Raw genomic sequence first — 144,179 nt, forward strand, 5'->3', positions numbered from 1 at the left:
CCTTACCCCTACTTATTACAGCTTGACAAAGGCAACACACTGCTTGACACCTGTTGTCCGCATTTGTGTTGAAATAATTCCACACCGAAGAGCTGATTTTTTTTGTATTTTGACCAGGCATGTCAATGGCCATATTCGTCCCACGGACAACAGGTGTCTCCCCGGGTGCCTGACTTAAACAAACCACCTCACCATCAGAATCCTCCTTGTCAATTTCCTCCCCAGCGCCAGCAACACCCATATCCTCATCCTGGTGTACTTCAACAGTGACATCTTCAATTTGACTATCAGGAACTGGACTGCGGGTGCTCCTTCCAGCACTTGCAGGGGGCGTGCAAATGGTGGAAGGCGCCACCTCTTCCCGTCCAGTGTTGGGAAGGTGAGGCATCGCAACCGACACAATTGGACTCTCCTTGGGGATTTGTGATTAAGAAGAACGCACAGTTCTTTGCTGTGCTTTTGCCAGCTTAAGTCTTTACATTTTTCTAGCGAGAGGATGAGTGCTTCCATCCTCATGTGAATCTGAACCACTAGCCATGAACATAGGCCAGGGCCTCAGCCGTTCCTTGCCACTCCGTGTCGTAAATGGCATATTGGCAAGTTTACGCTTCTCATCAGACGCTTTCAATTTTGATTTTTGGGTCATTTTACTGAACTTTTGTGTTTTGGATTTTACATGCTCTCTACTATGACATTGGGCATCGGCCTTGGCAGACGACGTTGATGGCATTTCATCATCTCGGCCATGACTAGTGGCAGCAGCTTCAGCACGAGGTGGAAGTGGATCTTGATCTTTCCCTATTTTAACCTCCACATTTTTGTTCTCCATTTTTTAATGTGTAGAATTATATGCCAGTATCAATAGCAATGGCCTACTACTATATATACTGCGCACAACTAAAATGCACCACACGTATAGAATGTAGATGGATAGTATACTTGATGACACAGAGGTAGGTACAGCAGTGGCCTTCCGTACCGTACTGCTATATATACTGGTGGTCACTGTGTGAGCAAACTGCAAAACTAAAATGCACCACAGGTATAGAATGTAGATGGATAGTATACTTAATGACGACACAGAGGTAGGTACAGCAGTGGCCTTCCGTACCGTACTGCTATATATAGTATACTGGTGGTCACTGTGTCAGCAAACTGCAAAACTAAAATGCACCACAGGTATAGAATGTAGATGAATAGTATACTTAATGACGACACAGAGGTAGGTACAGCAGTGGCCTTCCGTACCGTACTGCTATATATAGTATACTGGTGGTCACTGTGTCAGCAAACTGCAAAACTAAAATGCACCACAGGTATAGAATGTAGATGGATAGTATACTTAATGACGACACAGAGGTAGGTACAGCAGTGGCCTACTGTACCGTAATGCTATATATTATATACTGGTGGTCACTGGTCAGCAAAACTCTGCACTGTACTCCTCCTATATAATATTATACTGGTGGTCCCAAGTCCCCACAATAAAGCAGCACACTGAGCACAGATATGGAGTGTTTTTCAGGCAGACAACGTATACTGGTGGTCACTGTCAGCAAAACTCTGCACTGTACTCCTGCTATATAATACAGCTGCTCCTCAGTCCCCACAATTAAGCAGTGTGAGCACAGATATATGCAGCACACTGAGCACAGATATGGAGCGTTTTTTTCAGGCAGAGAACGGATAAAACTGGTGGTCACTGATCAGCAAAACTCTGCACTGTACTCCTCCTATATTATACAGCTGCTCCCCAGTCCTCCCCACAATTAAGCAATAAAGCACAATCAAGTTCAACAATAACGGAGAGGACGCCAGCCACGTCCTCTCCCTAACATTTCCAATGCACGAGTGAAAATGGCGGCAACGCGCGGCTGCTTATATAGAATCCGAATCTCGCGAGAATCCGACAGCGGGATGATGACGTTCGGGCGTGCTCGGGTTAACCGAGCCATACGGGAGAACCCGAGTATGGCTCGGACCCGTGTAAAAAGGGTGAAGTTCGGGGGGGGGGTTCGGTTTCCGAGAAACCGAACCCGCTCATCACTACTGCAAACCTTATGATACTGTAATAATTGGGGTACCTGGATGTCGTATGGCACATCCCCTTGTGATGACTCTATCTGCTCTGAGTTTGGCATCTGCAAACATAATGACACAGACTACTCAGATGGTCAGCGCATAATACCTGGTGGAGAGGACATGTGTGGGCTGTAGGTGCAGTGCCGAATCAAAGAATGTTGAGTAAAATAAACTTTATTTACAGTTCTTCCCCTTGCACAATAAGCATAATGATTGCAAATATTACTTCTTTCTGTACAGTATTTTCAATAGATAGTAAATACAGCAATCTCCGTCTCTACCTACATCCTACTCTTTACGGTTACAGTAGACATCATTTGTGAATTTATAGAAAAGAGGGCCCAGTGTGCAGACTCCATGCGGGCCCACTCCTCTCTCTGGTGCAGTGGACTCTAGTGTTGTGCCAGAATCTACTGCGCTTGCACAGGACTCCAGGAACATGGTGCCTGTCATGATCTCGGTGACTAAACTCTACTGCTAATGTGCAAATCACCAGGAAAATGGCCACCACACATTTTCTTGTTAATTTCTGCTTCACAGTTGATGCAGGACTCTGGAGAGGTAAGTCATTAATCATGGGTACAGGGTGTGCGGTTGTGGGCTGCCCTGGACCTCACATTCTGCTCCCACTAAAGGAACGTCAGTGTGGGATGTTCAGGAGCAGAGCCTTTTCTACCTAGTGGAAGGAGTCATGTTGGAGGGTCTGAGACTAGTGGAGCTTGGGAGAAGGAATGATGCTGTTAATTGCTCCTCTTTCTATTGGTGCTCCAGCCGTGTGAGGACAAGGCCAGGTGCTGGTTTCCACTGTGACAGATCTATGCTCTTGTTTGTGCCTGATGCAGTGGGAACTGGCCCAGCCCGTGCAGCCGATGGTAGGTTTCCACTGTAACAGGCTTCACTCTTTTAGGGAAAAACAACTTTAGGTTTTATAGTGCTGGGGGCTGGATGTGGATTGTAGGTCATACCGCGCTGCCTGATTTTTTTGTTTTGTTTAACAAAATGTTTTATCAAAGTCTTGTACAGCGAGGCAAGGATAACAGAATGGGAGTTGGGGGTTGTAGACATAAGTATGAATACAGGAGCAAAAAAGGAACTAATCAATACATAAAATGTATATATGAAGTAGCCGGGAATTTGGGAGAGAGGCCCACTGTTTTGGGAGTCCAGGATTGCCACCTGAAATACGGGACATTTTGGCAGCATTGGAAAGCACTGGAATCACATGATGCTGAGAGGGGATTGAGACAAGTAAATACGTAGTGCTGCCCGGGATACGGTCGTTAGGGCAACACAGCTTAGGTCGACAGTCATTAGGTCGACCACTGAAGGTCGGCATGCATTAGGACGACATGGTCAACAGGTCACCATAGTCATTAGGTCGACATGTACTAGGTCGACAGGTCAAAAGGTTGACATGAGTTTTTCACATTTTTTTTTCTTTTCATTTTTTGGGACTTTTTCATACTTGACGATCCACGTGGACCACAATTGGGAATGGTAACCTGTGCCGAGAGCAGCGAGGCACCTTGCCCTGAAGCATGGCGAGCAAACACGGTGCACGAATTGGGGTTCCCCGTCACTTTACGAAGAAAACAACACCAAAAAAAGTAAAAAAAACAAAACACGTCAACATTTTGACATGTCGACGTAATGACCATGTCGACCTATTGCCCCTGTCGACTTAATGCATGTTGACCTTCAGTGGTCGACCTAATGACTGTCGACCTAAGTTGAATCGACCCGAGGACTCATACCCCTCTGCCCATGGTGCAATAAATATATGCCTCTCTAGACTTCCCTGGGTGCACACACACAAATAAGATGTGCTGCGTACACCAGTGTCCAGGAAGCTGGTCCAGTCTCATCAGTCTCCCGCCCGGACATTCCAGGACCGCAGGCAAGTATAAAATAATCCCCTATCCCAAAATGTACATTATAGCGAATAGCTCATTGCAGGGTGTAAATGGTGTGACTGTACTGAGAGCATAATGTGACTGGACATGTGGAAGTTACCTCAGTGACTAGGAGGAGTGGCCTGTCACAGATTCAGAATAACTATGGAACCTGTTCTGTATGTCCCGCCCCATATCCTATCTCACAGCCCTCTTGTATAATACAAGCAGCAGGTTTGCTACTGAAGCCATCACATCAGGGCTCCTCTGAGAAGAACAGGTATGTGTGAAGAATAGTACATTGCTCTTGAGTGTCAGGTACTGGTATGCAGCAGCAGCCAGACTTATCAGTTATCACCAGCTCCCAAATTCCTGCAAATTGCAAAAAATAGTTCTCAGTTATTGCAGAGACAGGGAAATAGTTACACAAGAAGTGTGTACACTGTAAACGTATAGAAAGCTTCTTGTTTGCTTTTTATAGTAACGTGTGAGTGTGCGTGTATATATATATATATATATATATATCTGTAAAAAAATATATATTATAAATGATTCTAACAAGGTTCACTGTGTAAACTACACCTACAATACAGAACTTGAATGCCGTACAGATACATATAGATTTATGCTGCTTGAAAACAGCTTTGAACATATGTATTAAAAAATCGCTGAACTGCTGCGATTATCAACACTCTGTATCATGGCGGATATTTTTATTTTTAATGTAAATATCCTGCTATGGACAGCGTTTGTGAAAAACTCCTCCGGAGAATCAGACTCTGGCTGCACACGCGCACAGTGTCAGTTTCCGGGACGGAGGCTGCAGGATGGGGATCGAAAGATCTCTCCCCCACTACCATGATGCCTCCATAGACTAAAAGAAGTTTACACCATCTGTTGATGGTGTACACTAACTTGGCCGAACTCTGCATAGCTTCGCTTTTCAGGTTTAGTACATAGGGGCAGATCGTAGTCCCCACTGATAATAAGGGTGTGGTATGTAAGGTCGACAGTAAGTAGGTTGGCAGTGTTTGGGTCGACCACTATTGGTCGACAGTAAGTAGGTCCACAGGGATGCTAGGTCGACAGGGTCTAGGTCGACAGGTCAAAAGGTTGACATGAGTTTTTGATGTTTTTGTAGTGTAGTTTTCTCCGTACAGTGACGGGGAACCCCAATTAGTGCACCGTGTCCCCTCTCATGGCTTGCGAGCTTCGGGCAAGGTGCCTTGCTCTGCTACCGCTGCGCTCAGCACAGTTTACCGTTCCCAATTGTAGTCCACGTGGATCATAAAGTATGAAAAAGTTAAAGAAATAAATTTTTTTGAAAAACTCATGTCGACCTTTTGATCTGTCTACCTAGAACATGTCGACCTAGAAACCCTGTCGACCAATAGTGGTCGACCAAAACATTGTCGACCTACTTACTGTTGACCTAAAGACTGGATCCCGATAATAATGGGGACTGCAATCTGTAGTGCTGATTAGCCTTCCGCATGAGATTTCTGTGATATTTCTTGCATTATGCTGTTAGTACATAGCCTCATAAATATACGCAGACACCGGTTTCTACATAATTGTATGGAAAAACCATTTGATACACAGGCCCCTAAGTCCCCTAAATGTGATGTATACTATTTTAAATAAGATTCTGACAAATACATGCTGCAATATACGATTGGGAGTATGATTATTCATGTGTATGGATTTTACAGATTACAAATGACTCCCTATGATCCATGTAACTTGTCTTTGTGATCTATCCTGTGCAACCAGTCTCTGCACATGCTGTTGTGCCTATGGGCCTAATTCATGTTTGTAAGTAAAGTAAATTATCAAGCAACTTGGCAAAACCATGTTGCGCTGCAGGTGGCCAGATGTAACATGTGCAGAGAGATTAATATTTAGGTGGGCTATATGTTTTCTGTGCAGGGTATATACTGACTGCTTTTGCACTTAGCCCACACATGGTAGACAAATTTATTTTTACACTGCAATTTAGATTTCCGTTTGGACACACCCCACCCAAATCTGCACATGTTACATCTACCCCACCTGCAGTCCAGCATGGTGTTACCCAGTTGCTTGATAATTTGCTTTACTTACAAACATGAATCGGGTGCTGTGTTCATTATAAAGCCAAGCAAGGTGTGTAGGAATCATTTTTATAGGAATTACGTTAAGCGTGATGTCTGCATCACAGCACATATATATTATTAAGGTCTTATGGCCTTTATCTAGCCCCAAGCTCGAAATGATGGGCAACATTCTGTGTGATGGAATGAACCCGTCCCTTACAGAGTTGCGTACACCCTACCTGTCTGACCCTACGGAATCCGGGGGATCCGGTCTCTAGGTCGATAATGTTTGGGTTGACCACTATTGGTCGACAGTAACTAGGTCGACAGGGTGTCTAGGTTGACATGTTCTAGGTCAACATGTTCTAGGTCGACAGGTCAAAAGGTCGACATGAGTTTCTCACGGTTTTTTTTACTTTTTCATACTTAACGATCCACGCGGACTACGATTGGGAATAGTAACCTGTGCTGAGAGCAGCGGTAGTGGAGCGAGGCACCTTTGCCGAATTTGCTCACCATGCGAGGGGACACGGTGCACAGGTTCCCGGTCACTGTACAGAGAAAACGACACAAAAAAACCCATGAAAAACTCATGCCGACCTTTTGACCTGTCAACCTAGCATCCCTGTCGACCAATAGTGGTAGACCCAAACATGGTCAAGCTAGAGACTGTTGACCCTATGAACCACACCCGGAATCCGGAGACTTTGTATACAGTTTATACTAAAGGAATGTGTGAGGGCTGCCCTGTGCTCTGGGTGGGTACGTGTACGTATATATGTGCATTCCATGGGTGTGGAGCAGTGTGAGAATAAACCGGTTTGGCAACAGATCTTCGCAGACATACCCAGAAAGTACTCTGAAAAAGGTAGGGACTTTGGTAAAACAGGTTTAGCAAAAGGACAAAAACTGAACTGTGATCTGGAGATGGTATAGAGCGGGGGTATTCTACATGCAGACCACCAGCAGTTGTGGAACTACGCTTGCCCTGCCACCGTTTTTAGCATACACCAATAGCAAAACTGCGGCAGGACATGCTGGGATGTGTAGTTCCACAGAGGCTAGATGGCTGCATGTTGAATACCCCTGGTATAGAGGGCGATAAGAGTTTTTTAAAAATATATTCTATATCCAAATTTACTTGTATAAACCAGCAAAACTACAAACATCCTTATTCCACATGCCCATGTGTTTATCTCGTGATTATTGCACAATTAATAACACACACACACACACACACACACACACACACACACACACACACACACACACACACACACACACACACACACACACACACACACCCCCCCCCCCTAGTGTGTAATACAACTGGGCTGGGAGAGAGGACTTCTGTAAGGTTGGCAACTGTGTCTTTAGTTATCAGCAGAATAATAGCAACAGTCCAGCACAGATCTACACAGGGGCGTTTTAAGAGAGGAAGAGACCTGTGTTCAGCCTCCTCCGTTCGGGCCCCCTCCTCTCTGCCCAGAGCGCTGTAGAGTCTGAGCACTAGAGGGCTCAGACTCTACTGCGCATGCGCAGAACTCCGGGAAAATGGCACGGCGGCCATTTTTCCCTGAGATTTCTCTACTGCGCATGCGTAGAACTCCGTGAAAATGGCCGCAGAGCCATTTTCACGGAGTTCTAATAGCGCTGCGGATGCTGGCGCTGGACTTCGGAGGGGTGAGGTTTTTAAAAATGGGTGCAGTGTGTGCGGTGGGGGCCGCCTCTGGACTCAGGGGCCCATGTGCACCGCACACACTGCACCCATTATAGAAACGCCAGTGGAGCTACATCTAAATAAACTTATTGGGCCAAATGTAATAGAGTGAGAGTTTCAGAAAGTGAGAGATTTGGTAAGGTTTTTCAGGTTTTTCTTTTTTTTTTCTTTCTTTTTTTAAAGTGGCAATCATGTACACTGCAAAACCGGGTTGATCTTGCGATGTAAATGATTGCCACTTTAAAAAAACCCTGCAAAACCTTACCAAATCTCTCACATTTTGAAACTCTCACTCTATTACATTTGGCCCATTATGTTTAGATTTAATATGAAGTTTAGGTCAAACTTGTCCTCAGAAATGCAACTCCTTGTATTATAAAGGGTGTGAACAAAAACAGGTCTTCATTTACCTTAAAGGCAAAAAAACCAACAACATTTATCCAGAGCTTTAACATGGTTTTATAACAACAGTAATACATTTTCTGTATGACTGTTTTTGCATTTGCTTTAATGTACAACCCACATTGTGATAATCTGCAGAACCCTACCAGAAAGAAAGCTTTGATTGCAAAAGTAAATAGCATTGCCCAACTTGGAAATATTTCTGCTGATTGCAAAACTTTAAGCTTTACATGGCTGAGACTAGGCCGTGCTGGTAGGAGCTCATTTTACTCACTTTTCGCCCTTTTCCAAAATTGTTTTGTATTAAGCATAAAATATTGCACATGTTGTGAAATTGTTCCTTTGGTCTGAATCAGAAGACTGCTCCTGTAACAAACCAGGGTGTGGTTCGTTTTATCGACAGTGTCTAGGTCGACAATGTTTAGGTCGACCACTATAGGTCGACAGTCACTAGGTCGACATGGATGGAAGGTCGACAGGGTTTCTAGGTCGACATGTGCTAGGTCGACAGGTCTAAAGGTCGACATGAGGATTTTTTTTTTTTTGGTGTCGTTTTCTTCGTAGAGTGACCGGGATCCCAAATTAGTGCACCGCGTCCCCTCGCATGGCTCGCTTCGCTCGCCATGCTTCGGGCATGGTGCCTTCGCTCCGCTACCGCTTCGCTCGGCACACTTTACCGTTCCAATTGTAGTCCACGTGGATCGTTAAGTATGAAAAATTCAAAAAAAGAAAAAAAATGTGAAAAACTCATGTTGACCTTTAGACCTGTCGACCTAGCACATGTCGACCTAGAAACCCTGTTGACCTTCCATCCATGTCGACCTAGTGACTGTCGACCTATAGTGGTCGACCTAAACATTGTCGACCTAGACACTGTCGATCTTCAGACCGGATCCCAACAAACCATGGGTCTGATTCTTACCTGATCGCTGCTGTGCGTTTGTGCACAGCGGACGATCAGATACTAAGTGCGCATGCGTATGCACCGCAATGCGCACGCGCGTCAGACAACAACAAAGGGCATCGCTGGTCAGTGACGGGAAGGTGTGAAAAATCCGATCGCACGGGCGTTCGCAAGGTGATTGATAGGAAGAGGCCATTTTTGGAATGTAACTGACGGTTTATTGGGCGTGTCCGGAAAAACGCAGGCGTGCCCAAGCGTTTTCTGGGAGGGCGTTTAACATCAGCTCCGGCCCCCGATCAGCCTGTTCTCATCGCACTGGAGGAGTAAGTCCTGGGCTGCGTAGAGACTGCACAAAGGGATTTTTGCAGCTCGGCGTACACATAGTATCGCACACTTGCCCGGCGAATTTACACTCCCCCTGGAGGCCGTGACTATCTGATCGCAGGACAGCAAAGTGAGCAGCCCAGCGATCAAGTCTGAATCACCACCAATGTTGCAATGTAAGGGGTCTCGTTACTAAGCCCCACATCGTAATGGCAAAAGGCCGTGATTTGTGGGTCAGCGGGAAGGAGGTGGAGATAAATTATGCAAATTCACATTTAGCCCCACTCATTTGCTTTTTTACTAGCTTCTAACTCCGAATTTTGCATTGTTTATCTGCTGTCTTGCCTTCCCGGCTGCCTGTTATTTGGGTGGCAGGGCTTCATGACATTTGCTACAGGGCAACATGCTTCCCGCTGAAGAATAAGGTGGTGTTTACATTGTGGGCCATAGTTGCAGCCTCCCAAAAAGTCTGGACCGCCCAGGCCAGGGCAGTAACTAGGGGGGGCTAAGGGGGCATGCGCCCTGGGTGCAGGATTTGAGGGGGCGCCAAGGAGTTACAGAGGAACAGGTTTTTTTTTTTTTTTACCGACAGTGAGACAGCAGACGGCTCCCGGGGCAATGTCTCTGACCCACCTGTCTGCCCACAGCTGGCTCCAACGCTGTGTGGGTGAGCTCCAGTACCTGGGATCTCTTCTATGCCGGCTACTGTCTTAAACTCTGTTCTTTGCCACGCAGTGCTGCGACTAGCATGCGGTGCACTGTACAAGCTATAGAAGCGCACTGTGCTGTCAGTTAGCAGTATCAAGCTCCGATTTGCCTCCCAGATGGGGGGATTTGGTGTAGCTTATAGGGGGATGTAGTGTAGTGATGTAGTGTACCATATAGGGCAGGGCTGGCCAAACCGGTCCTCGAGATCTACCAACAGTTCATGTTTTCCAGGCCTCCTGGAGATCTGTAGAATTGTCAGTTAGGAATGAATGCAGCACATCTTAATTAGTAATGACTACACCTGTGCACCAGCTAGGTGGTCTGGAAAATGTGAACTGTTGGTAGATCTTGAGGACTGGTTTGGCCAGCTCTGATATAGGGTATGTAGTGTAGTAATGTATTGCAGTATATAGGGGCATGTAGTGCACTGATGTGGTGTAGCATATAAGGGGATGTAGTGTAGTGATGTAGTGTAGCATATAGGGTATGTAGTGCAGTGCGTAGGGTCATGTAGTGTAGTGATGTAGTTCAGCGTGTAGGGGATGTAGTATGGTGATGTAGTGCTGTGGATAGGGGAATGTAGTGCAGTGACAAAGTGTTATGATATAGTGCAATGTATGGGGACACACAGTGGAGCATGTAGTTGAACACGCTGGCAGGGCATGTGACGCATACTGTAGGGCATTTGAGGCACATAGGGGAATATTGTCCAATAGTATCCCCTTTTTTCAAATTTCCTGGTAATCTCATATTTTAGTCTGACAGAGTTTGTTATACGCTTGTTTTTTTTTTTTTTTGTGGGGGGGCGCAAACTATTGCCTTGCCCCGGGTGACGAAAATCCTAGTTTCGGCCCAGCCCAGGCTAATAGGGTCAGCCGCAATATTTAAGAGGCAGCTGCAGCAGCGTGTACCAGGCAATGTGTTCCTCCAGCTAGCAGGTGGCGCTGTGTGTCTATAACGTGCAGCCATACTGTGGACCCATGATGTTATGCTCTGTACACAGGCATTTGGCACCCAGAGCCTCGCTGAGTGAGGATCTGGCGGTGGAAACCTGGGGCAGTAGAGGATCCTTTCCTTACTCATCCTGTAGTCAGTGTAGTCTGCAGGAGTCAGGGCGGTACGCATCGAGGAAGTGAGGTCTGTCTTCTGCTTCTGGTGGAATCTGATTTGCAGTCAAGAGTTCCTGGTAGGCAGCTATGATTGGCCGCAGTGCATACCTCCCAACATCATGCATGTCTAACGAGGGACACTTCTGCACGCCAAAGGCGTGCACCCGCAAAAAATGGGTATAGACCTAGGGGAAATGGGAATGGCCTTGGGGAAAAGGACATGGTTTTGCGGGATTACCAGTGATCGTGTGCCATGGCCAGTTTTTGGCACAATGGGGGCATGCCCAGTGCTCTTGTAGCTGCTGGCCATGCCCCCAGCATCTCTGAATCCGTGAATAGCGTCTATTCACCACTGCTGAGCAGCAGTTTAATGTGTATAGGAGACTGCCAACTGCCCCCCCCCCCCCAATCGCAGGACACTGCGGCCCGTGGGTGGGACAGCGGGACAGTCCCATCAAAATCTGGACAGTTGGGAGGTATGCCTCGGTGTATGCACAGTGCCTGCTACCCAGACAGTGCCCCAGTGCTGCAACTCTCAGAGCTTGGCTCTGCCAGGAAGCCACCTCAGCGCTACCATAATCAGTCACCTCATCTATCACCTAATAAAGGGCACAATATAAGTGTATTTTGTATTAAAGTTATATGTTGTAACTCAGTCTACATACCCCTCCAGTGATCTCCAGCCAATCACATTTTATGTAATACTGGCAGTGGCGGTTACGTGAAGTGACACAACCAATAACGATACTGTGTGTCATTACTTTTTGTGTTACACATGAGTGTACATAGCTGGTATGTACACTGGTATGGACTTGGCACACCCCCTCAACAGTGCGCATTTTACTACCAATTAGAATCTCCCTGAAACTAGTTTTCAAAAGTGAACAAGTAGGGTTTCTAGCCATCTTCTTTCTAGTTCATTCTATTCAATGATAACTAGAATTTGATTGGTTGCTATGGGCAACTTCTCCACATGTCCTCTTTAGGTTTAGGTGGATATGTACTAAGCAGTAATAAAAGTGGAGAAGTGAGCCAGTGGAGAAGTTGCCCATGGCAACCAATCAGCTGCTCTGTATATTTGTAAAGTATGCAAATTATAAATGTTACGTCAATGCAGATTGGGCAACTTCTCCACTGGCTCACTACACTTTTATCACTGCTTAGTACATGTACCCCATAGTCTTTAGGTGTGATACTTCTCCACCACACAGTGTAGGAATCAGCCCAGGATCTGGTATGCATGGAATGTAGAAAAATCTATTTGTAACCAACTATGGGGTCTATTCAAGTCGGAATTCCCGACTTGTCGGAAAAACTGCAGTTTCCGGCATTTTAAGGTCCAGATCCAGATTCGACCTACTCAATCAAACTGCCATTTATCCGACAAGTCATCAGTTCCGACTTGTCGGAAAACACGTGTATCGACTGATTAGCCGCGGATCCACGTGTTTTGTCAGATTAGTGACCAAATCCGACAGGTTTTAGCCCCGTTTTTGAAAATGCCAATCCGACTTCGGCCAAAACCTGTCTGATTTGGCCGCAAATCGAATACTGAAATGTCAAAATTGAAACTCCGTTGGAAAGGATCCGACGTCAATTGAATAGACCCCTATGACTTTCTGTCATACTTGCCTACTCTCCCGGAATGGCAGGAAGGTTCCCTAAAATCGGGTGGCGTTACCAGCCCCTTGAAAGGTAGGCAAGTCTCCCGCACCTCCATCCAGCCGCTCGGACCCCCGCCAGTTGCTTACACCGCCTGCGACCACCCATGTACAGAGCACAAGTAGATGATCTGAAGGGGGCCAGATGACGTTATTTGTGCTGAATCACATCATTGTAGACCCGCCACCAGCCCGGGCCCCTTGTATGGGCCCCTTGATAAATATATATAGTAAATACTGCTAGTGCATGCATGATAATGCACCAGATTAATAACAGCAATGCACTGTAGAAAATACATCATAGTCTTGTGCAGCATAATGTAACATACAGTATGTATAATGCATACCTCCCAACATCGGGAGACGGGGAAGTGGGACTCCCAGGTGCAGCGAAACCACGCCGTGCCCAAAAAGGTGGTGTGAACAATAGAAAAGGGGCATGGCTTCACAGAGTGCCACGATCCTGAGCCACCCCCCTCCGTTTTCCATTACTGAGGGTGCATGCCTGGCGCTCTGTGAGCTGCTGGCATGCCCCCAGACCCCCTGACTCCCATGGATAGACGCTGTTGTTTTGACTTTTTGTACAAGTGTATGTGTATGTATCACAAAGTACACCATCTTCCTCATACTGTAAAGTACAGGGACGTGCAGTCGGGAGGCGGTGTCTCGCCTGACATAATGTCTAAAATAATACAAATAAGATATTTATAACACATGTTCTGTGTCTTAAATATATTCTTTGTATTTTTCTAATCCTATTTGCCGTGAAAACAGAGCCAAATGTGGGTGGGAGGCAGCGAGAGCTCTGACAATGATAAAGTGGCTGTGGCTGGGGCAGACAGGGGGTGGGGCCAAGCTGCGGGCAGATAAAGCCTATTCAAAAATAAGATTTTACTTACCGGTAAATCTATTTCTCGTAGTCCGTAGTGGATGCTGGGGACTCCGTAAGGACCATGGGGAATAGACGGGCTCCGCAGGAGACATGGGCACTTTAAGAAAGAATTTAGATTCTGGTGGCTCTGGCTCCTCCCTCTATGTCCCTCCTCCAGACCTCAGTTAGAGAAACTGTGCCCGGAAGAGCTGACAGTACAAGGAAAAGATTTGGGGAATCCAGGGTAAGACTCATACCAGCCACACCAATCACACCGTATAACTTGTGATAACTTTACACAGTTAACAGTATGAACAATCACAGAGCATCAGATAAACCCTGATGCAACTATAACATAACCCTTATTTAAGCAATAACTATATACAAGCATTGCAGAAGAAGTCCGCACTTGGGACGGACGCCCAGCATCCACTACGGACTACGAGAAATAGATTTACAGGTAAGTAAAATCTTATTTTCTCTAACGTCCTAGTGGATGCTGGGGACTCCGTAAGGACCATGGGGATTATACCAAAGCTCCCAAACGGGCGGGAGAGTGCAGATGACTCTGCAGCACCAAATGAGCAAACACAAGGTCCTCCTCAGCCAGGGTATCAAACTTGTAGAACTTTGCAAAGGTGTTTGAACCTGACCAAGTAGCCGCTCGGCAAAGCTGTAATGCCGAGACCCCTCGGGCATCCGCCCAAGAAGAGACCACCTTCCTTGTGGAATGGGCCTTAACTGATTTAGGCAGCGGCAACCCAGCCGCAGAATGAGCCTGCGGAATCGTGTTACAGATCCAGCGAGCAATAGTTTGCTTTGAAGCAGGCGCCCCAAGCTTGTTGGAAGCATACAGGATAAACAAGGATTCTGTTTTCCTGACCTTAGCCGTTCTGGCTACATAAACCTTCAAAGCCCTGACCACATCAAGTAACTCGGAATCCTCCAAGTCAGTAGTATCCACAGGCACCACAATAGGTTGGTTTATATGAAAGGATGAAACCACTTTCGGCAGAAATTGTGGGCGGGTCCGCAATTCTGCTCTATCCGCATGGAAAACCAGATAAGGGCTTTTATGTGACAAAGCCGCCAATTCTGACACACGCCTAGCCGAAGCCAAGGCTAATAGCATGACCACCTTCCACGTGAGATATTTCAACTCCACCGTTCTGAGTGGTTCAAACCAGTGTGATTTCAGGAAACTCAACACCACGTTAAGATCCCAAGGTGCCACTGGAGGCACAAAAGGGGGCTAGATATGCAGCACTCCCTTTACAAACGTCTTAACTTCAGGCAGAGAAGCCAGTTCTTTTTGAAAGAAAATGGATAAGGCCGAAATCTGAACCTTAATGGAACCCAATTTAAGGCCCAAAGTCACTCCCGACTGTAGGAAGTGAAGGAAACGGCCCAGCTGGAATTCCTCCGTAGGGGCATTCCTGGCCTCACACCAAGCCACATATTTTCGCCATATACGGTGATAATGTTGAGCCGTCACATCCTTCCTAGCCTCTATCAGCGTAGGAATGACCTCATCCGGAATGCCTTTTTCTGCTAGGATCCGGCGTTCAACCGCCATGCCGTCAAACGCAGCCGCGGTAAGTCTTGGAACAGACAGGGCCCCTGTTGCACCAGTCCTGTCTTAGAGGCAGAGGCTACGGGTCCTCTGTGAGCATTTCTTGCAGATCTGGATACCAAGTCCTGCTTGGCCAATCCGGAACAATGAGTATTGTTCTCACTCCTCTTTTTCTTATGATTCTCAGCACCTTGGGTATGAGAGGAAGAGGAGGAAATACATAGACCGACTGGAACACCCACGGTGTCACCAGTGCGTCAACAGCTATCGCCTGAGGGTCTCTTGACCTGGTGCAATATCTCTGCAGCTTTTTGTTGAGGCGGGATGCCATCATGTCCACCTGTGGCAGTTCCCACAGACTTGCAATCTGCGTGAAGACTTCTTGATGAAGTCCCCACTCTCCCGGGTGGTGGTCGTGCCTGCTGAGGAAGTCTGCTTCCCAGTTGTCCACTCCCGGAATGAACACTGCTGACAGTGCGCTTACGTGATTCTCCGCCCAGCGAATAATTCTGGTGGCTTCTTCCATCGCCACCCTGCTCCTTGTGCCGCCTTGGCGGTTTACATGAGCCACTGCGGTGATGTTGTCTGACTGAATCAGAACCGGTTGGTCGCGAAGCAGGGACTCCGCTTGACGTAGGGCATTGTATATGGCCCTTAGTTCCAGGATGTTGATGTGAAGGCAAGTCTCCTGACTTGACCACAGCCCTTGGAAATTTCTTCGCTGTGTGACTGCCCCCCATCCTCGGAGGCTTGCATCTGTGGTCACCAGGACCCAGTCCTGAATGCCGAATCTGCGACCTTCGAGAAGGTGAGCACTCTGCAGCCACCACAGGAGACACCCTGGCCCTGGGGGATAGGGTGATTAACCGATGCATTTGAAGATGTGATCCGGACCACTTGTCCAGTAAGTCCCATTGGAAGGTCCACGCATGGAACCTGCCGAAGGGAATGGCCTCGTATGATGTCACCATCCTTCCCAGGACTCGAGTGCAGTGATGCACTGACACCTGTTTTGGTTTTAATAGATTCCTGACCAGTGTCATGAGCTCCTGAGCTCTCTCTATCGGGAGATAAACCCTTTTCTGGTCTGTGTCTAGGATCATGCCTAGGAGAGGCAGATGAGCTGTAGGAACCAACTGCGACTTTGGAATATATAGAATCCAGCCGTGTTGCCGTTACACTTCCAGAGAAAGTGATACGCTGTTCAGCAACTGCTCTCTTGATCTCGCTTTTATGAGGAGATCGTCCAAGTATGGGATAATAGTGACACCTTGCTTCCGCAGGAGCACCATCATTTCCGCCATTACCTTGGTGAATATTCTCGGGGCCGTGGAGAGACCAAACGGCAACGTCTGAAATTGGTAATGACAATCCCGTACCGCAATTCTGACGTACGCCTGATGAGGTGGATAAATGGGGACATGAAGGTATGCATCCTTTATGTCCAGAGTCACCATAAAATCTCCCCCCTTTCAGGCTTGCAATGACCGCTCTTAGCGATTCCATCTTGAACTTGAACCTTTTCAGGTATATGTTCAGGGATTTTAAATTCAATATGGGTCTGACCGAACCGTCCGGTTTCGGGACTACAACATGGTCGAATAATAACCTCCTCCTTGTTGAAGGAGGGGAACCTTGACCACCACCTGTTGAAGATACAATTTGTGAATTGCAGTTAACACTGTTTCCCTCTCGTGGGGAGAAGCCGGCAGGGCTGTCGGTGAGGGGGCATCTCCTCAAAGTCCAGCTTGTATCCCTGAGACACAATATCTATTGCCCAGGGATCTAACAGGGAGTGAACCCACTTGTGGCTGAACTTACGAAGGCGTGCCTCCACCGGGCCTAGCTCCGCCTGTGGAGTCCCAGCGACATGCGGTGGATTTTGTAGAGGCCGGGGAGGACTTCTGTTCCTGGGAACTAGCTGTGTTGTGCAGCTTCTTTCCTCTGCCCCTGCCTTTGGCAAGAAAGGACGCAACTCGGACTTTCTTGTTTCTTTGTTCGAAAGGCTGCATTTGAGAATGTCGTGCTTTCCTAGGCTATGCAGGAATACAAGGCAAAATATCAGAATTACCAGCTATAGCTGTGGAGACCAGGTCCGAGAACCCTTCTCCACACAATCCTCAGCCTTCCATATGCCTCTTAAGTCGGCATCATTTGTCCATTGCATATTCTACAGGACACGTCAAGCAGAAATCGACATAGCTTTGACTCTAGGACCCAGTAGACTCATGTCTCTTTGGGCATGTTTTATATATATATATATATATATATATATATATATATATATATATATATATATATATATATATATATATATATATATCTCAAGACAGCATCTTTAATATATATATATATCTCTATATATATATATATATCTCTCTCTATATATATATATATATATATATATATATATATATATTCATAGAGGCAGTCCACACTCTGGCCTTATCCATATATGCTGGGGTGCCTTCCAAATAATAATGAATCCTCAGAGATCCATTAGTGCAAATATATCCAGTCAAAAAGTAGGAGCACTCACCAGTCTTCTTATTATTCTCATTGTTTATTAGCAGCAAAGCATCAATAGAGGGGTGTAATCGACGTTTCGGTTCCCAAGTGGAACCTTTGTCAAGATCATACAATGCAATGAAATGTTCCCTTATAAACCCCATAGTGACCCTCCCCCTAATTAATATAATTAGCTCCTTTCCAATAGTCCACCAACATCAAACATCAATAAAGTGCATATCCTAGACAATACAATTACAGACAAATCACAAACATAACATATATTAAAAAGCTGAAATCCATAGAAACCGAATAGACACAGAATTCACTATTGCTTACTGTGTTCAGTGTTAATTTGCGGCGTGCGTTCCACTGCGTCTCTGACTTCCGGTGTCTGGAACGCAAATTCCGGACGTCTAACCGGAAGTGCTCAGTAACGTCACTCAGATCTAGCGTAGCTGATAGGCTCACTGTGTTCCGGTCTCCATGGAGACCGTATAGTGTGAAAAGCATACCTACAGTTCATATAGTCTAATACATATCGCCCACTGATCTAATGTAATCCACCAGTGAGATATAGAGACAGGGAGCATGTTGATAAGGAAACTTAAACACAATAGTGAACTTAGTATGTCGATTCGGTAATGGTCACATGGAGTCAGCAAAACGTGAGTCTATGAGACATGTTAATAAATGGTTTTTAAATTATATAGACAATTCCACTTATATTTTTTATATACTCTCTGAATTATTAGTCATTTTTCAAGATTAAGAGTAATGAAACATAATGATAATAATACTAAATAATAATCAAAATAAAAAATAAAAAATAATAAAAAATAATGATAATTATAGTAATAATAATCAAAATAATATTAACCCGAGTATGGACACAGACCATTCATCATTGGAAACCACAGAAAGCAAAAAATGTAGAAGATGAGAAAAAATATATGAAAAAAATATATTAATAAAAATAAAAAATAATAAAAATAAAATATAAAAAAGGAAAAAATCTGAAATACATTCGGAGCCATAGGATCTTTTTCTCTTTGTTCCATGTATATTTGGAAAGTTATTCCAGAAAAATGCCGTATTGGATGCCCTCATTCAGGCCTCTGGGGCGTATGGTGTCCAGTCGGAAAATCCAAAATGCCTCGCGTTTGAGCAGTAGTTTTGCTCTATCTCCACCTCTCTTCAAAGGAGCTATACGGTCAATAATCATACATTTCAATGAAGCCAGGCTGTGTTTTGCCTCAAAGAAGTGCCTCGCAACAGGCTTATCTGAATGTTCTTCTTTTAATGCTGCCCTAATGGATAATCGGTGATTCGCCATCCTTTCACGGAATGGGCGTACCGTTTTACCCACGTACATTAGGGAACATGGGCATGTGAGTGTATAGATGATAAAGTCAGAGGTACAACTCACTCGCTGGCTGATTTTAATCTTTTGACCTGTGTGTGGGTGGTGGAAGTATTCTCCGGAGGTCATGCTCCTGCAAGTTGTGCAATTCACACATCAAAAACACCCCTTCTTTTGTACCGATAGCCAAGAACCAGGTTCTGTTCTTAATGGTCTATCCGGCTGCATGAGAATATCTTTTAGATTCCGTCCTCTTCTAAAGCTGATAAGAGGCTTTGTTGGTAGGTGTTTACAGAGGGCTGGATCACTTTTCACCACTGGCCAGAGGTTTTTCACTGCTTGTCGAACCACAGGACCCGCCGCATCAAACATTGTTGTGACCACAAAGGGATTTTGTGGTCTACATTGTTTTTTGGTGTTTCCTGTTGAAAAATTTTTAAAGGCTTTTTGTATACAATGATCAATAGTCTGTTGACTATAGCCCCTAGAGGAGAATTTAAGCTTCATCTCTTCCATTTGTATCACTGCTATGTCAGGGTCTGAGTTATTTCGAAGCACCCGCAAGAATTGTGAAATAGGCATATTCTGTTTAAGTGAGCCTGGATGATGGCTGTTGAAGTGTAATAATGCATTGCGATCTGTGGGTTTCCTGAACAGTCTGTGCCCATACCCGGTCTCTGTGGCATAGACGGTCACATCAAGAAAATTAATCTCACTCCCACTATACTCCATGGTAAATCTAATAGGGGAGTCCAGACCATTGAGATGTTCTAGCATCCCCTGGAGTGCAGTCTCACTGTCCAGCCAAATCAAGAATACGTCATCAATAAAACGACAGTAAAAGCCGATACTATCCCCAAACAGCGGGAAGACGTGTACCCTCATAGGCATCCATATATATATTTGCATACGATGGCGCTATGTTACTGCCCATCGCGGTCCCCGCCGTTTGGAGATAGTATCGGCCACCATATTGAAAGTAATTGCACGTAAGAGTCAATTCCAGCAAATCCACCAGAAATTCAATGGGTGGAGAGATCATCTGTGTATTGGATAGGGCTCTGCGTACAGCCATCAAACCTTCATTATGCGGTATGACGGTGTACAGAGACACCACCACATCCATCGTAACCAAGATCCCCCTTAGTGAAATCGGAAGTGTTTTAATCAAACTCAAAAAGTTACTCGTATCCTGTATGTAGCTCTTAGTCTTTTTAACATATACCTGAAGAAAACTATCAAGAAATTGTGCCACAGGTGAAAATAAAGAGTTCCGGGCCGATATAATTGGCCGACCCGGAGGTCTCATCAAAGTCTTGTGTATCTTAGGTAACAGGTAGAGTATAGGGCAAATAGGATAATCAGTTTTAAGAAAATCTAGTACATCAGAGTCAATCCACCCATTGGAAAACGCAAAATCTAGGCTGCCATCCAGGCGATTCTTAAAGGGAATTGTGGGGTCTCCCCCCAAAATCCTGTAAGTATCCCTGTCCGATAGTTGCCTCATTGCCTCGTTATCATAATCTTTAGTATCCAATATTACCACCGCACCCCCCTTATCGGCAGGGCGAATGGTTATCGAAGGGTTATCCTTAAGGTCTCTGAGTGCATTCCTTTCCAGTGAACTCAAATTGTATCTAACACGTTTCTGTTTGGTGAGTGATTCTTGTATGTTCCGATCCAATAATCTAGTAAACGTTTTTATACTAGGGTTCAGTGAGGGTGGATCATATCTACTCTTTCTCTTGAATTGGGTCATAGCACAATCCATTTTTTGTGTGTTTTGAAATTTTTCTGTCAGTCTGAGCTTCCTACCCAGTTTATATTTGTCAACTGACCATCTAAAGTTATCAAATTTGGGTGTTGGAATAAAACCAAGTCCCCTTGATAGTACACTAGTCTCAGGTTCCGATAATTTATGTGAAGATAGATTAATTACTAAGTTTTCTTCGCTTTTGTGGTGTTCTTTTTTTCTTTTGTGTTTGCCCCGCCGAAGGTGGGGCCTTCTGCGTTTAAAGCTGCGTTATTAATTTTAGAGCGAGTGTTCGCCCTGGGTAGGGGGGGTTTGCCAGATAGCTGGGAATCGGAGGAATCCCTCTCTGAGGAGGAAAAGCTATCAAATTGAGATTGATTCTGATAGCGTCTATTATTCCTAGATCTAAATGTTAGTGAGTTATCACTGCCTGTGAGCCATCTATAGACTCTATGGTCTTTATAGTCACGTTCGACTTTAGTAAGTTTGGCTCTTTTAAATGTTACCAAATCTTTATGATATTTATCAGTCTGATCTTTAAGTTTACTGAGCCACTGTTGTGAGGTATCTGTCTGCAGAACCTCAGTAGCTACCGAACGTGAATCAGTTAACTCCGTCCTCACTTTCTTCAAATCAACCCCTACCTCTTCTATCACAAGCAAAAGTAAATCAAAGGAGCATTTGTTTAAAACCGAGCACCATCTGCTACAAAAGGCTGGGTTATTCCTCCCAATCGTGGGGATATTTTTGATACGAAAGCCCCTTGGCAGTTGTTTTTTTCTATAGTAATCAGATAAAAATTGCCCGTGTAGCAGAAGGTCTACTTCCTTTTTCTGTAAGTTAAGTAGCTTGTGATATAGGTCTAATGCACTCTCCGCAGGTAATCGTTCAAAATCGCTGAAACCTGATAATACCCTCTCTGCATCCTCATCAGTGAGAGCTAGGAGATCATGTTCAGCTGAGAATAGGAGTTCAGTGGACACAATATTATCCATATGTCAAGTAAAGAAGGACAATCACTTACATATACAAATATATAAAGCAATAAGGCCGTCTATGCCACAGAGTAAAACTGACAAATTAATCTCAAAAAAATGAAAAAAGTGAGAAGAAAAATACCAAAAGTATATATCCGAAATACAAAAAACAGAGGAAAAATCAGAAAAAAAGTCCAGAGAAAATATCCAGAGAAAATAATAAGTCCATGTCCAAAGTTCACATTTGCATTAAAAACATTCCATCAAGGCTCATTATGTCTCCACATCCAATAATATATAAAAAAATTATTTTTAAGATAAGCAATCCTGTTTGCCTGGTGCCGGACCTAAAGTGTCAACTTAAAAAGTTGAAACATAAATATTCATAGAGGCAGTCCACACTCTGGCCTTATCCATATATGCTGGGGTGCCTTCCAAATAATAATGAATCCTCAGAGATCCATTAGTGCAAATATATCCAGTCAAAAAGTAGGAGCACTCACCAGTCTTCTTATTATTCTCATTGTTTATTAGCAGCAAAGCATCAATAGAGGGGTGTAATCGACGTTTCGGTTCCCAAGTGGAACCTTTGTCAAGATCATACAATGCAATGAAATGTTCCCTTATAAACCCCATATATTAATTAGGGGGAGGGTCACTATGGGGTTTATAAGGGAACATTTCATTGCATTGTATGATCTTGACAAAGGTTCCACTTGGGAACCGAAACGTCGATTACACCCCTCTATTGATGCTTTGCTGCTAATAAACAATGAGAATAATAAGAAGACTGGTGAGTGCTCCTACTTTTTGACTGGATATATTTGCACTAATGGATCTCTGAGGATTCATTATTATTTGGAAGGCACCCCAGCATATATGGATAAGGCCAGAGTGTGGACTGCCTCTATGAATATTTGTTTCTACTTTTTAAGTTGACACTTTAGGTCCGGCACCAGGCAAACAGGATTGCTTATCTTAAAAATAATTTTTTTATATATTATTGGATATGGAGACATAATGAGCCTTGATGGAATGTTTTTAATGCAAATGTGAACTTTGGACATGGACTTATTATTTTCTCTGGATATTTTCTCTGGACTTTTTTTCTGATTTTTCCTCTGTTTTTTGTATTTCGGATATATACTTTTGGTATTTTTCTTCTCACTTTTTTCATTTTTTTGAGATTAATTTGTCAGTTTTACTCTGTGGCATAGACGGCCTTATTGCTTTATATATTTGTATATGTAAGTGATTGTCCTTCTTTACTTGACATATGGATAATATTGTGTCCACTGAACTCCTATTCTCAGCTGAACATGATCTCCTAGCTCTCACTGATGAGGATGCAGAGAGGGTATTATCAGGTTTCAGCGATTTTGAACGATTACCTGCGGAGAGTGCATTAGACCTATATCACAAGCTACTTAACTTACAGAAAAAGGAAGTAGACCTTCTGCTACACGGGCAATTTTTATCTGATTACTATAGAAAAAAACAACTGCCAAGGGGCTTTCGTATCAAAAATATCCCCACGATTGGGAGGAATAACCCAGCCTTTTGTAGCAGATGGTGCTCGGTTTTAAACAAATGCTCCTTTGATTTACTTTTGCTTGTGATAGAAGAGGTAGGGGTTGATTTGAAGAAAGTGAGGACGGAGTTAACTGATTCACGTTCGGTAGCTACTGAGGTTCTGCAGACAGATACCTCACAACAGTGGCTCAGTAAACTTAAAGATCAGACTGATAAATATCATAAAGATTTGGTAACATTTAAAAGAGCCAAACTTACTAAAGTCGAACGTGACTATAAAGACCATAGAGTCTATAGATGGCTCACAGGCAGTGATAACTCACTAACATTTAAATCTAGGAATAATAGACGCTATCAGAATCAATCTCAATTTGATAGCTTTTCCTCCTCAGAGAGGGATACCTCCGATTCCCAGCTATCTGGCAAACCCCCCCTACCCAGGGCGAACACTCGCTCTAAAATTAATAACGCGGCTTTAAACGCAGAAGGCCCCACCTTCGGCGGGGCAAACACAAAAGAAAAAAAGAACACCACAAAAGCGAAGAAAACTTAGTAATTAATCTATCTTCACATAAATTATCGGAACCTGAGACTAGTGTACTATCAAGGGGACTTGGTTTTATTCCAACACCCAAATTTGATAACTTTAGATGGTCAGTTGACAAATATAAACTGGGTAGGAAGCTCAGACTGACAGAAAAATTTCAAAACACACAAAAAATGGATTGTGCTATGACCCAATTCAAGAGAAAGAGTAGATATGATCCACCCTCACTGAACCCTAGTATAAAAACGTTTACTAGATTATTGGATCGGAACATACAAGAATCACTCACCAAACAGAAACGTGTTAGATACAATTTGAGTTCACTGGAAAGGAATGCACTCAGAGACCTTAAGGATAACCCTTCGATAACCATTCGCCCTGCCGATAAGGGGGGTGCGGTGGTAATATTGGATACTAAAGATTATGATAACGAGGCAATGAGGCAACTATCGGACAGGGATACTTACAGGATTTTGGGGGGAGACCCCACAATTCCCTTTAAGAATCGCCTGGATGGCAGCCTAGATTTTGCGTTTTCCAATGGGTGGATTGACTCTGATGTACTAGATTTTCTTAAAACTGATTATCCTATTTGCCCTATACTCTACCTGTTACCTAAGATACACAAGACTTTGATGAGACCTCCGGGTCGACCAATTATATCGGCCCGGAACTCTTTATTTTCACCTGTGGCACAATTTCTTGATAGTTTTCTTCAGGTATATGTTAAAAAGACTAAGAGCTACATACAGGATACGAGTAACTTTTTGAGTTTGATTAAAACACTTCCGATTTCACTAAGGGGGATCTTGGTTACGATGGATGTGGTGTCTCTGTACACCGTCATACCGCATAATGAAGGTTTGATGGCTGTACGCAGAGCCCTATCCAATACACAGATGATCTCTCCACCCATTGAATTTCTGGTGGATTTGCTGGAATTGACTCTTACGTGCAATTACTTTCAATATGGTGGCCGATACTATCTCCAAACGGCGGGGACCGCGATGGGCAGTAACATAGCGCCATCGTATGCAAATATATATATGGATGCCTATGAGGGTACACATGTCTTCCCGCTGTTTGGGGATAGTATCGGCTTTTACTGTCGTTTTATTGATGACGTATTCTTGATTTGGCTGGACAGTGAGACTGCACTCCAGGGGATGCTAGAACATCTCAATGGTCTGGACTCCCCTATTAGATTTACCATGGAGTATAGTGGGAGTGAGATTAATTTTCTTGATGTGACCGTCTATGCCACAGAGACCGGGTATGGGCACAGACTGTTCAGGAAACCCACAGATCGCAATGCATTATTACACTTCAACAGCCATCATCCAGGCTCACTTAAACAGAATATGCCTATTTCACAATTCTTGCGGGTGCTTCGAAATAACTCAGACCCTGACATAGCAGTGATACAAATGGAAGAGATGAAGCTTAAATTCTCCTCTAGGGGCTATAGTCAACAGACTATTGATCATTGTATACAAAAAGCCTTTAAAATTTTTTCAACAGGAAACACCAAAAAACAATGTAGACCACAAAATCCCTTTGTGGTCACAACAATGTTTGATGCGGCGGGTCCTGTGGTTCGACAAGCAGTGAAAAACCTCTGGCCAGTGGTGAAAAGTGATCCAGCCCTCTGTAAACACCTACCAACAAAGCCTCTTATCAGCTTTAGAAGAGGACGGAATCTAAAAGATATTCTCATGCAGCCGGATAGACCATTAAGAACAGAACCTGGTTCTTGGCTATCGGTACAAAAGAAGGGGTGTTTTCGATGTGTGAATTGCACAACTTGCAGGAGCATGACCTCCGGAGAATACTTCCACCACCCACACACAGGTCAAAAGATTAAAATCAGCCAGCGAGTGAGTTGTACCTCTGACTTTATCATCTATACACTCACATGCCCATGTTCCCTAATGTACGTGGGTAAAACGGTACGCCCATTCCGTGAAAGGATGGCGAATCACCGATTATCCATTAGGGCAGCATTAAAAGAAGAACATTCAGATAAGCCTGTTGCGAGGCACTTCTTTGAGGCAAAACACAGCCTGGCTTCATTGAAATGTATGATTATTGACCGTATAGCTCCTTTGAAGAGAGGTGGAGATAGAGCAAAACTACTGCTCAAACGCGAGGCATTTTGGATTTTCCGACTGGACACCATACGCCCCAGAGGCCTGAATGAGGGCATCCAATACGGCATTTTTCTGGAATAACTTTCCAAATATACATGGAACAAAGAGAAAAAGATCCTATGGCTCCGAATGTATTTCAGATTTTTTCCTTTTTTATATTTTATTTTTATTATTTTTTATTTTTATTAATATATTTTTTTCATATATTTTTTCTCATCTTCTACATTTTTTGCTTTCTGTGGTTTCCAATGATGAATGGTCTGTGTCCATACTCGGGTTAATATTATTTTGATTATTATTACTATAATTATCATTATTTTTTATTATTTTTTATTTTTTATTTTGATTATTATTTAGTATTATTATCATTATGTTTCATTACTCTTAATCTTGAAAAATGACTAATAATTCAGAGAGTATATAAAAAATATAAGTGGAATTGTCTATATAATTTAAAAACCATTTATTAACATGTCTCATAGACTCACGTTTTGCTGACTCCATGTGACCATTACCGAATCGACATACTAAGTTCACTATTGTGTTTAAGTTTCCTTATCAACATGCTCCCTGTCTCTATATCTCACTGGTGGATTACATTAGATCAGTGGGCGATATGTATTAGACTATATGAACTGTAGGTATGCTTTTCACACTATACGGTCTCCATGGAGACCGGAACACAGTGAGCCTATCAGCTACGCTAGATCTGAGTGACGTTACTGAGCACTTCCGGTTAGACGTCCGGAATTTGCGTTCCAGACACCGGAAGTCAGAGACGCAGTGGAACGCACGCCGCAAATTAACACTGAACACAGTAAGCAATAATGAATTCTGTGTCTATTCGGTTTCTATGGATTTCAGCTTTTTAATATATGTTATGTTTGTGATTTGTCTGTAATTGTATTGTCTAGGATATGCACTTTATTGATGTTTGATGTTGGTGGACTATTGGAAAGGAGCTAATTATATTAATTAGGGGGAGGGTCACTATGGGGTTTATAAGGGAACATTTCATTGCATTGTATGATCTTGACAAAGGTTCCACTTGGGAACCGAAACGTCGATTACACCCCTCTATTGATGCTTTGCTGCTAATAAACAATGAGAATAATAAGAAGACTGGTGAGTGCTCCTACTTTTTGACTGGATATATATATATATTTATATATATATATATATATATATATATATACTAGGGTCTCAATCTCTGCTGATAAGGTACCTGTCCACGCTGCCACAGCGCTATACACCCATGCCGACACAATCGCTGGTCTGAGTAGTGTACCAGAATGTGCACGCTATCTGCAGGATCCCTGAGGATAGCTGTTATGTCAGGGCTACGTTTTGGGCAAACGTGACACCCTAGGGGAAGATTCCCATCGTATCCTGGACCTAGTAGGGAAAGGATACTCCCTGAGAATTCTTTGTGGGAAACTGCAGTCTCTTGTCTGGAGATTCCCGCTCTTTTTCCTCATGAGAGGAGGGAAATTTACCTCAGCTTTCTTCCCCTTAAACATGTGTACCCTTGTGTCAGGGACAGATGAGTCATCAGTGATATGCAAATCATCTTTTATTACAATAATCATATATTGAATACTTTTCTGCCATTTTGGCTGTAACTTTGCATTATCGTAGTCGACACTGGAGTCAGACTCCGTGTCGATATCAGTGTCTATTATTTTGGATAGTGAGCATTGAGAGACTCTGAAGGTCTCTGCGACATAGGGACAGACATGGGTAGATTCCCTGTCTGTTCTCTAATCTTTTGTGCAATAAATTCACCTTAGCACTTAATTACACATATCCAAACAGGTGTTGGCGTTGTCGACGGAGACACCCTCTCACACACATATTTGCTCCATCTCCTCCTTAGGGGAGCCTTTTACCTCAGACATGTCGACACACACATACCGACACACCACACACTCAGGGAATGCTCATCTGAAGACAATTCCCCCATAAGGCCCTTTGGAGAGACAGAGAGAGAGTATGCCAGCACACACCCCAGCGCTATTAACCCAGGAATAACACAGTAACTTTAATGTTAACCCAGTAGCTGCTGTTTATATTTATTTTTGCGCCTAATTATGTGCCCCCCCTCTCTTTTTACCCTCTTCTACCGTGTAACTGCAGGGGAGAGGCTGGGGAGCTTCCTCTCAGCGGTGCTGTGGAGAAAAAACATGGCGCTGGTGAGTGCTGAGGAAGAAGCCCCGCCCCCTTGACGGCGGGCTTCTGTCCCGCTTTCATGTACAATTTTTGGCGGGGGCTCATACATATATACAGTGCCCAACTGTATATATGCAAACTTTTGCCAAAGAGGTCTCTAATTGCTGCCCAGGGCGCCCCCCCCCCCCCTGCGCCCTGCACCCTTACAGTGACCGGAGTATGTGAGTGTAGTGTGGGAGCAATGGCGCACAGCTGCAATGCTGTGCGCTACCTCAGTGAAGACTGGAGTCTTCTGCTGCCGATTTCGAAGTCTTCTTGCTTCTTTCACCCGGCTTCTGTCTTCCGGCTCTGCGAGGGGGACGGTTGCACGGCTCCGGGATCGGACGATGAGGGTGAGATCCTGTGTACGATCCCTCTGGAGCTAATTGTGTCCAGTAGCCTAAGAAGCAGGACCTATCTGCAGAGAGTAGGGCTGCTTCTCTCCCCTCAGTCCCACGATGCAGGGAGTTTGTTGCCAGCAGAGCTCCCTGAAAATAAAAAACCTAACAAAATACTTTCTTATAGCAAGCTCAGGAGAGCTCACTAAACAGCACCCAGCTCGTCCGGGCACAGATTCAAACTGAGGTCTGGAGGAGGGACATAGAGGGAGGAGCCAGAGCACACCAGAATCTAAATTCTTTCTTAAAGTGCCCATGTCTCCTGCGGAGCCCGTCTATTCCGCATGGTCCTTACGGAGTCCCCAGCATCCACTAGGACGTTAGAGAAAACACAGGAGAAGAGGCACCAGAGCTTGCAGCCGTGGGTACTGATCCCGGAGGGGTTGGGGTCAGTCAGTGACGCAGGTGCTGTTGTCAGTGAGTGCTGGAGGGGTTGGAGTCAGTCAGTGAGGCAGGTGCTGTTGTCAGTGAGTGCTGGAGGGGTTGGGGTCAGTCGGTGATGCAGGTGCTGTTGTCAGTGAGTGCTGGAGGGGTTGGGGTCAGTCAGTGAGGCAGGTGCTGTTGTCAGTGAGTGCTGGAGGGGTTGGGGTCAGTCAGTGAGGCAGGTGCTGTTGTCAGTGAGTGCTGGAGGGGTTGGGGTCAGTCAGTGACGCAGGTGCTGTTGTCAGTGAGTGCTGGAGGGGTTGGGGTCAGTCAGTGACTCAGGTGCTGTTGTCAGTGAGTGCTGGAGGGGTTGGACTCAGTCTGCGAGGCAGGTGCTGTTGTCAGTGAGTGCTGGAGGGGTTGGGGTCAGTCAGTGAGGCAGGTGCTGGTGTCAGTGAGTGCTGGTGGGGCTGGGGTCAACAAGCGCATAACCTTCACTACATTTACACCCCCATGTGTGCCTCTCCAGCCTCTGACCCCACCGCACGTCACTGGTACAGTATATTGCAGGTGTCTGATAGACCGCCTGTGTGTGTTTTCCAGATAGGAACATTACAGTGCGGATGGCTTTGGCATACAGCATTCTCCATAACTGCCTTGGGTAGTACAGGGTAAAATGAGGCTATGCAGCTTTTCATTTGTATCAGTGCCAAGCTGTTACATAAAACCATGTTAAACTCTTTAATGCTTTACATGTTTATTTGATGACACCCACTTACATTACATACACATTACTGTAAAGCCCTAGATTACAGCATTCACTGTAATGTCACCAGATTCACAGTGGCATGAGCTTGTGGTAATGCCACTGTGATACCATTTGGCAGGCCAAAGTTGCTGTACTACAGATACGTCTCGCAGTGTGCCCTTATCTGTGTTTTGTGTACAGGCAGTTGTGACACAATCAGTAAGTAAAAGAATGTGCTACATGTTACGGTGAAGCGGAGGAACCTTTTTAAAGGTCACGGAACTCCAAGGTCACATCTAATACACCTTTATATAGTTGGGGTAGGGCTCTTAGCATTTTTAGAATAAAAAACTTGCATGACTTAGTCATACTTCCCTACTATCCTGTAATAATAGGAAGGCATATGAATTTTGATGAGTTCTTGCGGATTCCAGGGAGAGCAGGTCACTCTTCCTCATGCCGCTCTCTTTCCTGGTCAGATTGCGGGCATTCACACCCGGAGCTATCCAATTCTTTGGGATATGGGTATGGATCAGCAAATCTACATGGAAAAGGTCTACAGTCATTAGGTCCACCACTAGTGGTCAACATATATTAGGTTGACAGGGTCAACATGTTAACACATGAAAAAGGTCAACCTGACAGAAGGTCGACAGTAGGAAAAGTTGACATGGTCAAAAGGCCAACACATGAAAAGGTTGATGAAACAATTCTACGTTTATTGTATAATTTTCACTGTGAAAGCACGTGGAAGCTCAATTAGTGTACTGCATCCCCTCGCTCCGCTAGCGCTGCGCTCTGCACAGGTTACTATTCCCAATGGTCCGCTTGGATGGTAAAGTATATAAAATGTTGATTAAAATGCTAAAACCTCCCAAAAAGTTGCGTTGATCATGTGTGTCGACCATTTGAACCTGCCGACTAGAAGCACTGTTAACATTTTACAGGTCAACCTAGTAACCATGTCAACAATTTGACTATGTCGACCTAATGCATGTCGACCATTAGTGGTTGACCTAATGACTATCAACCTTTCCATGGTCTACCTAGAGTCCGGATACCTACAGATACATACAGTGCATCCGGAAAGTATTCACAGCACTTCACTTTTTCAACATTTTGTTATGTTACAGCCTTATTCCAAAATGGAATAAATTAATTTTTCCCCTCAGAATTCTACACACAATACCCCATAATGACAATGTGAAAAAAAAATTGTTGGGATTTTTGCAAATTTATAAAAAAAACAACAACAACAACTAAGAAATCACATGTACATAAGTATTCACAGCCTTCGCCATGAAGCTCAAAATTGGGCTCAGGTGCATCCTGTTTCCACTGATCATCCTTGAGCTGTTCCTACAGCTTAATTTGAGTCCACCTGTGGTAAATTCAGTTGATTGGACATGATTTGGAAAGGCACACACCTGTCTATATAAGTTCCCACACTTGACAGTGCATGTCTGAGCAGCGGCGTAGCCAGAACTTTGTGGGCCCCATAAAAACATTTGTAAGGGGCCCTTGTCCCACCTCTCTGCAGCAGTTGTTAATTGTATGCCCCATAATAGTGCCCTAGTTAATTTTCTGAACCATAGTAGTGCCTTAGTTAATGTTATGCCCCATAGTAGTGCCCTAATTTATTTTATGAAACATAGTAGTGCCCTAGTTTACTGAATGTCACATTAAGGGGCTGTCAGTATACATTATGCCATGCAGTACCCCCAATTCAAAACATGACAGTGTACCCAGTTCATATTATGCCACACTTTAGTGCGTCCACTTCATAGTGTACCACATTATAGTGCCCCAGTTCTTATTATGTAACATTATATCAGGCATGTCCAAACTGCGGACCTCCAGCTATTGTGAAACTACATATCCCAGCATGCCCTGACACAGTTTTCCTGTCAGAGAATGCTAAAGCTGTGTCAGGGCATGCTGGGATGTGTAGTTTCAGCTGGAGGGCCGCAGTTTGGACATGCCTGCATTATATTGTCCTCCAGTTCATTTTATACCATATTACAATGAGTATGTTCAGGGGAATAAACATATTGTATGCCCTAAGGCAAAAGTTTGTAAGGGCCCCTATGTATATATCAATGGTAACAAATTTATATAACACATGAAACTTTACGGTGAATGTGGGCCACTTTCAGCTCTGGGCCCCATAGCAGTTGCACTCCCTGCACCTATGGTAGCTACGCCCTTGTGTCTGAGCACAAACCAAGCATGAAGTCAAAGGAATTGTATGTAGACCTCTGAGACAGGATTGTCTCGAGGCACAAATCTGGGGAAGGGTACAGAAAAATATCTGATGCTTTGAAGGTCCCAATGAGCACAGTGGCCTCCATCATCCATAAATGGAAGAAGTTCGGAACCACCAGGACTCTTCCTAGAGCTGGCCGGCCGTCTAAACTGAGCGATCTGAGGAGAAGGGCCCTAGTCAGGGAGGTGACCAAGAACCCGATGGTCACTCTGTCAGAGCTACAGCATTCCTCTGTGGAGAGAGGAGAACTTCCCAGAAGGACAACCATCTCTGCAGCAATGCACCAATCAAGCCTGTATGGTAGAGTGGCCAGACGGCAGTCACTCCTTAGTAAAAAGCACATGGCAGCCTGCCTGGAGTTTGCCACAATGCACCTGAAAGACTCTCAGACCATGAGAAACAAAATTCTCTGGTCTGGTGAAACAAAGATTGAACTCTTTGCGTGAATGCCAGGCATCATATTTGGAGGAAGCCAGGCACCACTCATCACCAGGCCAATACCATCCCTACAGTGAAGCATGGTGGTGGCAGCATCATGCTGTGGGGATGTTTTTCAGCGGCAGGAACTGGGAGACTAGTCAGGATCGAGGGAAAGATGAATGCAGCAATGTACAGAGACATACTGGATGAAAACCTGCTCCAGAGTGCTCTAAACCTCAGATTGGGGTGACGATTCACCTTTCGGCAGGACAACGACCCTAAGCACACAGCCAAGATATCAAAGGAGTGGCTTCAGGAAAACTCTGTGAATGTCCTTAAGTGTCTTAGCCCAGGGCCGAATTAAGCCTTGGGGGTGCCCGGGGCACTTAAGACAGGGGGGCCCTGGTGTAAGGTGGGAGGTGTATATTAGATTGTGCATACCTCCCAACATGTCCTATTCTACGAGGGACAAAATGCTGTCTACCTGGATTTCCCTCTTAATCTATGAAGGTGGGAGGTGTATATTAGATTGTGCATACCTCCCAAAGGGTGTAGTATGGTATGCTGGCGGCCGGGCTCCCGGCAACCAGCATACCAGCGCTGGGAGCCCGACTGCCGGCATACCGACAGCGTGGCGAGCGCAAATGAGCCCCTTGTGGGCTCGCTGCGCTCACCATGCTGCGGGCACGGTGGCGTGCTACGCATGCCACGCTATTTTATTCTTCCTCCAGGGGGGTCGTGGACCCCCACGAGGGAGAAAAAGTGTCGGTATGCCGGCTGCCGGGATTCCGGCGCCGGTATACTGTGCGCCGAGATTACGACAGTTGGCATACTGAAGACCACACCTCCCAACATGTCCTATTCTAGGAGGGACAAAATGCTGTCTACCTGGATTTCCCTCTTAATATATGATTAGCGTCACCTGTGTGTTGAACTATTTAATTTATAAACAAGGTATTTCAACACAGGTGATTGCAATCATAAATTAAGAAGGAAGTCCAGGTCCCTCCTGGAATAGGTTATGTTAGGAGGAATAGATTGTGTATATTAAATTTAAACCAATGATGTACATTAGTTTTAAACTAATAGTTTAATGATGCCTGGGTACTGTTTATAGCTCCACTTAATTGAAAGACATTATATAATTTTTTTCTTGTAAGGGAACAAAACAACTTATCCTTAAAATACACATAGAAAAATAAAATAATTTATCTTGTCACATGTAGAATAGCAGCAGCCTCTGCATTACTTACACACTGGGACAGGACTCTGTGTGTGTCTCTTATCTCTAGACCCAAATGGTTTAGTTGCATAACCGTTTACACAAGACTCAGACACCCCAGCAGGGAAGAGGAGAAGCTGGGATCCATGGGTCACTTACAGCTCTCTCCACCCTCCTATCTATCCTCTGGTCAGAAAGCTCTATCAGTAGCTCATGATTAGGGAAGCCAATCCCGGGCCATTTTATCAATCCCGGGTAACGGGATTGAAAAATGGCCAATCCCGGGATACCCGGGATTGGCTTTTACCTAGGTGGCCACCCCTCGCCCCACCCCGCCCCGCACATATAACTCACCATATACCGCGGGCAGGCGGGAGGGGAACATCCTGTGAACGCTGCTGGTGGCTCCCAGCAGCAGCTAACAGCGCAGCGTGACCTCTCACGCTGCGCTGGGGACCCGGAAGCAGGAAGCCGGGCAGCGTTTGAGCGTCCTGTGGATGCTCAACGCTGATCCCTCAATCCCCGGGATTGGAGCTTCCAATCCCGGGATTGAATCCCGGCCATTTTTGGCCCTAAATCCCGGGATCGCCACCATACTCATGATACTCCTGTGTCTCTGCCTTCACTGCATATTGTCCTGCTCACATTCTGGCTGCTGATTCTGCTGCTGCTTAAGAGGGAAAGCTAGTGATGTCATTGTGCCCAACCAGAGCCCAGACTTAAATCCGATTAAACATCTATGGGGAGATATGGAAATGGCTGTGAACCGACGCTTCCCATCCAACCTGATGGAGCTTGAGAGGTTCTGCAAAGTGGGTGAAACTGCCCAAAGATAGGTGTGCCAAGCTTGTGGCATCATATTCAAAAAGACTTGTGGCTGTAATTGCTGCCAAAGGTGCATCAACAAAGAATTGAGCAAAGGCTGTGAATACTTATGTACATGTGATTTCTTAGTTTTTTTTTTTTTAATACATTTTCAAATATCTCAAAAAAACTTTTTTCACATCGCCATTATGGGGTATTGTGTGTAGAATTATGAATTCAAAAATAATTTATTCCATTTTGGAATAAGGCTGTAACATAACAAAATGTGGAAAAAATTAAGCGCTGTGAATACTTTCCGAATGCACTGTATACACATAGATATCATAAACACGCAAAACGCACCTGTAAAGGGTGAGTAACCACGGAAACCACTCAGACTCTTGCTGTCATTGGCTATCTTGAACCATACTGTAAAATGTCATTTTAAAAGTGATATAAGAACAACTTTGGGAACTTTATATTACTTTAAAATGCAAAATAAATGTTTTAATATTTAGAGATAAAAATTAGTAGCTTATTTAGCCGGGATGCCAGTTACCCACTGCTTATGGGGTGAAATCACATCAGGAATAGTTTACATTACTTAATGCATTGCTTCCATCCTCCTAAGAGCTTAATCTCTCTGGTGCTAAGACTTGCCACAAACCATTTCATTCACACAAACAATCAAAGTTTTAATCCACTTCTGTTCGGGAGTCAAGGTATTAACCCAGCCCTAACACAAAGGCTTGTGGTGTTGTAACATTCTTTTAGTACAGGAAATGTACTGTTCTTCAACAGACACTTTTTTTAAAATGAAAATAACATAAATAAGCAAATAGGTATAAAAAGACGGCTAAATACTGAAAACAAAACACCGCCATGGTTCTACTTTGTCTTCTGTTCGGGGACATTGGGGGTCATTCAGAGTTGATCGCTCGTTGACGATTTTAGCAACGGAGCGATTAAGGCAAAAATGCGCATGCGCATGATACGCAGTGCGCATGCGCTAAGTATTTTAGCACAAAACGTAGTAGATTTACTCACTTCCGAACGAAGAATTTTCATCGTTGAAGTGATCGGAGTGTGATTGACAGGAAGTGGGTGTTTCTGGGCGGAAACTGGACGTTTTCAGGGAGTGTGCGGAAAAACGCAGGCGTGTCAGGGAAAAACGCGGGAGTGTCTGGAGAAACGGGGGAGTGGCTGGCCGAACGCTGGGCGTGTGTGTGACGTCAAACCAGGAATGAAACGGCCTGAGCTGATCGCGATCTGTGAGTAGGTCTGGAGCTACTCAGAAACTGCTAAGAAATTTCTATTCGCAATTCTGCTAATCTTTCGTTCGCTATTCTGCTAAGCTAAGTTACACTCCCAGAGGGCGGCGGCTTAACGTGTGCAATGCTGCTAAAAGCAGCTAGCGAGCGAACAACTCGGAATGACCCCTATTGTCAATATCAACTGGTTTCTAAGGTGGTGCTTGAACCCCCTTCACCTAAAATTGCACAATTGTTTTTTTTTTAATCTTAGTTGTTGTACAGGCAGTGAGGCTGGAGAAACAAACGCAGTCCCATATCACTGTCCTAGTATAGTATATGGTATAGTTGACTAGGGAAAAAAACATTCCGATAGCATCCAGTATAGCTCGCAAACCATACCCCCATGTCCCCAAATCCCCTTCCCCAAGTAGACGGGGCTGCTGAGGCTACAGTAGTGTAGCCCATGGAAGCCAATAATGGGGTATATTCAATAAGTGTCGGATCCATTCCGACATGCATTTGTCGGAATGGATCCGACAAGAGCTATTCATTGAATGGACATATCCGACTGTCTGATTTGGCCGTTCCCGGTGTCCTGTCCTGCTGCTGCTGTCAGCGGCTGCCGGGTGCGCTGACAGCAGCGGCAGGGGGAGCTGTCTGCGGCTGCCGGGTGCACTGACAGTGGCGGCGGGGGGAGACACTGCCGGGAGTGATGAGCCTGGCCGGGGGAACGGCCTGCTCAATCCGACTTTTTTTAAAGTTGGATTGAGATTGTCGGAAAGGGGGCCAAAACCTGTCGGATTTGGCCCCGTTTCCGACAGAAGCACGCAGATCGGCACCTATTCCACCGATCCACGTGTTTCCGACAAGTCGGGAATTCCCGACTTGTCGGGAAAAAACTGGCCAAATTGAATAGGTTGGAACCCCTTCTAACAGAAATCTGTCGGAAGCTGCCGTCTTTCCAACAAGACGGCAGCTTCCGACAGCTATTGAATACGGCACATTGTCTAGCTCTAATGATTGTCTGTATATAGAGCCGTGTCAGATTACTATGTCATTCCTATAGGGCAGGTTCACTGGGAGCACTGATGGTGGCTTTTCTTCCAGCATAGGCTTCCTGTGGAATGTTTTCATGTATTGTAATTTGGTTTCCTTGCATATTTATTTCCGTAATATTAAAATAAATTGTACAGAGCCATGTACAAGACTTACAAGACATGTTTGGGACAAGGGGGAGGCCTGGACTGCACACCCTATTACAGGGGTGGCCAGACTTTTGGAAAAAGGGGCATGTCATAACAAAAAGTGGGCGTGGTATAACAAAAAAGTGGGCGTGGTATAACAAAAAAATGGACGTAGCCATGCTGCACAGAGTGTAATGACTGTCTCGCACGAAATAACACATTGGCCCCCACATTGGCCCCCTCAAACACATATGCCCCCACAGTGCCAGATACACATATGCCCCCACAGTGCATGTACCCACAGTACCAGATATGACCACACAGTGCCAGATACAGATATGCCCCCACAGTGCCAGATACAGATATGCCCCCACAGTGCCAGATACACATATGCCCCACAGTGCCAGATATGCCCCCACAGTGCCAGATACAGATATGCCCCCACAGTGCCAGATACAGATATGCCCCCACAGTGCCAGATATGACCCCACAGTGCCAGATATGTCCCCACAGTGCCAGATAGATATGCCCCCACAATGCCATGTGCCCACAGTGCCAGATGTGTCCCCACAGTGCCAGATATGCCCCCACAGTGCCAGATATGCCCCCACAGTGCCATGTGCCCACAGTGCCAGATATGACCCCACAGTGCCAGATATGCCCCACAGTGCCAGATATGACTCCACAGTGCCAGATACAGATATGCCCCCACAGTGCCATGTGCCCACAGTGCTACATATGCCCCCACAGTGCTAGATACAGATATGCCCCCACAGTGCCATGTGCCCACAGTACTAGATTTGCCCCCACAGTGCCAGATATGCCCCCACAGTGCCAGATATAAATATGCCCCCACAGTACCAGATATGCCCCCACAGTGCCACATATGACCATACAGTGCCAGATATGCCCCCACAGTGCCAGATATGCCCCCACAGTGCCAGATACAGATATGACCCCACAGTGCCATGTGCCCACAGTGCCAGATATGCCCCCACAGTGCCAGATACAGATATGCCCCCACAGTGCCAGATATGCCCCCACAGTGCCAGATATGACCCCACAGTGCCAGATACAGATATGCCCCCACAGTGCCATGTGCCCACAGTGCTAGATATGCCCCTACAGTGCCAGATACAGATATGTCCCCACAGTGCTAGATTTGCCCCCACTGTGCCAGATATGCCCCCATAGAGCCAGATACAGATATGCCCCCACAGTGCCATGCCCCCACAGTGCCAGATATGCCCCCACAGTGCCAGATATGCCCCCACAGTGCCAGCTACAGATATGAACCCTCTGTGCCATGTGCCCACAGTGCCAGATATGCCCCCACTGTGCTAGGCGCACGCTGCGCTCTCCTCGCCTCGGGTGGATGGGCGGCGGATTGCGATCGACTGGTCGCATGTCCGCGATCGACCAGTCGATTGCGATCGACTGTTTGGCCACTCCTGCCCTATTAGTACTAAAGATATCAAGAGGTGCTATCATGCTGAGGCTTCTAGTACTATGCTGGAGGAAGAGAGAAGCATGATTTAAATAAACCCTCACAATTAACATGGAGTAATTGAAGTGCTAAGAACTTCAATTATACTCCATGTTAATTGTGAGGGTTTATTTAAATTATTTTTACTATCAGTTTTCTTAGTGCTAGGAGTGTGCATCTGCATCTCTCTTCCTCCAGCATAAGACATGTTTGGGGTCTGAATCATGTTTAGAGATGTGTAAATTAGAGATGAGCGCCTGAAATTTTTCGGGTTTTGTGTTTTGGTTTTGGGTTCGGTTCCGCGGCCGTGTTTTGGGTTCGACCGCGTTTTGGCAAAACCTCACCGAATTTTTTTTGTCGGATTCGGGTGTGTTTTGGATTTGGGTGTTTTTTTAAAAAAACACTAAAAAACAGCTTAAATCATAGAATTTGGGGGTCATTTTGATCCCATATTATTATTAACCTCAAAAACCATAATTTCCACTCATTTTCAGTCTATTCTGAATACCTCACACCTCACAATATTATTTTTAGTCCTAAAATTTGCACCAAGGTCGCTGGATGACTAAGCTAAGCGACACTAGTGGCCGACACAAACACCTGGCCCATCTAGGAGTGGCACTGCAGTGTCACGCAGGATGTCCCTTCCAAAAAACCCTCCCCAATCAGCACATGACGCAAAGAAAAAAAGAGGCGCAATGAGGTAGCTGACTGTGTGAGTAAGATAAGCGACCCTAGTGGCCGACACAAACACCGGGCCCATTTAGGAGTGGCACTGCAGTGTCACGCAGGATGTCCCTTCCAAAAAACCCTCCCCAATCAGCACATGACGCAAAGAAAAAAAGAGGCGCAATGAGGTAGCTGACTGTGTGAGTAAGATTAGCGACCCTAGTGGCCGACACAAACACCGGGCCCATTTAGGAGTGGCACTGCAGTGTCACGCAGGATGTCCCTTCCAAAAAACCCTCCCCAATCAGCACATGACGCAAAGAAAAAAAGAGGCGCAATGAGGTAGCTGACTGTGTGAGTAAGATTAGCGACCCTAGTGGCCGACACAAACACCGGGCCCATTTTGGAGTGGCACTGCAGTGTCACGCAGGATGTCCCTTCCAAAAAACCCTCCCCAATCAGCACATGACGCAAAGAAAAAAAGAGGCGCAATGAGGTAGCTGACTGTGTGAGTAAGATTAGCGACCCTAGTGGCCGACACAAACACCGGGCCCATTTAGGAGTGGCACTGCAGTGTCACGCAGGATGTCCCTTCCAAAAAACCCTCCCCAAACAGCACATGACGCAAAGAAAAAGAAAAGAAAAAAGAGGTGCAAGATGGAATTGTCCTTGGGCCCTCCCACCCACCCTTATGTTGTATAAACAAAACAGGACATGCACACTTTAACCAACCCATAATTTCAGTGACAGGGTCTGCCACACGACTGTGACTGATATGACGGGTTGGTTTGGACCCCCCCCAAAAAAGAAGCAATTAATCTCTCCTTGCACAAACTGGCTCTACAGAGGCAAGATGTCCACCTCATCATCACCCTCCGATATATCACCGTGTACATCCCCCTCCTCACAGATTATCAATTCGTCCCCACTGGAATCCACCATCTCAGCTCCCTGTGTACTTTGTGGAGGCAATTGCTGCTGGTCAGTGTCTCCGCGGAGGAATTGATTATAATTCATTTTAATGAACATCATCTTCTCCACATTTTCTGGATGTAACCTCGTACGCCGATTGCTGACAAGGTGAGCGGCGGCACTAAACACTCTTTCGGAGTACACACTTGTGGGAGGGCAACTTAGGTAGAATAAAGCCAGTTTGTGCAATGGCCTCCAAATTGCCTCTTTTTCCTGCCAGTATAAGTATGGACTGTGTGACGTGCCTACTTGGATGCGGTCACTCATATAATCCTCCACCATTCTTTCAATGGTGAGAGAATCATATGCAGTGACAGTAGACGACATGTCCGTAATCGTTGTCAGGTCCTTCAGTCCGGACCAGATGTCAGCATCAGCAGTCGCTCCAGACTGCCCTGCATCACCGCCAGCGGGTGGGCTCGGAATTCTGAGCCTTTTCCTCGCACCCCCAGTTGCGGGAGAATGTGAAGGAGGAGATGTTGACAGGTCGCGTTCCGCTTGACTTGACAATTTTCTCACCAGCAGGTCTTTCAACCCCAGCAGACTTGTGTCTGCCGGAAAGAGAGATCCAAGGTAGGCTTTAAATCTAGGATCGAGCACGGTGGCCAAAATGTAGTGCTCTGATTTCAACAGATTGACCACCCGTGAATCCTTGTTAAGCGAATTAAAGGGCTCCATCCACAAGTCCCACATGCCTAGCGGAATCGCTCCGTGTTAGCTCCTCCTTCAATGTCTCCAGCTTCTTCTGCAAAAGCCTGATGAGGGGAATGACCTGACTCAGGCTGGCAGTGTCTGAACTGACTTCACGTGTGGCAAGTTCAAAGGGCATCAGAACCTTGCACAACGTTGAAATCATTCTCCACTGCGCTTGAGACAGGTGCATTCCACCTCCTATATCGTGCTCAATTGTATAGGCTTGAATGGCCTTTTGCTGCTCCTCCAACCTCTGAAGCATATAGAGGGTTGAATTCCACCTCGTTACCACTTCTTGCTTCAGATGATGGCAGGGCAGGTTCAGTAGTTTTTGGTGGTGCTCCAGTCTTCTGTACGTGGTGCCTGTACGCCGAAAGTGTCCCGCAATTTTTCTGGCCACCGACAGCATCTCTTGCATGCCCCTGTCGTTTTTTAAATAATTCTGCACCACCAAATTCAAGGTATGTGCAAAACATGGGACGTGCTGGAATTTGCCCATATTTAATGCACACACAATATTGCTGGCGTTGTCCGATGCCACAAATCCACAGGAGAGTCCAATTGGGGTAAGCCATTCCGCGATGATCTTCCTCAGTTGCCGTAAGAGGTTTTCAGCTGTGTGCGTATTCTGGAAACCGGTGATACAAAGCGTAGCCTGCCTAGGAAAGAGTTGGCGTTTGCGAGATGCTGCTACTGGTGCCGCCGCTGCTGTTCTTGCGGCGGGAGTCCATACATCTACCCAGTGGGCTGTCACAGTCATATAGTCCTGACCCTGCCCTGCTCCACTTGTCCACATGTCCGTGGTTAAGTGGACATTGGGTACAACTGCATTTTTTAGGACACTGGTGAGTCTTTTTCTGACGTCCGTGTACATTCTCGGTATCGCCTGCCTAGAGAAGTGGAACCTAGATGGTATTTGGTAACGGGGGCACACTGCCTCAATAAATTGTCTAGTTCCCTGTGAACTAACGGCGGATACCGGACGCACGTCTAACCCCAACATAGTTGTCAAGGCCTCAGTTATCCGCTTTGCAGCAGGATGACTGCTGTGATATTTCATCTTCCTCGCAAAGGACTGTTGAACAGTCAATTGCTTACTGGAAGTAGTACAAGTGGGCTTACGACTTCCCCTCTGGGATGACCATCGACTCCCAGCAGCAACAACAGCAGCGCCAGCAGCAGTAGGCGTTACACGCAAGGATGCATCGGAGGAATCCCAGGCAGGAGAGGACTCGTCAGAATTGCCAGTGACATTGCCTGCAGGACTATTGGCATTCCTGGGGAAGGAGGAAATTGACACTGAGGGAGTTGGTGGGGTGGTTTGCGTGAGCTTGGTTACAAGAGGAAGGGATTTACTGGTCAGTGGACTGCTTCCGCTGTCACCCAAAGTTTTTGAACTTGTCACTGACTTATTATGAATGCGCTGCAGGTGACGTATAAGGGAGGATGTTCCGAGGTGGTTAACGTCCTTACCCCTACTTATTACAGCTTGACAAAGGGAACACACGGCTTGACACCTGTTGTCCGCATTTCTGTTGAAATAGTTCCACACCGAAGAGCTGATTTTTTTGGTATTTTCACCAGGCATGTCAACGGCCATATTCCTCCCACGGACAACAGGTGTCTCCCCGGGTGCCTGACTTAAACAAACCACCTCACCATCAGAATCCTCCTGGTCAATTTCCTCCCCAGCGCCAGCAACACCCATATCCTCCTCATCCTGGTGTACTTCAACACTGACATCTTCAATCTGACTATCAGGAACTGGACTGCGGGTGCTCCTTCCAGCACTTGCAGGGGGCGTGCAAATGGTGGAAGGCGCATGCTCTTCACGTCCAGTGTTGGGAAGGTCAGGCATCGCAACCGACACAATTGGACTCTCCTTGTGGATTTGGGATTTCGAAGAATGCACAGTTCTTTGCGGTGCTACTGCTTTTGCCAGCTTGAGTCTTTTCATTTTTCTAGCGAGAGGCTGAGTGCCTCCATCCTCATGTGAAGCTGAACCACTAGCCATGAACATAGGCCAGGGCCTCAGCCGTTCCTTGCCACTCAGTGTGGTAAATGGCATATTGGCAAGTTTACGCTTCTCCTCCGACAATTTTATTTTAGGTTTTGGAGTCCTTTTTTTACTGATATTTGGTGTTTTGGATTTGACATGCTCTGTACTATGACATTGGGCATCGGCCTTGGCAGACGACGTTGCTGGCATTTCATCGTCTCGGCCATGACTAGTGGCAGCAGCTTCAGCACGAGGTGGAAGTGGATCTTGATCTTTCCCTAATTTTGGAACCTCAACATTTTTGTTCTCCATATTTTAATAGGCACAACTAAAAGGCACCTCAGGTAAACAATGGAGATGGATGGATACTAGTATACAATTATGGACGGACTGCCGAGTGCCGACACAGAGGTAGCTACAGCCGTGAACTACCGTACTGTGTCTGCTGCTAATATAGACTGGTTGATAAAGAGATGTCGTAGTATGTATGTATGAAGAAGAAAGAAAAAAAAACCACGGTTAGGTGGTATACAATTATGGACGGACTGCCGAGTGCCGACACAGAGGTAGCCACAGCCGTGAACTACCGTACTGTACTGTGTCTGCTGCTAATATAGACTGGTTGATAAAGAGATGTCGTAGTATGTATGTATGAAGAAGAAAGAAAAAAAAACACGGGTAGGTGGTATACAATTATGGACAGACTGCCGAGTGCCGACACAGAGGTAGCCACAGCCGTGAACTACCGTACTGTACTGTGTCTGCTGCTAATATAGACTGGTTGATAAAGAGATGTCGTAGTATGTATGTATGAAGAAGAAAGAAAAAAAAACCACGGTTAGGTGGTATACAATTATGGACGGACTGCCGAGTGCCGACACAGAGGTAGCCACAGCCGTGAACTACTGTACTGTGTCTGCTGCTAATATAGACTGGTTGATAAAGAGATGTCGTAGTATGTATGTATAAAGAAGAAAGAAAAAAAAAAACCACGGTTAGGTGGTATACAATTATGGACGGACTGCCGAGTGCCGACACAGAGGTAGCCACAGCCGTGAACTACCGTACTGTACTGTGTCTGCTGCTAATATAGACTGGTTGATAAAGAGATGTCGTAGTATGTATGTATGAAGAAGAAAGAAAAAAAAACCTCGGTTAGGTGGTATACAATTATGGACGGACTGCCGAGTGCCGACACAGAGGTAGCCACAGCCGTGAACTACCGTACTGTACTGTGTCTGCTGCTAATATAGACTGGTTGATAAAGAGATGTCGTAGTATGTATGTATAAAGAAGAAAGAAAAAAAAACCACGGTTAGGTGGTATACAATTATGGACGGACTGCCGAGTGCCGACACAGAGGTAGCCACAGCCGTGAACTACCGTACTGTACTGTGTCTGCTGCTAATATAGACTGGTTGATAAAGAGATGTAGTAGTATGTATGTATAAAGAAGAAAGAAAAAAAAACCACGGGTAGGTGGTATACAATTATGGATGGACTGCCGAGTGCCGACACAGAGGTAGCTACAGCCGTGAACTACCGTACTGTGTCTGCTGCGACTGGATGATAAATAATGATATAAAAATATATATATATATATCACTACTGCAGCCGGACAGGTATATATATTATATAATGACGGACCTGCTGGACACTGTCTGTCAGCAGAATGAGTTTTTTATAGAATTAAAAAAAAAACACCACACAAGTGAAGTCACACGACGAGTGTTTAACTTTTTCAGGCAATCACAATATAGTATACTACTAACTATACTGGTGGTCAGTGTGGTCAGGTCACTGGTCAGTCACACTGGCAGTGGCACTCCTGCAGCAAAAGTGTGCACTGTTTAATTTTAATATAATATGTACTCCTGGCTCCTGCTATAACCTATAACTGGCACTGCAGTGCTCCCCATTCTCCCCCACAATTATAAGCTGTGTGAGCTGAGCACAGTCAGATATATAATATATATACATAGATGATGCAGCACACTGGGCTGAGCAGTGCACACAGATATGGTATGTGACTGTCTTGTACTCCTGGCTCCTGCTATAACCTATAACTGGCACTGCAGTGCTCCCCAGTCTCCCCCACAATTATAAGCTGTGTGAGCTGAGCACAGTCAGATATATAATATATACATAGATGATGCAGGCATGCAGCACACTGGGCTGAGCAGTGCACACAGATATGGTATGTGACTGAGTCACTGTGTGTACCGTTTTTTTCAGGCAGAGAACGGATATATTAAATAAAACAACTGCACTGCTGGTGGTCACTGTGGTCAGTCACTAAACTCTGCACTCTCTTCTACAGTATCAGCCTCAGGTCAATCTCTCTCTCTCTCTCCTAATCTAAATGGAGAGGACGCCAGCCACGTCCTCTCCCTATCAATCTCAATGCACGTGTGAAAATGGCGGCGACGCGCGGCTCCTTATATAGAATCCGAGTCTCGCGAGAATCCGACAGCGTCATGATGACGTTCGGGCGCGCTCGGGTTAACCGAGCAAGGCGGGAAGATCCGAGTCGCTCGGACCCGTGAAAAAAAAACATGAAGTTCGTGCGGGTTCGGATTCAGAGAAACCGAACCCGCTCATCTCTAGTGTAAATGGAATTTCCACCCTACTACAAAATATATGCAGTATATAATATTTCTTTGTCTTCTAGGTAGCCTGTAAATTTCCCATAATGCATCTGTCAGCTATAGCTCACTCACTAAAATGGTCTGTTTCAGCGGATAGCCTGCCCAGCTAATGAGGCACATAACTAAATAAGGGCACTTATTGGTTTCAAGGAGGCGCTTAGTTGAGCTGCATTCTATTATATGAGCCTACTTGGTTTTTACATCTATTGTTTGCCTTTGTGCATCGCAACAGATAAAGGGGGATATGTTGGAAATTATGTGTGTGCAGGTGTTGATATTGCAAAGTCATACAGGCGCACACCAGTGGATGACTCAAATCATGACCAGTCCAGGTACTAGTGATGTTGGTTTATTGATAGATTGCAGGTACAGCCGTACTCACTGTTACATGTGTCTTCCACTGTGATGCTCTATTACACTCTTGCATAGTCCCAAGATTGCTCCACGCATGCTCAGTTCAGATCTTGGTGGCCATCTTGGATTAAGCCATGAAGCCTCCCCGAGGAACAGGAAGATAGGAATATTCACAGTAGCACACTACAGAATATGTATCAAGTCTTGGAGAGAGGTAAGGATGGAAACAATGCCCAAAGCAACCAATCAGCTTGCTTTCATTTATCTAGCACAGTCATTGAATTGACAGCATCTTACTGGTTGCTTTGGGCAACTACTTCATGTTATCTCTCTCCCGTGCTTGATACAACTCCCCCAAAGTATAGATGGTAAAAGTGGATAAAAATTCTCTCCTTAACCAGCTCAGACAACAGAGTAATATTATTTTCAATGCTAGGAAATATCATAAAGGGTAAATTAAAAATGGGTAGGGGGTCTGTGCATTTTGCCGGCTGTCGGAATCCCGGCGGCCAGGATATCGAGCCCGGAATCATGCTAGCCGTCAATGCCGCCAGCCGGAATCCTGACAAAACAGGACTATTCCAGCTCATGGGTGTCCACGTAAGGGAACGCTTTGCGATCGCCCCGCAGCCAGCTATCTGGCGGGCGGGATGCCGCTGTCGGGATATTGACAGCCGGTATCCCGCCCGCTGGTAAATCGTATGTTTTCCATGGGTAGATCTAAATTAATAGTCCCTAGCATTGTTTTGGTGGATGGACATGTAATTAATAATTTCAATTATTAATTCATCTGATTATATGTTTTTATATTTTGTTTTACAGTACACGCAGCCATGTATAACCCAAATCAAGGTGAGTCTCTTCTCATGTCTGTATAGCACATATAGTACGTTGTAAGCATCCGTGCATTTGGCGGCTACTCTCATGTGAGAATCTTGTAACGTGTTTCAGTATGTAACGTGTATTATTGCTATAACACAGTGACAAAAAAAAATATTTTGGAGATCACTTAATGGGGTCAATCCAGTTATTGTAGGTGCGATTTTGCTCCTGCCACCCATTCTCATGGCAATCTCGCGCTGCAAATTACATTTGCAATTTGCAGAAAAGTCAGGCATTCTTGCTGCGACCACCGCAAATTGTAATTTCTAATTGGATTTCACATCTCTCTGGTGCGCGCATTGCTGAGATGTATGCGAGCTTCATGATACAAACTCGCTTTGTAAGCGCGCACAATGAGCCTTATTCAGGTTTCTTTACAAACCAAAAAAGTTAGCAATTGGGCAAAACCATGTTGCACAGCAGGTGTGGCATATGTAACATGTGCAGGGAGAGTTAAGGGGGGCACACACGGAGAGTTCAGTGCTTAAATTCTAAGCAATCTGACTAGATTGCTTAGAAATTAAGCACGGATCGCTCCACATGTATCCCCATTGCGTTAGCGATGCACAGCCCCGCGCATTCCTATTGCTGACTGTAGATTTGGCATGCATCGGATCGCTCACTTCACTGCCCCCCCCCCCCCCCTCACTCAGCACACAACTCTCCACGTGTACGGGGCTTTCGATTGGGGTGGGGTGTGTTCAAACAGAAATCTAAATTGCAGTGTAGAAATTAAGCAGCCAGTATTTACCCTGCACAGAAACAAAATAACCCAACCAAATCTAACTCTCTCTGCACATGTTCCATTTGCCCCAACTGCAGTGCAACATGGTTTTGCCCAAATACTAACTTTTTTGGTTTGCCAACAAACCTGAATAATCCCCCATATTGGATTGACCCCAATGTATTATCCCAACATTGGGCCCGATTCATAGTTACATGCAATTCGGTCACATTGCCTGCTCGGAAATAATTGCAAACATCTACCCGTACTCAGAGTGGTGGTCTACGTAGCACCCCATCCATCCGTGTAGTTGGCCGACGTCACTATCAGTGCGGACTTGCATCAGCCAATCCTTGATGGTGAGAACTGGTTTTCAGATGCACAACTCTGACGAGCCAGCATACGTCCGGACTACACATCCCCTTATCGTACTGTAACTCCAGGTTACTGCGCAGATACACCGCTGCCACACATGCTTGTAACCCTGAATCAGGTCAATTCTGCTCATATCAACCCAACGCATCTGTCCCAGAAGTACTGATCTCCCATGTGTCACATACACTGTTCTTGCAGTACTGGCAGGAGAAGAATATGTGCCTCACATGTAATGCTTGGCCTAATTACTTTATCATTGTATATTTCAGGAACACCCTACGGGCAACCGGGTTGTCCTCCCCAGCAAGGACCTTATCCAGGGCAGTACCCTCCTGGCACCAATCCAGGATACCCCGGACCTGGCCAGCCTGGATACCCCGGACCTGGCCAGCATGGATACCCCGGACCTGGCCTACCTGGATACCCCGGACCTGGCCAGCCTGGATATCCTGGTGGTTGGCAACCAGGACCACATGGGCACCATGAACATACACATGGACATGGTGCCCCCGGGTGCCCTCCTCAGTACCCAACTGGAAACCCCACTGGCTGTAACCCAAATGAAGGGCATCATGGGGAGCACAAAAAGCATAAGCACCATGAACATGGTCACGGGCATGGACACGGACACCACGGGCATAAGCATGGAAAAGTAAGTGTCACCGCACATAGAAATGCTATTTACAGTGTTGGCAGTGTGTATCCTCCATATAAATAGGAGCCACAGAACAATAGGCAGTTTGCATATTACTGAATTTAATCATCCAGTGAATTAAACAGAACGTCACTAGACATAGGGGGTTGTGTATGCGCTTTCATATGATAGGGGAAGCATGACGTGTCAGACGAACTTTATAGATGTTCTTCTTGTGCTTTATTGTACAGTAGTGGCCAAAATTGTGGAAACGTTTTGTAAAATGTGTGTTTTTAGTACAGATGTGCGGGTTCGGTTTTACTCGGGGCTCGAAACGGCATCTTATTGGATCACGGATGTCACGCGTTTTGGTAGCCAATAAGCAAAGCCCGAAATACCAGAGTAAATCCGAGTAAAACCGAACCTGCTCATCTCTAGTTTTTAGTGTTTAATTGCGTATAACTGCATTATTTTTAAAGAAAATCCTATGAAGGTATATATCACTGGAAAGATAATTTTATATACAATACAGTGCCGTTCACCGCAATGAATGAATTGTTCTGAGAGCCAATCAGGTATTGCAATGCTACAAAATAGATCCAGTTAGATGAGGAAGCTCACATTCGTTGCTACCAGAACTGATAGTAAAACATCTTATTTAGTTGTTTGATTATCACTAAGTTGGTCACTGTTTTTTTATGCGTTTATTTTACTTTAATTTCCTGAAGTGAGCTGTGTAACTTACTTAGGATGACAAGCAAAGTAAAGAGAGCTGACTGGTCACCTAGAAAGAGATACAAAAAAATTACTTTACATGAAGAAGGTAACACTTACAACAAAATTATAAGAAAAGTAGGTGTCAACTTAACCAAAGGAGGAACTTCGAAACTGTGGAATAAGTATCAACAGACTCTGGTGGTCATTCCGAGTTGTTCGCTCGCTAGCAGTTTTTAGCAGCCGTGCAAACGCTATGCCGCCGCCCACTGCGAGTGTATTTTAGCTTAGCAGAAGTGCGAACGAAAGGTTCGCAGAGCGGCTACAAAGTTTTTCTGTGCAGTTTCAGAGTAGCTCAAAACCTACTCAGCGCTTGCGATCACTTCAGACTGTACAGTTCCTGTTTTGACGTCACATACATGCCCTGCGTTCGCCCAGCCACGCCTGCGTTTTTCCTGGCACGCCTGCGTTTTTTCGAACACTCCCTGAAAACGGTTAGTTGCCACCCATAAACGCCCACTTCATGTCAATCACTCTGCAGAAACCAGTGCGACTGAAAAGCTTCGCTAGACCCTGTGTGAAACTACATCGTACGATGTACTAGTACGTCGCACGTGCGCATTGCGCCCCATACGCATGCGCAGAAGTGCCATTTTTTTGCCTCATCACTGCACAGCGAACGAAGGCAGCTAGTGATCAACTCGGAATGACCACCTCAGTCCCTTCAAAACCAAACTGGTAAAGGTAGCGAAAGATCCACAATACCATGCTGTGATAGAAAAATGAAAAAACTGTGCTTGAGAGAAAGAAAAAAATCATCTGAGACAATCCAGAATGATTTACGTGAATGGGGTGTTAACACCAGTGCCAGGACTGTTTGAGGCAGACTTCAATATTTTGAATTAAACACCACAGTCCCAAGGAAAAAGTTGCTTTTATCTCTCAAACAAAGACAGAAAAGATTAGAATGGGCTAAAAAGCGTATTAATTGGTCAGAAGAACAATGGAATAGTGTCATCTGGAGTGACAAAACCAGAATATCCATATTTGGTAGTGATGGCATGAAATATGTACACAGAACAATTGAAGAAAATTTGCTACCTGATGCACAACACCTACTGCATCCAGTTAGTGTTATACTGTGGGGATGTATGACAGCAAAAGGTGTGGGATGAATTTATGTGATCAATGGCACTTTAAATAGCAGCAAATACATCAGTGCCCCGCAGTGGGGAGCACAAACTATGCAGAGTAGTGGGTAAGTAGCGGGTGAATAATACTACTACTAATAATAATTATAATTATTTTATTTATATAGTGCTCTTTCTCCAATAGGACTCAATGCGCTTTACAGACATCAAAAACAATGCACATAGGGAGTCATTCTGAGTTGATCGCTTGCTGCCGTTTTTTCGCAGCGCAGCGACCAGGCTAAAAAATTGCACTTCTGCACATGCATATGGCCCACAATGCGCACGTGTGACGTACGGGTACAAAGTCCGCTGTGGGTGTGCACAGGTTCTACCGAAGTTTTCATTCGCACTGACGGCCGCAAGAAGATTGACAGAAAGGGGGCGTTTCTGGGTGTCAACTGACCGTTTTCAGGGAGGGTTTGCAAAAACGCAGGCGTGTCTGAAAAAACACAGGCGTGGCTTGGCGTTTGCTGGGCGGGTGTATGACGTCAAATCCAGACACGAATAGGATGAAATGATCGCAAGCGCTGAGTAGGTTCAGAGCTACTCAGAAACTGCACAAACTGTTTTTGCAGAGCTCGGCTGCACATGCGTTCGCACTTCTGCTAAGCTAAAATACACTCCCCAGTGGGCGGCGGCATAGCGTTTGCATGGCTGCTAAAACTACCTAGCGAGCTATCAACTCGGAATGACCCCCAATATTCATTAGTACTTTGTTGGGAAGCCTTTTGCTGCAGTTACATCCCAATATTGGTGGCCAGTGGGTCTGGACCTTTGGCATTCCGAAATCGCGCCCGCATCGGAAAAGGAATGGAGCCTAGGGAAAAGGGGTGGAGCCTCGTGTCACTCCCATTTCTGTCACTGTGGGGGCGTGCCCAGAATGCTCTGTTATGCTAGGCTGACCCAGGCTCTTTCTGCACAGTGAATAGATGCTGTTTTTTTTTTCCAGACACGCCTGCGTTTTTACAAACACTCCCTGAAAACGGTCAGTTGACACCCAGTAATGCCCCATTCCTGTCAATCTTCTTGCGGCCGCCAGTGCGAAGGAAAACTTCGCTAGAACCTGAACACAACCACAAAGAGCTTTGTACCCGTACGTCGCGCGTGCGCATTGCGGGGCACCTGATCGCTGTGCTGCGAAAATCGGCAGCGAGCGATCAACTCGGAATGACCCCCATTGTACGAAACTATGAAATGTACTTTTCTACAGTTCAGTACGTATAACTGTTATAAAAATGTTAAATTGTGTTATAAAATTCATTGTATTATGGTGTATTATGTTCTAAATTAAATTGCCATTGTAATGATGTGTGCTTTTTGGTATAATACTAAAATATATTAGTGCTATAAGCTGATAAACTTGAAAAATGCAAATTGTTTACAAAAGGTTTCCACAATTTTGGCCACTACTGTATGACTCCTCTGTAGTCTGTAGTGATACCTAGGCCCTGATTCAGAGGTGGACGTACTGTCCATGTCGCACGCAGTTGACCAATGTTTTAAGTCTGCGCATGCATCTGAGATGCACCATGCATGCCTCCTAAATGTCAGCACACCATCTGAGAATTATAGTGAGTCTTTCTGGGAGGTAACAGGGGGTTGGTGAAGCCGACATGGGTGTTGAGCTGAAAGTGACAGTGTTTAAAGGTATACAGCCCTCACACAGTATGCCATACTCATACAGCGCAGGGCTGGTGCAAGTTTCGATGGTGCAACCGATGATCGTCTAAATACGCACACTGACAGAAATGCACTGACTTAAGGGGCATCTCAGTTGTTTAAAAATCGGATGAGGCGCCCGTCTCTGAATCATAGGGGGTCATTCCGAGTTGTTCGCTCGTTGCCGATTTTCGCTATGCTGCAAGGCACGCAGGGCGCATGCGCTTTAGTTATTTAACTAATAACTTAGTAGATTTGCTGTAGATTCTGCGGCGCTTTTCAGTCGCTCTGCTGATCGGTGAGTGATTGACAGGAAAGGGGCGTTTCTGGGTGGTAACTGAGCGTTTTCCGGGAGTGTGCTAAAAAACGCAGGCATGTCAGGGAAAAACGTGGAGTGGCTGGCCGAACGCAGGGCGTGTTTGTGACATCAAACCAGGAACTAAACGGACGGAGCTGATCGCAATCTAGGAGTAGGTCTGGAGCTACTCAGAAACTGCAAAGAAATTTCTATTCGCAATTCTGCTAATCTTTTGTTCGCTATTCTGCTATGCTAAGATACACTCCCAGAGGGCGGCGGCCTAGCGCGTGCAATGCTGCTAAAAGCAGCTAGCGAGCGAACAACTCGGAATGAGGGCTCATATGTATAGTGTCTGCAGAAATTGCATAACCATTTAACTAACACCTGTAAGAAAACAGGGTCTTCCATTTCAGGTTCCAGTGTATCGGTTGACAGTGTCTAGGTCAGCCCCATATCCCCATATAGACGACAAGTACACAAGGTCGGCATTGTAAAAAGGTCGAGACATATTTTTTCCAAATACGGTGGTAATGTTTAGACGTTACCCCCTTCCTAGCTTGGATCAGAGTTGGAATAACCTTGTTCGGAATGCCTTTCCGGGATAAACTCTGATGCTCAACTTCCATGCCGTCAAACATAGCCATGGTAAGTCTTGATAGACGAATGGCCCCTGTTTCAGAAGATCCTCTAGTAGAGGCAGAGGCCACGGGTCCTCCAGGAGCAACTCCAGTAGATCCGCGTACCAGGCACCTTCTCGGCCAATCTGGAGCAATGAGAATTGCTTGAACCTTTTCCTTTTTTACTCTTTTGAGAATTATTGGGATCAGAGGAAGAGGTGGGAACACTTAGATCATCATGTAGATCCATGGAGTCACCAGAGTGTCCATTGCCACTGCTTGTGGGTCCCTCGACCTGGAACAATAGCGTTTTAGCTTCTTGTTGAGACGAGAGGCCATCATGTCTATCTGTGGAATTCCCCACCGACTTGTTAAGGACTCGAACACCTGTGGGTAAAGGCCCCACTCTCTTGGGTGGAGGTTGTGTATGCAGAGGAAGTCCGCTTCCCAGTTGTCTACTCCCGGAATGAAGATTGCCGACAGTGCCACCTCGTGTCTTTCTGCCCAGAGGAGAATTTTTGTTACCTCTGACATTGCAGCCCTGTCGGTTTATGTATGTTACTGCCGTCACATTGTCCGACTGAACCTGAATGGCTTGATCTTGAAGAAGATGCAAAGCTAGAAGAAGGGCGTTGTATATGGCCCTTAGTTCCAGAATGTTGATCGGAAGAACGGCTTCCTGACTTGATCACTTCCTTGGAACTGTTCCCCTTGGGTGACTGCTCCCCAACCTCTGAGGCTTGCGTCCGTGGTTAGCAGAATCCAACTTTGAATCCCAAACCGTCGACCCTCGGTCAGGTAAGTCTGGAGCCACCACAGAAGAGAAATCCTGGCTTTTGGCGACAGACGTATCCTCTGGTGCATGTGAAGATGCTATCTGGACCATTTGTCCAACAGATCCAGCTGGAATGGTCTTGCATGAAACCATCCGTACTGCAGAGCTTCGTAAGAGGCTACCATCTTCCCCAGAAGGCGAATGCACAGATGCACTGATATCCGGGTTGGTTTTAGGACATCCCGCACCATTGACTGGATTACCAATGCCTTTTCCAACGGAAGGAACACCCTTTGTTCCTCCATATCCAGGATCATTCCTAGGAACGGAAGCCTCCGTGTTGGTTCCAGGTGGGATTTTGGCAGGTTCAGAATCCACCTGTGATCCTGGATAAGTTGGGTTGAGTGGGCAATGCTGTCCAACAACCTCTCCCTGGAAGGCGCTTTTATCAGCAGGTCGTCCAGGTATGGTATTATGTTTACTCCCTGCTTGCGGAGGAGAAACATCATCACTGCCATTACCTTGGTGAATACCCTTGGTGCTGTGGAGAGGCCAAATGACGGGGCCTGAAACTGGTAGTGACAGTCCTGTAGTGCAAACCTTAGATACGCCTGATGAGGTGGCCAAATTGGAATGTGAGGGTACGCATCCTTGATGTCCAGAGACACCAGGAATTCCCCCTCCTCCAGACCTGAGATCACTGCTCTCAGAGACTCCATCTTGAATTTGAACACCCTTAAATACGGGTTCAGAGATTTGAGGTTGAGACTGGGCCTCCCCAATCCGTCCAGTTTCGGAACTACAAACAGGTTGGAGTAATAACCCTTGTTTTGTAGTTGAAGTGGAACTGGAACAATGACCTGAGTCTGAACCAGTTTTTGAATTGCTGCCTGTAAAGTCACACTTGCTTCCGGAGAAGCTGGTAGGCCTGATTTGAAGAATCTGTGAGGTGGGAGTTCCTGAAACTCCAGTCTGTATCCCTGGGCGATAATATCTATGACTCAGGGATCCTTGCAAGATATTGCCCAAACGTGACTGAAATAATGTAACTGAGCTCCCACCTGCCTGTCTTCCAGGCCGTATGGACCACCGTCATGCTGAAGGCTTTGAGGAAGCAGATCCGGGGTTCTGTTCCTGAGAACCTGCAGTGGCCGGTTTTCTGGCTTTACCTTTACTACCTTTGAAGGCTGTAGAAGAACCCTTGGATCTGCCTTTGAATTTTGCTGTCCGAAAGGACTGCAGAGTTGGAGCAGATTAGGTTTTTCTAGCTGGGGGTGCCGCGGAAGGAAGGTACGTAGACTTACCCGCCGTAGCCTTGGATATCAACTTATCCAGTTCATCTCCAAACAGGACTTCACCTGTGAAAGGTAGATTTTCCACTCCTTTCCTGGAATGCGCATCCGCTGTCCACTGGCACAGCCACAAGCCCCTGGATGCTGAAACTGCCATGGCATTGGTACGTGCGTTGAGCAAACCAATTTCCTTTAAGGCCACGGCCATAAAGGTAGCAAAGTCCTGAATATGCTGCAGCAGTAAATAAAATCTCCCCCCTGGGTAAGGTATCCAATCCATCAATTAAGTTACCTGACCACTGTGCAATAGCTTTAGTGATCCATGCACAAGTAATAGTGGGCCTCTGGGCCACCCCAACAGCAGTGTACAGTGATTTGAGAGTTTTCTCAATCTTGCGGTCAGCTGTGTCCTTTAAGGATGCTGCCCCAGGAAGAGGTAAGACTATCTTACGTGACAACCTAGATACCGATGCGTCCACCATCGGCAGGTTTTCCCATTTCTTTCCATCATCCAGAGGAAAGGGAAAGGATGTAATTAATCTTTTAGGAATCTGAAATTTTTTGTCAGGATTAGCCCAAGTTTGTTCAAACAAAGCATTTAATTCCTTTGATGCGGAAAAGTAGCTGAGGATTTCTTTTTTATATTAAAATAAAATTCCTCCTCAACCTCAGCCATCTTATCAGGAATGTGCAGGACATTTCTGACAGCTTATATCATGGCCTGTATGCCCTGTGACAGGACGGCATCCCCCCCACTCGCATCTACTTTACCCTCCTCTGGATCTGATGTATCGTCATCAGCAGAGGCGGATTGGCCACAGGGTTCACAGGGAAGATTCCCGGTGGGCCGACGCACCCGTGGGTCCTTTTTTGTTTGAGGATATGTGGTCCTTTTTATAGACATAATGAATAAGATGCTAAATAATTTGCATATATGAAAATTACTTAGCCTGTGATTGCAGATGATCTAGTGTATGCTCTGTCTGCCTGCTTGGCTGACATATAAGATTGAGTGAATAGTGATTGGGATACGGTTGGTGTAATAAGCAAGAAAATATATCTTTCTAAAGAATTATATAGTTTCCTAAATTCTGAAGGTGTATCATGTAATGTGCTCATAATATTTAATTTTAATTTTTTTAACTTCCCCCTTGATGCTGGACATGCCCACTATCTGGAAAGTCTTGGGGGGAGGGTGCTGCTGCCATGGCCCATGGCTAGACCTTACACCTCTGGTGCTGCCCATGTGGGGCCACTAGTACAACGCTTTTTGTTCCCAATCCGCCCCTGGTCATCAGTATCACCCTGCATGAGTTGGGCCAGAGTACGCTTTTGCGGGCAAATGGCGGGGGTGTGAGACGCTGGTATGGAGACTTAATCTTTATTCATTAGGTCATCTAAAGTCTGTTTTAAAAATTGCGTCTCTCATTATGGGATTTGTAGAAATATTAGAGGGGTGTGAGACGCTGGTATGGGGACTGAATCTTTATTCATTAGGTCATCCAAAGTCTGTTTTAAAAATTGCGTTTCTTTCTCATTATGGGATTTGTAGAAATATTAGATATCATCCCTTTAATGGAAGCTAACCATGGGGGTTCTGCTCCACTAGCCTGAGAATGGACACTATCCTGAGTACAGGGTAGTGAGTCCCCAGGGGAGGAAAGACACTCTGCTGTGCATGACACGCAGTCCCTGGACATGGTTGTGAAGGGACACACACACACACACACACACACACGCGCGCGCGCGCGCACACACACACACACACACACACACACACTGGGAACACAGATTATCTATACAGAGTCTTAGGGAGACACAGAAGTCAGAGCCAGCCATACAGCGCCCCTTTAGCCAAAGCAACATTTTTTTAGCTGGGTCGCAATACTAGCACCTTAATAGGGCTTAGTATACTATCACTGCACCCCCCTCACTAAGACCCCCTGGTACCGCTGAGGAGACGAGGAGTCCTTGTGGAGGAGCTGTGCTTCCCTGTATATGCTGTTGTACAATCTGCAGAGGGAAAATGGCGCTGGTGAGCTGCTGGATCCGCTCAGTAAGAAGCCCCGCCCCCTTAATGGCGTGCGGCTTCCCCACTTTATTGAAACTGACCTGAGGTAATTTTTGTGAAAAACAGCAGGTTAAAACCTCTGTTATGTCTGTAGTCAATGTGGGTAACAGTGGTGGCTCAGCGCGCCCCTCAGCAGCGGGACGCCTATATGAAAATGCCCTTCTGAGCCCCCGGAGCGCAGCCTGTACTCAGAGCTGTGCTCCTACCCTTGTGCTGGGACGCCGGTGCTGTACTCACGACTCTTTAGTCTTCTGGCTCTGTTAGGGGGTGGCGGCGTGCTGCGGAAGGGTATGCTGCGCCATGGTGTGGTTCGCGAATGGCTCCCTCAGGAGCTCAGTGTCCTGTCAGCAGAGAAACGGGACCATTAACTCTTTAGGAAGTCGGGCCGTTCTCCCCCCTAAGTCCCACGAAGCAGTCAGGCTCTTGCCAAACAGCCCTGACTGAAAATAATAAATAAAAAAATAAAAAATGTAGAAAACTCTTCAGGAGCTCTCCAAAGCGTGACCGGCTCCTCCGGGCATATTTTCTAAACTGAATCTGGTAGGAGGGGCATAGAGGGAGGAGACAGTGCACACTATTGATTTCTTAAAGTGCCTAGTGGACCCGTCTATACCCCTTGGTACTAATGTGGACCCCAGTATCCTCTAGGATGTAAGAGAAAATTTTGAATTGACCTTTTTTTTTGTGTGCCGATCATTGTCCTGTTGATCTTTTAACCCTGTCAATCCTTTGTACTTGTTGACGTTACTCACTCTCGACCTTTTGACCCTGCCGCCCTAATGCATGTCGACCATATGGGGTCGACCTCATGACTGTCTATTTAGACACTGTAGATCTCCTATACCGCACCCTCCAATTCATGTAGAGACATGCTTGAAACACCGAAAATATTTTCATAATAGATACGTATATGAAATATCTTAATAGTATTTTAATATATTTAATGTTATAACTTTTTGTAACACGCAGTTATCATAGCTTATTATGTACTGTAACAGTCCATGACTAAAACAATTAAAAGCAACAATATATCAAATAAAGGGAGGGGTGTAATGACGTTCTAGTTCGGCGGCCGTGTGGGATGACTTTTATTTAAAGGGGCAATCATGTACAAGGCATGATTGCCCTTTTAAAAATCGTCTGAGGTCAACTGGCATTCCGCACGGCCGCCAAACTTGGACTTCATCACATCCTTGCCAATATATATAATTAATATTAACTGACTCAGGACGGGGGAATGATGGTATGATGTGACAGGCGCTTACCCTCAGGGTTTCATAGCTATGTACAAACGTTCATACAGTATACAGTACATTTCTAGCATTGTTCTATTTCTGTATATTATAACCCCCCTCTCCCCTTTTTACAGCATGGAAGCAGCTCCGACTCCGATTAACCATCGCCCGGATCATTGCACTAAATACAAACCTATTATTCTTCCTGTGACCATTTTACATATAGTCAGCTATGCCCTAAGAAAAAGAAGAAAACGTCTGTGTGCTGTATATATACTCGCACAACACACACTATAGTATATGCCAATGTTAAACGGCAGCTGTGTGTGATTATTTGTTGTGTTTATGTCATGCAGCGTAGTAAAAATAAAACTCCCAATAGTTTATTGTGTGTTTCATCGTCTTCCTAACGTTATTGTACATTAATCGTGATGTCCTTGTCTGCTCAATTATTTGCTTAATTAATTTATATGGTAACGTTCAGCTGATTTAATGGGTATTGATATGTACATAGTGCAGTGCAGTTACAATCAGTTTAATATATACACCCATAGAATTATACTTACCCTGCCAGCGCTGCAAACAGAAATCACTGGGAAAATGGTGCAGCTGCCATTTTCCCGGTGATTTGCACAGTAGATATGTAAGTGGGAATAAGGCGTGGGCGCCATGTACCAGGAGCCTCTCTTTCTTAGGTGGTTAGTCAGAGGCAGTCGCAGATTTTGCTATTGCAGCAAAATCTGTGACCGTATTACTCACGGGTGTGGTTCGTTTTATCGACAGTATCTAGGTCGACCACTATAGGTCGACAGTCACTAGGTCGACATGGATGGAAGGTCGACAGGGTTTCTAGGTCGACATGTGCTAGGTCGACAGGTCTAAAGGTCGACATGAGGAGATTTTTTTTTTTTGGTGTCGTTTTCTTCGTAGAGTGACCGGGATCCCAAATTAGTGAACCGCGTCCCCTCGCATGGCTCGCTTCGCTCGCCATGCTTCGGGCATGGTGCCTTCGCTCCGCTACCGCTTCGCTCGGCACACTTTACCGTTCCAATCGTAGTCCACGTGGATCGTTAAGTATGAAAAAATCCCCCCCCAAAAATGTGAAAAACTCATGTCGACCTTTAGACCTGTCGACCTAGAAACCCGGTCGACCTTCCATCCATGTCGACCTAGTGACTGACGACCTATAGTGGTCGACCTAAACATTGTCGACCTAGACACTGTCGATCTTCAGACCGGATCCCATTACTCACATGCTGGGGAACACCCAGCATAGGGCAAGGCCGCCCAGCATTAGGGCTAGGCCGCCCCACGATGCGATCACAATTTAATAGCGATCACATCAAATAGAGCTCAGGTTGCCACTCGTAGTAAAAGAAGACTACGTCATCGTCATGACACGCCTGTGTTTCCTGCTGTCCTCCCCCCAACGCCATGTCACCTGTCAATAACAAATGCAAACGCTTCCTTCCGCACGCAAACTGTAGCTGCTGTGTGTGCACAGACCCTCTGGATGTGTCCGCTGCATGCAAACTCAGCGGCTGTGTGTGACCACAGCAGCTGCATCCTCTGAATAAGGCTCTGGGGTCTATTTACTAAGCCTTGGATGGGGATAAAGTGGACGGAGATAAAGTGCCAGCCAATCAGCTCCTAACTGTCATTTTTCAAACCCAGCCTGTGACATGGCAGTTAGGAGCTGATTAGCTGGTACTTTATCTCTGTCCAAGGCTTAGTAATTGACCCCAGAATCTGCAACTGCTTGTGGCACCAAATGTAAATAAAAGACAGTAATAATAACAACATATTAAGTAGCGCTGTACATTGAGGGTCTCATGATACAAGCCGATTGCATACAAGACTTGGCATAGCCAGCAGTTCACAGAGAGCTCTGGGCATGCACCTACACTGACGAAAACGGGGGAGTGGCTCATATTAACAGCACTTTCCGTGAGGCCATGCCCCCTAGAGGTGAAGCAACGCCCCCTAATTACAGCCTGTCCCTCCTCTGGTACACATAAAGTTGGGAGGTATGGCAAAGACTGAGACGCCCACTGTCAGCGTCTGTACACGCAGTGCACGCTGCAGTACTGATCTTATAATCTCCTATATAATAGCCCTATTCTGTGACCTTGTGATTCATTTGCTAACGCTGGGCGGAGTCACAACACTGGGCGGAGTTAGTCAAATGAGTCACAGAGATCTGGCCAAATCTACAGGAGACTAGGTGCAGAAGCAGATAGCATGGGCATTGGACATGGCACAGGCAGGGGTGCAGACCTCCCAGCTTTCTGCAGGAGCTTTATCCAGGCAGAAGGAGGGACACACACACACACACACACACACACACACGGCGAAAAGGGGGCGTGGCTTCACGGGAGGGCCCCGTTTTCGTCAGTGAGGGGGCGTGCCCAGCGCTCTGGGAGCTGCTGGCATGTCCCCAGGGGCTGATTATGAGTCCGGGGGGCCCAGGGCACTTGAGACAGGGGAGCCCTATATCATTGCTGTGCCTGCGGTGGGTTGGGGGCGTGGCCTAATCGCGGTACGCGCGGCCACGCCCCCTTATGCAAATTCCGATTTTTATTTTTATTTTTTTAATGGGACTTTGGCCCCTCAGCTAGGGGTAAATCCAGAGGAGGTGGTCGCCCCCCTACACACCCGCACAGGCAGAAGAAAGCAGGGAGACTGCTGCCTCCCTGCAACACCACAGACCTGCCAATATGCAGCAGCGTGTGCTGACTGTAGCACAATGCTGCCGCTGCTGCTGGGGGAGCTTCTGAGCTGGGACAGAGCTACTCCAGCCGGGGGGCCCCCTAAAACTGTGGGGCCAACGGTACGTATCCCCTGCCTCCACCCCCCCACCATTAATCCGGCTCTGCTGCTGGAACCCCCCCATTAATCCGTACCCCCTGATGCCCACTCTCCCTCTGTCTCCACTATTCACCGCTGCTCTGCTAAGCAGAACAGCGAATACAGGAGCTTTCCAACTGCCCCCCCCCCCACCGCCGGACACTGCGACCCGCGGGTGGGACAGCGGGACAGACCCCAAAAAATGGGACTGTCCCGCGAAAATCGGGACATTTGGGAGGTATGGGGGTGTGTGAGGGGTATGTCATACAGACAGACGGGCACCGGCTCACTGTGTGCTTGACCCCATCGGCATACTCAGCAGGGTCTCTCTGGTGCAGAGGAGCGTCACTTTCTGGCACACTCCACGCTTCTTAGCTGCAGTTTTGTGGGGCACCTGCCGCTGTGCAGGTTCCATACTGCCTCTGTTATCTCCAGCCCCGGCAACCCCACCGCTAGCTGCAGCGCTGCCACCCGCAGTGGAGTGCGCCCAGCTCATTCACACACTTTAGCTGGCGGGTAGCGCTGCAGAAATCCGAGCTGCTTGCAGGCTCTGACCCACTCCTCCCTCCAGCCGCAGCGTCTCCTGGGAGCTAACCAGTCACTCCCAGTCTCCCCTTACCACAGTGCCTGGAAGCCGTGAGGTCCGCGCCACGTGCATGCTATGACCCCCTCCTCCCTCCAGCCGCAGCATCTCCTGGGGGCTAACCAGTCATTTCCAGTCTCACCTTACCACAGTGCCCGGCAGCTGTGCGAGGTCTGCGGTGTGTGACTGAGGAGGGGGGGGGGATGCGGACGGGCAGAGAAAGCAGGACTCCAGCCTAAGAGAGTCAGCCATGCCAAGCCTCCACCAGCAGCAGATCCCAACAGGTTGGAGTGGAACAGCAGCAGCCAGCAGCAGTGACTCCGGTAAGACACATCTGTCTGTCACCACTGTTTTGTCCCTAATACCAATCTCTCCCGTGCCCTGTGTTCTGTCATGTCCCTGTCACCCCTGGCCTTGCCCTGCCACCCTTATCCTGGCCCTTTCACCCTTATCCTGGCCCTGTCACCCTTATGCTGGCCCTGTTACCTCTATCCTGGCCCTGTCACCCCTGTGCTTGCCCTGTCAACCCTATACTGGCCCCGTCACCCCTGTCCTGGTCCTGTCGCCCCTACCCTGGCCCTGTCACCCCTATCCTGTCCCTATCATTTCTGTCCTGGCCCTGTCACCCCTGTCCTGGCCCTGTCACCCCTGTCCTGGCCCTGTCACCCCTGTCCTGGCACCGTCACTCCTGTTCTGACCCTGTCACCCCTGTCCTGGCCCAGTCAACCCTGTACTGACCCTGTCACCCCTGTCCTGGCCCTGTTACTGCATACCCTCCAACTACCTTTTATGGCATGTACAGTACCCGCAGCGCCTCCAGACCTCTCCCCAATGCACCACACCTCCGCACCTTCCCCTCCACCACATGCGGCACTCCACCCCTCCCCCACATGCTGTGCCTCCAGACCCCCTACACCACCCGTGGCTCCCACTCCTCCACCCCTTCACCACCCACAGCACCTCCAGGCCCCTTTCACCATTCACCCCCCTTATATGTCTCCCCCCACACCTGCCCCCCTCCATCCGCAGCATCTGCAGACACCCTCCTCCATCAGCGGTCCCCCCCTCACCCACCCCTCCCCCACCAATGGCACCCCCGCACCTGCCCCTCCACCACCTGCAGCACCTCCGGACCTCCTTTCCCATCCGCCGCAACACCCGTACCTGCCCCTACCCTACCCATGGTGCCTGCGGTCCCCTACCCAACCCCCGGCACTCCCGTCCCTTCCCATCCCACAGCACCTCCGGAACCCTTCACCCATCCACAACATCCCCACACCTGCCCCTCTCCCACCCGTGGCACCCCTGCCCCTCCCCCACCTGCAGTGCCTCCGGACCCCTCCCCCATCTGCATCCCCCACTCCTCTGCCCCTCCCCCACGCGCAGCACCTCCCGAACCTTCCCCATCCGGGCCCCACCCCCACTTCTGCCTCCCCTCCACCTGCAGCATCTACAGACACCATCCGCAGTCCCCCCCGCACCCGCTACATTCTGTACATCGTGCCCTGCAGGTGCTGTTCACGCCGTCGCAAGGGGCTGCGCCTCCTTCACCATCGCATGCCCTTTCATTGTGCAATATTTAACCACTAACAAAGGAATGCAGGTAATACTCCATATAATACAAATATTAAACCCCAGAAAGGCATGCAAGGGTTAAGGGGGCGTAGCCCCTTGCGACGGTGTGAAGAGCGCCTGTAGGGTGCGATGAAGCACCTAGTACTTTATAACTGGCTGTAGTTGCAATCCTGTACTCACTATGGCTCCGGCGATTATAGGGTTATACAGAAGGTCACAGATGTGCGTCCAATGGTTGTATCTTTGTACATAAGTGGTGGTCAGCAGACGCAGCTAGTGGGCATCTCAATAATCCCGGTGGCTGCGACATTTGCATATTTTCGCACAGCTGCTGCGTACAAATGTAGCTGCGGTGGCATTAGCAAACATCTCTGCATCAGGCCCTAAACTGCTTGTATCACAGGAATATCACATAAGTCATAGTTTGGGTTGGGTACAGGATCCCAATAGTGAGGATTCCGACTGCCAGAATACCGACAACAGCATCCCGACGGTCAGGATGCCAACACTTTTTACAAGGTAAACTAACCCTCCCCTTACCCTCCCCCTAACCCTCGCTACCCGCAGCCTACCCCGCCCTAACCCTATCCCTCCTGCAGCCAAACCCACCCCTCCCCACATCACTTGTAACAAAAGCAAATAAGCTATAGTAAAAAAGCCATATGTCTGTTACTTGCCATTTGTCTTGTAATTTATTATTTAATTGTCTCGCGTACGAAATCCCGGAATTTGGAAGACCAACAGCGGAATCCTGATGGGCAAAATCCCGATGGATTGCGGTATTTTCACCCTACCCCTAATCCTACCCCTATTCCAAACCCAGCCCTCCTGCAGTCTAACCCTAATCTCCCCCTCCCACAACCTAACCCTTATCTCCCCCTCCCACAGCCTAGCCCTAACCTCCCCCACCCAGCAGCCTAACCCTAACCCTCCCTCTACTGCCTAATCTGAGTACCTGTCAAGGGCGTAACTACCATAAGTGCAGCAGTGCAGCTGCTATGGGGCCCAGAGCTGAGAAGGGCCCACCTTCCCTGTCACAGTTACATGTGTTATATACATTTTTCGCCATTGGGTGGTATGTAGGGTTCCTTTCAAACTTATTCCTTGGGCCCTGCAATATATCTAGGTATGCCTCTGTAACTGCTCATTGTAGTGTGGTATAAAATGAACTGGAGGGCATTTTAATATGATATAATATGAACCGGGGCAATGTAATGAGGCACAATATGAACGGGGAGCACTATATATCATAATGTGGGGTACTGTGCAGCATAATGTATACTGGCAGCTCTGAAATGTGACATAGGGGGAACTTAAGAACTACCTAGATGCATAAAAGAAACTAGGGCACTACTATGGGGCATAACATTAAATAAGGCTCTACTATGGTTCAGAAAATGAACTGGGGCACTATTATAGGGTATAAAATTAACAACTGCTGCAGAGAAGTGTCTCTCTAGAAGTATTGGGACTGGGGCCCCTTCAAAATTTTGCTATGGGGCCCACAAAGTTCTGGCTACGCCCCTGGTACCTGTACTTACCTCCAGGATCCGTCGGAATTCTGACCATTGGGAGTATGCTGTCGGACTTCTGACTGTCAGGATTGCGACTGCTGGGATTTTGACAGCATCCCATTTAATCATGAGGCTTAGATGAATGTAGTATACGCATGCCACTTTAGCTTGTTACAAAACAGTAGGCAGCTATGTGAAGTAGAAAGCTGATAGTACAGACCATACTGCTCATACAGAAGATGGCTTGTGTGAATGGAGCCCGAGGTAAGACCTACTGGGCGGGATGTACTAATGTACATCGCCGCCCATCGCCGCCCTGCGCCACGATGCTGATCGCATATGTACTAACATATGCGATCAGCATTGCGGAGGACAGCTCTTCCGATAAGAGCTGTCCTCCGCGATGCACAGCGGCAGCCTGACTTCCGGGATTCGGCCCCAGGAGTCAGTCTGCGCATGCACGGGGTGACGGGGGCGGCCGCAGGGCATGCTGGGAGGGATCCGATCGGATCCCTCACACAGCGCCGCGGAAAGAAGCCCATAGGCTTCTATGGACTATCGCCAGCTAAAGCTGGCGAACCCCGCCGCGGCGCTGACCTGCCGGACGTGGGTTAGTACATCAGGAAAATGCGGTAAACAGGGGGTTTACCGCATTTTCCGCTTAGTACATCCCGCCCACTGTATCTGCAGAGCTTTTGTAGGGACTGAGCCATTTGTAAACAGAAACTAAGCAAGAAAATAAACACATTTAGTTTCCCCCAGCACCCTGAATGATAGCAGTAACCAGATTTAAAATAAATCCCAAACAAATTCTTAGAATTCAGAAATCTTGGTTACATATATCTGTGCAAATGTATGTGTAAGCCCCCAAGCCGCGTCAAGGCCTCTCTTTATATATATTGGGGGTCCCACTCCCTAGCGCTATATCTAGGTGCAGGGCGTGGCACCCCAAAAAAATCAGCATAAGCTAGACAGCCCAGGGCAGCATACCAGTGAAAAAACTAATATTAATAGATCAGTGTTTAAGAAGCCGAAGTTATAGACAAAGTGATACAAACATCAGATGTAATTAAAATATGAAATAGTGTTGAAGAAATTAGTAGGTGATAAGTGTTAATGTAAGGGTATGCCACTCTAAAGCCATCCAGCTCTGCCAATCCAGGGGCACCACATCCCGCACCTCCACAACCCCAATCTGGGTCTATGATTAACCAGCAAGGAGCCACATGATAATGGCTCTGTGCTACAATACATATAAGCTAAGAGCTACCCTCCTTGGAGCAACCCCGTAATGCTTCATCTGGCATGTCAGGACCTGCATCCAGGGGTGTATTTAGGGGTCTGAGCGCCCCTGGCAAAGTAAAGGACTGGTGCCCCCCCCATATTTGAAATAGGGAAGGCACGTGTGCCAAAAAAGGGGTATGGCCACTCAATAGTACCCCAATACAAATGACACCACAATAGTGTGCCTTACTCACATTACACAGCACAGTACAGTACATTATTCACGTTATGCTACACAGTAGTACCAGGGGTGTCTCTAGAGAGGAGGGGACCCGTGTGCAGACTCCATGTTTGGGCCCCTTCCTCTCTCGTAGCCGTCACTGCTGCTGCTAGCGCTCTGAGCGCTTTAGACTCTACAGCGCATGCGCAGGACCACCGCGTAATTTTATTGATGTCCTACGCATGCGCTTTAGACGCTGGTACTATGCCAGAGTCTCTAGTGCTCAGTTCGCTAGCAGTGGCGGTGACGACTACAGGAGAGGAGGGGGCCCACACACAGTCAGCGATGGAGTCTGGAAAGGTAAGTATAGGAGAAATGGGTGCAGTGTGTGCGGTGTGGCCCCCCCTGGACTCAGGGGCTTGTGTGCACCGCACACACTGCACCCATTATAGATTTGCACGGAGTACTACCCCTTATACACATTATGCCACACAGTAGTGCCCATATATATGGGAAGGCGTGCATGCTCCTGGGAAAGTGGGCGTGGCCTCACAATTTTATATTATGATATCAAACTATAAATATATAATTATTACACCCCCTACACATGCACACACACAATTAGCAGCCTTATACACAATACCCACAGTAGTCCTCCTTACACATCATGTTCCGAGTATAGTGTCAGATGCACATAATGTCCCCCGGTATAGTGCCAGTTACACATAATGACCCCAGTAGTGCAGTGCCAGATACACATAATGCCTCCGAGTATAGTGCCAAATACACATATGCCCCCACAGTGCCAGATACAAATACAGTATGCTCCCGCAGTACCAGACACTCGTATGCCCCCACAGTGCCGGACACTCAAATGACCCCACAGTGCCAGATACACGTATGCCCCCACAGTACCAGATACACGAATGCCCCCACAGTGCCAGATACACGTATGCCCCCACAGTGCCAGATACACGTATGCCCCCACAGTGCCAGACACACATATTCCCCCATGTTGATTTTACTATTAAAGGCAGCACATTTAGGTAGATTCACTTTTAGAGGTGGCAGCTATCACCCCACCCCCATGTAGTTCCTCAACAACAGGGATGCCCATTAATGATCAAAGAATGCAGCAACAGCCACTGTAATTGGCGCCGGGGTCCAGCACCACACCACAATACAGACAAGAAACTCTACATACTGTAAACTACACATCCCAGCAGCCGCTGCTGCATGCCGTGATCGTTACTGGGCATCCATGCTGGTGAGGAACTACACAGGGATGGGGGGATAGCTGCTGCCTCTAAAAGTGAATCTACAGTACCTACTGCCCACGGGTGGCACCTCTGGATGGCACCCCTCCTTGACTGGCGCCCCTGGCGAGTGCCATCCTGGCCAATAGGAAGATACACCCCTGCCTGCATCTCCTCCTAATGCAAACTCCTCTCTGCCTCTCACAACAAGCAAATAGTGGTGGATGCTCAATTAGCTTAGTGATATCATCCAGGTACTTGAAAGGGAGGGGTATTTCTAAGCAAGAAAAAAAACACATTTTGTTTCCCCCAGCACCCTGAATGATAGCAGTAACCAGATTTAAATCCCATTTTAGAAGAAGGTCCATATTTAGTGGCAATAGCAGGATTTCTAGAGGAGGGTTTCCAAATACATTCCAGAATCTCCCACTCTGCGGAACATTGGCGCAAGTGCGGGAGTCTGGGAGAGCAGTAGAGGAACCTAGTAATGACCCTGGATATTAATGTAAACATTGGTCTTTTTATACACTGGATGCTATAGGGAATACAGTATTAAGGTTTAACACAATATAGATGTTCTATAGTATAGACCAGAGGTTCTCAAACTCGGTCCTCGGGGGCACACACAGTGCATGTTTTGCAGGTCTCCTCACAGAATCGCAAGTGAAATAATTAGCTCCACCTGTGGACCTTTTAAAATGTGTCAGTGAGTAATTAATACATCTGTGCACCTACTGGGTTACCTGCAAAACATGCACTGTGTGTGCCCCCGAGGACCGAGTTTGAGAACCTCTGGTATAGACTGTATCAGACATAGTTAAATAATAAATAAAAACACAAACAGACAGTAATAGAACCAGCACTGCCCTTTCTAAACACACATTCTCCAACTTCATGGTACGGCTCCTGTCTCTTCTTCCTGGTAGCTACTCTCTGATCTACTGCATTGATTGAGGACTCAGATCCACACACACAGCATACTTGGTTAAAGAAGCTGCTACCACTGGGCATAAACAGTATCTCTGCTCTGTCCCTAAACTGCATGTTGTGATGGCAGCTCTAGTAATCGTATTATATACCATTGCTAATTTCAGCCACTTGCCAAAAGGAGGGGGTTTCCAAGCAACCGGAAACCCCACCTGCGTTTGCCTATGCTATTTCTTTTCCATGCAAATAAAGGTATTTTATAATGAGAAGGAAAGTCTTACCAGTCTGATTTTGTGTTCTTCTTCCAGTATGAACAGGTTTTCCTTCCTGATATAATACTCTGCACAAGTCAATAGAGCTTGAAGAGGAATCAGACCCACCAGTTGTGAACCAATAACCGGGAGGTTTAGTTCCTGAAAACAACACTGAATGTGTTAAATGTATCACAACCTGGGTAACTCATCCAAAGAATTCCCTTCATCTAGATGCCATGTTAAAAATCACCCAAGACAAGATAGTTTGGCATTATGTAAAAATGCCCGAGAGGCTGGGGAAGGGTCGATCAGTGTAAATCAAGCTCCTAAAAATAAATAAATGAATATTCGGTGTATACAGGACAAAAAAACCCCCAAAACATTAGGAGTGGGAAGAAAAAAAATACCACCTAAAATCTGAACTATTTACGAAGCTAAAAAAATAATAATATGATAACATCCCTAATAAAATGAAAACATTTTGTAATGAAAGCTTAATTTACATTTTGAGAAAATTAATGTCATAAAGTTGGGGATTATACAGTAGTACTCTCTTACACCTTTTATCTGCCACACCCTGCACCTAGATATAGCGTTAGGGACCCCAAATATACAGAGAGGCCTTGACGCGGCTTTGGGGATTATTCATACATTTGCGCAAATATATGTAACTGAGATCTCTGAATTCCAATATTGTGTGGGATTTAAATCTGGTTACTGTTATCATTCAGGGTGCTGGGGGAAACAAAATGCCTTTTTTTCTTGCTTAGAAATACCCCTCCCGTTCAAGAACCTGAATGATATCACTAAGCTAATTGAGCATCCACCACTATTTGCTTGTTGTGAGAGGCAGAAAGGAGCTTGCATTAGGAGGAGATGCAAGTCCTGACATGCCAGATGGAGCATTATGGGGTTGCTCCAAGGTGGGTAGCTCTTAGCTTAGATATATTGTAGCAAGGAGCCATTATCATGTGGCTCCTTGCTGGTTAAACATAGACCCAGATTGGGGTTGTGGAGGTGCGGGATGTGGTGCCCCTGGATTGGCAGAGCTGGATGGCTTTAGAGTAGCATACCCTTACATTAACACTTATCACCTACTAATTTCTTCAACACTATTTCTTATTTTAATTACATCTGATTTTTGTATCACTTTTTCTATAACTTCGGCTTCTTAAACACTATGACTAATCTATTAATATTATAGTTTTTTTCACTGGTATGCTGCCCTGGGCTGTCTGGCTTATGCTGATTTATTTTGGGTGCCACACCCTGCACCTAGATATAGCGCTAGGGACCCCCAATATATATACAGAGAAGCCTTGATGCGGCTTGGGGGGGTTACACATACATTTGCGCAGATATATGTAACCAAGATCTCTGAATTCTAAGATATTGTATGGGATTTAAATCTGGTTACTGCTATCATTCACGGTGCTGGGGGAAACAAAATGTGTGTGTTTTTTTCTTGCTTAGAAATACCCCTCCCTTTCAAGCAGCTGAATGATATCACTAAGCTAATTGAGCATCCACCACTATTTGCTTGTAGACAGAAACTATCAGGGCTGGACTAAGCCTGAGAGGGGCGGGGTAAGAGGGGGGGGGGGGGGGAGTTTGTGCTTTAGATTGTCATGTATATTACATTTAAACCAATGATGTATATTAGATTTAATCAAATAGTTTAAAAATCCCCTGGTAGTAGGCACTGTCTAAAGCTCCACCTAACTGTGAGACAACTAGTTTAAAAAGGTTTCTTGATTTCTTGTAGTGGAACAAAGACAACTTAAACAACTTTAAAATACACATAGAAAAATAAAATCTTGCAAAAATTTAATAGCAGCCGCCTCTGTACTACTTATATACAGGACTCAGGAGGTCTCTCTGTGTATCTCTCTAGAGTCCCAAATGCTCTCATTAGATAACAGGTTACACAAGACTCAGACACCCATGCAGGGAGGAGGAGAAGATGGTATCACTTGGTCACTAACAACCCCCCCCCCTACCCTCCTATCTCACATCAGGTCGGGAAGTTCTGTTGGTAGCTCATGAAATCTGATACTTCTCTGTCTCTGCTTGCACTGCATACTGTCTAGCCCGGCCGGGTGTAGTATGGTATGCCGGCGGCCGGGCTCCCGGCGACCAGCATACCGGTGCCGGGAGCCCGACCGCCAGCATACCGACAGCGTGGCGAGCGCAAAGGTGCCCCTTGCGCCACGCTTTTTTATTCTCCCTCCAGGGGGGTCGTGGACCCCCACGAGGGAGAATATCTGTCGGTATGCCGGGTGTCGGGATTCTGGCGCCGGTATACTGTGCACCGGGATCCCGACATTCGGCATACTGAAGACCACCCATCTAGCCCACATTCTGGCTGTCTGGTTCTGCTGCTGCACAAGAGGGAGCGCTAGTGATGTCAGTGTGCTCTGGCTGGGGGGGCCCTGACAGAGGTTGGCCCGGGATACAGTATCTCCTGTGCCTCCCTCTTAATCTGGCTATTGAAAAATTACAGACTTGCGCCTCTATCGTACGAGTGTGCTGAGTTGTCTGGCCGCTATTTTTCAAGGTGCACGTACACCTCCAGGAATCACAGCTGGTTGATCCCTCTAACAGTGGACACTGTGGTAAGTGTGAGATGTTACTGCTAAGTCCAATCCATTAACCCTTACGAACCAACACAACTTTTCTATTTTCTAAAATACTGCTCTGTCTACCTCTATCTATTAAATTAATCATGGCGGGGACATACATATGTTACATGTGACCCTGCGAGGTGTGGAACGTGCACACATTTCTGTGATTTAGCCTTGAGGGGTGGTCTTCAGTATGCCGGCGGTCGGGCTCCCGGTGACCAGCATACCGGCGCCGGGAGCCCGACAGCCGGCATACCGACACTTATTCTCCCTCGTGGGGGTCCTCGACCCCCCTGGAGGGAGAATAAAATAGTGTGGCGCGCGTAGCACACCACCGTGCCCGTAGCGTGGCAAGCGCAGCGAGCCCGCAAGGGGCTCATTTGCGCTCGCCACACTGTCGGTAAGCCGGCGGTCGGGCTCCCGGTGCCGGTATGCTGGTCGCCGGGAGCCCGACCGCCGGCATATCGTAGTGAACCCAGCCTTGAGATATCCAGCATGCATTATATTGCTGCTCCTATCAGGGCTGTAACTACGTGTGTGCCAAGTGGGCTTGGCACACAGCGCAGTTGCCCTGAGGGCGCACGGCCAGTGGCATGTAATGAGTCAAATTGACTCATTACATGCCGCCTCTGAAGTCCGCGCCGTGCGCCGCAGCCGCGCTGGAGGAAAGAGAAGCGCCGGAGGCAGCTGAGAAGGAGGAGGAGGGAGGGGGACTGAAGCCGCTGCAGCGCTATTTCATTGGTAGTAAGCGCCGCTGCAGCATCCCCCTCTCCTTCCGTATAGGCTGCCCGGCGCTGCTGTGGATGCTGGGATGCGGTTCCTCCATCCCAGCATCCACAGCAGCGCCAGGCAACCAATACGGAAGGAGAGGAGGATGCTGCAGCGGCGCTTACTACCAATGACATAGCGCTGCTGCGGCTCCAGTCCCCCTCCCTCCTCCTCCTTGTCCGATGCCTGCACAGAGGGAGATGCCAGCACGAGGAGCCTGTCAGCGGGGAGAAGGTAAGTAGTATATCTCTCTTTCTCTCTCTCTCTCTCTCTTTCTCTCTCTCTCTCTCTCTCTTTCTGGGGGACACCGTCTGCCATAATGTGTAAAAAGGGGTCCTGGCTGCCGCAATGTGTAAAAAGGGGGCCTGGCTGCCGCAATGTGTAAAAAGGGGGACTGGCTGCCGCAATGTGTAAAAAGGGGTCCTGGCTGCCGCAATGTGTAAAAAGGGGGCCTGGCTGCCGTAATGTGTAAAAAGGGGGACTGGCTGCCGCAATGTGTAAAAAGGGGGACTGGCTGCCGCAATGTGTAAAAATGGGGACTGTCTGCCGCAATGTGTAAAAAGGGGGACTGTCTGCCGCAATGTGTAAAAAGGGGGACTGTCTGCTGTAATGTGTAAAAAGGGGGACACTGTCTGCTGTAATGTATAAAAGGGGCTCTACCTGGTGTAGTGGCGCTACTGTGCAGCGTAATTTGAATAATGGAGACTACTGTGCACCGTAGTATGAATTGCTATTATTTTGTGGCCACGCCCCTTCCCCATGAAGCCACGCCCCTGCCCTACGGCGCGCACTGCCCCTATCTTGCATGGGGGATAGGCGCCAATGTCGTTTCTTGCACACAGCGCTAAAATGCCTAGTTACGGCACTGGCTCCTATTATCTGTGGTCAAGCATTTTCACTATTCACATACTGTACCTCTGTGCATATGTTACAGTGTGAACAGTGTGTGCATATGTTACAGAGTGAAAACTCCCCCCTCCAGCAATTGATGCCAGACCCCCCCATAGCGCATCAACCTAGTAGTGATGTACTGTGTGCAGGGCCATCTTAACAGCAGTGTAGGCCCCTTGGAACAGCAATGCACTGGGGCCTCTACCCATCCTCCAGTAGTAGGGGTGGGGGGTGATATCAGCGGCAGTGTTGATGTCCCGCGGGCGGTAGTGGGTGTTCTATCTTCTGCTCAGCATGTAGGACCAGGAGCAGTGATTTCTGCTAATTACTCCTTTACTGCACAGATGGTGGGAGGTGGAAGGGAGAACACTAAACTGTAGAAGGGGGGATTGAGCTGAGTGAAGGTGCCCTGGTACATTACTTCCATGGTGGTAGGGGGTGTTTATTACGTAGGGGAGGGGTGGATAGTGGAGTGGGCTTAATATTCATAATTTTTCAGTGGGGGGGGGGGGGGGGGGCAGATTGCTTGACTGCAGATATCTCCAGTTTCTGGAAATATATTTCTTAGCTTTCAGTTGGATAAAAAACTAGAGAGTCCCACCTTTCAGGAGGTACTGGGGACATGGGGATCAGGGTTCAGGAGGCAGAGCAATCTACCAATGAATATATAAGACTACATACCAGGCGTCTGGAGCTGTAGCAGGGACCAGCTGCTGGAAGGCTGATATCTCTGGTTCTGGACATAGGCCCTCATTCCGAGTTGATCGCACGTAGCAACTTTTTGCTGCTCACGCGATCAACTTGATGCCGCCTAAGGGGTAGTGTATTTTAGCATAGCAGGGCTGCGATCGCTTGTGCAGCCCTGCTATGCTAAAAAAAATTCCTGCAAAACAAGACCAAGGTAAGAGTTACTTACACTGTGCGACAGATCCAGCGCCGAAGGTCCCGTGATTGACGTCAGATATCCGCCCTCCAAACGCCTGGATCCGCCTGCGTTCGCCTCACCACGCCTTGAAAATGGTCAGTTGCCGCCCCGGAACGCCTCCCATCTGTCAGTCTTCATGCAATCGCCGCTGCGATCCCTTTCTGCGCTGGTGGCATCGCTGCCGCAATGACGCACATGCGCATTGCGGGCGCCACACAGCTGCAGTCCCGACCCTGTGTGCGAATGGGTCGGAATGACCCCCCTAGTACAGATAAGCTGCCAATGTCCACCGAAAAGGGGAGAGTCCCAGCTGTTGGAATAACCCACAGAAAAACTGTAAAGGGCAGCGACGTGCGGTGAGGTGTTTGGCTGGGGAGGCACATATATATATATATATATATATATATATATATATATTCACAATGCACTTTTGCACCTCACTGCAGTTGCCCCCTCTCTAACCTGGGATGATGCTGCTGCTGGCTGGGAGTGCGGACCTGGTGGAGGAACGAGAGGGGAGAGTGCTGGCCACTACCGCCGCCGCCACATGCACTCCTGCTCTGGGCTTCCCGGGGCCACTGCTGCTGTAGTGACCCGGGACAGCTCCAACATTAGTAATTGCCTGGTCCCGCCGCCACTCCCCCCCACCGCTGCTTCCACCTGCCGCGTATGGGTGATTGGACCAGCGGATCCAGCACTGGATCCGCTGTCCAATCACAGCTCTCTCGCTGACAGAGGCTTGCCTGAAAGCCCATCACTGTCAGCGAGGCACTTGTATAAGTGCTGCTTTCCCCTCTTTTACTGATGGGCTTTTAAAGCCCAGCGCTTGGCCCCGCCCCCTGCTTCATCCCCGTTCCCACTGTTTACGGGAAGCACTTGCTATCAGTGCCTCCCAAACTAGATTACTAGACTAAAATGATTAGAATAATATAAAGAGGATACATATGACCAGTGGCGTAAGTTTATCCTAGTTGCCTGGAGGCAAGAAAAATATTGGTGCCCCCCCTCTCCCCCCCTATATATCATCCGTGAGCCAATAAGATGCCGTTTTGAGATCCGAGTAACACCGATTAAAACTGAACTCGCTCATCTCTAATTCTAACTATATGAAGCTACTACAAAACCGTTGCAACTAGGCAGATCTATGTAGGGGTCCAACCACACCCTACATAGACCTGCTCAGTCACTCACAATGCTGATTATTTCTCTGACAATTAATTTGTAAGTGTCATATCCAGGATTAGAACCCACAACCTATTATTACACTGGTAGCATGCACCTTACTGATGGAGATATCTGCTCTTGCATAAGAAGTATGAGAATTCTAACTATTTAAAGTTACGTGTAATTGTCAGAGAAATAACTTCATATAGTTAGAATTCTCACGTTTCCTTTATATGAGCAAATAGCTTCATCAGTAAGGTGTCTGCTTCCAGTATAGCTATAATAAAGAGAGTGTGATTTGTAAGGTGCAGTGACTAGTGGGGAAGTCGGCTACGGAAGAGATACCGGCTGCTGTCAATTAACTTAATTGATTAATGTCGCTAAACACACGGAACAGGAGGAGAGGTGAGCCCCTTCAAAGCAGAAGCCAGGCGGCAGCTGACTCCGTTGCCTCCCAGAGTTCTTCCTCTGCATATGACACAGAAAATGTGTCTTATGTATCTTTTTTGTATTACAGTAATTTAATCATTAATGACCTCCCCTGCCTCCCCTGACTGCACGTCCCTGCAGAGATGTGTTCTGAGCAATCTTTCACAGACCGCTCAGCACACATCTCTCCCCCTGCTCAGCACAGCGCGATGTGTGCTGAGCGAGGGGAGGTGACGGGGTTTCGCTCATTTCACCCAGCAGGTGAAATGAGCGATGTGTTAGATTGTGCCTGCATGCAGGCAAATCTAGCACCAGCGATAGGGCAGCGCGGGGCCACGCATCGCTATCGCTGGGGGCATACACACAGAGAGATCCATGCTTAGAAGAGGGTAAGATTGTTTAGAATTTAAGCACGGATCTCTCCGTGTGTACTCCTTAAGTCAGACAGTACCCGAGATATCTGGCTGGGAAGAGCAATTAACAGGCTTGGATGGGGACCACTGCTTTGAAGTTGTATATCTCTGGTTCCCCAGGGCCGATTTTAAAAAATCTGCTACCCCTGGAAAAAGGGGACCCTCAGCTATCAGCCTAGGGCCCTTATACTCCTGGGGCCCTTGGGCAAGTGCCCTTTGAGCCCATACAAAAAGACGGCCCTGGCTGTGTGTGTCTCTGCCCCGGCTGGCTCACTGGGCATGTGCAAGATCTCGCTACTCATGCAAAAACTCACATGCTGGCCAGAGCCGGCAGCCTGTAACATGGCAGTTAGGAGCTGATTGGTTGGTACTTTATCTCCCTCCACTTTATCTCTCTCCAAGGTTTAATACATAGACCACTTTGCTACCAACCAACTGACTCCCAACTGCCATGTTACAGGCTGTGTTTGAAAAGAAAATGACAGGAGCTGATTGGCTGGTTCTTTATCTCTCTCTTTCTTTCTCTCTCTCTCTCCACTTTATCACTCTCCAAGACTTAGTACATCTGCCCCATATCTGTGGAGTTATCTGTACACTGTGCCGTTGGAGAATTCCCATATGAAGTAGGCAGAGCACAAACTCGGTGTGTGTGTCAGGTACAAAGGCCCTCATTCCGAGTTGTTCGCTCGTTCTTTTTCATCGCATCGCAGTGAAAATCCGCTTAGTACGCATGCGCAAAGTTCGCACTGCGACTGCGCCAAGTAACTTTACTATGAAGAAAGTATTTTTACTCACGGCTTTTTCTTCGCTCCGGCGATCGTAATGTGATTGACAGGAAATGGGTGTTACTGGGCGGAAACACGGCGTTTCAGGGGCGTGTGGCTGAAAACGCTACCGTTTCCGGAAAAAACGCAGGAGTGGCCGGAGAAACGGTGGGAGTGCCTGGGCGAACGCTGGGTGTGTTTGTGACGTCAACCAGGAACGACAAGCACTGAAATGATCGCACAGGCAGAGTAAGTCTGGAGCTACTCAGAAACTGCTAAGTAGTTAGTAATCGCAATATTGCGAATACATCGGTCGCAATTTTAAGAAGCTAAGATTCACTCCCAGTAGGCGGCGGCTTAGCGTGTGTAACTCTGCTAAATTCGCCTTGCGACCGATCAACTCGGAATGAGGGCCAATACTCACTAGTGCACGACTAAGGTGTGTATAGTAGACATATGATTACAAGTGACTCACACTGATTAGTGAATGTGTATTCAGGTGTGAGTATGCTGTGTGTGCTTGTAGTAGATGTGATTTTCTAACTTCCTCAGTGTGGTGTATTGTATATAAAGCCACAATAATAAAATATATGGGCGTTGCGGGTCCAGTGGCAATTTTGTAGGTTATAAGAAAAATGGTTCACTCAGCAGCTGCATCACTAAGGGGGGCAGTGCCAATGGCACATTGGGGGTCATTCCGAGTTCATTGTAGCTGTGCTAAATTTAGCACAGCTACGATCGTTAACTCAGACATGCGGGGGGTGGGGGGTGCCCAGCACAGGGCTAGTCCGTCCCGCATGTCAGTGCCGGCCCCCACCCGCACAAATACAAAAGCATCGCACAGAGGCGATGCCTTTGTATTTGAGGAGTAACTCCCGGCCAGCGCAGCTCCTACGGCTGGCCGGGAGTTGCTCGTCGCTCCCGCTGGCCGCAGCGGCTGCGTGTGACGTCACGCACCTGCCGCGGCCTGCCCCCCCAACGGTCCGGCCACGCCTGCATTGGCCGGACCGCTCCCCCTAAATGGTGGCTTAACGTCGCCGTTCAGCCCTCTCCCGTCTCGTGACCACCTCTGTCTCAGAGGCGATAGCTAGGTAATGAAAGCTGCCATGCGCCGGCGCACTGCGGCACCGGCGCATGTGCAGTTACGACCCGATCGATGTGCTGCGACATCTTGCAGCGAGCGATCGGGTCGGAATGACCCCCATTGTGGGAGTGCACAGAGCCACTGTAGGCTTTATCAAAGCTTGGAGAGAGAGATAAAGTGGGAAGAGATAAAGGGACATTTCAGCAAAGCTTGAGGAGAGATAAAGTGGAGAGAGATAAAATAATAATCAATCAGCTCCTAACTGCTATTTTACAGGCTGTTTGAAAAATGACATCTAGGAGCTGATTGGTTGGTACTTTGGGGGTCTATTCATGAAGCAGTGAAAAGAGTGGCGAAGTGAGCCAGTGGAGAAGTTACCCGTAGCAACCAATCAGTGTTGAGGTAACATTTATAAAGCGCATTCTATAAAATTATATGTAGCAGCTGATTGGTTGCCATAGGCAACTTCTCCACTGACTTACTTCTCCACACTTTTCACTGCTTCTTGAATAGACCCCTTTATCTCTTTCACTTTATCGTTCTCCAAGCTTTGATTAATCTCCCCTAATGTCTCTGGCTTCCCTGGGTCCAGTACAAGTATATAGAAAGTGTGTACAAGAGGGCGTAAGGAGAGAGGAGAGAGGGTTTGCGTTCTGAAGGAATGTGCAGCACGTAAGGAGGCTCCCAGGTCAACTGAGATGAAGTGCAGAGATCTATAGATCTGGAGTTCCCTGTGTGTTGTATGTATGTATGTATGTATGTATGTATGTATGTATGTACAGTATGTATGTATGTATATGAACTGTCATGGTGTGGAATGACTGCACCCAGTAACAGGGTATGTGCTATTCCTTCACTGCTGTGATATCTATGCCTCAAACTGTGCTGGAAGTGTTTGTGTAAGAAGACAAAGTACAGTTTTTAAGTGTTGAGCATGTAAGCCTTATGCTTATTGTGCTCGAGGAAGAAGAGTTAATAAAGTTTTGTTGTTATTTCATCACAAGATGGTATGGCGCCCTACATTTATTTTACTAGCGCTGTAGCTCATACAGTATATATCCCCTCCACCAGGTAGTAAGTACCCGAGTATTCTGGGGCACATCTGGTGTGAAGCAGTGGTGAGTTACAGTGAGGGAGTGTGCAACACAACATCTAGTACTCCAAGTATGTGGATGACAGCACCAGTAGGGTATCCATGACATCCATTCACTGTATCTTGTCTATGCCTATAGTATTCAGGTTATTGTATTGTTTTCCTACATCTTACCATTGATCATGGTTCAGATTAGAGAGCTGTGCATTACTGGGCACCAGACCAAAATTTGGGTTAGGACTGGCAATGTCACTTTAGCCTCTTGGGCCCTCTGTTCTGCTCTCAAATGGGCAGAGTTTGGTTACTTTATTGCCCATGCGGACACTGTACAGCTGCTGGGTAGATTTGGCTCTCTGCTATGCTCTTTTGAGAGGCAGAGTCTGGGGCACAAAGTGTGGAGAAGGGTCACTGGAGCTGAAACTGACCTGGCATTGCCATGCTCTCCCGCCCACCTCTGAGCCCCATAGTGTCTGGGCCCCCTGCACAATGATAGTTCCGTCACTGGTTCAGATCACTGATGCTTCAAAAATATTGTATACTGTATACATAAAAGTGAATGCATGATAAAAAAAAACTAATTTATTTGTCTCTCTCATCAATAATTGCCACAAGCATGAAGGGCCAGAGGTCTTCAACCACCAATGAAGCCCCAGAGGTCTTCATCCACCACCTAGCCCTTCGATGCAACCATTGTCCCATCGGAACCATGTCCTTGGGGGTACCTCTCCATGGTATCCGTTCACATGGTCGACCATGTTATGGTCGACAGTCATTAGGTCGACCACTATTGGTCGACATTGACATGGTCGACATGGACACATGGTCGATACATGAAAATGGTCGACACGTGAAAGGTCGACACATGAAAAGGTCGACATGAGTTTTTTTACTTTTTTTTCTTTTGGGGAACTTTTCCATACTTTACGATCCACGTGGACTACGATTGGAACGGTAATCTGTGCCGAGCGAAGCGGTAGCGGAGCGAAGGCACCATGCGACACCAAAAAAGTACACCAAATGCGACACCAAAAAAGTAAAAAAACCCACGTCGACCTTTTCACGCGTCGACCTTTCATGCGTCGACCATTTTCATGTGTCGACCATGTCAATGGCGACCAATAGTGGTCGACATAATGACTGTCGACCATAACATGGTCGACCATTCATACCGGAACCCCTCTCCATACCACCAGACTAACTTACCAAAGAAAAGTTTCTATGCTGCGGACTTGCAATATGCACTGGAGCAATATATATCATTATAATCAAATAACATGAAATACCTGAGGCCAAGATCTGAATGAAACACATTATCTTTCCTCTTTTGCTTCCCCCCATGATTATACAATGTTACTCTCTACTTTTAAAAATGAATCCACTACAGAAATGTATCTTTTGGGTTTTTCCCATTATCCTCTCTCCTCCGCTTTTTCAGAATATCTACATTATCTCTCATTTGTTGCCATCCACATCATGCATACATTACAATATGGATATCTGCAACCCTCCCATCACTACCCTGATGCACTTGTCCCCTCCCTGCTGCCTTCTTTATCTTATAAAGGTGGCTGCACACAGCCTGCTACAGCCACAGTGACTCTACCTGCAGCCGGAGGAGGTATGTACACAATATCCACCCATGTCTATAGCTAACCGTCGGTAACCTATTTTACTCCAGCTCAGCTGCCGACGTGGCCAAAATGAAAGAGATAGAGAATGTGAATGTGAACGGGGTTATATTGGGCAATGCACGTGTGATAAAAAATACAGAAAGATTAGTCACATTACATGTGCGTACTGGACATATTATAAAATATGGTCTATCGTCAATCCAAAAGTATATAAGTTGTGGTTCTAACGCTAAGGGATTTATTTGCGAAGCTTCAAGTTGTAAAACCCTGCGCCTGTAGTTGTGTTTATGCCGATAATTAAAAGGGCAATGCTCTTACTAGCTGTGTCTTGCTAGTAAATGCATTGCCCTTTTAAATATTAGGATTAATGAGTTGTAGTCTATATTATTTCAGTATGCTGAAATTTTATTATGGAAATATTTTATTTTACAATACTGACGGCAGTATCCAGCTAGCGGCGGTGATTTACCATGGCGAATGGATCCCTAGAGTGATTATCAGCAGACTGCGCACGCACCGCGATCGCACTGCCCATGCACAAAGGTACCTTTGTGATTGCACTCACAGTGATTGACAGGAAGGGGCTGTTTGGGGGAGCTAACGGGGAGTGGCAGCAAAAACGCATGGCCATTTTTGGGACGTGTATCTGCCTTCAGTTGCGATCATGTACACAGAGAAACATGGCGCCAGCATCGCTACTGCTGCGGCCAGTCTGCATAGCCATAGGCCTACCTTTACAGTCATTGTTCCTCATTCTTGCATATAGGCTGCGAATGTGTATGCCGTTGCGAATGAGTTGCGATCACGCCGGTTGGCGTCTCTTTTCATTTCAGGGCGACAGCTTCACTTGCCAACATTAGCAATTGCGTAGCCTAGAAAATCGCACTTGCTAAAGCATGTGCGTGCAAACATGAATTAGGCCCTCTGTCTATGCTTTCTGAAAGCCTGGTTATCCATTGGGGCACACTAGACCCTTGCCTAGGGCCCAGTGGAACTGAGGGGCCAGATTACTCTAACCCATTTTTATATTGTATCTTAAGACAGACATATAGGGGTAAATTTACTAAGATGGGAGTTCTATTTAAGATGGGATGTTGCCCATAGCAACCAATCAGATTCTATGTATTATCTTCTAGAAGGTGCTAGATAAATGAGAAGTAGAATCTGATTGGTTGCTACGGGCAACATCCCATCTTAAATAGAACTCCCATCTTAGTAAATTTACCCCATGGGGACAACAGGTTGCAGGCGTAACAAAATAATGGGATCTGGGTGTATCTAAAACAAATTGTCAGATAAGGACCCCTACTGTATGTATGAATGGGACCCCTTGCTCTGACTGATTGTGGTTTGGATCACAGGAGAACAACTAACGGATCCCTCATAGACATTAAATATTAAGAACACAATGGTACTCTCTTTTGGGAGGACAATACTTTTTTTTAGATTTATATTAATTTCTAAAATTGCTTGTACTGTACATGCATAGCTCACACTGAGGATGGGATGTATCAAGCCTTAGAGAGAGATAAAGTGGACAGAGATAAAGTACCAACCAATCAGTTTCTGTCATTTCAAAAACTGTGCTAGATAAATGACAGAAGCTGCGTTGTTGCTTTGGGAAACTTCTCCACTTTGGGGCATATGTACTAAGGCTCAGAGAGAGATAAAGTACCAACCAACCAACCAACCAACCAACCAACCAACCAACCAACCAACCAACCAGCTCCTGTCACTTTTCAAACACAGCCTTTAACATGACAGTTATGAATTGATTGGCTGGTATTTGGTCTCTCTCCAAGGCTTAATCATATGCCCCCCAATCTCTCTCCAAGGCTTGATACATCTCCCCCTAAAGCAGATATTTTTATTATTTTTATATATTACACAGCGCTTTACAATTAATTTATAGTCTTTCACATTAACTAAACCAGAGCACACAGAGAAAACATGGGGAGAACATATAAAAGCAACACCGATTGGGACCTTATCAGAATCGAACCCATGACCCCATCACTGTCAGCTAGCGATGCTGACCACTCTGACCTGGTGCTTTTGCTATGTAAGTTCTACCAGATACACGCTAATTGCTGACGTTCAGTACAAGTTTTACACCTAAATTTCTGTACAATGCTAATTAGTCATAATTACACCTATGAATACGGTTGTCTAGGTAACTGAGCAGAATGACATTTAGGAAACATTTAGAATATGTTTTAGAAAACTTATGCCTAGTTACTATTGCTATGGGTTGGACTATTTTTCATACAGTATATGTCTCCCAGTGTGTGTTTGTTCTGTGAGTATTTGCCATGCAGTCTAATCAGGCTGATAAGTGTGTTGCCACCATGATAAAACTAGAGAACAGAAGACTAAAGGAACAATGTGCGTCATGCCCCGACACCACCGATACCAGGCACTTACTATGTACATTAGTGACGTGTATTATACTATTTTATCTTTTCAGCAATGCAATGTAATAACCCAGACACCCGGAGAAAGGTTCAAACAACCGACACACACCTACTCCCAACTAGTGATATGCACCGGAAATTTTTCGGGTTTTGTGTTTTGGTTTTGGATTCGGTTCCGCGGCCGTGTTTTGGATTCGGACGCGTTTTGGCAAAACCTCCCTGAAATTTTTTTGTCGGATTCGGGTTTGTTTTGGATTCGGGTGTTTTTTTACAAAAAACCCTCAAAAACAGCTTAAATCATAGAATTTGGGGGTCATTTTGATCCCATAGTATTATTAACCTCAATAACCATAATTTACACTCATTTTCAGTCTATTCTGAACACCTCACAATATTATTTTTAGTCCTAAAATTTGCACCGATGTCGCTGGATGGCTAAGCTAAGCGACACAAGTGGCCGACACAAACACCTGGCCCATCTAGGAGTGGCACTGCAGTGTCAGACAGGATGGCACTTCAAAAAAATAGTCCCCAAACAGCACATGATGCAAAGAAAAAAAAGAGGTGCACTGTGGTCGCTGGATGGCTAAGATAAGCGACACAAGTGGCCGACACAAACACCTGGCCCATCTAGGAGTGGCACTGAGGTGTCAGACAGGATGGCAGATTTAAAAAATAATCCCCAAACAGCACATGATGCAAAGAAAAAAAAAAAGAGGTGCAATGAGGTAGCTGTGTGACTAAGCTAAGCGACCCAAGTGGCCGACACAAACACCTGGCCCATCTAGGAGTGGCAATGCACTGTCCTACTACTATATATATACTGCGCACAACTTAAATGCACCACAGGTATGGATGGATAGTATACTTGACGACACAGAGGTAGGTAAAGCAGTGGCCTTCTGTACCGTACTGCTATATATTATATACTGGTGGTCAGCAAACTGTGCAAAACTGAAATGCACCACAGGTATGGATGGATAGTATACTTGACGATACAGAGGTAGGTAGAGCAGTGGCCTACTGTACCGTACTGCTATATATTATATACTGGTGGTCAGCAAAATTATGCACTGTACTCCTACTATATATACTAAAATGCAGCACAGATATAAAGCGTTTTTCAGGCAGAGAACGTATACTGGAGGTCACTGGTCAGCAAAACTCTGCACTGTACTCCTATATAATACTGGTGGTCCCCAGTCCCCACAATAAAGCAGTGTGAGCACAGATATTTGCAGCACACTGAGCACAGATATGGAGCGTTTTTCAGGCAGAGAACGTATAATACTGGTGGTCACTGGTCAGCAAAACTCTGCACTGTACTCCTCCTATATAATACTGGTGGTCCCTAGTCCCCACAATAAAGCAGTGTGAGCACATATATTTGCAGCACACTGAGCACAGATATGGAGCGTTTTTCAGGCAGAGAACGTAGATATTTTCAGCACACTGAGCACAGATATTTTCAGCACACTGAGCACAGATATTTTCAGCACACTGAGCACAGATATTTTCAGCACACTGAGCACAGATATTTTCAGCACACTGAACATAGAACTGAGAGGACGCCAGCCACGTCCTCTCACAATCATCTCCAATGCACGAGTGAAAAATGGCGGCGACGCGCGGCTCCTTATATAGAATATGAATCTCGCGAGAATCCGACCACGGGATGATGACGTTCGGGCGCGCTCGGGTTAACTGAGCAAGGCGGGAGGATCCGAGTCTACCTCGGACCCGTGTAAAATGGGTGAAGTTCGGGGGGGTTCGGATTCCGACGAACCGAACCCGCTCATCACTACTCCCAACTGGTGGATAACTACAGTAATACCTGTGCAGTACAAACATATACTAAAAAACGAGTATGGTATGCGTGACTGGCATTCAGGAGACCGCTGGTCAGCATACCGACGCCGGGATCCCGGAAGTGGAATCCCGGCAGGGAGGGGGTGAGAGCAGCAAGCCCCTTGTGGGCTCGCTGCTCTTGCCATGCTGTGGGCTCTGCGGCAACCTGCGGGATAGTGAGGGGGTGGGATGTAGGGGGAGGTTATGTGACCGTAGGTCTCCTGACCGCCGGTCACATGACTACACCCTCTAGAAAGCACACAAGAAAAGGAAATAGGTCTTCCTTTTCCCTCTGTTTTCTCGACCCACTGTCTCTCTCACTCATCGGGATTTTTTCGTGCTGGTTCCATTGCACAAATCCAGATAATTTTGTGTCATGTATCAATTTTTAAATTCGCAATCAGTGATTGCGAAAACTCACCCTCCCCGCGATATAGGCGGTGTCCCTTTACTTCGTACTGGACATGTGTGAGGCTGCTCGAGCTTCCTGACATGCGCAGTTTCTGTTTCTGTTGCCTCCTGCCTCCCTGCAGCATATCTCTCCCCTGCTGTGCCTCTTGTCTCCCTCCAGCATATCTCTCCCCTGCCTCCCTGCAACAGCTCTCGCCTGCTGTGCCTCCTGCCTCCCCCAGCATCTCTCCCCTGCTGTGCCTCCAGAATCTCTCTCCCCTGCTGTGCCTCCTGCCTCCCTGCAGCATATCTCTCCCCTGCTGTGCCTCCTGCCTCCCTCCAGCATCTCTCCCCTGCTGTGCCTTCCTCCAGCATCTCTCCCCTGCTGTTCCTCCTGCCTCCCTGCAGCATCTCTCTCCCCTGCTGTGCCTCCTGCCTCCCTCCAGCATCTCTCCCCTGCTGTGCCTCCAGCATCTCTCTCCCCTGCTGTGCCTACTTCCTCCCACCAGCATCTCTCCCCTGCTGTGCCTCCAGAATCTCTCTCCCCTGCTGTGCCTCCTGCCTCCCTGCAGCATATCTCTCCCCTGCTGTGCCTCCTGCCTCCCTCCAGCATCTCTCTCCTGCTGTGCCTCCTGCCTCCCTGCAGCATATCTCTCCCCTGCCTCCTTACAGCATCTCTCTCCTCTGCTGTGCCTTCCTCCAGCATTTCTCCCCTGCTGTTCCTCCTGCCTCCCTGCAGCATCTCTCTCCCCTGCTGTGCCTCCTGCCTCCCTCCAGCATCTCTCTCCCTTACTGTGCCTCCTGCCTCCCTCCATCTCCCCTATCCCCCTGCCTCCAACCCACATGGAAATATGCATGTCCACTAACAGAACAGCAAAGAAAACAACAACAACAACACAGATGTTCCTTTAATAAAAATGCACTATGAAGACCTAAATCCTTGAACACCGCCACTCCAATGAGGTAAATAAAAAAATGCCGTTAAGCATCGAACCAAATGTTGATACATTGGCCAGTGCGAAAGCTCAATTGCTGCTAATGGGGAGGAGTTACGGCACGGCCCTCCCGCTATAAGGTGGCAATGCGGAAGTGATGCGTTCTTTGAAACACAAAACTTTATTGATACATCCGCAAAAGAGAAAAAAATGCAGAAACGGGATGTGAGTGCAGCGGTAAGCTTTGATACATCCCACCCACAACCTGTTGCCCACTTTCTCACTCCCACCATCTCCCACTGTCTCACTCCCGCTGCCTCCATCTCCCACTGTCTCTCTCTCGCGCCCTACCTCCGTATTCCACTGACTCACTCTCTCAATCCATGTGTTCCCCACTCTCTCGCTACAGTGTGAACAGCCGATATATCGTCCAGCAAAAGATAGGCACCCTGACCCTATGGTGTAGCATATTCAGAATAATATGCTATAAAATAAAGAGCATTGAAAGCCTTGTACCATTTGAATAATAAAAGGAAGACTATCTGACAATTGTTTGATCATTCTCTCTCCCTTCTTAGGTTGATATCATCTCCTTGGAACCCAAGGGAAGCATAAAAACAAGGACAACCACATAGGGTAATTAAAAATAAAAACAACAGCAAAAACACTTTTCTTAACAGCTCTCAAATAGTTGCTTTCTTTTCTTACTTACTGGGTTATATGTTTTTTAGTTGTGTGTCTCTCAAAGGGATCCGGTCGAAGATCGACAGTGCCTAGGTCGACAATGTTTGGGTCGACCACTATTGGTCGACAGTCACTAGGACGACATGGTTTCAAGGTCGACAGGGTTTCTAGGTTGACAGGGTTTCTAGGTCGACATGTTCTAGGTCGACAGGTCAAAATGTCGACGCAAGTTTTTCCATTTTTTTTCTTTTTATGAATTTTTTCATACTTAACGATCCACGCTGACTACGATTGGGAATAGTAACCTGTGTCGAGCGCAGCGAGGCACCTTGCCCGAAGTATGGCGAGTGAAGCGAGCCATGCAAGGGGACACAGTGCACTAATTGGGCATCCCGGTCACTGTACGGAGAAAACGACACCATTTTAAAAACAAACAAACTGATGTTGACCTTTTGACCTGTTGACCTAGAACATGTCGACCTAGAAACCCTGTCAACCTTCAAACCCTGTCGACCTAGTGACTGTTGACCTATAGTGGTTGACCCAAACATTGTCGACCTAGATACTGTCGATGCAATGATCCACACACATCTCGAAAGTATACAATTTTTTTTTTTGTTACAAGGAGAGCTCCAAACTAAGTTTTCAGTATGATGTTTGGCCTGTGTAGAGTAAGGCATTTGTGTGCATCATCTTCATAACTATTCAAATAGGTTTGGCAGAAGGAGTCGGTGTTTATCTGTCTTTAATTCATTGACTACTATTGTCATGTTTATTTACTTATTAACAGTTACTGATATAGCACAGCATATTCTGTTGCCAGGGCCGAAACTTGGATTGTCATCACCCGGGACAAGGCAGTAATTTTGTGCCCCCCACAAAAAAAAAAAAAAAAAAACACAAACAAAAAAATAATAATCAGATGATCAAACATTTTGAAGAAAGGGGATACTAATGGACAATATTCCGCTATGTGCCTCAAATGCCCTATGCGTCACATGCACCTCCAGCGTGTTCAACTACATGCTCCTCTGTGTGTCCCCATATATTGCACTATGGGGGTCATTCAGAGTTGATCACTCGCTAGCTGTTTTTTTGCAGTCCTGCGATCGCATAGTCACCGCCCACCAAGGAGTGTATTTTAACTTTGCAAGTGTGCAGCCGAGCTGTACTAAAAAAATTGGAGCAGTTTCTGAGTAGCCCAGAACTTACTGTGATCACTTCAGCCTGTCCGGGGCTGGAATTGACGTCAGACACCCGTCCTGCAAACACATGGACACGCCTGTGTTTCTCCAAACACTCCCAGAAAACGGTCAGTTGCCACCCACAAACACCTTCTTCCTGTCAATCTCCTTGCGTTCAGCTGTACAAATGGATTCTTCACACAAATCCATCGCAGAGCAACGATCCACTTTGTACCCCTGTGACGTGCCTGTGAATTGTGGTGCATACGCATGCGCAGTTCTGACCTGATCGTAGCGCTGTAAAAAACGCTGGCGAGCGATCAGGTCTAAACGACCCCCTATATCATAACACTTTATCACTGCACTACATGCCCCTATCCACTGCACTACATCACTATACTACATACCCTATACGCTGAACTACATCACTGCACTACATGCCCCTATGCACTGCACTACATACCCTATATGCTACACTACATCACTACACTACATCCCCTTATATGTTACACCACATTAATGCACTACATGCCCCTATATACTGCAATACATTACTACACTACATACCCTATATGGTACACTTCTTCACTGCACTACACCCCCTTTTAAGCTACACCAAATCCCCCTATCTGGGAGGCAAAGCAGAGGTTGATACTGCTAACTGGGAGCACAGTGCACTTCTATAGCTTGCATGGTGCACCGCACGCTAGTTGCAGCACTGCATGGCAAAGAAGACAGTTTAAGACAGTAGCCGACATAGGAGAGATCCCAGGTACTGGAACTCACTCGCACAGCGCCGGAGCCAGCTGCGGGCAGACAGGTGGGTCAGATACATTGCCCTTGGAGCTATCTGCTGTCTCAATGGAGCAGCATAGAACTGACGGTAAAAAAACCCCCTGCTCCTCTGTAACTCCTTGGCGCCCCCTCAAACCCTGCACCCGGGGCGCATGCCCCCTTAGCCCCCAGCCCCCCCTAGTTACGGCCCTGCTGTTGCAGTACAGATGGTGTAATGGGGCAGTACGGATGGTGTAATGGTTAGCATTACTGCCTCATAGCACTAAGGTCCATGGTTCAATTCTCACCAGATCCCTGACTGTGTGGAGTTTGTATATTCTCCCCATGCTTGTGTTGGTTTCCTACAGGTACTCCAGTTGCCTCCCACAATCCAAAAATATACTGTGGGTTAATTGGCTCCCAACAAAAATGAACCCTAGTGTGTGCGTTTACATGGGCAGACTAGATAAGCCAAGTGGTTCTTATCTGTTATCAAATTCTATGTTTCTATATTACACTTTACAATTGGGAACAAACAGTAATGAAACAAGACTAGGTAATAGCAGATAGACATAGAGGTAAGAAGACCCTGTTCGCACGATTACAGGGAAATACAAGGATAGGTGTCACCTATTGACTAATGGTCCAGCCAGAATGCAGAGGTTCTTGGTAGGTTGTGTGATCCAGCAGTGGCAAATTTCCCATTAGGCACATGAGGCACGTGCCTAGGGGCTGCACTTGTTTGGGGGCAGCAGTTGGATGTTTGTGTTGGTGACTGGCAGCCTAAAAAGTACCAGTAACTGCAAGATATTTCAACTGTACTGTGCCGTATGCTATCTTGAGTGGAGTGTAAATGGGTAGGACATGCACATACTGCCCCTGTAAGCTGTCCTACTTAGTAAATATGTATAGTGGCTTTTTTTATTATTCTATTAAATTGGCTATCATCAAATGAAGGCTTATAACCAATCAATACACATAATAAAATCAGGCAGGCGGGGGGCAGCCGTTACTGTTGTGCATAGAGGCGCCCTCACCCCTAAATCCGCCTCTGTCATCCAGTCAAACAGCAATGTTGACATGTGGTCAGTAGGATGTAAAAGTGAAGAAAGATAAAATATGTAATGTTATGTATGGACAGGATAGCTTATATGAGTGGTTCTGGAATATTATAAGCTTGTCTGAAGACGTGAGTTTTCAGGGAACGCTTGAAGGCTTGGAGACTAGATGAAAGCCTTGTTGTATTTGGGAGGGCATTCCACAGAGTTGGTGCTGTTCAAAAAAAGTCCTGTAACCATGAATGGGAGCAAGTAATGTGTGTAGATGAGAGAAGCAAATCTTGGGGGTCATTCCGAGTTGATCGCTTGCTGAATTTGTTCGCTGCGCAGCGATGAGGCTAAAAAACGGCACTTCTGCGCATGCGTATGCGGCGCAATGTGCACGCGCAATGTACTTTAACAACGTCCGATGTAGTTTCACACAAGGTCTAGCGTTGCTTTTCAGTCGCACTGGCTGCCGCAGAGTGATTGACATGAAGTGGGCGTTTCTGAGTGGCAACTGACCGTTTTCAGGGAGTGTTTGGAAAAACGCAGGCGTGCCAGAAAAAATGCAGGCGTGGCTGGGTGAACGCAGGGCATTTTTGTGACGTCAAATCCGGAACTGAATGGTCTGAAGTGATCGCAAGCGCTGAGTAGGTTTTGAGCTACTCTGAAACTGCACAATTTTTTTTGTAGCCGTTCTGCGATGGAAGCGATTGCACTATTGCAAAGCTAATATACACTCCCAGAGGGCGGCAGCTAACGTTTGCACGGCAGCGAAAATCTGCTAGCAAGTCGGAATGACCCCCCTTGTGCAGAATGGAGAGGTCAGGTTGAGAGCTATTTTGAGACAAGCAAAGAGATGTATGTTGGTGTAGTTTGGTTAACAGCCTTGTGTTTAAGTAAAAATAGGATTTTAATTACCTACCGGTAAATCCTTTTCTCCCGGTAAATCCTTTTCTCGTAGTCCATAGAGGATACTGGGAATCCATTTAGTACCATGGGGTATAGACAGGTCCACTAGGAGCCATGGGCACTTTAAGAATTTGATAGTGTGCGCTGGCTCCTCCCTCTATGCCCCTCCTACGAGACTCAGTCTAGTAAACTGTGCCCGAGGAGACATACTTTGAGAGAAGGATATAAAAGGACAGTGGTGAGATTCCGAACCAGCACACACGAACAAGAGGAAAGCCATGTTAACCAAACTTGAAAACAGGAACAGCAACAGCTGAACCAATCAACAATACTTAACCAAGTGACAGTGTAGGAAGAACGAAGCACCGGGCGGGCGCCCAGTATCCTCTACGGACTAAGACAAAAGGATTTACCGGTAGGTAATTAAAATAAGAATTTACTTACCGATAATTCTATTTCTCGTAGTCCGTAGTGGATGCTGGGGACTCCGTAAGGACCATGGGGGAATAGCGGCTCCGCAGGAGACTGGGCACAAAAGTAAAGCTTTAGAACTACCTGGTGTGCACTGGCTCCTCCCCCTATGACCCTCCTCCAAGCCTCAGTTAGGATACTGTGCCCGGACGAGCGTACACAATAAGGAAGGATTTTGAATCCCGGGTAAGACTCATACCAGCCACACCAATCACACCATATAACTTGTGATCTGAACCCAGTTAACAGCATGATAACAGAGGAGCCTCTAGAAAAGATGGCTCACTACAGCAATAACCCGATTTTTTGGTAACAATAACTATGTACCAGTATTGCAGACAATCCGCACTTGGGATGGGCGCCCAGCATCCACTACGGACTATGAGAAATAGAATTATCGGTAAGTAAATTCTTATTTTCTCTAACGTCCTAAGTGGATGCTGGGGACTCCGTAAGGACCATGGGGATTATACCAAAGCTCCCAAACGGGCGGGAGAGTGCGGATGACTCTGCAGCACCAAATGAGAGAACTCCAGGTCCTCCTCAGCCAGGGTATCAATTTTGGAGAATTTTACAAACGTATTTGCTCCTGACCAAGTAGCTGCTCGGCAAAGTTGTAAAGCCGAGACCCCTCGGGCAGCCGCCCAAGATGAGCCCATCTTCCTTGTGGAGTGGGCATTTACAGATTTTTGGCTGTGGCAGGCCTGCCACAGAATGTGCAAGCTGAATTGTACTACAAATCCAACGAGCAATAGTCTGCTTAGAAGCAGGAGCACCCAGCTTGTTGGGTGCATACAGGATAAACAGCGAGTCAGATTTTCTGACTCCAGCCGTCCTGGAAACATATATTTTCAGGTCCCTGACAACGTCTAGCAACTTGGAGTCCTCCAAGTCCCTAGTAGCCGCAGGCACCACAATAGGTTGGTTCAGGTGAAACGCTGAAACCACCTTAGGGAGAAACTGAGGACGAGTCCTCAATTCCGCCCTGTCCGAATGGAAAATCAGATAAGGGCTTTTACAGGATAAAGCCGCCAATTCTGACACGCGCCTGGCCCAGGCCAGGGCCAACAGCATGACCACTTTCCATGTGAGATATTTTAACTCCACAGATTTAAGTGGTTCAAACCAATGTGACTTTTGGAACCCAAAAACTACATTGAGATCCCAAGGTGCCACTGGAGGCACAAAAGGAGGCTGTATATGCAGTACCCCTTTTACAACGTCTGAACTTCAGGGACTGAAGCTAGTTCTTTTTGGAAGAAAATTGACAGGGCCGAAATTTGAACCTTAATGGACCCCAATTTCAGGCCCATAGACACTCCTGTTTGCAGGAAATGTAGGAATCGACCCAGTTGAATTTCCTCCATCGGGCCTTACTGGCCTCGCACCACGCAACATATTTTCGCCAAATGCGGTGATAATGTTTTGCGGTTACATCCTTCCTGGCTTTGATCAGGATAGGGATGACTTCATCCGGAATGCCTTTTTTTCCTTCAGGATCCGGCGTTCAACCGCCATGCCGTCAAACGCAGCCGCGGTAAGTCTTGGAACAGACAGGGTCCTTGCTGGAGCAGGTCCCTTCTTAGAGGTAGAGGCCACGGATCCTCCGTGAGCATCTCTTGAAGTTCCGGTTACCAAGTCCTTCTTGGCCAATCCGGAGCCACGAATATAGTGCTTACTCCTCTCCATCTTATCAATCTCAGTACCTTGGGTATGAGAGGCAGATGAGGGAACACATACACTGACTGGTACACCCACGGTGTTACCAGAGCGTCTACAGCTATTGCCTGAGGGTCCCTTGACCTGGCGCAATACCTGTCGAGTTTTTCCCAACGGTTTATAATCATGTGGAAGACTTCTGGGTGAAGTCCCCACTCTCCCGGGTGGAGGTCGTGTCTGCTGAGGAAGTCTGCTTCCCAGTTGTCCACTCCCGGAATTGTTGACAGTGCTATCACATGATTTTCCGCCCAGCGAAGAATCCTTGCAGCTTCTGCCATTGCCCTCCTGCTTCTTGTGCCACCCTGTCTGTTTACGTGGGTGACTGCCGTGATGTTGTCCGACTGGATCAACACCGGCTGACCTTGAAGCAGAGGTCTTGCTAAGCTTAGAGCATTGTAAATGGCCCTTAGCTTCAGGATATTTATGTGAAGTGATGTCTCCAGGCTTGACCATAAGCCCTGGAAATTCCTTCCCTGTGTGACTGCTCCCCAGCCTCGCAGGCTGGCATCCGTGGTCACCAGGACCCAGTCCTGAATGCCGAATCTGCGGCCCTCTAGAAGATGAGCACTCTGCAACCAACACAGGAGGGACACCCTTGTTCTTGGTGACAGGGTTATCCGCTGATGCATCTGAAGATGCGACCCGGACCATTTGTCCATCAGGTCCCACTGGAAAGTTCTTGCGTGGAATCTGCCGAATGGGATTGCTTCGTAGGAAGCCACCATTTTACCCAGAACCCTTGTGCATTGATGCACTGAGACTTGGCTCGGTTTTAGGAGGTTCCTGACTAGCTCGGATAACTCCCTGGCTTTCTCCTCCGGGAGAAACACCTTTTTCTGGACTGTGTCCAGGATCATCCCTAGGAACAGAAGACGAGTCGTCGGAACCAGCTGCGATTTTGGAATATTGAGAATCCAATCGTGCTGCCGCAACACTACCTGAGATAGTGCTACACCGACCTCCAACTGTTCCCTGGATCTTACCCTTATCAGGGAATCGTCCAAGTAAGGGATAACTAAAATTCCCTTCCTTCGAAGGAATATCATCATTTCGGCCATTACCTTGGTAAAGACCCGGGGTGCCGTGGACCATCCATACGGCAGCGTCTGAACTGATAGTGACAGTTCTGTACCATAAACCTGAGGTACCCTTGGTGAGAAGGGTAAATTTGGACATGAAGGTAAGCATCCTTGATGTCCCGAGACATCATGTAGTCCCCTTCTTCCAGGTTCGCAATCACTGCTCTGAGTGACTCAATCTTGAATTTGAACCTCTGTATGTAAGTGTTCAAAGATTTTAGATTTAGAATCGGTCTCACCGAGCCGTCCGGCTTCGGTACCACAACAGTGTGGAATAATACCCCGTTCCCTGTTGCAGGAGGGGTACCTTGATTATCACCTGCTGGGAATACAGCTTGTGAATGGCTTCCAAAACTGTCTCCCTGTCAGAAGGAGACATCGGTAAAGCCGACTTTAGGAAACGGCGAGGGGGAGATGTCTCGAATTCCAATTTGTACCCCTGAGATATCACCTGAAGGATCCAGGGGTCTACTTGCGAGTGAGCCCACTGCGCGCTGAAATTCATTGAGACGGGCCCCCCACCGTGCCTGATTCTGCTTGTAAAGCCCCAGCGTCATACTGAGGGCTTGGCAGAGGCGGGAGAGGGTTTCTGTTCCTGGGAACTGGCTGATTTCTGCAGCCTTTTTCCTCTCCCTCTGTCACGGGGCAGAAATGAGGAACCTTTTGCCCGCTTGTCCACGAAAAGACTGCGCCTGATAATACGGCGTCTTCTCATGTTGAGAGGCGACCTGGGGTACAAACGTGGATTTCCCAGCTGTTGCCGTGGCCACCAGGTCTGAAAGACCGACCCCAAATAACTCCTCCCCTTAATAAGGCAATACTTCCAAATGCCGTTTGAAATCCGCATCACCTGACCACTGTCGTGTCCATAACCCTCTACTGGTAGAAATGGACAACGCACTTAGACTTGATGCCAGTCGGCAAATATTCCGCTGTGCATCACGCATATATAGAAATGCATCTTTTAAATGCTCTATAGGCAAAAATATACTGTCCCTATCTAGGGTATCAATATTTTCAGTCAGGGAATCCGACCACGCCAACCCAGCACTGCACATCCAGGCTGAGGCGATTGCTGGTCGCAGTATAACACCAGTATGTGTGTAAATACATTTTAGGATACCCTCCTGCTTTCTATCAGCAGGATCCTTAAGGGCGGCCATCTCAGGAGAGGGTAGAGCCCTTACAAGCGTGTGAGCGCTTTATCCACCCTAGGGGGTGTTTCCCAACGCACCCTAACCTCTGGCGGGAAAGGATATAATGCCAATAACATTTTAGAAATTATCAGTTGTTATCGGGGGAAACCCACGCATCATCACACACCTCATTTAATTTCTCAGATTCAGGAAAACTACAGGTAGTTTTTCCTCACCGAACATAATACCCCTTTTTGGTGGTACTCGTATTATCAGAAATGTGTAAAACATTTTTCATTGCCTCCATCATGTAACGTGTGGCCCTACTGGAAGTCACATTTGTCTCTTCACCGTCGACACTGGAGTCAGTATCCGTGTCGGCGTCTATATCTGCCATCTGAGGTAACGGGCGCTTTAGAGTCCCTGACGGCCTATGAGACGTCTGGACAGGCACAAGCTGAGTAGCCGGCTGTCTCATGTCAACCACTGTCTTTTATACAGAGCTGACACTGTCACGTAATTCCTTCCAACAGTTCATCCACTCAGGTGTCGACCCCCTAGGGGGTGACATCACTATTACAGGCAATCTGCTCCGTCTCCACATCATTTTTCTCCTCATACATGTCGACACAAACGTACCGACATACAGCACACACACAGGGAATGCTCTGATAGAGGACAGGACCCCACTAGCCCTTTGGGGAGACAGAGGGAGAGTTTGCCAGCACACACCAGAGCGCTATATATATACAGGGATAACCTTAAATAAGTGTTTTTCCCCTTATAGCTGCTGTATCTTTAATACTGCGCGTAATTAGTGCCCCCCCTCTCTTTTTTAACCCTTTCTGTAGTGTAGTGACTGCAGGGGAGAGCCAGGGAGCTTCCCTCCAACGGAGCTGTGAGGGAAAATGGCGCCAGTGTGCTGAGGAGATAGGCTCCGCCCCCTTATCGGCGGCCTTATCTCCCGTTTTTCTATGTATTCTGGCAGGGGTTAAATGCATCCATATAGCCCAGGAGCTATATGTGATGCATTTTTTGCCATCCAAGGTGTTTTTATTGCGTCTCAGGGCGCCCCCCCCCAGCGCCCTGCACCCTCAGTGACCGGAGTGTGAAGTGTGCTGAGAGCAATGGCGCACAGCTGCAGTGCTGTGCGCTACCTTGTTGAAGACAGGACGTCTTCTGCCGCCGATTTTCCGGACCTCTTCTGTCTTCTGGCTCTGTAAGGGGGCCGGCGGCGCGGCTCTGGGACCCATCCATGGCTGGGCCTGTGATCGTCCCTCTGGAGCTAATGTCCAGTAGCCTAAGAAGCCCAATCCACTCTGCACGCAGGTGAGTTCGCTTCTTCTCCCCTTAGTCCCTCGATGCAGTGAGCCTGTTGCCAGCAGGTCTCACTGAAAATAAAAAACCTAAAACTAAACTTTTCACTAAGCAGCTCAGGAGAGCCACCTAGTGTGCACCCTTCTCGTTCGGGCACAAAAATCTAACTGAGGCTTGGAGGAGGGTCATAGGGGGAGGAGCCAGTGCACACCAGGTAGTTCTAAAGCTTTACTTTTGTGCCCAGTCTCCTGCGGAGCCGCTATTCCCCATGGTCCTTACGGAGTCCCCAGCATCCACTTAGGACGTTAGAGAAAATCCTATTTTCTCTTATGTCCTAGAGGATACTGGGAATCCATTTAGTACCATAGGAAAGTACCAAAGCTCCCAAACCGGGTGAGAGAGTGCTGAGGTTCCTGCAGAACTGACTGACCAAACTTAAGTTCTTCAGAGGCCAACGTATTGAACTTGTAGATTTTAGCAAATGTGTTTGAACCTGACCAAGTAGCTGCTCGGCAGAGCTGTAAAGCCGAGACACCCCGGGCAGCCGCCCAAGAAGAACCCACCGACCTAGTAGAGTGAGCCTGTACAGATCTTGGAACCGGCAATCCTGCCGTGGAATAAGCATGCTGGATAGTGAACCTGATCCAGCGTGCAATGGACTGATTCAAAGCAGAACACCCAATTTTATTGGGATCATAAGAACAAACAGTGAGTCCGATTTTCTGTGACGAGCTGTTCGCTTTACATACACCTTCAAAGCCCTCACAACATCCAAAGACTTTGAAGTAGCTGAGGTGTCGGTAACAACCGGAACCACAATAGGTTGGTTGATATGAAACGCAGACACCACTTTAGGAAGAGTTCAGCTCTGATTTCATGGGAAATTAAATAGGGGCTCTTGTGAGACAACGCCCTCAGCTCCGACAAACGTTTTGCTGAAGCCAAGGCCAACAGTGTGACGGTCTTCCACGTAAGATATTTTACGTCTACCTCCTGTAACAGTTCAAACCAGTCCGATTGGAGGAACTGCAGCACCAAATTGAGATCCCAAGGTGCTGTGGGAGGCACAAAGGGAGGTTACCCCCTTTCTGGCTTGGATCATAGTTGGGATGACCTTGTCTAGGATCCCTTTCCGGGCTAGAATTAGCCATTTAACTTCCATGCCGTCAAACGTAGCCACGGTAAGTCTTGATAGACAAACGGGCCCTGTTGCAGAAGATCCTCGCGAAGAGGTAGAGGCCACGGATCTTCTAGTAGCATCTCCAGAAGGTTCGCGTACCAGGCCCTTCTTGGCCAGTCCGGAGCAATGAATATTGCTTGAACCTTTTCCATCTTTATTATTTTGAGAATTCTTGGGATCAGAGGAAGTGGAGGAAACACGTACACCATCTGATAGACCCATGGAGTCAGCAGAGCGTCCACCGCCACTGCCTGTGGGTCTCTTGACCTGGAACAATACCGCTTGAGCTTCTTGTTGAGGCGAGAGGCCATCATGTTGATTTGTGGATATCCCCACGATGTGTCAAGCACCTGAACACCTCCGGGTGAAGGCCCCACTCCCCCTGGTGCAGGTCATGTCCGCTGAGGAAGTCTGCTTCCCAGTTGTCTAATCCCGGAATGAAGACCGCTGACAACGCCACAGCTTGTTTTTCTGCCCAGAGGAGAATTCTTGTCACCTCTGACATTGCTGCTCTGCTTTTCGTTCCGCCATGTCGGTTTATGTACGTTACCGTCGTCACATTGTCCGACTGGACCTGAATGGCCTGGTCTCAAAGAAAATATGAGGCTTGCAGAAGGGCGTTGTATATAGCCCTGAGTTCCAGAATGTTGATTGGAAGGATGACTTCCTGACTTGACCATCTTCCCTGTAACTGCACCCCTTAGGTTACTGCTCCCCAACCTCCGAGGCTTGCGTCTGTGGTTAACAGAATCCAATTCTGAAGCCCGAACCGTCAACCCTCGATTAGGTGAGAAGTCTGAAGCCACCATAGAAGAGAAATCCTGACCCTTGGCGACAGACGTATCCTCTGGTGCATGTGAAGATGCGATCCAGACCACCTGTCCAACAGATCGAGCTGGAAAGGTCTTGCGTGAAACCTTCCGTACTGAAGCGCCTCGTAAGAGGCTACCATTTTCCCCAGGAGGCGAATGCATAGATGCACCGATATCTGGGTTGGCTTCAGGACATCCCGAACCATCGACTGGATTACCGATGCCTTTTCCAATGGAAGGAACACCTTCTGCGACTCTGTGTCCAGTATCATCCCCAGGAATGGAAGCCTCTGTATTGGCTCTAGGTGAGATTTCCGAAGGTTCTGAATCCACCCGTAATCCCGGAGTTGTTGGGTTGAGAGGGCAATGCTGTCCAACAACCTCTCTCTGGACGGCGCCTTTATCAGAAGATCGTCCAGGTATGGAATTATGTTCACTCCCTGTTTGCGGAGGAGAAACATCATCTCTGCCATCATCTTGGTGAACACCCTCAGTGCCGTGGAGAGACCAAATGGCAGGGCATGGAACTGCTAGTGACAGTCCTGCAGTGCAAACCGTAGATAAGCCTGATAAGGTGGCCAGATTGGAATGTGAAGGTACGCATCCTTGATATCCAGAGACACTAGGAATTCCCCTTCCTCCAGACCTGAGATCACCGCTCTCAGAGACTCCATCTTGAATTTGAACACTCGTTAGTACGGGTTCAATGACTTGAGGTTCAAAATCGGCCTTACTGAACCGTCCGGTTTCGGTACTACAAACAGGTTGGAATAATATCCCTTGTTTTGCAGATGAGGTGGAACTGGAACAATGACCTGAGTCTGTACCAGTTTTTGAATGGCGTCCTGTAAAGGTTATACTTGCTTCCTGTGAAACTGGTAGGCCTGATTTGAAGAATCTGTGAGGTGGGAGCTCCTGAAACTCCAGTCTGTAGCCCTGGGAAATAAGATCTATGACCCAGGGATCCTGGCATGATGTTGTCCAGATGTGACTGAAAATTTTAGTCGGGCTCCCACCTGCCGGTCTTCCAGGCATCGCGGTCCACCATCATGCTGAAGGCTTTGAGGAAGCAAAACTTGAGCTTTGTTCCTGTGAACCTGCAGTTGCTGGTTTTCGTGGTTTACCTCTAGTGCCTCTGGTGGCTGTAGAAGAACCTTAAACTTGGCTGTCCGAAAGGACTGCAAATTGGAATCTGAGTAGGCCTACCTGGCTGGGGGAGCTGCGGAAGGAAGATATGTGTACTTAACCGCAGTAGCTTTGGAGATCCATTTATCCAGTTCATCTCCAAATAAGGCCTCTCCTGTAAATGGTTGGCCTTCCACGCCTTTCCTGGAGTCCGCATCAGCAGTCCACTGACGTAGCCATAAGCCCCTGCATGCTGACACTGCCATAGCAGTGTTGCGTGCATTAAGCAAGCCTATTTCTTTTATGGCTTCCACCATAAAGTTGCAGGAGTAAAACAATCTCCCCCCCTAGATAAGGAATCTAACCCCTCAATTAGGTTACCTGACCATTTAGCAATGGCTTTAGTGATCCACGCACATGCTATAGTGGGTCTCTGGGCCAACCCAGCTGCTGTGTACAAGGATTTGAGTGTGGTCTCAATTCTACGATCAGCTGTGTCTTTCAGGGAGGCTGTACAAGGGACAGGCAACACTATTTTTCGTGACAGCCTGGATACTGATGCATCCATTATCAGTGGATTTTCCCATTTTTCCCTATCCTCAGACGGAAAAGGAAAGGATGAGAGTAACCTCTTAGGGATTTGAAATTTCCTATTAGGATTAACCCACGGTTCTTCAAACAGGGTATTCAGCTCCTTTTACACAGGAAAAGTGACTGAGGATTTCTTGTTTACATTAAAATAAGATTCCTCACACTCCTCTGTCACCTTATCAGGAATCTGCAGAACGTCTCTGATAGCTTCTATAAGAGCCTCTATTCCCTGTGACAGAGCAGCATCCCCCCTCTGAGTCCACCTCACCCTCCTCTATGACTGACCCTTCATCATTAGAGTCAGACTGCAGGATATGGGTCAGAGTACGGTTTTGCGGACAAATGGTAGGGGACAGAGACGCTGGTTTTGGGACTGAGTCTCTGTTCATAAACTCATCCACAGACTTTCTTAAGTATTGTATCTCTTTCTCATTGCGGGACAATTTAGTAGAAATATTGGAAATCATTCCTTTAATGGAATCCAGCCATGCTGCTTCAGCCCCGCTAGCCTGGGAAGGTGCACTACACTGAGTACACGGTAGTGAGCCCCCTGGGGAAGAGGAACACTCTTCCGTACATGAAACACACTCTTTGCCTGACATAATGAAAATGTGACAGCACACACACACACACACACACACACACACACACACACACACACACACACACACACACACACACACACACACACACACACACACACACACAGGAAAAGGTTAAAAGCAAAATTAACCCACAAAGAGCCCTTCCAGGGAGACACAGAGATATTATTGAGCCAGCACACAGCGCCCTTATCGCTAATACCAAGCTTAGCCGGGTCGCAGACTAAGTACCTAAATTGGGGACTTAGTACACTAATAATCGCTCCCCCCCCTGGTATCGCTGCGGTAATCTGGAGTCACTCTGGAGGAGCTGCGCGTCCCTGTCCGTCAACGTCTGTGTCCACTGCAGAGGGAAAATGGTGCTGGCGAGCTGCTGGATCCTCTCATAGTGAAGCCCCGCCCCCTCCATAGCGAGCGGTCTTCCCGCTTTTTTTATACTGGTTGAGGTAATTTAGTGCTTATAATGGAGTCAGAGCCGTTTTAAGTCTGTGTTTGCCAGTGTGGGTACTGTGTACAGTGTATTGAGACTCAGTTCGCCCCCTTAGAAGCTGTGTGTCTGCACTGTGTAGTGAGTCCGGAGACGCAGTCCGCCCCGGTTAGAAGCTGTGCGTCTCCGTACCCTCATGCTGCCATAATGTACTCACCACTCTGCACTCTTCTGGCTCTGTTAGGGGTGGCGGCGTGCTGCGGGAACGTACGCTCGCCGTGATGGGGCTTGCAAATAGTTCCTTCAGGAGCTAGTGTCCTGTCAGCGGGGAACGGAACCATTAACCCTTCAAGAGGTTGGGCTATCCCCCCCCCCCCTAAGTCCCACGAAGCAGGCAGGCTGGTGACAACCAGTCCTACCTGAAAATAACAAATAGATACCATAAATGCAGAAAACTCCTCAGGAGCTTCCATAAGCGTAACCGGCTCCTCCGGGCACATTTTGTAAACTGAGTCTGGTAGGAGGGGCATAGAGGGAGGAGTCAGCGCACACTATCAAATTCTTAAAGTGCCCATGGCTCCTAGTGGACCCGTCTATACCCCATGGTACTAAATGGATCCCCAGTATCCTCTAGGACGTAAGAGAAAGTAATTTAGGGCCATATGTAATGAAGTCCGAGTTGGCCGGACTTGTTTTTTAATACATGTATTAGAATGACTTTCATTAATGCATATTTCTTGTATTGATTTCTAGGACTCATTATCATGTGGAACTCAAACCAAGGTTAGTGCACATTCAATAAGACCAATGTACAGTCCTACAGTCTTCCAGCAGCCTTGGGCCTGGCTACTACAGAAGACTATACACCTAGCGGTAGATTTAGTAAAGCTTCTAAAAATGAAAAGAGTTAATGTTGCCCATAGCAACCAATCATATGCGATATTTTACTAGAATGCAAGAGAGAAATGATAGACAGAATCTGATTGGTTGCTATGGGCAACATCACCACTCTAATTTTCAGAAGCTTTAGTAACTCTAAACCCTGTACTTCAGAATTTAAAGTGAAGTAATATTAATTAGGTATTACAAATGACTTGGTAGATTTGTAGAGGTAAAAATGTTCCATCTTCTTACTGTAGGAGCTGGGAGGATAGGAATGTTATCTGAGTGCACCATGAGCTTCATCTTGCTCCAAAATTCTAAAAGGGGAAGTTTCACAGCAGCAGATATCTAAGGGGTCTATGTACTAAGCTCTGTAGTGAGATACAGCGGACAGTGATAAAGTACCAGCCAATCAGCTCCTAACAGCCATGTTACAGGTTGCGTTTGAGAAATGACAGTTGGAGCTGGCTGGCTGGTACTTTATCTACGTCCACTTTATCAATATCCAAAGCTTAGTAAATAGACCCCTAAATGAGGCCTATTAAGTTAAGACTCTTAACTCGGGAGGGAGTATTTAAAGAGTTGTGCCCACACAGTTTCCCTCCCCCACCCCTGCATTTAAACTAAAATAAACTATTATTGCTTTACCTGGCCACACATGGGATGATTCTGTACTTATCCGAATTACCACTTTTACAATTTTCCCACACAAATAGCGCAAGAATTGGTTATTTAGTCAACTGACCCCAGACTGGATAATTTACAGACCACGTGAGGTCCTGCTAGTGTAGCTGGAAGATGGCTGTACCCCAAGAATGAAAGTGTTTATCTTCCAACTTGCCTGATAAGCATGTGCTTGTCCTTGTGTTTGACTTTGAACTTAATGTTTCCTAATTGCCTATGCCCCAAATGTTATAATTTTCCACTACACATCAAGTTGGGCCTTATGAAACAATTTGTTAGCGCTCTAGATAAGTATTTGGCAGTCTCCAAGCACCTTCAAGACTTCTTCCCTAAGTGGTTTGAGGTAAAGATCAAAGCCGGTATTTTTGTTGGACCTCAGATTAGGAAGAGCTTGCAGTACAAGGAATTCCCAAAGATGCTCGCTCAGAAGGAGGAAGCTGCTTGGAAAAGCTTTATCGCAGCGGTTTGGAGCTTCCTGGGCAATCACAGGCTGAAAACTGCATGTAGTTGGTTGAGACTTTGGTGAAGAAGTTTGACACAATGCAGGATGTCCCTTAAAGTCCATATTCTTGATGCTCATTTAGAGGAATTCAAGGAGAACATGGGAGCATACTCGGAGTATACACACACAGTACTGGAGTTTGAACGCTGCTACCAAGGACAGTATAACGAGAACATGATGGGAGACTACCGGGTAAATTTACTAAAGCTTCTAAAACAGAGAATTGGTGATGTTGCCCATAGCAACCAATCAGATACTGTCTATCATTTCTCTATTGTCTTTTAGAAAATGATAGACAGCAATGAGCAACATCACCAATTCTCTGTTTAAGAAGCTTTAGTAAATTTATCCCCTACATCTGGAGGCTGAATTGTAAAAGAGATACACAGTATAATCATAAATCTCGAAAAGCTACTCACTTCTAATTCCTTTGTGGTCTTGTTTGTACAACTTTATATGTTAATTTTCATACATCGTTGATTTTTTTCCCTCTCATTGCGTAAAAGAAAATGCAAATTTGCCCTTTTCTCATCTGGAATAAGTACATTTCAAAGTACAACATGTCCTGGTCACAAAAGCAAAGTTTGAGGGGAATAAATACCATTTTCTGTACTTTTGAAACATAAGCAATTAAGAAACCGCACTTACAGATGTGTGCTCATACACCAAGCAGCGCTAGATGCCTGGCATAAGAGAACCGCCAGGTCACGTGGAACTCTTCTAGTGTGCAGATTCATTTGCTATATGACACTTGTATATTGTATGTGACGTAGACTGTATATGGAGCAGAACAGAACTTGTATTGGAAAAAAGCTGCTACTGTACATTGTAGCACTTCATGTACAGATTCAGAGACTCAAGCTAGCAGTGCCAAACACAGGATTTCTAGAGGGGGATTTCCAAATGCAGGCCATAATATCCCACTCTGTAGAACACTGGAGCAAGTCTGGGAGTCTGGGGAAGCAGTAGAAGAACCGAGAAATGACCCTGGACATTAATGTAAACATTGGTCTTTTTATATACTGCAGTGCACACTGTATGGAAAAGAGTATTAATATTTAACACTATATATGCATAGTACTGCACTTTCCAAGCACACATTCTCCCACCTCATGGCAAGGCTCCTGTCTCTACTTCCTGGTAACTACTCTCTGGTCTAGTGCACTGATTGAGGACTCAGATCAACACACACAGCAAATTTGGTAGAAGAAGCTGCTGCCACTGGTTATGTCATCCCTTAAACTGCATGATGTGGTGGCAGCTCTAGTAATTATATTATATACTATTGCTATTGTTGTCATAATTTGGGTCACTTGCCAAGAGGAGGAGGGTTTCTGGATAGCTCTCTGTATCCCGGCTTCTGCCCATATTAGCATATAATCGCAGTTGCGTATGGCAAAAGATAGCAATGACAGCAGCAAGTACAACCGCACCTGGATCAAGCACGCTATTGATATAATCATTTCATCTATTATATATACTGCTGGCCTTGGATTCTGGGTGGGGGCACTACTCATCACCTCTAGTTACAGCCCTGGTGGTAACTATGAAAGACAGGAGAGTTATACAGTGTACATACTGTACTGTATACAGTATGACTGCTGGAAATAGGCAGGTCGCCTAAACATACACACAAAATAGGCATGAGATTTAATTAAATGTCTTTTTTTTTGTCATCACTTGTGGATTAACCCTAATTACCCTTATTATAGTCAATCTTGTATGAATCAAACACAAAACCTTCACCTTAACATTCACCTTGTTTTGTTTTAGAAATGGTCAGAGGACAGCCCTCCCCTGCTCACCCACCGTATGGTCTGCTCCCACCCTCACAACCACAAGATGGTCAGCAGCAACCTCCCCCCCCACCATACAGTCAGTTACCATCACAGATGCCTTCATATGGTCAGCAGCAACCTTCCCCCCCACCATACAGTCAGCTACCATCACAGATCACATCATATGGTCAGCAACAATCTTCAGATAGTCACTTACCCCCAAATGTTCCTTCTGGCCAGGGTCATCATGCTGCCCCAGTAGGACCATCCTCTGGGTCCTATTCTTCCAGTTCCCAGCCCTACCATACAGATAATGTGAAACATGGTAGCCATTCAAACCGTGAAACGCATGAAAGTCCTGAATCACATAGACATCATGGACTTATCGGATCTATTCTCCATGGACACCATGAACACCATGAACATCATGGTCACAATAGTTCTGATCATGGTCCCCACAGACATCATGGACTTCTTGGGAACCTTTTCCACCACCACCACCACCACCACCACCATGAATCACAGGAAGATAAGTGACATTGCAGATATGACCAGAAGCAAACTGCTGACAATGATAAATGTGAGTATGATCACATCTACAAATATCAATAAAATATGTCCTCATGCCTAACTATTATTATATTTCATGCGTATTACATGATAATGTTCCCCATGGTATTTATCTCCTGCTACTATAAGTTTCATGTGCTGCATATGGACAGTTGTGTTTAGATGAGTATATTTGGGGTATTATGGGCCTAATTCAGACCTGATAACTGCGAGGTACACTGGTTTCCACGGGGAATAACATTGGGGTTTAGAGTTGGATCTTGATCCGAGGCACCAACAGGCTAAAGCTTAGACTGTTCCCAGGACGCACTGCACCGCCTCCTCTATATCTCCGCCTCCAGACAATGGAGCTCAGTTTTGTTAACCAGTCCAATGCAGTAGCAGGTAAAAGAGAGACAGTAGATGTTAGCCACAGAGAACCACATTCTCACGTCAGGAGTCGGTACAAGCGGCTAATGCCATACAAACCCAAAGAAGCACAGTGCGTCACGGTGGTCGCCCTGTGTAAAACCAGTGTACCTCGCAGAAAGAGATTTAACAATGGTAAGTATTAACATAAATCTCCTTTTCTACACTGGTATTCCACAGAGAATAACATCGGGGATGTCCTAAAGCAGTTCCTCATGGGAGGGGACACACTGTAGCGGGCACAAGAACCCGGCGTCCAAAGGAGGCATCCTGGGAGGCGGGAGTATCAAAGGCATAGAACCTGATGAACGTGTTCCCTGAGGACCATGTAGCCATCTTGCACAATTGTTCAGCGGACGCGCCACGGCGAGCCGCCCAAGAAGGTCCAACAGACCGAGTAGAATGGGCCTTAATAACAGCAGGAGCTGGAAGACGGGCCTGCGCATAAGCTTGTGCAATCACCATTCTAATCCACCTTGCCAAAGTTTGCTTATTCGCAGGCCAGCCACGTTTGTGAAAACCAAAAAGGACAAAAAGAGAATATGACTTCCTGATGGAGGCAGTCCTCTCCACATATATATACAGAGAGCCTGTACTACATCCAAAGACCGCTATTTGGAGGACAAACCAGGAGAGTTAAAGGCTGGAACCACAATCTCTTGGTTAAGGTGGAATGATGACACCCCCTTAGATAGATAACCAGAGCGAGTTCGAAGAACTGCACGGTCACGGTGAAAAATCAGAAAGGGTGAACGACAGGACAAAGCGCCTAAATCTGACACCCTCGTAGCAGAGGCAATAGCCAGCAGAATTACAACCTTAAAGGTAAGACATTTAAGGTCCACAGACTCCAAAGGTTCAAATGGAGACTCTTGTAGGGCATCGAGAACAACAGACAGATCCCATGGAGCCACAGGAGGGACATAGGGAGGCTGAATCCATAAAATACCCTGAGTGAAAGTATGAGCATCAAGCAGAGACCAAAACGACAAGGCAGATATATGAACCCTGAGGGAGGCCAGCCGAAGGTCCAAGTCCAGGCCTTGTTGCAGAAAAGCCAAAAGTTTGGCAGTGCTGAACTTGTGTGCATCATAATTCTTAGCAGCACACCAGGTGAAGTAAGAATTCCAGACCCTATAATAAATCCAAGCCAAAGCTGGTTTACAGGCTTTCAACATAGTTTGAATGACCGCCTCAGAGAATCCTTTGGACCTTAGAAGTGAAGCTTCAAGAGCCACGCCGTCAAAGCCAGTCAAGCCAGATCCTGGTAGACACAAGGGCCCTGAACAAGGAGGTCTGGGCGTTGAGGAAGTAGAAGAGGACGCTCTATCAAGAGACCCTGCAGGTCTGAGGGCTAATGCCGTCTGGGCCACGCTGGAGCGATTAGAAGTAGTATTACTCCTTCTTGCTTGAACTTCCGAATTACCCTGGGCAGGAGTGACATTGGAGGGAACATATATGGCAGCCGAAAGTTCCATGGAATTGCCAGTGCATCCACGAACGCTGCTTGGGGATCCCTTGTCCTTGCTCCGAAGACCGGAACCTTGTGATTGTGTTGATACGCCATCAGGTCTACATCTGGTAGGCCCCACTTGTCCACTAGGAGTTAAAAGGCTTCTGGATGAATACTCCACTCTCCGGCGTGTACGTCCTGGTGACTGAGGAAGTCCGCTTCCCAGTTGTGGACCCCTGGAATGAACACTGCCGATATGGCTGGCAGATGGCGTTTCTCCCATTGAAGAATCTTTGACACTTCCATCATTGCCATGTGGCTTCGAGTGTTGCCTTGATGATTTATGTACGCCACCATGGTGGCGTTGTCAGACTGTACTTGAACAGGCCTGTTCTGTACCAGAGGCAGGGCAAGTTTCAGAGCTTTTAACACTGTCCGCAATTCCAGAATATTTATTGGAAGGAGAGATTCCTTCCTGGTCCACCAACCCTGTAGAGAGTGTTGCTCCAACACCGTGCCCCAACCCCGCAGACTGGCATCCGTCATTAGGAGGACCCAGTTGGATATCCAAAGGGACGACCCCTGCTCAATTGTTGGTCCTGTAGCCACCAGGTCAGAGAGAGACGAACCTCCGGAGTCAGAGAGATCAAGTGAGATCTGATCTGGTGAGGCAGGCCGTCCCACATGGAAAGGATTAAGCTTTGCAGAGGGCAGGAATGAGTCGAAAGCCAACACCATGAGGCCTAGTACTTGCATTGCCGAGTGTATAGACACTCTTGGGCGAGAAAGGAAGTATCTTATCTTGAAGCTTCAGGAACCTCTCTGGGGGGCAAAAACAAACTTTGATTGTGTGTGTTTAGTAATGCCCCCAGGTGCACCATGCTCTGAGCAGGGACCAGCGAGGATTTCTTCCAATTGATGAGTCACCTGTGGGCTTGTAGGAATTGGACCATCGGTTCCAGATGATGGATGAGAACCTCTGGGGAGTTTGCCAGGATCAGCAAGTCATCCAGATACGGCAGGATCCTGATACCTTGACGACGGAGAATGGCCATCATGACTGCCATGACCTTGGTGAAGATCCGAGGAGCTGTAGTCAGTCCAAAAAGCAAGGCCAATAGCAAATCGCAGATACTACTGATACGCCATGGCAATAGGTATGTGTAGGTAAGCATCCTGTATGTCCAGGGATACCATATAATCCTTGGGCTCCAAAGCCAGAACAATAGAGCGAAGAGTATCCATATGGAATTTGGATACCTTCACAAATTTGTTCAAAGATTTGAGGTTGAGAATGGGCCGGGAGAGTCCATTCGGCTTCAGAACTAGGAACAGCGTTGAATAATACCCTCTGCCTCTCTGAGACAGAGGCACCGGTACAATCACTCCTGTGTCCAGGAGGAATTGTACAACTAAATGTAGAGTTTTTGCTTTTAACGGATCCGAAGGGATAACCGTCAAGCAAAACTGGCAAGGGGGACGTTTCTTGAAAAAGATGGTGTATCCGTGAGAGACAACTTTCCGCACCCAGGCATCTGAAGTGATCTTTAACCATACCTAGGTGAACTGTAGAAGTCGGCCTCCCGCCCCGTTATGCAGCAGGCTTGTCTGGTTTGGAAGCAGGCTGACGGGTGGCCCAAGAAAGTTTAGGTTTGGGCTTAGAGGTTTTGGAAGTGCGAGCTTGTCTTGGATACGCCTGACTCTTTGCTTTACCTGGAGGTCGAAAGGAACGAAAAGTGTTACTCTTAGCCTTTCGGAGCAGAAGGATTAGTACTTAGGAGACACACAGTCTAGACAGATTCCAAATTAGTCACAATCTTGTTCAGATCTTCCCCAAACAGTATATCTCCCTTAAAAGAGAGCACCTCCAAAGTCTTCTTAGAGTCCAGGTCCACTGACCAAGACCGTAACCACAGAATCCGGCTAGCCAGGATGGATGTAGTAGACGCTTTGGCCGCCATAACACTTGCATCAGAAGCCGCCGCCTGAATGTAACGGGAGGCTGTGGTAATATATGATAGACATTGTCTGACATTGTCAGAAAAATTCAGAGGTAGCTCTGCCTCAACTGCTTGAACCCATGCTTCAATACCTTTTGCAGCCCAAGAGGCTGCCATAGTGGGTCTATGTACAGCACCTGCAAGAGTGTAAATAGACTTCAAGCAGCCCTCCGCACACTTATCCGTCAGTTCCTTCAGAGAGGTGACGATGGTGACAGTCAGAGTAGGTGACACCACAAGGCAGGCTACATGCGAGTCCACTGGTGGCGGGGTTTCCCACTTGGTACTTAACTCTGCAGAGATAGGATAATGAGCTTGCATCTTTTTAGACAGGGAAAATTTCTGGAGACTCCCAGGATTCCTGACGTACTGTATGTCAATTAAATGGTAGGAATGCGGTAAGACTAATTTAGTAACCTTCTGACGTTTGAACTTATCAGGTTTCTTAGACGTATCAGGAGGGTCAATCTCATCCTCAATCTGAAGAATCAGTTTCATAGCCTCCACTAGGTCAGGAACACCAACCTGTGTTGCAGATTCCTCATCACAAACAGCTGTATCAGTGTCTGATGGATCAGTATATGCCCCATCCTTATTGGATGAAGTATCTGTAACATGAGTGGATTGTGAGGAAGAAATGGCCCGCTTAGATTACTCTTTGGTCCCAGAAGGGCGAGGGTTAGGCTTTTGTTTAACCAAGGACTGATTTAATTGCTGTAACTGAGTTGACAGGGTATCCGCCCATGGCGGATTAACTACAGGGACAGTATGTGGCTGTAATGGCACAGGAGGTCCCACAGGGGGTGTAAGTCGTGTTACAAGCGTAGACAGCATATTTAAAAAAGCAGCCCAAGGTGGTTCTTGGTGTACCACCGGTGCTACAGGCTGACAGGGGGGATGCAGAATACCCAATACCTGAAACCTCAGCTGAAATATTTTCCTCAGGTAAAACTGTGGCGTCAACACTGCCTGAGGCAGGAGCGTCCGCGGCGTTTTTGCCCTGTGCATCAGACATTATTGGGAATGTAGCCTTAGGGTATGACAGTACAATATAGCCAGACAAGCACAATACCTGACAAAAAAAATTAATCTGTGTTATGTGACCGCAAGTGCAGAGCACAAACAGAGGATTTAGGTGGAATGAGATGACTGAAACACACAGAGAAAAATACAAAACAGTATATCCTGTGGAGCACTATATGAGAAATAAGACCCTGGTGCACTTAGCCCCTCCAGGGTACAGAATATAGTGATAGCAATATGTGTGATAGACACAGAATGGAATCCACACAGCAGCTAAAGGCACACACAGTCACATGTACAATGCAGAAATGATCACATATAACAATAAAACTGCACTGGACTAGTTATACTACATATATATATATATATATATATATATATATATATATATGTATGAATACAGATATAACAATGCACAGTAAACACTGGATGTATATCACAGAATGCTTGTACTAAATATTCACATAGTTATGCACTTGTTCTTAAAGATGCAGCTCCAGGGCGGGAACACCTGGGGTAGATGGCGAATGGAGCCGAGGGAGGGGCTACAGGTCATCGCCTTATTCCCTCTGATGGAGTTCACCACTGGGTACTATGGAGCCTATGGCAAACGGATATTAGTAAATCCGACCTGTGCTCCCTACACTGGTGGATATAGTGGGGTCCCTGCATGGCCACAATGACCACGCCAGCGGCACGGCCCGTCTCCTGGGACCACGACCGAATCTCCTCACTGAAGTGCGGCCACGTGATCCAGGAGAGCAGCGCCGGTATGTGTGCCAGTGATGACCGGAGCGCCTGGAGGCGGGGATATAGAGGAGGCGGTGAAGTGCATACTGGGAACAGTCAAAGCTTTAGCCTGTTGGTGCCTTGGATCAAGATCCAACTCTACACCCCGGTGTTATTCCCTGTGGAATACCAGTGTACCCCGCTGGAGAAATGTATTGTAGCAGCACGTATCGCGCCGCTATTAACATCTTGTCTGTCGAAGTGGGGGGGAGAGAAAGCTCCCCCCTCCAGTGATGTCCCCCGAGCACACAGCGCTTCAGCTCAGTGCTGATATGCTGTTTCTCCCTGTCCCGGCCGGCTCTGCATGTGCGGAATCTCGCTACTCACGTGAATCTACTGCGCACACCGGAGCCTGCACCCGCCACAGTCAGGGACAGCTCTGTCTCTGCTGTGGTCTATGGGTATCTCCACATGCAGCTGTCAAAATCGACAGCTGCAGGTGTTGGAACGGTCAGTGATGCTGACCGTTTATACATTGCCCATGCTTGTCGGCCTGTTATCTTTTAGATACAGTAGCAGCGCCCATAAGGACAGGGGCGCATAGCACACACCGCTGCCTTCATACATGGGGGAGAAGCAGTATAGCGCACATAACGGCGCTGTTACCGCTTCTCCCCTCACATCGACGGGTAATACATTTACCCCTATGACAGGATGGGTTTACTGTGCCAATCTCTCTTGATGCCAGCTGTTATGTCTGTGACAGGATGGGTTCATTCTGCCAACCTTCTTGCGGCCACCTGATATACCTATGACAGGGGGGCATATTCTGCCACCCTCCATGCTGCCACCTGATATACCTGTGACAGGATTGGCTCATTCTGCCAACCTCCTTGCTGCCACCTGGTATATATGTGACAGGATGGGCTTATTCCTCCAACCTCCTTGCTGCCACCTTGCCCGAAGCATGGTGAGCGAAGCGAGCCATGCGAGGGGACACTGTGCACTAATTGGGGTTCCCGGTCACTCTACGAAGAAAACGACACCAAAAAAACATAAAAACTCATGTCGACCTTTTGACCTGTCGACCTAAAACATGTTGACCTTCTGACCCTGTCGACCTAGTGACTGTCGACCTATAGTGGTCGACCTAAATATTGTCGACCTAGACATTGTCGATCTAATGATCCACATCCATCTGTGACAGGATGGGCGTATTCTTCCACCCGATATACAGTATCTGTGACAGGATGGACGTATTCTTCCACCCGATATAGAGTATCTGTGACAGGATGGACGTATTCTTCCACCCGATATACAGTATCTGTGACAGGATGGGCGTATTCTTCCACCCGATATACAGTATCTGTGACAGGATGGGCGTATTCTTCCACCCGATATACAGTATCTGTGACAGGATGGGCGTATTCTTCCATCCGATATACAGTATCTGTGACAGTATGGACGTATTCTTCCACCCGATATACAGTATCTGTGACAGGATGGGCGTATTCTTCCACCCGATATACAGTATCTGTGACAGGATGGGCGTATTCTTCCATCCGATATACAGTATCTGTGACAGGATGGACGTATTCTTCCACCCGATATACAGTATCTGTGACAGGATGGGCGTATTCTTCCACCCGATATACAGTATCTGTGACAGGATGGGCGTATTCTTCCACCCGATATACAGTATCTGTGACAGGATGGACGTATTCTTCCACCCGATATACAGTATCTGTGACAGGATGGGAGTATTCTTCCACCCGATATACAGTGTCTGTGACAGGATGGGAGTATTCTTCCACCCGATATACAGTATCTGTGACAGGATGGGCGTATTCTGCCACCTGATATACAGTATCTGTGACAGGATGGGCGTATTGTTCCACCCGATATACAGTATCTGTGACAGGATGGGAGTATTCTGCCACCTGATATACAGTATCTGTGACAGGATGAACGTATTCTTCCACCTGATATACAGTATCTGTGACAGGATGGACGTATTCTTCCACCCGATATACAGTATCTGTGACATGATGGGCGTATTCTGCCACCTGATATACAGTATCTGTGACAGGATGGGAGTATTCTTCAACCTGATATACAGTATCTGTGACAGGATGGACGTATTCTTCCACCTGATATACAGTATCTGTGACAGGATGGGCGTATTCTGCCACCCGATATACAGTATCTGTGACAGGATGGGCGTATTCTTCTACCCGATATACAGTATCTGTGACAGGATGGGCGTATTCTTCCACCCGATATACAGTATCTGTGACAGGATGGGCGTATTCTTCCACCCGATATACAGTATCTGTGACAGGATGGGAGTATTCTTCCACCTGATATACAGTATCTGTGACAGGATGGGCGTATTCTGCCACCTGATATACAGTATCTGTGACTGGATGGACGTATTCTGCCACCCGATATACAGTATCTGTGACAGGATGGGCGTATTCTGCCACCTGATATACAGTATCTGTGACAGGATGGGCGTATTCTGCCACCTGATATACAGTATATGTGACAGGATGGACGTATTCTTCCACCCGATATACAGTATCTGTGACAGGATGGACGTATTCTTCCACCCGATATACATTATCTGTGACAGGATGGGCGTATTCTTCCACCTGATATACAGTATCTGTGACAGGATGGGAGTATTCTGCCACCTGATATACAGTATCTGTGACAGGATGGGCGTATTCTTCCACCCGATATACAGTATCTGTGACAGGATGGGCGTATTCTGACACCCGATATACAGTATCTGTGACAGGATGGACGTATTCTGCCACCCGATATACAGTATCTGTGACAGGATGGACGTATTCTTCCACCCGATATACAGTATCTGTGACAGGATGGGCGTATTCTTCCACCCGATATACAGTATCTGTGACAGGATGGGCGTATTCTTCCACCCGATATACAGTATCTGTGACAGGATGGACGTATTCTTCCACCCGATATACAGTATCTGTGACAGGATGGGCGTATTCTTCCACCCGATATACAGTATCTGTGACAGGATGGGCGTATTCTTCCACCCGATATACAGTATCTGTGACAGGATGGGAGTATTCTTCCACCTGATATACAGTATCTGTGACAGGATGGGAGTATTCTTCAACCTGATATACAGTATCTGTGACAGGATGGGCGTATTCTTCCACCCGATATACAGTATCTGTGACAGGATGGACGTATTCTTCCACCTGATATACAGTATCTGTGACAGGATGGACGTATTCTTCCACCTGATATACAGAATCTGTGACAGGATGGGCGTATTCTTCCACCCGATATACAGTATCTGTGACAGGATGGGCGTATTCTTCCACCCGATATACAGTATCTGTGACAGGATGGGCGTATTCTTCCACCCGATATACAGTATCTGTGACAGGATGGACGTATTCTTCTACCCGATATACAGTATCTGTGACAGGATGGGCGTATTCTGCCACCTGATATACAGTATCTGTGACAGGATGGGCGTATTCTTCCACCCGATATACAGTATCTGTGACAGGATGGACGTATTCTTCTACCCGATATACAGTATCTGTGACAGGATGGACGTATTCTTCCACCCGATATACAGTATCTGTGACAGGATGGGCGTATTCTGCCACCCGATATACAGTATCTGTGACAGGATGGACGTATTCTTCCACCCGATATACAGTATCTGTGACAGGATGGGCGTATTCTGCCACCCGATATACAGTATCTGTGACAGGATGGACGTATTCTTCCACCCGATATACAGTATCTGTGACAGGATGGACGTATTCTTCCACCCGATATACAGTATCTGTGACAGGATGGGCGTATTCTTCCACCCGATATACAGTATCTGTGACAGGATGGGCGTATTCTGCCACCTGATATACAGTATCTGTGACAGGATGGACGTATTCTTCCACCCAATATAAAGTATCTGTGACAGGATGGGCGTATTCTTCCACCCGATATACAGTATCTGTGACAGGATGGGCGTATTCTTCCACCTGATATACAGTATCTGTGACAGGATGGACGTATTCTTCTACCCGATATACAGTATCTGTGACAGGATGGGCGTATTCTTCCACCCGATATATAGTATCTGTGACATGATGGGCGTATTCTGCCACCTGATATACAGTATCTGTGACAGGATGGGCGTATTCTTCCACCCGATATACAGTATCTGTGACAGGATGGGCGTATTCTGCCACCTGATATACAGTATCTGTGACAGGATGGGCATATTCTGCCACCTGATATACAGTATCTGTGACAGGATGGGCGTATTCTTCCACCCGATATACAGTATCTGTGACAGGATGGGCGTATTCTGCCACCTGATATACAGTATCTGTGACAGGATGGGCGTATTCTTCCACCCGATATACAGTATCTGTGACAGGATGGGCGTATTCTTCCACCTGATATACAGTATCTGTGACAGGATGGGCGTATTCTTCCACCTGATATACAGTATCTGTGACAGGATGGACGTATTCTTCCACCCGATATACAGTATCTGTGATAGGATGGACGTATTCTTCCACCCGATATACAGTATCTGTGACAGGATGGGCGTATTCTTCCACCTGATATACAGTATCTGTGACAGGATGGGCGTATTCTGCCACCTGATATACAGTATCTGTGACAGGATGGGCGTATTCTTCCACCTGATATACAGTATCTGTGACAGGATGGACGTATTCTGCCACCCGATATACAGTATCTGTGACAGGATGGGCGTATTCTGCCACCCGATATACAGTGTCTGTGACAGGATGGGCGTATTCTTCCACCCGATATACAGTATCTGTGACAGGATGGACGTATTCTTCCACCCGATATACAGTGTCTGTGACAGGATGGGAGTATTCTGCCACCTGATATACAGTATCTGTGACAGGATGGGCGTATTCTGCCACCTGATATACAGTATCTGTGACAGGATGGGCGTATTCTTCCACCCGATATAAAGTATCTGTGATAGGATGGGCGTATTCTTCCACCCGATATACAGTGTCTGTGACAGGATGGGAGTATTCTGCCACCTGATATACAGTATCTGTGACAGGATGGGCGTATTCTGCCACCTGATATACAGTATCTGTGACAGGATGGACGTATTCTGCCACCCGATATACAGTATCTGTGACAGGATGGGCGTATTCTGCCACCCGATATACAGTATCTGTGATAGGATGGGCGTATTCTTCCACCCGATATACAGTATCTGTGATAGGATGGGCGTATTCTTCCACCCGATATACAGTATCTGTGACAGGATGGGCGTATTCTTCCACCTGATATACAGTATCTGTGACAGGATGGACGTATTCTGCCACCCGATATACAGTATCTGTGACAGGATGGGCGTATTCTGCCACCCGATATACAGTATCTGTGATAGGATGGGCGTATTCTTCCACCTGATATACAGTATCTGTGACAGGATGGACGTATTCTGCCACCTGATATACAGTATCTGTGACAGGATGGGCGTATTCTTCCACCCGATATACAGTATCTGTGATAGGATGGACGTATTCTTCCACCCGATATACAGTATCTGTGACAGGATGGGCGTATTCTTCCACCTGATATACAGTATCTGTGACAGGATGGGCGTATTCTGCCACCTGATATACAGTATCTGTGACAGGATGGACGTATTCTGCCACCTGATATACAGTATCTGTGACAGGATGGGCGTATTCTGCCACCTGATATACAGTATCTGTGACAGGATGGGCGTATTCTTCCACCCGATATACAGTATCTGTGACAGGATGGGAGTATTCTTCCACCCGATATACAGTATCTGTGACAGGATGGACGTATTCTTCCACCCGATATACAGTATCTGTGACAGGATGGACGTATTCTTCCACCCGATATACAGTATCTGTGACAGGATGGGCGTATTCTTCCACCTGATATACAGTATCTGTGACAGGATGGACGTATTCTTCCACCTGATATACAGTATCTGTGACAGGATGGACGTATTCTGCCACCCGATATACAGTATCTGTGACAGGATGGGCGTATTCTTCCACCTGATATACAGTATCTGTGACAGGATGGACGTATTCTTCCACCCGATATACAGTATCTGTGACAGGATGGACGTATTCTGCCACCTGATATACAGTATCTGTGACAGGATGGGCGTATTCTTCCACCTGATATACAGTATCTGTGACAGGATGGGCGTATTCTGCCACCTGATATACAGTATCTGTGACAGGATGGGCGTATTCTGCCACCTGATATACAGTATCTGTGACAGGATGGGAGTATTCTTCCACCCGATATACAGTATCTGTGACAGGATGGACGTATTCTGCCACCTGATATACAGTATCTGTGACAGGATGGGCGTATTCTGCCACCCAATATACAGTATCTGTGACAGGATGGGCGTATTCTTCCACCCGATATACAGTATCTGTGACAGGATGGACGTATTCTTCCACCCGATATACAGTATCTGTGACAGGATGGGCGTATTCTGCCACCCGATATACAGTATCTGTGACAGGATGGACGTATTCTGCCACCCGATATACAGTATCTGTGACAGGATGGACGTATTCTTCCACCTGATATACAGTATCTGTGACAGGATGGGCGTATTCTGCCACCTGATATACAGTATCTGTGACAGGATGGACGTATTCTTCCACCTGATATACAGTATCTGTGACAGGATGGACGTATTCTTCTACCCGATATACAGTATCTGTGACAGGATGGGCGTATTCTGCCACCTGATATACAGTATCTGTGACAGGATGGATGTATTCTTCCACCTGATATACAGTATCTGTGACAGGATGGACGTATTCTGCCACCCAATATACAGTATCTGTGACAGGATGGGCGTATTCTGCCACCTGATATACAGTATCTGTGACAGGATGGGCGTATTCTGCCACCTGATATACAGTATCTGTGACAGGATGGACGTATTCTGCCACCCGATATACAGTATCTGTGACAGGATGGACGTATTCTGCCACCCGATATACAGTATCTGTGACAGGATGGGCGTATTCTTCCACCCGATATACAGTATCTGTGACAGGATGGGCGTATTCTGCCACCTGATATACAGTATCTGTGACAGGATGGGCGTATTCTTCTACCCGATATACAGTATCTGTGACAGGATGGGCGTATTCTTCCACCCGATATACAGTATCTGTGACAGGATGGGCGTATTCTGCCACCCAATATACAGTATCTGTGACAGGATGGGCGTATTCTTCCACCCGATATACAGTGTCTGTGACAGGATGGGCGTATTCTTCCACCCGATATACAGTATCTGTGACAGGATGGGCGTATTCTTCCACCCGATATACAGTGTCTGTGACAGGATGGGCGTATTCTTCCACTTGATATACAGTATCTGTGACAGGATGGACGTATTCTTCCACCCGATATACAGTGTCTGTGACAGGATGGGCGTATTCTTCCACCCGATATACAGTGTCTGTGACAGGATGGGCGTATTCTGCCACCTGATATACAGTATCTGTGACAGGATGGGCGTATTCTTCCACCCGATATACAGTATCTGTGACAGGATGGGAGTATTCTGCCACCCGATATACAGTATCTGTGACAGGATGGGCGTATTCTTCCACCCGATATACAGTATCTGTGTCAGGATGGGCGTATTCTTCCACCCGATATACAGTATCTGTGACAGGATGACCTTATTCTGCAACCCTCCTTGCTGCCACCTGATGTATCTGTGACAGGGTGGGTTATTCCGCCACCCTTCTTGAGGGAGAAAATGTTTTACAAGTCTCTCTTTACCATCAGTAACATGCCATTAAAGACCACTCCTATTGGACATACTTAACCACCAGATCCTCATTAACTGTAAGTGCCACATGAGCAACAGTTGTAGGAGAGTAATCACTGCTACGGGTGTAGTATGGTATGCCGGCGGCCGGGCTCCCGGCGACCAGCATACCGACGCCGGCGGGAGCCCGACCCCCGGCATACAGACAGTGTGGCGAGCACAAAGGAGCCCCTTGCGGGCTCGCTGCGCTCGCCACGCTGCGCTCGCCACGCTGCGGGCACGGTGGTGCGCTACGCGCGCCACGCAATTTTATTCTCCCTCCAGGGGGGTCGTAGACCCCCACGAGGGAGAATAGCTGTCGGTATGCCGGGTGTTGGGATCCCGGCGCCGGTATGCTGTGCGCCGGGATCCCGACATTCGGCATACTGAAGACCACCCACTGCTACCACCAGTCTCCACCAGGATCTGGAACTGCTTCCTCCTGTGCTTTGTGTGTAGTTGCTGCAGCACCTCTTTGATGACTGTGGCTGTTCCTCCTGACTGATTACTCAGGCTCAGGATTGGAGAGTAACTGGCAAAGTGTTGGATCTGGGCACTGACTGTAACACAAGACATCCGCAAGACAGACTTTAGAGTTAGCTGTTATGTGTAGTTCCTAGAATTTCCACAGAAAAGAGGCTGTGGGCATGTTTGTAAGTAAAGCAAAACAGCAAGCAACTGGGCAAACCATGTTGCATTGCAAGTGGGGCAGATGTAACATGTGCAGAGATAATTAGATTTGGGTGGGGTGTGTTCAAAAGCTGAAATCTAAATTGCAGTGTAAAAATATAAAGCTGTTTGTGGGCTACATGCAAACAGTGCCGTTTCTAGCGGCGGGCGAGCCGTGCAACCGCACGGGGCGCCCGCCGCGGCACTTTGTGACATCTCCTCTCCTCCCTCTCTCTCCCCCCGAGCGCTCCTGCTCGGGGGGCGGGGCTTCGCGGAATGACGCGTTTGCGTCTTGACGTCACGACGCAAACGCGTCATTCCACGAAGCCCCGCCCCCCGAGCAGGAGCGCTCGGGGGGAGAGAGAGGGAGGAGAGGAGATAAGCATCGAAGGAGGAGGCGGCCGGCGCAAGGGACGGGAGTCGCGGGACCCGAAGAGCGGGAAGATGTAAGTATTTTTTCTCTCTCTCTCTCTCCCTCTCCCTCTCCCTCTCCCTCTCCCTCTCCCTCTCTCTCTCTCCCTCCCTCTCTCTCCCTCTCCCTTCCTCCCCCCCCCCCACTTGACACCTGCCTGCCGGCTGCGCACTATGTAAAATGGGGATACCTTCTGCACTGTGTAAAATGGGGATACCTGCCGCACTGTGTAAAATGGGGTTACCTTCCGCACTGTGTAAAATGGGGGCACCTGCCGCACTGTGTAAAATGGGGTTACCTGCCGCACTGTGTAAAATGGGGGCACCTGCCGCACTGTGTAAAATGGGGGCACTTGCCGCACTGTGTAAAATGGGGATACCTTCCGCACTGTGTAAAATGGGGATACCTGCCGCACTGTGTAAAATGGGGATACCTGCCACACTGTGTAAAATGGGGATACCTGCCGCACTGTGTAAAATGGGGATACCTGCCGCACTGTGTAAAATGGGGATACCTGCCGCACTGTGTAAAATGGGGATACCTGCCGCACTGTGTAAAATGGGGATACCTGCCGCACTGTGTAAAATGGGGATACCTTTCGCACTGTGTAAAATGGGGATACCTGCCCCACTGTAAAATGGGGATACCTGCCCCACTGTAAAATGGGGATACCTGCCCCACTGTAAAATGGGGATACCTGCCGCACTGTGTAAAATGGGGATACCTGCCTGCCGCACTGTGTAAAATGGGGATACCTGCCTGCCGCACTGTGTAAAATGGGGATACCTGCCTGCCGCACTGTGTAAAATGGGGATACCTGCCTTCCGCACTGTGTAAAATGGGGATACCTGCCTTCCGCACTGTGTAAAATGGGGATATCTGCCTGCGTACTGTGTAAAATGGGGATATCTGCCTACCGTACTGTGTAAAATGGGGACACCTGCCTGCCGCACTTTGTAAAATGGGGACACCTGCCTGCCGCACTTTGTAAAATGGGGACACCTGCCTGCCGCACTTTGTAAAATGGGGACACCTGCCTGCTGCGCTTTGCAAAATGGGGACACCTGCCTGCCGCGCTGTGTAATATGGGGACACTTGCCTGGTGTAATGTGTAAAAAGGGGACTTTTTTTATTTTTATTTTTTCCCCCTGTGGTGGGTGTGATGATATCAGACGAGGCCACGCCCACTTTAACGAGACCACGCCCATTTTAATCAGGCCACACACCCTTGTCGGGAGCGCGTGCGCATGCTTTTTCTTTTTCTGGCTATATAGGGGGGGGCACGCAATTTTTTTTTATAGCAGGGGGGGGGGGGGCGCATTTTTAAATCTCGCACTGGGAGCCAAATTGTCTAGAAACGGCCCTGCATGCAAAAGCAGCCAGTATTCACTCTGCACAAAAAAATATATAAATATATTTGCTCCAGCAGCATGGTTTGTTCCAGACACAAAGTTACTTGCTTTTTTGCTTTACTTGCAAACATGAATCAGACCCTATGTTCCCAACATATTTTGGTACTACAGGTATTTGCTTTTGAGCTGTAATCTCCTTATTGCTTAATGATTGATAGCATGGACTTTCTGTTAATATTCATTAACATGTATTTATTTATGCAGTGCCAGCAGATTACGTTGCACTTTACATATGGGAACAAAAAAAACAATAAATGAGACTGGGTAGTAACAGACAGACAGGGGCTTAATCTGAGCTGCACAGAACTCTGTTTACGGACGCAAACAGTGAGTTTATGCAAATGCCTGTCCTATTCTGTTTCAGATAGAACTCACATTTTGGGGGTGCGAACTGGGCGGTGACAATACAATTGCGCGTAGCTATCCTGTCTAGTGGGGGTGTCACATGTTGTCATGGGAGAGTCCTGGGTGTGTAACAATAGGTATATGTGATTCTGAGTCATGCATACAGTATGAGACGGGAAGCATGTTTCTGATGTATGCTTTGCACCTAGAATGTGGCTGCTGCAAGTGCAGATACTGACTGTTGCAGCTGATGGTGTAAAATCAATAGTGGCACACACACTTACCCCCGCATTAGTTGATATGTAGTTCTGGATTCTCAAATAAATTAGCATAAGGTAGTAAATCTGCGGCTGCTTGCACCAACAGCCACTTGGCATGTTAATCAGATCCACTCTCATGCACAGCAGGGTCCCAGAGTTCAAGACATGTATTTCTCTGTTACTTTATCAATTGTAAACCATTCTGGTGTCTAGATGACTTAAAAGTCAACAGTATTAATATATGTTGACTTTTGACCTAACGTACATTTAAACATTCTATCAACATCCAGAACCTGTACACATTTTGGTGTCAACATTCTGACTGTTGACATTCTGACGGGTACCCGTGACCTGATTTGTAAGATTTCCACAGCTCTGTGCTACATGATTATCTGAGAATGTACACACATCCTGCCCGGACGTACAGCTGTGCCCACATGACATGTATGTTCACGCCCCTTGTTTTATATGTTTCTTCTGTCTCTTTGTTTCCTTGCGCATTTTGTGCGTTATAAATACAGGTTCATAGTTAAACTTCTTTATCATCCAGGAACAATTTGCCTTACAGCTACGGTCTCCTCTGTATGTGCACTGTCTACTGTATGTGCGTGTCTGGACTAATTTGTCTGTCATCTGTTTTGCAGCATCATAGGAGACGATCCATCAGCTGAGATTCTGTCTGATCACCATGGACACTCTTTCACACCCAGCCTTTCTGACTCCGTCATACACAATGTTTCTTCCTCACACCACTGATAAAATATGTCTGCCGCTATATGTGTGGGGATGGGGTCAGAATCCCGACAGTCAGAATACTGACAGCGGCATCCCAACGGTCAATAGGGGTCAATCTGAGTTGATCGCTCGCTGACGTTTTTTTCGCAGCGCAGCGATCAGGTAACTACTGCGCATGCATATGCACCGTAAATGCGCAGGCACGTCGTACGGGAACAGAGCGGATCGTTGCTGAGCAATGGATTTAACGAAGAGTCCATTCGCACAGCCGATCGCAAGGAGATTGACAGGAAGAATGCGTTTATGGGTGGCAACTGACCATTTTCTGGGAGTGTTTGGAAAAACGCAGGTGTGTCCAGGTGTTTGCAGGGCGGGTGTCTGACGTCAATTCCAGGCCCGGATAGGCTGAAGTGATCGCAAGGGCTGAGTAAGTCCAGACCTACTCAGAAACTGCACAAACTGTTTTTGCAGAGCTCGGCTGCAAAGCCGTTCACACACTTGCAAAGCGAATATACACTCCCCTGTGGGCGGCGACTATGCGTTTGCACGGCTGCTAAAAACAGCTAGCGAGCGATCAACTCGGAATGAGGGCCAATGTGTGGGGGTGTTAGGATTAGCACTAGGGGGAGGGTTATGCAGCGGGGGTGGGAGAGGTAAGGGTTAAGCTGGGTACGCACTGGCCGAAATATCGGACGTTCAATTGAATGGCATATATATCATGGGTGTGTCATAGGGTGTGTATCCCCGATATGTCTTTGAACAATGTCGTTCACAGACATATATTGCATTGGCCCTGCAGCACCAATATATCTGCATAGTGTACAGGCGGTTGGTACATTTGCTGCAGAGGCCGCCAGTGATTGACAACTGGGCGGACACATGTAAATGCCCACCCAGTTGTGATATCAGGCACAACACATTGGGCTGACGATTGGTCAGTGTGTACCCAGCATCAGGCTGTGGGGGGTGGACTGTTAGGGTTAGGCTGTGAGAGGGGGAAGTAAAGGTTAAACTTACTGGGATCCCTCAGGATTTTGACTAGAGATGAGCGCCTGAAATTTTTCGGGTTTTGTGTTTTGGTTTTGGGTTCGGTTCCGCGGCCGTGTTTTGGGTTCGAACGCGTTTTGGCAAAACCTCACCGAATTATTTTTGTCGGATTCGGGTGTGTTTTGGATTCGGGTGTTTTTTTCCAAAAACACTAAAAAACAGCTTAAATCATAGAATTTGGGGGTCATTTTGATCCCAAAGTATTATTAACCTCAAAAACCATAATTTACACTCATTTTCAGTCTATTCTGAATACCTCACACCTCACAATATTATTTTTAGTCCTAAAATTTGCACCGAGGTCGCTGTGTGAGTAAGATAAGCGACCCTAGTGGCCGACACAAACACCGGGCCCATCTAGGAGTGGCACTGCAGTGTCACGCAGGATGTCCCTTCCAAAAAACCCTCCCCAAACAGCACATGACGCAAAGAAAAAAAGAGGCGCAATGAGGTAGCTGTGTGAGTAAGATTAGCGACCCTAGTGGCCGACACAAACACCGGGCCCATCTAGGAGTGGCACTGCAGTGTCACGCAGGATGGCCCTTCCAAAAAACACTCCCCAAACAGCACATGACGCAAAGAAAAAAAGAGGCGCAATGAGGTAGCTGACTGTGTGAGTAAGATTAGCGACCCTAGTGGCCGACACAAACACCGGGCACATCTAGGAGTGGCACTGCAGTGTCACGCAGGATGTCCCTTCCAAAAAACCCTCCCCAAACAGCACATGACGCAAAGAAAAAAAGAGGCGCAATGAGGTAGCTGTGTGAGTAAGATTAGCGACCCTAGTGGCCGACACAAACACCGGGCCCATCTAGGAGTGGCACTGCAGTGTCACGCAGGATGTCCCTTCCAAAAAACCCTCCCCAATCAGCACATGATGCAAAGAAAAAGAAAAGAAAAAAGAGGTGCAAGATGGAATTATCCTTGGGCCCTCCCACCCACCCTTATGTTGTATAAACAAAACAGGACATGCACACTTTAACCAACCCATCATTTCAGTGACAGGGTCTGCCACACGACTGTGACTGATATGACGGGTTGGTTTGGACCCCCCCCAAAAAAGAAGCAATTAATCTCTCCTTGCACAAACTGGCTCTACAGAGGCAAGATGTCCACCTCATCATCATCCTCAGTGAACTACCGCACTGTACACTGGTTGATAAAGAGATAGTAGTATACTCGTAACAACTAGTATGACGACGGTATAAAGAATGAAAAAAAAACCACGGTTAGGTGGTATATATTATAATACAATTATGGTTGGACGGACTGCCTGCCGAGTGCCGACACAGAGGTAGCCACAGCCGTGAACTACCGCACTGTACACTGGTTGATAAAGAGATAGTAGTATACTCGTAACAACTAGTATGACTGACTATGACGGTATAAAGAATGAAAAAAAAACCACGGTTAGGTGGTATATATTGTAATACAATTATGGATGGACGGACTGCCTGCCGAGTTCCGACACAGAGGTAGCCACAGCCGTGAACTACCGCACTGTACACTGGTTGATAAAGAGATAGTAGTATACTCGTAACAACTAGTATGACTGACTATGACGGTATAAAGAATGAAAAAAAAACCACGGTTAGGTGGTATATATTATAATACAATTATGGATGGACGGACTGCCTGCCGACTGCCGACACAGAGGTAGCCACAGCCGTGAACTACCGCACTGTACACTGGTTGATAAAGAGATAGTAGTATACTCGTAACAACTAGTATGACACTATGACGGTATAAAGAATGAAAAAAAAACCACGGTTAGGTGGTATATATTATAATACAATTATGGATGGACGGACTGCCTGCCGAGTGCCGACACAGAGGTAGCCACAGCCGTGAACTACCGCACTGTACACTGGTTGATAAAGAGATAGTAGTATACTCGTAACAACTAGTATGACACTATGACGGTATAAAGAATGAAAAAAAAACCACGGTTAGGTGGTATATATTATAATAATACAATTATGGATGGACGGACTGCCTGCCGAGTTCCGACACAGAGGTAGCCACAGCCGTGAACTACCGCACTGTACACTGGTTGATAAAGAGATAGTAGTATACTCGTAACAACTAGTATGACACTATGACGGTATAAAGAATGAAAAAAAAACCACGGTTAGGTGGTATATATTATAATACAATTATGGATGGACGGACTGCCTGCCGACTGCCGACACAGAGGTAGCCACAGCCGTGAACTACCGCACTGTACACTGGTTGATAAAGAGATAGTAGTATACTCGTAACAACTAGTATGACACTATGACGGTATAAAGAATGAAAAAAAAACCACGGTTAGGTGGTATATATTATAATACAATTATGGATGGACGGACTGCCTGCCGAGTGCCGACACAGAGGTAGCCACAGCCGTGAACTACCGCACTGTACACTGGTTGATAAAGAGATAGTAGTATACTCGTAACAACTAGTATGACTGACTATGACGGTATAAAGAATGAAAAAAAAACCACGGTTAGGTGGTATATATTATAATACAATTATGGATGGACGGACTGCCTGCCGAGTTCCGACACAGAGGTAGCCACAGCCGTGAACTACCGCACTGTACACTGGTTGATAAAGAGATAGTAGTATACTCGTAACAACTAGTATGACACTATGACGGTATAAAGAATGAAAAAAAAACCACGGTTAGGTGGTATATATTATAATACAATTATGGATGGACGGACTGCCTGCCGACTGCCGACACAGAGGTAGCCACAGCCGTGAACTACCGCACTGTACACTGGTTGATAAAGAGATAGTAGTATACTCGTAACAACTAGTATGACTATGACGACGGTATAAAGAAAGAAAAAAAAATACCACGGTTAGGTGGTATATAATTATACAATTATGGATGGACGGACTGCCTGCCGAGTGCCGACTGCCGACACAGAGGTAGCCACAGCCGTGAACTACCGCACTGTACTGTGTCTGCTGCTAATATAGACTGGTTGATAAAGAGATAGTATACAACAATATACTACTATACTGGTGGTCAGGCACTGGTCACCACTAGTCACACTGGCAGTGGCACTCCTGCAGCAAAAGTGTGCACTGTTTAATTTTAAATTAATATAATATTATGTACTCCTGGCTCCTGCTATAACAACCTGCAGTGCTCCCCAGTCTCCCCCACAATTATTATAAGCTTTTATACATTGATGTGCAGCACACTGGGCTGAGCTGAGTGCACACAGACTGAGTCACACTGTGTGACTGCTGTGTATCGTTTTTTTCAGGCAGAGAACGGATATAGCAGAGAACGGATATATTAAATAAAAGTTAACTTAACAACAACTGCACTGGTCACTGTGGTAAACTCTGTCTGCACAATCTCTCTCTCTCTCTCTTCTAATCTATTCTAATGGAGAGGACGCCAGCCACGTCCTCTCCCTATCAATCTCAATGCACGTGTGAAAATGGCGGCGACGCGCGGCTCCTTATATAGAATCCGAGTCTCGCGAGAATCCGACAGCGTCATGATGACGTTCGGGCGCGCTCGGGTTAACCGAGCAAGGCGGGAAGATCCGAGTCGCTCGGACCCGTGAAAAAAAAAGTGAAGTTCGTGCGGGTTCGGATTCAAAGAAACCGAACCCGCTCATCTCTAATTTTGACTGCCGGAACGCCACTGCCAGCATTCTGAACATTGGGAAACTGCTTGTCGGGATTTTGTACCCTACCCTATGTGTGGAGTTTGTATGTTTTCATTATGTTTGCGTGGGCTTCTGCAACGCACTCCAGTACCCGCACCCCACTCAAAAAATATACTGGTAGGTTAATTGGCTTCTGACAACAAATAAATAACCCTTGTGATTATGTGTGTGCTCATGGACGGAAAAATGGATTGTAAGCTCCACTGGTGATTGGCTGAAATATTCTCTGTACAGCGCTGCATAATATGTGTACTATAAAAGTTACTGATAATAAGTAGTACACATTGGAAAAGGGAAAAATGGGATATAATATGTGTACATAACAAGAAAGAAGACAGCAGATTGTCATACTCCAATGTACATCTTAATGCTTGTAACATGAAAATATAACTTTTATGAAAGTTGTTATATGTATCAAGTTGGTGGATCTTTAAAATATAATAAAGACATGGAAAGATAAAATGAAGAACTAAATATTGTGATTAGAACTGTATTGAACACGTTCTGTTCCTTTCTATTTCTATTTCTTATTTCACATATATATTGTATTTAGTGCTTCCAGTATTATTGTGATTTACACATTTGTGTAACCAGGGGCGTTTTAAGAGAGGAGGGGATCCGTGTGCAGACTCCGGGTGGGCTCCCTCCTCTCCACAGCTCCGTAGGTTCCGGTATTGTGTCAGAGTCTACTGTGCACGCGCAGGTCTCCGGAATCATGGCGCCCGCCATGGACCGTCAACAAAAATTGGGTGTGATTTTTGTTGTGGCTGCTGCGCCCGTCGCGAGACTCCAGAAAAGTAAGTTTTAAAACAACATGGGTGCTGTGTGTGTGGTGTGGGCCTCCCCCTGGACAGCACACATTGCGCTCATGATAGAAACGCCAATGTGTGTGACACAGTATATTCTCAGGGAAATCCTGCAAACTAGGGCAGAGAGATGTAGGGATTTTAGTTTCATCTAGAGATGTGCGTCGGGCACTTTTTGTGTTTTGGTTTTGGATCTGGATTGGTTTTGCCAAAACCACCCTTTCAGGTTTTGGTTTTGGATCTGGATGATTTTTGAAAAAAAAAACACAAAAACAGCTAAACTCACAGAATTTGGGGGTAATTTTGATCCGATGGTATTATTAACCTCAATAACATTCATTTCCACTCATTTCCAGTCTATTCTAAACACCTCACACTATTGTTTTTAGGCCTAAAAGTTGCACCGAGGTAGCTGGATGACTAAGCTAAGCGACACAAGTGTGCGGCACAAACACCTGGCCCATCTAGGAGTGGCACTGCAGTGTCAGACAGGATGGCACTTTTAAAAACTAGGCCCCAAACAGCTCATCATGCAAAGAAGTAAAAGAGGTGCAATGAGGTAGCTGTATGACTAAGCTAAGCAACACAAGTGTGTGGCACAAACACCTGGTCCATCTAGGAGTGGCACTGCAGTGTCAGAAAGGATGGCACTTTTAAAAACTAGGCCCCAAACAGCACATCATGCAAAGAAGAAAAAGAGGTGCAATGAGGTCGCTGTGTGACTAAGCTAAGCGACACAAGTGTGCGGCACAAACACCTGGCCCATCTAGGAGTGGCACTACAGTGGCAGACAGGATGGCACTTTTAAAAACTAGGCCCCAAACAGCTCATTATGCAAGGAAGAAAAAGAGGTGCAATGAGGTAGCTGGATGACTTTGCTAAGCGACTCAAGTGTGCGGCACAAGCACCTGGCCCTTTTAGGAGTAGCACTGCAGTGTCAGACAGGATGGCACTTTTAAAAACTAGGCCCCAAACAGCTCATCATGCAAAGAAGAAAAAGAGGTGCAATGAGGTAGCTGGGTGACTAAGCTAAGCGACACAAGTGTGCGGCAAAAACACCTGGCCCATCTAGGAGTGGCACTGCAGTGGCAGACAGGATGGCAGATTTAAAAAAATAGGCCCCAAACAGCACATCATGCAAAGAAATAAAAGAGGTGCAATGAGGTAGCTGTGTGACTAAGCTAAACAACACAAGTGTGTGGCACAAACACCTGGCCCATTTAGGAGTAGCTCTGCAGTGTGAGACAGGATGGCACTTTAAAAAACTAGACCCCCAAACAGCTCAACATGCAAAGAAGAAAAAGAGGTGCAATGAGGTGGCTGGATGACTTTGCTAAGTGACACAAGTGTGTGGCACAAACACCTGGCCCATCTAGGAGTGGCACTGCAGTGGCAGACAGGATGTCAGATTTACAAAATAGGCCCCAAACAGCACATCATGCAAAGAAGTAAAAGGTGCAATGAGGTAGCTGTATGACTAAGCTAAGCAACACAAGTGTGCTATACAAACACCTGGTGCATCTAGGAGTGGCACTGCAGTTGCAGACAGGATGGCAGATTTAAAAAATAGGCCCCAAACAGCACATCATGCAATGACGATAAAGAGGTGCAATAAGGTAGCTGTATGACTAAGCTGAGCGACACAAGTGTGCGGCACAAACAACATGGGACGTGCTGGAATTTGCCCAGATGTAATACACACACAATATTGGTGGCACAGGAGAGCATACCTCTAAACCACACACACACGGCAAAGCCTGTAAAATTAATTTGGATAATATTAACCCTTTTATTTGGAGCTATTATAATAATATGCAGCACAGGCGAGCGTACCCCTACACCACACAGGGCAAATACAAGCAACACCAAAAATGGGGTAACAGTGCTACTGATTGAGAATATGAATGCAAATTAGAAGGATCAATTGAAAAATTGCACATTTAATAAACACATACACAATTAAGACAATATTGACACAATATTAAAATTAGAGATGTGCACTTGAAATTTTTCGGGTTTTGTGTTTTGGTTTTGGGTTCGGTTCCGCGGCCGTGTTTTGGGTTCGACCGCGTTTTGGCAAAACCTCACCGAATTTTTTTTGTCGGATTCGGGTGTGTTTTGGATTCGGGTGTTTTTTTCAAAAAACCCTAAAAAACAGCTTAAAATCATAGAATTTGGGGGTCATTTTGATCCCAAAGTATTATTAACCTCAAAAACCATAATTTCCACTCATTTTCAGTCTATTCTGAATACCTCACACCTCACAATATTATTTTCAGTCCTAAAATTTGCACCGAGGTAGCTGTGTGAGTAAGATAAGCGACCCTAGTGGCCGACACAAACACCGGGCCCATCTAGGAGTGGCACTGCAGTGTCACGCAGGATGGCCCTTCCAAAAAACACTCCCCAAACAGCACATGACGCAAAGAAAAAAAGAGGCGCAATGAGGTAGCTGTGTGAGTAAGATAAGCGACCCTAGTGGCCGACACAAACACCGGGCCCATCTAGGAGTGGCACTGCAGTGTCACGCAGGATGGCCCTTCCAAAAAACACTCCCCAAACAGCACATGACGCAAAGAAAAAAAGAGGCGCAATGAGGTAGCTGTGTGAGTAAGATAAGCGACCCTAGTGGCCGACACAAACACCGGGCCCATCTAGGAGTGGCACTGCAGTGTCACGCAGGATGGCCCTTCCAAAAAACACTCCCCAAACAGCACATGACGCAAAGAAAAAAAGAGGCGCAATGAGGTAGCTGTGTGAGTAAGATAAGCGACCCTAGTGGCCGACACAAACACCGGGCCCATCTAGGAGTGTCACTGCAGTGTCACGCAGGATGGCCCTTCCAAAAAACACTCCCCAAACAGCACATGACGCAAAGAAAAAAAGAGGCGCAATGAGGTAGCTGTGTGAGTAAGATAAGCGACCCTAGTGGCCGACGCAAACACCTGGCCCATCTAGGAGTGGCACTGCAGTGTCACGCAGGATGGCCCTTCCAAAAAACACTCCCCAAACAGCACATGACGCAAAGAAAAAAAGAGGCGCAATGAGGTAGCTGTGTGAGTAAGATAAGCGACCCTAGTGGCCGACACAAACACCTGGCCCATCTAGGAGTGGCACTGCAGTGTCACGCAGGATGGCCCTTCCAAAAAACACTCCCCAAACAGCACATGACGCAAAGAAAAATTAAAGAAAAAAGAGGTGCAAGATGGAATTGTCCTTGGGCCCTCCCACCCACCCTTATGTTGTATAAACAGGACATGCACACTTTAACCAACCCATCATTTCAGTGACAGGGTCTGCCACACGACTGTGACTGAAATGACGGGTTGGTTTGGACCCCCACCGAAAAAGAAGCAATTAATCTCTCCTTGCACAAACTGGCTCTACAGAGGCAAGATGTCCACCTCATCATCATCCTCCGATATATCACCGTGTACATCCCCCTCCTCACAGATTATCAATTCGTCCCCACTGGAATCCACCATCTCAGCTCCCTGTGTACTTTGTGGAGGCAATTGCTGCTGGTCAATGTCTCCACGGAGGAATTGATTATAATTCATTTTAATGAACATCATCTTCTCCACATTTTCTGGAAGTAACCTCGTACGCCGATTGCTGACAAGGTGAGCGGCGGCACTAAACACTCTTTCGGAGTACACACTTGTGGGAGGGCAACTTAGGTAGAATAAAGCCAGTTTGTGCAAGGGCCTCCAAATTGCCTCTTTTTCCTGCCAGTATAAGTACGGACTGTGTGACGTGCCTACTTGGATGCGGTCACTCATATAATCCTCCACCATTCTTTCAATGGGGAGAGAATCATATGCAGTGACAGTAGACGACATGTCCGTAATCGTTGACAGGTCCTTCAGTCCGGACCAGATGTCAGCATCAGCAGTCGCTCCAGACTGCCCTGCATCACCGCCAGCGGGTGGGCTCGGAATTCTGAGCCTTTTCCTCGCACCCCCAGTTGCGGGAGAATGTGAAGGAGGAGATGTTGACAGGTCGCGTTCTGCTTGACTTGACAATTTTCTCACCAGCAGGTCTTTGAACCCCAGCAGACTTGTGTCTGCCGGAAAGAGAGATCCAAGGTAGGTTTTAAATCTAGGATCGAGCACGGTGGCCAAAATGTAGTGCTCTGATTTAAACAGATTGACCACCCGTGAATCCTTGTTAAGCGAATTAAGGGCTCCATCCACAAGTCCCACATGCCTAGCGGAATCGCTCCGTGTTAGCTCCTCCTTCAATGTCTCCAGCTTCATCTGCAAAAGCCTGATGAGGGGAATGACCTGACTCAGGCTGGCAGTGTCTGAACTGACTTCACGTGTGGCAAGTTCAAAGGGCAGCAGAACCTTGCACAACGTTGAAATCATTCTCCACTGCGCTTGAGACAGGTGCATTCCACCTCCTATATCGTGCTGAATTGTATAGGCTTGAATGGCCTTTTGCTGCTCCTCCAACCTCTGAAGCATATATAGGGTTGAATTCCACCTCGTTACCACTTCTTGCTTCAGATGATGGCAGGGCAGGTTCAGGCGTTTTTGGTGTTGCTCCAGTCTTCTGTACGTGGTGCCTGTACGCCGAAAGTGTCCCGCAATTCTTCTGGCCACCGACAGCATCTCTTGCACGCCCCTGTCGTTTTTTAAAAAATTCTGCACCACCAAATTCAAGGTATGTGCAAAACATGGGACGTGCTGGAATTTGCCCAGATTTAATGCACACACAATATTGCTGGCGTTGTCCGATGCCACAAATCCACAGGAGAGTCCAATTGGGGTAAGCCATTCCGCGATGATCTTCCTCAGTTGCCGTAAGAGGTTTTCAGCTGTGTGCGTATTCTGGAAAGCGGTGATACAAAGCGTAGCCTGCCTAGGAAAGAGTTGGCGTTTGCGAGATGCTGCTACTGGTGCCGCCGCTGCTGTTCTTGCGGCGGGAGTCCATACATCTACCCAGTGGGCTGTCACAGTCATATAGTCCTGACCCTGCCCTGCTCCACTTGTCCACATGTCCGTGGTTAAGTGGACATTGGGTACAGCTGCATTTTTTAGGACACTGGTGAGTCTTTTTCTGAGGTCTGTGTACATTTTCGGTATCGCCTGCCTAGAGAAATGGAACCTAGATGGTATTTGGTACCGGGGACACAGTACCTCCAACAAGTCTCTAGTTGGCTCTGCAGTAATGATGGATACCGGAACCACGTTTCTCACCACCCAGGATGCCAAGGCCTCAGTTATCCGCTTTGCAGCAGGATGACTGCTGTGATATTTCATCTTCCTCGCAAAGGACTGTTGGACAGTCAATTGCTTGGTGGAAGTAGTAAAAGTGGTCTTACGATTTCCCCTCTGGGATGACCATTGACTCCCAGCAGCAACAACAGCAGCGCCAGCAGCAGTAGGCGTTACACGCAAGGATGCATCGGAGGAATCCCAGGCAGGAGAGGAATCGTCAGAATTGCCAGTGACATGGCCTGCAGGACTATTGGCATTCCTGGGGAAGGAGGAAATTGACACTGAGGGAGTTGGTGGGGTGGTTTGCGTGAGCTTGGTTACAAGAGGAAGGGATTTACTGGTCAGTGGACTGCTTCCGCTGTCGCCCAAAGTTTTTGAACTTGTCACTGACTTATTATGAATGCGCTGCAGGTGACGTATAAGGGAGGATGTTCCGAGGTGGTTAACGTCCTTACCCCTACTTATTACAGCTTGACAAAGGCAACACATGGCTTGACAAATGTTGTCCGCATTTCTGTTGAAATACTTCCACACCGAAGAGCTGATTTTTTTGGTATTTTCACCAGGCATGTCAACGGCCATATTCCTCCCACGGACAACAGGTGTCTCCCCGGGTGCCTGACTTAAACAAACCACCTCACCATCAGAATCCTCCTTGTCAATTTCCTCCCCAGCGCCAGCAACACCCATATCCTCCTCATCCTGGTGTACTTCAACACTGACATCTTCAATCTGACTATCAGGAACTGGACTGCGGGTGCTCCTTCCAGCACTTGCAGGGGGGCGTGCAAATGGTGGAAGGCGCATGCTCTTCACGTCCAGTGTTGGGAAGGTCAGGCATCGCAACCGACACAATTGGACTCTCCTTGTGGATTTGGGATTTCGAAGAACGCACAGTTCTTTGCGGTGCTTTTGCCAGCTTGAGTCTTTTCATTTTTCTAGCGAGAGGCTGAGTGCTTCCATCCTCATGTGAAGCTGAACCACTAGCCATGAACATAGGCCAGGGCCTCAGCCGTTCCTTGCCACTCCGTGTGGTAAATGGCATATTGGCAAGTTTACGCTTCTCCTCCGACAATTTTATTTTAGATTTTGGAGTCCTTTTTTTACTGATATTTGGTGTTTTGGATTTTACATGCTCTGTACTATGACATTGGGCATCGGCCTTGGCAGACGACGTTGCTGGCATTTCATCGTCTCGGCCATGACTAGTGGCAGCAGCTTCAGCGCGAGGTGGAAGTGGATCTTGATCTTTCCCTAATTTTGGAACCTCAACATTTTTGTTCTCCATATTTTAATAGGCACAACTAAAAGGCACCTCAGGTAAACAATGGAGATGGATGGATACTAGTATACTTATGGATGGACGAGCGACTGCCGACACAGAGGTAGCTACAGCCGTGGACTACCGTACTGTGTCTGCTGCTAATATAGACTGGATGATAATGAGATGAAATCAATATATATTATATCACACTAGTACTGCAGCCGGACAGGTAGATATATTTATTATGTAATGACTGATGACGGACCTGCTGGACACTGTCAGCTCAGCAGCACCGCAGACTGCTACAGTAAGCTACTATAGTAGTATGTATAAAGAAGAAAAAAAAAAAAAAAACACGGTTAGGTGGTATACAATTATGGATGGACGAGCGACTGCCGACACAGAGGTAGCTACAGCCGTGGACTACCGTACTGTGTCTGCTGCTAATATAGACTGGATGATAATGAGATGAAATCAATATATATTATATCACAATAGTACTGCAGCCGGACAGGTAGATATATTTATTATGTAATGACTGATGATGGACCTGCTGGACACAGTCAGCTCAGCAGCACCGCAGACTGCTACAGTAAGCTACTATAGTAGTATGTATAAAGAAGAAAGAAAAAAAAAAACCACGGGTAGGTGGTATACAATTATGGATGGACGAGCGACTGCCGACACAGAGGTAGCTACAGCCGTGGACTACCGTACTGTGTCTGCTGCTAATATAGACTGGATGATAATGAGATGAAATCAATATATATATATATATATATATATATATATAATATCACTAGTACTGCAGCCGGACAGGTATATATATTTATTATGTAATGACTGATGACGGACCTGCTGGACACTGTCAGCTCAGCAGCACCGCAGACTGCTACAGTAAGCTACTATAGTAGTATGTATAAAGAAGAAAGAAAAAAAAAACCACGGGTAGGTGGTATACAATTATGGATGGACGAGCGACTGCCGACACAGAGGTAGCGACAGCCATGGACTACCGTACTGTGTCTGCTGCTAATATAGACTGGATGATAATGAGATGAAATCAATATATATATATATATAATATCACTAGTACTGCAGCCGGACAGGTATATATATTTATTATGTAATGACTGATGACGGACCTGCTGGACACTGTCAGCTCAGCAGCACCGCAGACTGCTACAGTAAGCTACTATAGTAGTATGTATAAAGAAGAAAGAAAAAAAAAAACCACGGGTGGGTGGTATACAATTATGGATGGACGAGCGACTGCCGACACAGAGGTAGCTACAGCCGTGGACTACCGTACTGTGTCTGCTGCTAATATAGACTGGATGATAATGAGATGAAATCAATATATATATATATAATATCACTAGTACTGCAGCCGGACAGGTATATATATTTATTATGTAATGACTGATGACGGACCTGCTGGACACTGTCAGCTCAGCAGCACCACAGACTGCTACAGTAAGCTACTATAGTAGTATGTATAAAGAAGAAAGAAAAAAAAACCACGGGTAGGTGGTATACAATTATGGATGGACGAGCGACTGCCGACACAGAGGTAGCTACAGCCGTGGACTACCGTACTGTGTCTGCTGCTAATATAGACTGGATAATAATGAGATGAAATCAATATATATATATATAATATCACTAGTACTGCAGCCGGACAGGTATATATATTTATTATGTAATGACTGATGACGGACCTGCTGGACACAGTCAGCTCAGCAGCACCGCAGACTGCTACAGTAAGCTACTATAGTAGTATGTATAAAGAAGAAAGAAAAAAAAAAAAACCACGGGTAGGTGGTATACAATATTATATATATATTATATACAATTATATATATATATATATATATATATATATATATTAAACTGGTGGTGACTGGTGGTCAGGTCACTGGTCACACTATCAGCAACTTGCAAGTAGTACTCCTAAGCAGACAATCACAATATATATTATACTGGTGGTCAGTGTGGTCACAATGGCAGTGTGGCACTCTGGCAGCAAAAGTGTGCACTGTACGTTATATGTACTCCTGAGTCCTGCTCTCAGACTCTAACTGCTCCCCACTGTCAGTGTCTCCCCCACAAGTCAGATAATATACAGTCACACTATCTATCACTTCAGCAAGTAACTAGTACTCCTCCTAATGCTCCCCAAAATTACTACTGTGTCTCTCTCTACTGTCTCACTCTCTTCTCTATAAACGGAGAGGACGCCAGCCACGTCCTCTCCCTATGAATCTCAATGCACGTGTGAAAATGGCGGCGACGCGCGGCTCCTTATATAGAATCCGAGTCTCGCGATAGAATCCGAGCCTCGCGAGAATCCGACAGCGGGATGATGACGTTCGGGCGCGCTCGGGTTAACCGAGCAAGGCGGGAAGATCCGAGTCGCTCGGACCCGTGTAAAAAAACATGAAGTTCGGGCGGGTTCGGATTCCGAGGAACCGAACCCGCTCATCCCTAATTAAAATGGGTCAAAATACTGAAAGCTGAATATATTTTAGTGTCCGTTCCTATTGGTAAAAACTAGAGATGAGCGGGTTCGGTTCCTCTGAATCCGAACCCGCCCGAACTTCAGGTTTTTTACACGGGTCCGAGCAGGCTCGGATCTTCCCGCCTTGCTCGGCTAACCCGAGCGCGCCCGAACGTCATCATCACGCTGTCGGATTCTCGCGAGGCTCGGATTCTATCGCGAGACTCGGATTCTATATAAGGAGCCGCGCGTCGCCGCCATTTTCACACGTGCATTGAGAGTCATAGGGAGAGGACGTGGCTGGCGTCCTCTCCGTTTAGAGAAGAGAGAGACACAGTATTTTGGGGAGCATTATTAGGAGGAGTACTACTATACTGTATACTACTATACTACTTGCTGAAGTGATATTTATAGATTAGATAGTGTGACTGTAAGTGTATTATCTGACTTGTGGGGGAGACACTGACAGTGGGGAGCAGTTAGAGTCTGAGAGCAGGACTCAGGAGTACATATAACGTACAGTGCACACTTTTGCTGCCAGAGTCAGTGCCACACTGCCATTGTTGTGACCACACTGACCACCAGTATAATAATATATTTTGTGATTGTCTGCTTAGGCCTCGGAGTACTAGTTGCAAGTTGCAACGTGACCTGAAGTGACCACCAGTTTAATAATCAATCACCACCAGTTTAATATATATATATATATATATATATATATATATATATAATTGTATATAATATATATATATATATAATATTGTATACCAATATTGTTTTTTTTTTTTCATTCTTCTTTATACATACTACTATAGTAGCTTACTGTAGCAGTCTGCGGTGCTGTGCTGACCTGACAGTGTCCAGCAGGTCCGTCATCAGTCATTACATAATAAATATATATAGTACCTGTCCGGCTGCAGTACTAGTGATATTATATTGATTTCATCTCATTATCAATAATTTATCATCCAGTCTAGACTCTATATTAGCAGCAGACACAGTACGTTAGTCCACGGCTGTAGCTACCTCTGTGTCGGCACTCGGCAGTCCATCCATAATTGTATACCACCTACCCGTGTTTTTTTTTTTTCTTTCTTCTTTGTACATACTACTATAGAGTATAGTAGCTTACTGTAGCAGTCTGCGGTGCTGCTGAGCTGACAGTGTCCAGCAGGTCCGTCATCAGTCATCATTACCTAATAAATATATTATCTACCTGTCCGGCTGCAGTACTAGTGATATTATATATACATACATATATATATTGATTTCATCTCATTATCAATCATCCAGTCTATATTAGCAGCAGACACAGTACGTTAGTCCACGGCTGTAGCTACCTCTGTGTCGGCACTCGGCAGTCCATCCATAATTGTATACCACCTACCCGTGTTTTTTTTTTTTTTTTTCTTCTTTGTACATACTACTATAGAGTATAGTAGCTTACTGTAGCAGTCTGCGGTGCTGCTGAGCTGACAGTGTCCAGCAGGTCCGTCATCAGTCATCATTACCTAATAAATATATTATCTACCTGTCCGGCTGCAGTACTAGTGATATTATATATATATACATATATATATATTGATTTCATCTCATTATCAATCATCCAGTCTATATTAGCAGCAGACACAGTACGTTAGTCCACGGCTGTAGCTACCTCTGTGTCGGCACTCGGCAGTCCATCCATAATTGTATACCACCTACCCGTGGTTTTTTTTTTTCTTTCTTCTTTGTACATACTACTATAGTATAGTAGCTTACTGTAGCAGTCTGCGGTGCTGCTGAGCTGACAGTGTCCAGCAGGTCCGTCATCAGTCATCATTACCTAATAAATATATTATCTACCTGTCCGGCTGCAGTACTAGTGATATTATATATACATACATATATATATATTGATTTCATCTCATTATCAATCATCCAGTCTATATTAGCAGCAGACACAGTACGTTAGTCCACGGCTGTAGCTACCTCTGTGTCGGCACTCGGCAGTCCATCCATAATTGTATACCACCTACCCGTGGTTTTTTTTTTTCTTTCTTCTTTGTACATACTACTATAGTATAGTAGCTTACTGTAGCAGTCTGCGGTGCTGCTGAGCTGACAGTGTCCAGCAGGTCCGTCATCAGTCATCATTACCTAATAAATATATTATCTACCTGTCCGGCTGCAGTACTAGTGATATTATATATACATACATATATATATATTGATTTCATCTCATTATCAATCATCCAGTCTATATTAGCAGCAGACACAGTACGTTAGTCCACGGCTGTAGCTACCTCTGTGTCGGCACTCGGCAGTCCATCCATAATTGTATACCACCTACCCGTGGTTTTTTTCTTTTCTTTCTTCTTTGTACATACTACTATAGAGTATAGTAGCTTACTGTAGCAGTCTGCGGTGCTGCTGAGCTGACAGTGTCCAGCAGGTCCGTCATCAGTCATCATTACCTAATAAATATATTATCTACCTGTCCGGCTGCAGTACTAGTGATATTATATATACATACATATATATATTGATTTCATCTCATTATCAATCATCCAGTCTATATTAGCAGCAGACACAGTACGTTAGTCCACGGCTGTAGCTACCTCTGTGTCGGCACTCGGCAGTCCATCCATAATTGTATACCACCTACCCGTGGTTTTTTTTTTTCTTTCTTCTTTGTACATACTACTATAGTATAGTAGCTTACTGTAGCAGTCTGCGGTGCTGCTGAGCTGACAGTGTCCAGCAGGTCCATCATCAGTCATCATTACCTAATAAATATATTATCTACCTGTCCGGCTGCAGTACTAGTGATATTATATATACATACATATATATATTGATTTCATCTCATTATCAATCATCCAGTCTATATTAGCAGCAGACACAGTACGTTAGTCCACGGCTGTAGCTACCTCTGTGTCGGCACTCGGCAGTCCATCCATAATTGTATACCACCTACCCGTGGTTTTTTTTTTCTTTCTTCTTTGTACATACTACTATAGAGTATAGTAGCTTACTGTAGCAGTCTGCGGTGCTGCTGAGCTGACAGTGTCCAGCAGGTCCGTCATCAGTCATCATTACCTAATAAATATATTATCTACCTGTCCGGCTGCAGTACTAGTGATATTATATATACATACATATATATATATTGATTTCATCTCATTATCATCCAGTCTATATTAGCAGCAGACACAGTACGGTAGTCCACGGCTGTAGCTACCTCTGTGTCGGCACTCGGCAGTCCATCCATAAGTATACTAGTATCCATCCATCTCCATTGTTTACCTGAGGTGCCTTTTAGTTGTGCCTATTAAAATATGGAGAACAAAAATGTTGAGGTTCCAAAATTAGGGAAATATCAAGATCCACTTCCACCTCGTGCTGAAGCTGCTGCCACTAGTCATGGCCGAGACGATGAAATGCCAGCAACGTCGTCTGCCAAGGCCGATGCCCAATGTCATAGTACAGAGCATGTCAAAACCAAAACTCCAAATATCAGTAAAAAAAGGACTCCAAAACCTAAAATAAAATTGTCGGAGGAGAAGCGTAAACTTGCCAATATGCCATTTACCACACGGAGTGGCAAGGAACGGCTGAGGCCCTGGCCTATGTTCATGGCTAGTGGTTCAGCTTCACATGAGGATGGAAGCACTCAGCCTCTCGCTAGAAAACTGAAAAGACTCAAGCTGGCAAAAGCACCGCAAAGAACTGTGCGTTCTTCGAAATCCCAAATCCACAAGGAGAGTCCAATTGTGTCGGTTGCGATGCCTGACCTTCCCAACACTGGACGTGAAGAGCATGCGCCTTCCACCATTTGCACGCCCCCTGCAAGTGCTGGAAGGAGCACCCGCAGTCCAGTTCCTGATAGTCAGATTGAAGATGTCAGTGTTGAAGTACACCAGGATGAGGAGGATATGGGTGTTGCTGGCGCTGGGGAGGAAATTGACCAGGAGGATTCTGATGGTGAGGTGGTTTGTTTAAGTCAGGCACCCGGGGAGACACCTGTTGTCCGTGGGAGGAATATGGCCGTTGACATGCCTGGTGAAAATACCAAAAAAATCAGCTCTTCAGTGTGGAGGTATTTCAACAGAAAAGCGGACAACAGGTGTCAAGCCGTGTGTTGCCTTTGTCAAGCTGTAATAAGTAGGGGTAAGGACGTTAACCACCTCGGAACATCCTCCCTTATACGTCACCTGCAGCGCATTCATAATAAGTCAGTGACAAGTTCAAAAACTTTGGGTGACAGCGGAAGCAGTCCACTGACCAGTAAATCCCTTCCTCTTGTAACCAAGCTCACGCAAACCACCCCACCAACTCCCTCAGTGTCAATTTACTCCTTCCCCAGGAATGCCAATAGTCCTGCAGGCCATGTCACTGGCAATTCTGACGATTCCTCTCCTGCCTGGGATTCCTCCGATGCATCCTTGCGTGTAACGCCTACTGCTGCTGGCGCTGCTGTTGTTGCTGCTGGGAGTCGATGGTCATCCCAGAGGGGAAGTCGGAAGACCACTTGTACTACTTCCAGTAAGCAATTGACTGTCCAACAGTCCTTTGCGAGGAAGATGAAATATCACAGCAGTCATCCTGCTGCAAAGCGGATAACTGAGGCCTTGACAACTATGTTGGTGTTAGACGTGCGTCCGGTATCCGCCGTTAGTTCACAGGGAACTACACAATTTCTTGAGGTAGTGTGCCCCCGTTACCAAATACCATCTAGGTTCCACTTCTCTAGGCAGGCGATACCGAAAATGTACACAGACCTCAGAAAAAGACTCACCAGTGTCCTAAAAAATGCAGCTGTACCCAATGTCCACTTAACCACGGACATGTGGACAAGTGGAGCAGGGCAGGGTCAGGACTATATGACTGTGACAGCCCACTGGGTAGATGTATGGACTCCCGCCGCAAGAACAGCAGCGGCGGCACCAGTAGCAGCATCTCGCAAACGCCAACTCTTTCCTAGGCAGGCTACGCTTTGTATCACCGCTTTCCAGAATACGCACACAGCTGAAAACCTCTTACGGCAACTGAGGAAGATCATCGCGGAATGGCTTACCCCAATTGGACTCTCCTGTGGATTTGTGGCATCGGACAACGCCAGCAATATTGTGTGTGCATTAAATATGGGCAAATTCCAGCACGTCCCATGTTTTGCACATACCTTGAATTTGGTGGTGCAGAATTTTTTAAAAAACGACAGGGGCGTGCAAGAGATGCTGTCGGTGGCCAGAAGAATTGCGGGACACTTTCGGCGTACAGGCACCACGTACAGAAGACTGGAGCACCACCAAAAACTACTGAACCTGCCCTGCCATCATCTGAAGCAAGAAGTGGTAACGAGGTGGAATTCAACCCTCTATATGCTTCAGAGGTTGGAGGAGCAGCAAAAGGCCATTCAAGCCTATACAATTGAGCACGATATAGGAGGTGGAATGCACCTGTCTCAAGCGCAGTGGAGAATGATTTCAACGTTGTGCAAGGTTCTGATGCCCTTTGAACTTGCCACACGTGAAGTCAGTTCAGACACTGCCAGCCTGAGTCAGGTCATTCCCCTCATCAGGCTTTTGCAGAAGAAGCTGGAGACATTGAAGGAGGAGCTAACACGGAGCGATTCCGCTAGGCATGTGGGACTTGTGGATGGAGCCCTTAATTCGCTTAACAAGGATTCACGGGTGGTCAATCTGTTGAAATCAGAGCACTACATTTTGGCCACCGTGCTCGATCCTAGATTTAAAGCCTACCTTGGATCTCTCTTTCCGGCAGACACAAGTCTGCTGGGGTTGAAAGACCTGCTGGTGAGAAAATTGTCAAGTCAAGCGGAACGCGACCTGTCAACTAGAGATGAGCGGGTTCGGTTTCTTTGAATCCGAACCCGCACGAACTTCACTTTTTTTTTCACGGGTCCGAGCGACTCGGATCTTCCCGCCTTGCTCGGTTAACCCGAGCGCGCCCGAACGTCATCATGACGCTGTCGGATTCTCGCGAGACTCGGATTCTATATAAGGAGCCGCGCGTCGCCGCCATTTTCACACGTGCATTGAGATTGATAGGGAGAGGACGTGGCTGGCGTCCTCTCCATTAGAATAGATTAGAAGAGAGAGAGAGAGAGAGAGATTGTGCAGACAGAGTTTACCACAGTGACCAGTGCAGTTGTTGTTAAGTTAACTTTTATTTAATATATCCGTTCTCTGCTATATCCGTTCTCTGCCTGAAAAAAACGATACACAGCAGTCACACAGTGTGACTCAGTCTGTGTGCACTCAGCTCAGCCCAGTGTGCTGCACATCAATGTATAAAAGCTTATAATAATTGTGGGGGAGACTGGGGAGCACTGCAGGTTGTTATAGCAGGAGCCAGGAGTACATAATATTATATTAATTTAAAATTAAACAGTGCACACTTTTGCTGCAGGAGTGCCACTGCCAGTGTGACTAGTGGTGACCAGTGCCTGACCACCAGTATAGTAGTATATTGTTGTATACTATCTCTTTATCAACCAGTCTATATTAGCAGCAGACACAGTACAGTGCGGTAGTTCACGGCTGTGGCTACCTCTGTGTCGGCAGTCGGCACTCGGCAGGCAGTCCGTCCATCCATAATTGTATAATTATATACCACCTAACCGTGGTATTTTTTTTTCTTTCTTTATACCGTCGTCATAGTCATACTAGTTGTTACGAGTATACTACTATCTCTTTATCAACCAGTGTACAGTGCGGTAGTTCACGGCTGTGGCTACCTCTGTGTCGGCAGTCGGCAGG

The 144,179-nt window shown here is 46.7% G+C and overlaps 1 protein-coding gene across 1 annotated transcript; it reads left to right on the forward strand.

Moving 5' to 3' along the window:
- The first annotated feature begins 2,758 nt into the window (after window positions 1-2,758).
- On the forward strand, window positions 2,759-58,692 carry LOC134943376 (calcium-binding protein P-like). The gene is made up of 4 exons (XM_063932263.1): window positions 2,759-2,954; window positions 46,662-46,691; window positions 48,090-48,472; window positions 58,443-58,692. Exons 1-4 carry the CDS (start codon window positions 2,774-2,776, stop codon window positions 58,467-58,469), a joined length of 621 nt encoding a protein of 206 aa, XP_063788333.1. The 5' UTR covers window positions 2,759-2,773; the 3' UTR covers window positions 58,470-58,692.
- The last annotated feature ends 85,487 nt before the right edge of the window (window positions 58,693-144,179 follow it).

This window comes from Pseudophryne corroboree, chromosome 7, assembly GCF_028390025.1.
Source record: "Pseudophryne corroboree isolate aPseCor3 chromosome 7, aPseCor3.hap2, whole genome shotgun sequence".
Taxonomy (NCBI): Eukaryota; Metazoa; Chordata; class Amphibia; order Anura; family Myobatrachidae; genus Pseudophryne; species Pseudophryne corroboree.

Excerpts from the sequence above, each read along its gene's own strand:
- LOC134943376 (XM_063932263.1), top strand. The coding sequence starts at position 2,774 with ATGTTGGAGGGTCTGAGACTAGTGGAGCTTGGGAGAAGGAATGATGCT. Across the intron at positions 2,955-46,661 it reads CCCAGCCCGTGCAGCCGATG|TACACGCAGCCATGTATAAC; the intron begins GTAGGTTTCCAC and ends TTTGTTTTACAG. Across the intron at positions 48,473-58,442 it reads ACGGGCATAAGCATGGAAAA|CATGGAAGCAGCTCCGACTC; the intron begins GTAAGTGTCACC and ends CCCTTTTTACAG.